The following is a 127,652-nucleotide window of genomic DNA, read 5'->3' on the forward strand; positions in this document are numbered from 1 at the left end:
CAACGCGTCGCGACGCATTGAGTTTGTAGATCGGCTGTAGCCACGGTATAAAATAGGGCTAAAGTGGTTAATATATGTTTTATAATATTATAATGTATATCTGCAAAGTAAACCTAACTAGTAACTAAAGTTTTCAAATAATTGTAGTGAAGTAAAAGTACTGGAAATTAGAAATACTCAAACGTACAAATACCTCAAAAGTGTATTACTTAATTAAATGTACTTAGTTACTTAACACCACAGTGATGAGAATGGAGAGGAAGCAGGGGAAACAGAGGGCTTAAAGGGAGTAGAGAAGGAGAGCGTGTAGCAAAGCGGGGATTGGGCAAAAAAGAGTTGAGATGAGACAGAGGTGTCGATCGTGTGAGAGATGGAGAGGTTGTCTAGTTCCAGCGTACGTCTGAGAATTCGATTCAAACGCTCTTGCTCGCTCTCTCTCACACTCCGTCACTCACTCTTTCTGCTCAGGGGGGAAATGAATAATAGAATAGGTCAAGGGCAGAGTGAGACTAAACATTTTGGATCTGAGAGTGTCTTTGCCTACCCAATACAGCTCTCTAAATGTCTGACTGTGTTTCTGTGTCTGCTGAAGTATCTGACAATCTCCACTAAAATGATGTGCAGCTCAGAAACCAATAAGACCCAGAGCAACCACATTTGGCAGGTGGGTTCCTATGGACCCCATATTAACCAAGTGGTACGGTAGCGCTATAAATAAATCACACAAAAAAGGTTTACTCCTCACCTCAGTCCCGTCAACCATAACAGCCATTCACACATTAACTCTCTTGTGAAGGAGTTCACTAATTAACTAATGTGTGTAATATGTTTTTCTGTTTCAAAACTGCAGCCAAGCCAAAAAGAGGCTATGGGAAAGTCAACCAGAACAGGAAATAGGTATGCCATCTTCTGGAAACCCGGGACTATGCACAGAGGTTATTCATACCAGCTCACGTCCTCTGCTCACTGTCAGATCAAACTCTAACTCCTTGCGTCTTATGTGTGGGCCTTCCATCTGTTTCCGTTTGCCTGAGATCCATTTCAGGTCATAGCACACACACGGCCTAGTCCAAACCACACCATATTACACCACAACACTTGCCTGGCTCAAGCCCCCTAAAAAAATGTTTGTGAAACAAAATGAAAATTCAGGCTCAGTGTCAGGCTACCACAACACACCATGTCACACCAAACCACGCCAATAACAACAACTCATAACACCACATAATACCATACCAAAACCACATTAGACTAAACCAGGATCCAGGGCCTATAGGAGGATGTCACCTTAAAGGTGATACACCATGAAAGTTCACTTTTCCTATTTTAAAACCTTTTTTTGGGGTCCCACTAGCACCTTCTATCCTCACAAAGTCCCATTTCAGACCGTTGTGTCTTTCTCTGGTTTTGGGAAGGTGGAGGTTAAAAGCATCCCACAGGTTCTCAAAACAGGCTGTCCAGATTTGCTGCCGTTTTTCCTTTTTGAAGAAAAAACTTTTTTTTTTTTTCAAAAACAATTTTTTTACATGTATTTGTCTTATGGGTTTGTGTTACCAGATCGTTGTGTGCGCTTCCTCTGGTGTTGTGGCTGTGGGTGGAGATTATTTGGAGATATTTGGTCAGATATGCTGGGACTGAGGGGATTGAGGGCAGATTTGCATTGACTATTTTGAAAGTCAATCCCATTTTTAGTTGTTTTACCCTGTCTTCCAAGTTGAGCCATCTTAGGCTAGCAAAATGTGTGGGAGAAACGTGGGTCATGGGCCCCATGTTGAGAAGTAGTCTTTAATGGCTTTTTGGTGTTGGAGTACCAGGAGCTGCTGCTGCTGCTTCAGTGTTTCCTCGCTTCATACAGCTGCTGCTCCTGCAGCGCTACCTCAATCATTCATGCCATTACTGGTGCTGCTTCAATGCTTCTGCTACTTAAATGTTTCAGTGCTCCATAGAACTACTGCTGCTTCTGCTACATTAGTGTTTCAGTGCTTCATACTGTACATATGCTGTTGCTAATTTAATGTTTCAATACTTCATACAATTGCTGCTGCTGAGCGACATCTCAATGCTTCTTTTAGTCACTGTTACATCTACAGTATGCTCCATAAAGCTGCTGCTACTACATCTCATGCTATGTTGCAAGGCATACAGCTGCTGCTGTTACTATTTCAGTGCTTCTTACCACACCTGCACCATCCTTTCAATGCTTCATACAGCTACTGTTTCTGCTGCTTTGTTTCTTACGTACACACACACACACACACACACACACACACACACACACACACACACACACACACACACACACACACACACACACACACACACACACACACACACAGGTCAGATTGTGCATTTGTGTGTGACTATCAGTTCATCAGCTGGAGTGATTCTTGTTCAGAACTGTTACATGCTTAATATTTATGTAACAGTAACAGACATCCCCAGCAATATACAGTATAAACATGAAATATGAAAGTTGATAAGGATAATTCTCTGGCAGTAATCGCTGCTCTTTTTCTTTCTCTTTCACATGACCTCCTACTCTTTCCCTATGCCTCAGTTATTTTCTCAACATTCTCCATCCCTACATCATAACCCTGCCAGGCCGCAGAAAGACCGAAGGCGAGAGATTATGTTTTCTCTCCTGCAAGTCTGTCTGTCTGTCCATATGTAAACAGCTAATGTCGGGCATCGCTGGACGGATTGTGTGAAACTTTGAAATTACTGATTGCTTGGAAGTATAGTTTCTATTCTCCAAAGAGGATGTTACGATCTCCCATCACACAACAGCACATACTATGCGTTGAAAACGGGCCTGTGTCCTTCTGGAAGAAGCTGTGCAGAAGGAGTGCTCAACCAGCAGTTGGTTTCTGTGTCGAACACAATAATGTTGTTGTAGTCGAACCAAATACAAACATCATTGTCCCGATGATGGTGACAGAGTACCTGAGGAAGCAGGTGGTGGAGTGCCTCTGGTGATGATTAAAGACCAGACCATTGTGGTCCAGCTTGTAGATGTCATTACTTATTTTGTAGAATTCTCCATGGATATGGCCTTCCCCAAGACACAGGTTGAGTGGTAGTGGTAGTACCTCAGCTCTGGAACGTTCCCAGAAACCCTCGCATCAAACCATCTGTTGGTTTCGACATCAAATGCATAAAGCATGTTGTGTTATCCAACACACCAAATAGAGGGTATGCGTGTGACATCATCATCATACCCGGAAGTTATGCGGGAACGCATCCTAAGTGGCAGAAAACCTACTTTCTGGCATTGACAGCCCATACATACAAACAGAAAAGTCCTATCTGATTACATTAAACGACGTTAAGCAACATTAAACTCGCTTTGCCACTCACTTTGCCACTCGATTTGCCAGTCAATTTGCCATTCACTTTATGCTTACGCATACCCTCTATAGACCTACAGTTATAACGATTGAATTAATTTCACCTGAGTGGCTGAAGCTGGCGTTTGGGCTACAGAGATGGCAGACAATAAAGCTGCAGCAGGAGAGGAAAGACAGATTGCAGTAACGTCAGTGTTTAAATGTATGTGCACTTTATTTGAGACGGAACGGACAAGGAGGAAAAGTTTGACTATAATGGACGGATCCCAATGGATGGCAAGTGCTACAGAAAGGATTAATGTGAGTGGGCTTGATTGCAAACAATATGCCGACATGAAATCTGTGTGGATCTGGGTTTAACACATGCATATTGTTTCAGTGTGTTGCCGACGGAAATTCCACGCCATGGTCTAAGAACACATATTAGTGTATGGGAGGGGCTTACAGTACATGTACAGTATGTAGCAACATATTTGTTTTTGTAGGCTAATTTCTGATTTATGCCTAACTAGGTTAGGCCTAAATGGGTTAGCACCCAGCTGGAAGGGAAAATGGTAGCTATTTTAATATGAAAACTACTGTTCACTGTTGAAGGTTGATGGTCCTATTGTTGGGTTTTTATCTGTCATGGTTGATACCTTCTTCACAGCATTGCATTTTGAACAAGTTTGAACAATGTACAATAATTTTATTGACTTATGGTTAATTGCTTGCGCAAGCAGAGTGAGCAAGTACTGTTTTCGGTTTAGTATGTATGTACGGTAGGTGACTGGGATTTTTGAAGACCGTAGCCCTGGAATGGCTGGGAATGTACAGTATGTACTGTATGTATGTGTATGTATGTAGGTGTCCCCCTACAGCCAATGAGGGACCAGCATTCATGGTGATGATGTCAGAGTTTGGTATATAAGAGCGCTCTTGGTAATGTCTTCATTAACGGGCGAAGACATTAGGGATATGAGGCCAGCAGCGCACACCTCGGTAGCACAGCTCTGCTTGTGCACAAGTAGGCCATGTTCCAACATCTGGCTTCGTCCCGGATTAAGTGTTCCAAAGTGTGGCCTACATCTGACCTACATCTTGGCAAAAGCGCTGTTTGTTGTACACCCTGAGTCAGATTGGCCAAGCTTTAATGAAATTAACTCATAAATAGCACTGCTCACTTCACACTATATGTGATTTTTAATTAGCAGCTGATTTTATTCCAATATCAGTCGGACCCAGAAACAATCTTCACATTATCTGGCAATTTCTTTTTAAATTATTATCATTATATTTTCACCTATCGGTATATATTTAGAGAAAGAATTATTGGTTTACACACAATAATATAAATGGTAAGACGGAATTAATTTTCCAGTGGATTCCTTACGACTCGCGTCAATTTCCCAGAATTGTACATACAGTATACCAAACATGTGTTTGTGTGTAAAGCCATTCTCACAAACAAATATAATACAATAAAATATAAAACAGATTATCATTATCCAACACATTTAAAAAGCATAAAACATGAATTAAATAAGATCCAACACCATGGATAAAGCTTTAGCTCCTGTAGGGAAATTAGCAGCAACATCAAACAGCCCACCTGATGATTCTAAAGCATGAAAAACCTCTGCCCCATATTGCACAATTATTTAACCTGCTGAGTGGCCTGCTGTGCTGTGTCTGGAGTGGTAACTCAGGGTTGAGTGTTGATGATGATGAACTGTATAAAAAGGTACATCATCATTCAAACGCTGGTGTCCTCGGCCCGTCTCAATGCTGATTCTTATTATGGGAGCTGTCAAGATGTGGGAACTATACACCACGACAGACCACCGCTGGTGGTGCTGGATGGTGGAGGGGAGGCATGCACTTAAAATAGAAAAATAAATTTATTAAAGAATATCTGCTGAGATTAGGATGCGGATGTGAACACTGCTCAGGTGTAAGGAAGTAAGAGTGTTGTACGTATGTAGGAGACTTGCAGCAATTGCAATGTGAAAGTGTAAATACTGCTGCCTTTCTTATATTTTGTTGTTTATAACTGTGAAATTATTCCTTGGTATGCCCAAAACTCAAATAAAAAGAGTATTAAAAAAAAAGAAAGTGTAAATAGTAAATGGTATGGTGGATTTATAGTGCCTTTATTTAAGGCGCTTTACAATTATAGTGCATTACATTGACCCATTCACACACATTCATTCAGCGATGGCAGAGGAAACCACCAACCTACTCATCAGGAGAAGTACACTTTGACAGTAACTGTGGGGGAGCCCGGGATCGAACTAGGAACCTTCGTGTGTGTGTGTGTGTGTGTGTGTGTGTGTGTGTGTGTGTGTGTGTGTGTGTGTGTGTGTGTGTGTGTGTGTGTGCGTGCGTGCGTGCGTGCGTGCGTGCGTGCGTGCGTGCGTGCGTGCGTGCGTGCGTGCGTGCGTGCGTGGCGTGCGTGCGTGTACCATAGTGTAGAGTGAGAATATGATGTATGATGGCTGCTTGGTTCAGCAATACGATTGTGATAGGCCATAATGGCCTCCGCCTGCTAATATAGCGCACTACAGTGCCTCTCATACATTTTACATGACCTCAGCACAGGAGAGGCAGGGAGAGTGGGTTAAGGGATGGGAGAAAACAGTGGATGGGGAGAGAGAGGGAGGGAGAGAGAGAGAGAGAGAGAGATAGAGAGAGAGAGAGAGAGAGCTGGGAAAGGCCACAGTAAATAGGAAGATGATGGAAATTACAGTGAATGTGTGACAGGAAACAAGGAAGGTGAGATGGGGGAGAGACAGAGAGAAAGAGAGAGAGAGGTAGTAGAGAATACAGTATAAGACCGAAAGGAAATAGCTAAAAGCCTTTCAAATGAAACACTACAAGCCATGTCAAAGGGAATTAAATGGAGCCATTAACAAAGCCAGTTAGTCAACGGCCTCTGAGTTTGGATGAGAATTTCTTTCTTCAGTTGTTTCACAAGGTTCAGTCTCGGTGTGGAATCAGGCAGCTGCAATTAAAGAATTATACTGTATTGTATGGGTACAACATACAGGGTAATGATCGGTGGTACAGTATTTTTCTCTTGATCAATCTGAGATCACAGGAGTGGACAAAGTACTCTTTTTTTAACACAATGTAGAAATACTGTTTCAAGTAAAAGTACTGTATTCAACATTTTATTTTAATAAAAGTACAAATTGGCTTCAAAATATACTTATACAAAAGTAAAAGTAGTCTCATGTGAAATTGTAGATCGGCTATTTTTTTATTGCGACCATGGGTCGCAAGTTTACTCTGAAAATCGGCACATCTTGTCCACGTATCCGTGTATCTCTGAAGATCACGCCTGACACTTTGGTTCCCTTGACATCATCACTGTGACATCACAGGCGATATCACAGGTGACATCAAAAACCCTATCCGAACACCTACAGTCCACAGAATTGGACCTGGCATCTGCCAATGATCTGGTCTGTTCAGTTATCCATACTCTAAGCAAGAGAATCTCCATTTATGGGCATAAAATATATTGTATTTTGTGATGTCACGGGAACCACTAACAGAATCCCTTTTGTGCCCATATATGGAGATCCCTGATGTCATCCATATTAATCCCATATCTGACAGAACTTCATATGGCCAGTATGGAGGAAGACAGCCCATATCTGTGTGGTTGGTTCAGACAGGGATCTCCGTGTATGGGCATAAAAGGGATGTACCATATACAGTAGGCCTACATGGATCTCCATATATGGGTGCCAGGGTCTCCATATATGGGTAACTGGTCCGATATACATCACTGGCCAGATGGCAAGGGTGATAATCTATACAAAGTAACTTGCATTTAAAGTTTTCAAATACTTTTAGTGGAATAAAAAGTACAATATTTGACTCTCAGATGTAGTGGAGTAGAAGTATAAAGTATTGAAAAGTGGGCATACTCAAGTAAAGTTATTATTCCAAATTTTACTTGAGTACTTACTTAATTAAATGTTTATTACGTTATTTATTTATTTTTTACAATATGTTTATTTTCGTTTTTTCCCTTTTTTTTACATACAAAGCAATAACAAAAGAAAAGCTCGGACAAAACAAACAAAAAACCCACAAAAAACAAAAAACCCAAAAAATACAAAATAATCATCATGACACAGAGCACGCACATCACATGAACATCACGATTCATAAGCCACAAGGCCAGACAAATGAACGTAGAGAGAAAACAAAACAAAGAAACAACAAACAACTACCCCACTCCTGGTTCCTCCATCAGATAGGAAAGGTCGTTTCCCTTAACATACTGAATAAAACTTCCCCATATTTTCTCAAATAGCTCTTGTTTGTTTTTGAGAGTGTATGTAATTCTTTCTAAAGGAAGTTATAAAGATAGTTCCTTAAACCACTAAGCGATGCTAGGTTTCCCTGTCTTTTTCCACGAAAGGGCGATGACCCTTTTGGCTTGTAGGAACCCAAGGTCCAGAAATTTTATCTCACAGTTTTTTATCTTATGGCCGATCGGGTAGAGGCCTAATAAGAAGAGTTTTGGATCAAGCTCAATGTTAATAAGTAGTATCCGTTGTAACTCCTTCCTAACCTCCTCCCAAAACTCCTTTATTCTTGGGCATGCCCACAAACAATGGAACAAAGTGCCTTTATCATCGTTACATCTGTTGCAAGTGTCTGGGATATTAGAATTAAATTTGTTTATTTTTTCTGGCGTGATGTACACCCTCATCAGCCAATTATATTGCAGCAATTTTAAACGAGTATTACTAGTCTGTGCCTGAGCCTCCTCACAGGCTGTGTTGAACTCATCCATTGCTCCCCTTGTAAATCGGAGTTCCAGGCATTAAATCTAGATTCAGATGTTTCGGGGGAGAAGTCCACCAGGAGAGTATAAAACCCAGATATGATGCCCCTTCCAAAGGGATTCCCGATGAGAGCTCCCTCTATTATCGACAGAGGAGGAATTGTCAGAGACTGTGCTTGTTTAACCTTTATAAAGTCCCTGAGTTGGAAAAATTTAAACAGGTGTGTTCTAGGAATATTAAATTTAGCCATAAGTTCTTCAAATGAAAGCAGGGTCTTATTTTTGCCAAAAACATCTTTTAGTTGTTTGATTCCTTTTCCAGCCCAAAGCTTAAAACCTCCATCCGCCCTACCCGGAGCAAATGCCTCATTCCCCCAAATCGGGCTGAAGCGAGAAATGGGGATGGTATCGCACAAATATTTCCGAACATCCTGCCAGACCTTGATCATGTTTTTAACAATAGGATTGGTTGTAGCTTTTTTAAGTTTACTTAATGAGTTAGAATAGAGATAATTGGGCATCGAGATCTTTAAGGAACCTGATTCAATGTGTCTCCATTTAGGAGACCCCTCCTTTGTATAATAGAACATTATAGTTCTCAGCTGTGCTGCCCAATAGTACCACAGCATATTGGGGCATTTTAGACCTCCCCTGTCATAGGGCAAATATAGTAGGGAAAGCCGGAGTCTGGGGCGACGATTATTCCAAATAAAGTCTCGAAACAATTTTTCCATTTTAGGGAAGAAACCGACAGGAGGAGGCAGGGGGATATTTTGAAATAGGTACAGCAGCTTAGGGAGTGTATTCATTTTGAGTATATTAATTCTACCAATTAGTGAGATTGAGAGGTCTGACCACCTATTAATTGCTTCGGAAATTGATACAGTAATTGGGTTGTAATTATGGCTTACAATATCCTCTAGTTTAGGGACAATTTAAATACCCAAATAAGTAAATTGCTCCACCGTTTTGAAATGACGTGTATAGATTGGAGGGTTATCCCTTTCTTTCTGGTTAAGCAACATAATGGATGATTTGGAGTTATTAACTTTGTAACCTGTTTATTACTTTTTACCACCGCAAAGGAATATTGTATTGTAGTCTGCACTATAGACCTTCACTCCTTGATATTAGGCCTAGTTGCCTGCCTGGATCCCGAGGCTAAGTTGCCTGTAATGTGGGATCTATTAGGGAATATGAGCACATTCTGCAGTTGCATTTGTTACTCTGGATAAGGGCCTAAGTTGGACTGCTTAAACGTGAAATCGAACCCAAACAAAAGAAAAAGGTATAAAATTAGTTTGACCGCCATCGACCACCTCAAAGCCTGCAGCCAGTGTTTACCAACAGATTGGCGGTGTCCGTCATTAGAATTGACTGTTCCAAAGTGATACACTGTGATTACCCTGACAATCTAGGAGAGCGGCTCCACTGATGCACAGCCAGATGGCCCCTGTTTCTATGGTTACGGTAACAGGTTAAAGTTTGGTTAGTGAGAGAGAGAGAGAGAGAGAGAGAGAGAGAGAGAGAGGGAGAGGGAGAGAGAGAGAGAGAGAGAGAGAGAGAGAGAGAGAGGGAGAGAGGGAAAGAGATCAATACTATCTGCACCACAGTTTCTCCGGTTCTCAATTGAGACTAATGGAGTGGGGGGAAAATAAAATCCACAATCTTGTATGGGGAAATTGTGGAAGTCTCTTGATCCTGAGCCAGGGACGTGCTGGGCCTCTGATTCAGCCCGGGAAAAAGAGTTGGAGAGGCCCTCATTGCGCGCTATAGAGAGAGAGAGATCTCTCTATAGCGCTGCTGCTACTCAAAGATTTGCCATTTCAGATCATGAGAGACAAGCCAGTGGGCCAATTACATAGGTTATATTTTGTTGTTTTTGGGTGGAAACCTTGTATGTCCAAAACCGTTTGTTTTGTATTTATCATTAAAAAAATGATTTAAACTGCTGATCTACAAGCACACAACGCCTCGCGGTGCGAGGGGTTGTGTGCTTGTAGATCTGCTGTTTTCACTACTTTTGTGCAACGGCCTTGTATGATGAAGCAGGGCTTTGCTTTGCAAAAAAAAGTTTCAAATGAAAAATGTGAAACTTGGAGATACAAGGTATCTCCAACATTTTATGTGTATTTTTTTCCTAATGGCCGCCCTGGACCGGCCGGGAATGAACCGGCCGTTCGGGAGTTGTCCCGCTTTTCCCAATGGCCAGCACGTCCCTGTCCTGAGCTCTGAAAAGAACACTCTTTTCGAGATCAGGAATGCTCTGAATTAGCTGTCTAATACTGTAAAAGTGGGATTTGTTTTGTTCATGTACTGTAGCTTGTGCGACTCCCTGCTGATCCAATTTAAAGTTTTGAGAACAGCTGCTTTTGAAGCTGTGATTCCAAAACTTTGAAAACGCTCCGCAGCACAGAACACAGACCACCGTGTGTGTGTGTGTGTGTGTGTGTGTGTGTGTGTGTGTGTGTGTGTGTGTGTGTGTGTGTGTGTGTGTGTGTGTGTGTGTGTGTGTGTGTGTGTGTGTGTGTGTGTGTGTGAGGGCAAGGCTGAAAGCAAGTGATCTACATGACAAGAGAACAATAACACACAACCAGACTGTTTGCTACAAAGAGTGGGATAGTTGGCAGACAACAAGAGCCTGGCTTGGAGGATGGCTGTGTGCTTGTGAATGTGTTCATGATGTAAGTCTGTATTTGTGAGGGCCAGTGTGGTTTTGCGCATACACATATACTCTGTGTGTGCGCGCGTGCATGCATTTGCGTGTGCCGTGTATACAGTATGTGTGTGTTGATGCATTATCTGCCTAGTTGGAAAGCTGGGATGTCTTTTGGAGAGTGTTTGAGGAGGGTGTGTAAGGTTTATCACTGTGCCGCAAGAGGCTCCAGGACCATATTTATGGATCTATATTTGGTGATGTATTATTAATCCAAGTCAGAAATGTACATTTCCCCATTTATAATTTATGTGTTGCAAGTTACTATAGGGTTGACTGAAATGCGAGTGATTTGAAGGAGGAAGATGAAGGGAGTAGCCTTCTTCTTGTTAGCCCAAATTTGCACACATATTTTAAATTATAGATTTGAATGAAGTGTGAAGTAGGACAAAGGTATCCACAAATAGAGAGCGAAGCTCTCAAAAAATTAGCTTGCTGTATAGCATACATGGGCAACTAGCGGCCCGGGGGCCACATGCGGCCCCCACCTTCACTTAATGCGGCCTGCAGGTTGATACCGGAATACTGATATATTATTGATTTTAGCTGTTACTATTCCAAACATGACCTGCTTTAATTCCGTCCGTCTACCGGTATATTAGTAGCTTAATGACTAGTATAGTATTATAGTAGTAGTAGTATTAAAATGTAATGTTTTTTATGTCCAATGTATTTGTATTTAAGTAAAAAAAAACGTAACATAAGTATATAACTAAATGCGTTTGAAATTAAATCAAAATGTTACATTTCAGGATTCCAATTAAAACATAACAAAAAAGAATTCAGGATTCCAATTCAAAAGAGGCAAAAATAGCCGATCTACAAGCTCAAAACGCATCGCAGCGCGATGCGTTTTGAGCTTGAAGATCTGCTACTTTTGCTTCTTTTGTATGAGATACTAGAATGTAGCAATATGCAATGTGGCCTTCTGGAGTGAAGGTGGAAATATAGAGGCCCTCGCCATCATCAAAGTTGCCCACAGCCCACCCCTGCTGTATAGTATAAGTCAGCTATAAGGGAGAGGAGAGAATAATATTGTCAGGTGTTGGGATTACAGTAAATGTTGGATAGCATTTCAAGAAGGTTTACAATAGCTGACTCTGCAAGAAGGTTTACTATTATGGTCCAACTGACCCTGAAAGAATGTTTCCCATAACCGTTTTGCACAAAATTACACAAATCTTGAACGCTGCATCCGATTGCCGTAATACTTTGCACACACATTCCCACTAGCACAAGGAAGAACTGCCACCCTATTCTTTTTTCTTTTTTATTAGGTTGTCATTTTTGAGGAGAACTTGACTGATAAATTACGTCATTTTTGAGGAGAACTTAATATATAAATAATGAAGATAACAGTGTTCTTGCTTTCAGCGAGCCCACAATAATAGTTATCTACTCCTCCTGCGAGGGAAATTCAGTATTTTCAGCCCAACCCAGCTGAGCAATTAGGGGTTATGTGAACACAGCATCTGGACTGTCCGTTTTAGTGCAAACAGTGGTAACCTTCGTGAGGGTTAAGACCTGTGTTAGACTTTAAAGGCAGCTGTAAGAGCCATCGTGACTTGCTATATACTGTATGACATCACTGCAGGGAGTGGTCAAGGACGAGGTTGCCCTGGTTACAGCCAGGGTATTTAAACCACTCCCTAATCAAGCAAAGGTGTTGCTGATGGCAGGCACACAGTTTTTCAGCTGTGTTTTCAGCTGAGCCCGCCTTCTACTGCTCAAATGAACGCGGAAAGCTATAGTGTCCGAACGTCAAGGGTCTGACGCAGGGAGGGTGAGAATGTGTTGGTGTTTTGTAGGCTGGTGGTCTGTATCGTTTGGCCCTATGTGCTTATTTATTGTATCTGTTTGAAGTATAAAGTATAGGGCTTTGGACTGCGAATAAATATAATTGATATGCTATATGGAAACGTTTGGACATCAGTTCTTGAGCACACGTCTGAACCTGAATCCCTAGCCATCAGCATCCGTGCTCCAGGTATTGGACCTGGGCACTACAGCAGCTTTTAACCGCATCTAATCTGCTACAATGCACAACTAGTCCAGTCATTATATGAAAAAAACTAAAACAAATTGCAATAGTAGCAAACTCAACTGATTCTGTATCCTCATTATGTCCTTAGTGAGGGAAAAAAAGTCCCAAGGAATCCCATCGGGGGAAAGTTTTGAAAACGACCTACCTACCTTCACTTACTATACACTACACTATAAAGGAAAAATGACTCCCAAAAGAAATCTGCTTTAAGTGGGATGTGAGGGGTCAAACTAGGGGGTTTTAATTATTCTGAATCCATTGCAAGCATTTGTTTTGCATGAAAAACATTCCTTGGGCTAAAAACGGACCCCAAAAGACTGTGAAAATTGATCACTTTTCATCTCTAAACCATCGTTTTCTAGGGCCATTTGTAGCCCAAGAAAAGTGTTTTGTGCAAAACAAATGCTTGCAATGGATTCAGCATCATGACAAACCCCTAGTTAGACCCCTCATATCCAACTTAAATACCCAGAAAGAAAGTGTTTTTCTGGGTATTTTCCTCCTGTATAGAAAGTCGATGGGAGCCCAACTTGATTTGGCCGCTGTGGCGACTCCGAAGGTTGCCGACTCGGGCGCCCTAGATAAATCATGAGAACATACCCAGGGCTACATCTGTGCAAAATTTCGCACTTTTAGACTAATTAGCGCGAGATTACCATGTCATCTCCCTTAGGCCCCCGACTAAGTCCCTCATTGGCTGTTAATGATGACGTTGCCAGAAATGCTGGTTGGGCTACGGGCTTAAACATACACAGTACCTATACCTACCTAGCTACCTACCTACATAGCAGCCGAACGCAGTACTTGCTCACTCTGCTGGCGCAAATAACTACAATGTACAATTTAGGCATTTAGCATATTTACGCTATACTGTAGACATATTACATGCAGAATTATTTGGAGAAAAAAAGCATAGCCCTCTACTAACCATCCATTGACCACTCACGAGCGCAACCACGACCACACGCAGGGAATGATTATCGTATGGGCTCAGAAAAAACCTAGAACACAAAATACGCAAGACAAAACAAAACAGGAACACAAAAAAAAAAAACTCCTTGACAGGCAGTCATAACCCCATGCCTGTAACATGCCCATAAGGAGAGCACTTGAAACATGTAATTTTCTTCACCACCAAATTAGGTGCAAATAATCTAGGACGTCATGTGACAATGAGTGTCAAACAGGGTTTTGATTCCATACTGTTTGCAAGGAATTGGCTTAGAATGATTGAGTTATATCCAAATATATGTTCACTTATGCTAAAGGTTGCACTGTTTGTCGTAGATGCTATTTACCTCTATCCTGGGGTCAGTTGCATTTTTGGGTTTCTGATCCGGTCGGGAGCGGAAACAACCTACATCATGTTGTAGTCATCGGACAGACTACAAAAAGACGGAAAGATCAAACTGGAAAAGGTTTGAACCCAAGATAATTCCCTGCCCTCAAGGCCAAGGACATAATTTTAGGTCCTACCCAATAAAATCCTTCCCACTGAGCACACGTCTGAAATTGGTCTAACATTGGTCTAGAAATCTACGTTTTTTTTAGACGTCTAAACTTAGACTAGATGTTGATTAGAAATAGACGTCTATATGTAGACAGTCTTCATAAAACGTTCATTTCTAGACCAGTGTTAGACGGGTGCTCGGGGGGTTGATGCAGCGTAGTTTAGCTCATTTTTGGAATAGTTTGTTTAGTTGAATAGTCCAACTCGTAGCAATTGGCAAGACTACACTACTCGAGCATTTAAATAGGGATTAGGGAAACAAACAGGGGGACCAAAACAAAGCGATGCCGCTTCTTCTGCTTGTTGCCAGTTTAGGCCACCCTTAGACCGGATTACACGGCCTGCAAACGAATACCAGGCTTTCTTCCGAGGTGGAAAGTCTGGTGACGCGAGGATAATTTCCCCCACAGCGTCCTCAGTTCCTGATGACTTTAACTCAATTTACCTAACTCTGTCTAGTCAACCCATCTTGGTGGAGTTGAATAACTTTAGTTATTGTTGTTGTTATTGCTGCTACAGTGTTGAACAGTATGCTACAGTGAACCAAATAATAATAAAAAAAGATGTAACAATTAAGTTCTTGAATCTTGAATATTAAAATATTAAACAACACCTGATGGAACCTGTTGTTACTTGTAACATCACCATGATTGAGTGTGATCATAACATACCGGTAAGTGCCACATACTGTACTTTCACACCAAAGATGCCAGTGCAGCAGGCAATTCACTTTTTCTCAAGATTCCTAGACGCCACCTTAAATCGTTAGCCATAAACGTAACCACACCACTATCTACACTAGTAACTCAGTACTTCGATATTGATATGCGTGTCTGTTAAGTGTCATGTAGGCCTAGGTGACTCTTCATTGCTATCTCTTCACCAAAAATAGCTGATCACTCACTGGTAGATCTGCTATGTTCCACTTAATGTTAGCCTATTTTTGACAAATGATTATCTATTATGATGCTTACAGGAATTGAACATTATCCATGTCTACATTTTAACATATAAATTGGCTCAGTATGGATTTACACTTTAAACAATATATAAAGTTATCAGCTTGCAAGAATGAAACACTTGCCTTCATTACCTAACACATTGCATACTTGACATGACATTATAAAGGTAGTGCAAGGGATATGTTGTGCTAAAAAAGCTCTATATTATGATAGTAACCATTGCTATAGTCGTGTTTGTCCAGTAACAAAGGGCCTCCTGTCTCTCCAGCTCTTAATATCTCTTAATAAACAGAAAATACATTCTCCAGGGCTGGCTGTCAATTTCACCCATTCATCAGCTTCAAGTGTTTAGTTCCAATTTTGGAACTAAACACTTATTTGTATCATCAATCACTTCCAATTTCAGTTGTTTATCCTGTATCCTGTATATGAGCTGGAGTTACAGGGAGACCAGTTATTGAAAACTCTATAACAATGATTGCGACACTATTGCTACACTTACAGCACCTTTAGGGAATTAAAGCAAACAAGACAATGTATTATTGTGTCATTATTATGCAATGTAATCTTTCTTTTGTCTCTTATTTTTGTCTTGGCACTGCTGTTTGTATTTGCAACAGTGCATTTCTCTATTAGCTACGTGGACTAGAAATGTATAATCATAATGTGGTTGCTATAGTTAACCATATTATTGTTCTTGTCCATTTTTATTTCACCTAGAATAAACCTTTTTTCTGTAGCCTTTCTGTAACCCAAAAAGTCTATTGAGTTAAATTGACTTTTTCTGTCCCTTTTTTTCTGATTGGACACTAAATTCCAATCAGACAGGATTGGTCATGCTTCACGTGTAATATAAATGGTAAGACAGGCTTCATTTCCCAGCAGATTCCTCGCGGCTCGCGTCATTGCAACCACACTTGCAATTTCCCAGAATTGCATCTTTCTAGCCAGTGTGGTTGCTAGGCCACACACTATTGTATTCGGTCCAAGAATATTTTGCCAGCAAAGTGAACCTGTTTTGACTGATGTTTTCCGGGTTGTAAGGCTGGATGTCTTGGACAATATATGTCCAATCAGACACGATTGGTCATGCTTCACTTCACATCACAATTTATAATTCATTGTTAACCTTTTTCTGACCTCTGTTTCGACATTATATTGTCTAAGACAGTGGTTCTCAATCTTTAACATTTCAAGGTCTTCCCTTAACTCTGACAGTATTCAAATGGAACCAAATGGACCCGCTAGGGTCCATTTGGTTCCATTTGTATACTGTCAGAGTTGAGGCCCATTCCCACTGGGCCAGATAAACAGATAAAACATATCTTTCTCCATTCAAGTGGATGGTAAGATACAGATAAAAAATATCGGTCACAGATATTTTTTTATCAGTATCTTACAATCCACTTGAATGGAGAAAGATATTTTTTATCTGTTTATCTGGCCCAGTGGGAATGGTCCTTTACAGACTTGTAAAGGTCAATTTAGACCACCCCTAAAGGAACCTAGAGAGTCCCTGGAATCCACTTTGAGAACCACTGGTCTAAGATATCCAGCCTTACAACCCGGGTAAGATCACTAAAACAGTTTACAAGTTTACAAATCAGGAGTGCCATCAGAAGAAGAAGTGATACCATAATATGTATTATAAATAGAAGTCAGAATTCAAGAAGGGGACTTTCTATTAAACCCATGGATTACAAGTTCTGCAAATGGAGAGTATGATGTGCTTGGCCCTCCGCAGAAGCGCCCTCGAGGCACCTGAATGTCTGACCCTTCCTCCTCCCCCCGCAGTTCCTTTTGCCTCTCTGAACCCAGGGAAGAACGACTACGAGATTACACTGAACAGCACTACCGCCATCGTGCCCGATGAAATTGCAACCACACTTGCAATTTCCCCTACTGCACCTTTCTAGTTAGTGCGGTTGCCATAGGCAACACACTATTGCAGGGGTGGGCAACTTTGATGATGGAGAGGGCCAATATTTTTCCACACTCCATTTTAGTATGCCATACAAAAGAATCGCGTTTTGAGCTTGTAGATCGGCTATTTTTGCATTTTTTTCTTATTTTTGAATTGGAATCCTGAAATGTAACATTTTTAATTAATTTCAAATGCTTTTACTGTAGTTATACTCCTGTTAACTTTATGAATTTAAATACAAATACGTTCTTCATAAAAAAACACTCACATTTTAATACTACTATATACTAATAATTAAGCTACTAACATAGACTGAAGTAATTAAAGAGGGTAACGTTTGCATGTTTGGAATAAATTGTAACAATAAAATGTCAGTATTCTGATATTAACCTGCAGGCCGCATTAAGTGAAGGTGGGGGCCGCTTTCCCAGCAAAGTGAACCAGTGCTTTGTAAACTTTCTAAGTAATGTTATCCGGGTTGGGCAGCTGCACAACAGAAAAGCGAAGCTTTTGGTCATGCTTCACTTGACATCACAATATCAAATATAAATGGTAAGACAGAATTCATTTCCCACCAGATTCCTTGTGACTTGTCTCATGGCAACGACATTAGTAATTTCCCAGAATTGCATCCTTCTAGTTTTTCTTTATAAGAAAATATGGATAAGTCTTTATAAGAAAATATGGATAAGATTGTCACCTAAATGCCTAGAATGCCATTTACAGTAGGTGACAATTCATTCCTCATATGAGGACCATAATGTCCACAAATAACATTTGTTTTAATTAAATGTATCCCATTCTCTAATACAGTGGTTCTCAAAGTGGATTCCAGGGACTCTGTGGGTTCTTTTAGAGGGGTCTAAATTAACGCATACCAGTCTGTAACTCTTTATTTGGTTCCATTTGTACACTGTCAGAGTTAAGGGGAGACCTTGAAATGTCAAAGTTTGAGAAACACTGCTCTAATACGTTTTTTGTACATTAAAGATTTACTGCATCACATCAGCGTTGTCAAAAGCAGAAGCTCTTGAAATATTGAAATACAAATTTTGGAATTGATTTTATTCCAAAATGGTATTTCAAATTGACTAGTGAACTGGCTCTGTGGAGGGGAAGGTGAATGATTAATGAAACTATGCCCTTGAGCAAGGCTCTTACTGCCTCTTACAGCTCGCATGGAGCTGCTCAGCACACAGCAGTAAAGCACTGTGTAAATGTTAGTTAGACACTGGTTCATTGCAGCTGAAACAAACAGCATACACACTCACTCAGCAAACCTCGCCTGTATAAATAAAGTCAGAATATATTTACCCCTAAGGAAATATTTACCCCTAAGATTTCACTTCCTTCATGACACATTGGCAAAATTTACCACCAATGTTTTTCTACTGTAGCTTAATGGGACAATTAGACTTCCCTAATTGCAGCTTATAATTATTGTTGATCCCAAGTGCCAACCTGTGGAATCAAATGCCTCATTAGAGCATCCATTAGAGAACATAATATTGTATGTTCGATTGCAGATACATGCCTCTGTGAGGAAACCTGTAGCTAAAGGGGTTGTGTGTGTGTGTGTGTGTGTGTGTGTGTGTGTGTGTGTGTGTGTGTGTGTGTGTGTGTGTGTGTGTGTGTGTGTGTGTGTGTGTGTGTGTGTGTGTGTGTGTGTGTGTGTGTGTGTGTGTGTGTGTGTGTCAAAGGCATGTGCACGCACACACACACACACAACGTGTGCTGGTGAAAAAACCCTAAAGGGACGTGGCTGCAGTATTTATGAGCATTACGTGCTGTTGCCATGGACAACAACAACAGCAATGTCCATCAGATCAAACATCTCTAACTGTGTGTGTGTGTGTGTGTGTGTGTGTGTGTGTGTGTGTGTGTGTGTGTGTGTGTGTGTGTGTGTGTGGGTGTGTGTGTGTGGCCTACATGTGTGTGAGGAAGGTTGTGAGAAAAAGAGAGGTTGAAAAGGGTCCTTTGTGTCCTCTTAACAACCATGCACGCACACACACACATGCACACACTCACACACACATTTGAATATGGTATTGTTTTAGGTGAAGCTAAAGTGTTTAATTGAGATCTCCCTTGTGCTTACTGGAAATAATGTATAATGTGAGTACATTCAGGCTGATGTGTAATTGAGTTTATTGAGAAATTAAAGGCAAGGCCAGTTTATTTGTATAGCCCATTTCAATGAGACAAATTAAAGTGCCTTTTAAAAGCAGAAGTAAAATAATATAGACACTTCATGCATGTCTCTCTCACTCCATCTCTCTCTCTCTCTCTCTCTCTCTCTCTCTCTCTCTCTCTCTCTCTCTCTCTCTCTCTCTCACATGATAATTCACTATAATACACATTCCCAATAATACTATCCTATCATTAACATCTGCTACAATTAAATGTTTTTTTAGGGTAGCCTTTGGAAATGATATGTGACCCAAACTGATAGAGAGACAGAGAGATAGATGGAGAGAGAGAGAGAAACAGTGAGGGGAAGGGCCCCCTTTCTCCTCCCGCGTGCGCGTCCCCGCGAGTGTTATATTGGCGGGGTCTTGCGGTCCCTCCCTCCCCATCCTCGCCCCTGGGGCGCGTGTCCGCCGCGCGGAGTGTCCGCCAGGGGGCAGCTTTGTCTCGGTCTGAGGCTGCGCCGCTCCTGCTGCATTACAGCGAGAAAAATACCACCAGATGGCAGTTTAGGATTGCTGCTCTTCTCCAAGGCGCGGTTCCGCTCGCACGGCCAATTTTCAATATTAATATACGCATAATATATACGCAAATATCGATTCATTATTTCGGAAGGTCCTTTTTGACTCAGCGATGGTCGATAAAGGTGAGTGACTTGTGTTTTGGTGATGTTTTGAGTGGTGGGAAGAGAGACGGAGCACAGATTAAAGATGGTGGACACAGGACGGGGAAAGGCTGGTTAGTTGGGGGATGGGCGCTGTAGCTAACGGAGGTGAATGTGCTTTCTCTCTCCCTCTCTCTTCCCCCAGCAGTTACCCAGAGCTGAGCGATTAGCCTCGCAAGCTAGCTCGAATATTTTTCCAGCAAGACCACTTGCTAGAAGGCAAAGTGGTAGCCTCAACACTCCCCTCTGTTTGATACAAATTGCCACCCAAGCGCGGGAGTTTGTCTCGTCAACAAATAAAAAGCCATGCGGTGTGACGTGTTTTTGTGCCTCTTTGCAAGGCAGTGAAGTGCAGAATTGTGAGCACCCCCCACCCCCCCTCATTTGCAGACTCCTATTATGATTGTACAGTATGGTATTGCTGCCCGCTCGTCGTGCAGCGCGTTGGTTATTGTCATCAGTGCGAATGCTACTTGCTGCCACGTTGTTGTGGACTTCACTGTTATTCATGCCTTTTGCCGTTCTACCAATTGCACATTGTATATTCATGTATATGTGGGATGCGATCTCTGCTTCTTTGACTGCTACTTTTTGCTTGTATCAACAACGAATATCCCGCCCTTTGATGTTTCAAGTTGGCACACTAGTTTTGTTATGGTGATGCGTCAGTCAGATCCCAGATGAATGCATTGTCTTCTAATGTCCAGAATGACAACCCAGGGGGTGTTTTCACCCGATTCTAGTCTAATGAACTTGGGGTGCATGTGTTACATTATTATGGCGTTTCTTTCCATTCCCGCCCCCTTCTGTGCGGGAAGCAGGCAACATTGAGCGGGGAAACGTGAGTCACAAATGGGGGATGGGCTCCTGAAAGCAGACTCGGGTGACTGTTGAGTTCCTACAGGTTTTCAAGTAGGCTAACTGGTCGCCTGCAGACTTTTGTACACACACTTAACAGCTGATGAGTTAGTAGGGATAGTTAATAGCAGGTCATAGTCGCCCCAGGCCAGGCAGTGTGCACGATTCCATGATTGTTGCATAACAGCTTTGTTTACAGTCTGAGAGCCATGTGATTTCTCTCTACCTACCAGCACTATGGCTGCTTCTGTCTGGAGCTTGCTGAGGCCACTTAGCTGTAGATTATCACTTAATGAATCCAGGAAGATGTGACACAGAAGATGATGACCTGGAATACATCATAATGAAACATCCAGCCAGAGCTAAGAAATACATAATGAGCTGTCTTATCAGTAATCAATGTGGCAATCCTGTTACAGTTAATGACTTACCTATGATGGTCTTGGTGTCCAACTCCTCCATTTGACAGTTGCCAGGTGTGTTGTGATCATGTAAACTGTGATAATCAGCAGCTCTGGTTGTCCCACTGTGAAGGGTGCCATGTCCAATACCCACAGGTATACAATGCAGCTTATTAATTAGCTGTATGTTCTCATTTTACTGTTTGTGGAGTATGCTGCAACAGGGTTTAGGGGGGTCTCTGTTTACTCAGGTATCTCTGACCTTTGACCGTGCTCCATTTCATGTAAGGAGGAATGACAATATTGACCACCCCCCATTTGAAATATAGATGTTTTTCTGTTCCATAATTTTGATGACTGGTTATTTCATATAGATTGTTTACAGATCTGCACTGTCGAGTCTTATACATTGATGTACATTGGACTCTTATACACAGATAAACAAACATTGACATATACTTTAAGGTTGACTATTGTTAAGTGGTTTGTTGTCTGTACCAGCTGAGAAGGTGGGAGTATTCCTGTTTCAATGCACTAGACTAGACCACTGGGAGGTGGATTGCTGAGGTGGAGCGCAAACACTTACCATCAGCTACCATTACTTGCCGGCTGCCCAGGATCGAAACCATGACATTGTGACCCAAAGGCGAGAGGTCTGCCGATTGAGCTACCCGGACACATACACTGTTGATAGACTGAATATATTCATTCATACTGTATAATAGGGCTGGGGAATTAATGGAAAATATATCGAAACCAATATTTTGAACAAATAAACAGGCCTATAACTGCTTAATCGAGAAGCAAAGTAAAAAATAACTAGAAAGATGCAATTCTGGGAAATTACAAGTGTGGTTGCTGTGACGCGATTCTCACTTACATTTGCAATGAATTCCATCTTACCATTTGAATTTTCCCCGTTCAAGTCAATGGGGAAAATTAATTCACTAATAAATTGATGGCCATATATGGAGATCTCTTTGTCAGTCCTTGTTCCTTGTTCTTTTATGCCCATATATGGAGATCCCTGATGTCATCAATATTACACCCATATCTTGGAATGCCCATATAGGGACATATTGTGTCAATCTCATGTGGTCTATGACGCCAGACATCTATGTTGTCAGATATCTCCATATTTGGGAAAAGTTTATTTTTTGCACACTATATAACGTATGCAAGCAAGCAAGCAGACGAGTCCCGATGAAGCAAGTTCATTTGACTTATGGCCCAAGTGTGGGAAGAGTAAAGTGGCAAAATAAAGTTCATCCGGAAAGATGGAAAGAAAGAAAGTCTGAAAAGTATTTTTCCCCTACTTATAATATATTTATGAATCGACAAAATACATTTGAATAGAGTTAGTTTTTCACAATAGTCTAAATCGATTAGTCTGATTAATCACGTAACACTGTATTATACCAAGTTGAACAATGGTGGTGTACAAAAATGCTGATCTACAAGCTATGCATTGTGAGTTTTTAGATTGGCTACTTAAACAGTTTTAAATAATTGTTATTAATTTGAAATTTTATCACCCAGCCCTATTATATTTTCATTGTTGACAGACTATCAGAAGTCAGACGATCAAAATAAAGGGTTTACTTATCTTTGCTTACAGACTGAGTCTGAACTCATTAACAAAACTAACAATAAAGTTCTTGATTTTCTTACACTGATTTTGTGGGAAAAAAACATGCATATGACAAAACTTAAATAAAATGGGTGGAATAACTGTTCTATTTCCATATAATGAATGAATATAATGAAAACATCATTATGCAACATGATTTGCAAGGCCATAGTTTTCTGCACAACACCAGAGGACCTTGTTGTCAAGAGGTACTCTGCAATAGAATGACAGCCTCCTGCTATTTAATTTGCTAATCTGCATTTACATTTTATTTATTTACTGAATTTTGGTGTACCAATGGACTATAGGGCTCTCCCCCTTTTCAATCTGCCTTCAAGTTTCTGTTACCCCTAATCCCAGTAATGGTACTAGTTATGGTAATGTTGTGCATCGGAAATGGCAGATCATCTACAAGCTCACAAAGGCGTGACACTTTGTCAGGTCATGTCTGTCTAACGTTCATTTTTTCACATTGGAAGCACTGCCACAAAACAAACAGCATGGTTTGAGCTGTTGGGCTCTGTCCTAGTTTGTGGGCAGATCAAAAATATAAGCGTTAGTGTAGGAGCATTTTATTTACTGTCAAAAAACGCAGTTTAGTGTAGAGTCAGAGTGCACTGCTGTGTTCACAACTTCAATGCTAAAGTCTAATTCATACTTCATCCATATAATAAGTGCATACAGTGAACAAGCACTTTGAAACATCACAGCACTCAGGTGGCACAGTGGTAATGTTCCTGCCCACCACCGCGGAGGTTGTGGGTTCAAACCCACCGCTATGCCTCCGGCTTTGCTGAGCATCCCCATGAACAGAATTGCACGATATAACAGCAGTGGCAACACAGAAATGTGTGGGCTGTGGGGAGGAATCAATTGGAATAATGACTAAATTGGGGAGAGAACGAGATAAAAAGCAATGCAAAGGCGATGCATTGTTCCATAACTAATTGCCTATGTTGAACGGTTAGTCATTGGGGACACTTGTTGGAGAAGGACCTCTTCTTGTCTGTCTTGACCCCAACAGGCCATGTGTGTTTAGCAATTACCAATTTGCTCTGACTGCATGTGCTCCTCCTTGCACCAACTACTGTAGAATGAATTAAGTTTATATATGTTAATAATTATTCCTGCTTCTTAAAGGATGTTGTGAATTTTCACAATTACAGACTTCTCAATGCTTAGGTCTACAACAGGGCCAAATCTGAAATTCTGTGGGCCAACGCATTCTCAACTTTTTTTTAGCCGAGTTTAATTCAGTTCAGCTCTGCCCAAACTACAATATGATGTCATTCAGCGGTTCGGGGAGGCGGGTAGGGTACTGTCATAAAGTCGGCTGTTCGGTGCTTCCGAGATGTTATTTGTCGGAAACAAACCAAATTAAACTCGTCTCTGAAAGTGGAGTATCATGAATTGGCCCTAAGCCTCTCTGGACTGCTATCTTCCGTTTTCTCAGGCATTATGGTAGAGCTAAGATAAGTGGGATAAATCCATCTTCCGTTTGGCTTTTCTTGGCTCACAGCCTGACCTGGTAGTTCCTATAATAGACCTGTAAGGAGTGGACTGGGTGTCCCACTAGTCGAGTGCATCTCTCCACTCCGACATGTCTCCTTTCCGACATGTCTCCATTCCGACACTAACCCTATCTCTAACCCTAAACCTTAGGCCCATGGGAGTGTCGCCACTCCGACAATAAGAAGTCAATTTCGGAGTGGCGACATGTCGGAATGGAGAGAGCCTCCCCCACTAGTCAAGGACCATTTCTGTCAGTTATCAAAATAATACAATGACCGGGTCAAATCATTTCTAAGTTATTTCTAGAGCTAATTGATTTTAATTGGGTAAAAATAAAATTTGTTAAGATTTGTGCCATGATGGCTACTTAGTCCTAGGTCCAGCTTAACTGGATTCTTTTGGTCAGCGCTACAGTATATGCTTATAACGGCATACCTAAGGAGATTATGTAATGCTTTTGAGATTTTTCAGAGTCAGTGCTTGTTACATGCTGACCTTGAATCAAGATATTTGGCTATAGCTAGAATATTTCCTGTAACTATACTGTAATTGTCCAGCCTTCAGCTTTTTTTTTTCTTTTTCTGGGGAGGGGGATGGTACAATTGTTTCTCATTGTCTTATATTCATAGACATTTAGGCAATTATCCAGCAGTAAGTCAGGGTGAAGAAGAAGGCTGGCAAGTGGAAGAATAGTGTGGAAGAATAGTGTTTAGTGTAACAGGCTTGTTTGCATGAACATTCTTTGACTTCAATGCGGGCCCTATGCATTGTCTGCCATTTATTTAGTAAGCAAACTGTAAATACACAAGTGCACTTGTAAAAAAAAGTTATTGAACGCCTTTTATTATTTGACAAATAAACCGCCTCCATGGAGAGCGGCAGTTCGGTAAGGATGAGGGAGTAGGGGGAGGGGGAGGTGGTTGGGTGTCTGTGATTGAACAACAGCTCAGCATTAAATCAGTCAGTGTGAGGTGTAATTGTTCCTGGCTGCAGCTGTGCCAGGCTAAAGAAAGGGCTGGACTGGACTCTCATCTGACGCACACCAAGAAAAATAGGATTTGGGCCAACTGCACATTAGGCCATCTCTGTTGTCTTGTAGCACGTTAACCTGTGGTTGTGTGAATGGAAGGGATAATTAGAGATTGACGGAAAGCAGTTTGCAGAACTATACCGGAGAGTAGTTTTGTGTTTTATGGGAAGCATATTGGATAGAAAAGTGTGGGGAAAATGTTAGAGGCATTTGTTGAAATAAAGTTCTCTCTATTACAAGTTCCCTGGAGTTTTGTAGCAATTTACATTCTAACTTGTTAGTGACTTGATAATTGAGTTGATGGAAAGTACTTCACAGTACTAAACCTATGTTCTTAGTACTTTTGCTATTTATACATACAGCAAACCAGATGAAGAAATTGCAGATTGAGGGTTTAAACATTTGTTTTAATGAAATATCCGAGACCAGTAGGGTTTTATGGAAGATGCTTCTGAGGGATAGTTCACCCAAAATTCTATCAATTACTCACCCCATGGAGTCTTGAATTCACAGATATCTTTTTTGTTTTTGTCGCATTCTTTGTGTCTCCATAGGGAACAAAGCAGGCTCTTTGTGTCTCCATTGGGAACAAAGCAGGCTCTTTGTGTCTCCATAGGGACCACTGCTGGTCATCAAATTATTGGTTTAGGAATGCGACATAAACAAAAAAGTATCCATGATTTCAAGTCTCCATTGGGTGAGTAATCGATCTAATAGTCTAATAGTCTTTGAAGTTTGACTGACAACTTCAATCCATGTTGATTTCACAGCTCTTGTCATACATCATATAAAAACATAGATTTTTACACTGAAGCTCTTGTTGTCTGATCAAACACGAAATAGCCAAATAAAACTAAACATAGGAAAAGCTATACCACCTAGTTGTGCTAGTAGTTGTGTTTTGTACACACGCCTTCAAGTGCCCTACACCCACACAGGATATAGTGTGTGCACTAGTGCCGAATAATAATTATCATAACATTATGTTGTAATATGTACATAATATAAACTTGCAAGACATTAACATTGCAAAGGTAACAATATGGATGGTATAATTTACATTTCCCCTGGTCGCCCTGGATGTACAGCTAATGCCACTATGCCAGCCAATCACAAACATCCCTTCACACTCCTATTGTGTTTATTAGCAGTTTCACAGGTCCTGCTCGCTCCCCTCTCATTGATAATGATCTACTAGATGCCATCTAAAAGACTTAATGCCGCAAGCAGCTTACCAAACCAAAGCCTTCTTATGAAAAGCTTTACTGTTTATGTTGGTTCCTTATGTCAGATTTCAATGACCACTGCAATGCTAAGCGTAGCACGTTTGTCAAATCGTAGTGAAGTAAGCCTTTGACTTCATGTTAGTGGAATTCAGTATAATGCAGTTTTTGAAGAATGCTCAGTTTTCACTGTTGCTATACAAAAAATACCATATCCATGGTCAAATGATTGGCACCAGCATCTCCAGCTGTGTTCCAATCAGGAAGCGAATGAGGTCATCGCTTTCAAAACGTCTCTGTTTCCGCCCAACCAGACTGAAGTCTTAAAACTAAGACAGGATCAGCAGTGTTTTCAAAAGTCTGGTGGTGACATGTGTAAACATTTATGCGTTTTAAAGCAATATTGGTACATTCACATGAAGTGTGAATTGAGTAATACATGTAATTACTGAGCAGCTTTATAGAGTTCTGGATTGCACTGAAGCTAACCTGAATTCTTCTCCTTAGCCGTGGACACATAATGAAATAAGAGTCAGTGCTGCTGAGCCTGAATTACAGCGAGTGTTTCTCTCAATGACCAGAAACACCCGTTAAGCTGATTTAGAATTCATTGGCATATAAATCAATGAGGCCTTATTACAGTCTCTTTACCACAAGACAGCAGAGCCCTTTAGCTCAGTCGTTCTAACCTTTTTAACGCTATTCCAAACTTACACTAGACAGATAAAAAAACTCAATCAGGTATAATGGTATATTCATTGCTTGGAAATGTCATGTGTCATATTCATTGTGATCACACAAGACAATATGGCATGATTTATTATAATGTCCTGCTCTCAAGAACTGGTGTAAGGTGTGTCTATGAACTAAGTGTAGCTCTGTAAAAACCTAGTTAATTGGCAGTGACAGAATGGCTAAAATGATTTTCATAATTGTAAAATTAACATGACAAGATCCCAGCATTCTAAAGAAAATGAACATTGAATAGGCCACTCCAGAAGATATGTTGGCCATCACAACTGCACAACACTATATCTCAGTTTGTTAATGTACAAGTCAAGGCAGGTGTAGAAAACTAAGCGTACCATAAGCTAAACAGCAACACTGCAAGAAGCATGTAAAACTGAAATGTTATAGTAACTAACAGTCTAGTTAAAGATTGCCAACGTACAAGTGAAACCTTCAAACCCACAAAAGCATTCATAACATTTTCTGTTTTGAGGGAAATATTTATCAGCTGAGCTGAGATTTCTCAATATCACATCACAATGTCATATAGGTATACAGGCTGTTGTATAGCACGATGGCAACTTATTTTGACCTCTGAATTCATTTTCCTCTGCTGGAGGCTGGAGACGTTGCTGGTGAGTGGATTTGTGTTGATTAGTACTACTCATCTGTCAAGTTGTAATGAGATTGTCTGCATCTTGTTGTCACATGTCTGAAAGGGTGTGTACGCTGTCTGTGTTATGCTGGGTGATTGTCCATATTCTTACTGTATGTATATGGTTCTGGTTCAGTGGTTGCTAGGCTGTTACAGTAGGTTTTATTTCACCTGCTGCTGACACACAAATCTAGTTTCTGATGCAACCCAGAGTGGATTGGTTATCACTGGTTCCCTGAAAAGCGAAGAAACAGATTGAGAACAGAGTGTTGTTGTTTTTTTGTATTTTTTTGTTAACCACAACCCTAGCGTTCCTATTCTGGGCATAGTAGGCAAACATTCTGTTAAAGTAGCAAATCTACAAGCCCACGTGTCATGTGTTGTGAGCTTATATATCGTCTATTTTCTACAATAGATTTGGTGTAGAGGGAAACAATGAGCAGAGTAGACCATGTTAGACCCCTGGGCGACTCCAGACCAAGATGTACTGTACAGTATATAGGATTTATGTTGTAAAGCTGCCTTCTGGCAGAAAAAAGCATATTTTCTTTTCAATCCATGACCCAGTTCTGGTCAATTGAAAAACGTAATTGCACCTATGGGGGAAGTTCGCTTTGTAGTCTTGAACATAACAAATCACCATACCATATAGTATACCATATTAATAAGCCAGTAAGACTAACACAGCATATGAATGCACTGCATACAGTACACTTGTCAAAAGGAATTCTGTAGTGGTGTACGATCTGAATGGGCCGCAATGCTGCAATAGAAACGCAAATAACTGTCTGAAGTTTTATTCAAATAAAGGAAGTAGATCGATAACAATCTTTTTCTATTTACAGTAACATTATGACCAAGTTCTTTTACCTTGAATTTGGGCTCAGTCAACTAGTTTATACGCAAGTACTTGGTACTGAATCCTTGTATGTAGTTTCAACAAAATTGGGTCCCAAATGATTAACCTTGCCTCATATTGAACCATATTGTTATCTTCCAAAGTTTCCGTAATGCCAGCTTTTAGAGGCTGTGTCTACTGATGATTTTTTCCTTTAAAATGGAGCAAAATCAACCAGCTCAAAATTTGTAAATAGAGGCCATATGGCTGGAAATGCCTTTCAGGTGCGAAGGTTAAAGGGAAATCAAATACACCTATCTGCATAAGTAGATTGAATAAATGAATTAGGTCCCTCAGCGTGTTTGCCAGACTTGCCAGTGTCTGCCACAGTTTCGGCTAATGATGACTAATATCATGCCTTAATGTTGCAGGAGGCAACAGTCCCAGTATCATTTATAATATATTGATCACATGAAAGCCACACAATAGGCTAATAATAAGTCTTACCATCTCATCTGATGAGGATACAGTATGGATGAAATCTAGCTGTGACCAGAGTAGTCCAGATCCCTTCCCCATTCCACAAATTAGGACAGTGTTGTGTTAATCCAAAAGACTATCTTCCCCTCAGTAATCAATAAAGCTCCATAATCCTTCGAATAGCGGCGTTCCAGTAGGCCCTGGATTCCAGCCTCATCTTTTTTATCTCTGTAAAGGTGAGCAATGTTCAGTAGAAAAGGCTTATACAGTATATCATTTTGGCGAGAGACTTAAGTCGAACTTCTTTCTGCACAGTGAAATTGGTTTCACGTTTGTTGAAGTCAGGGTGAACTTGCTTCTCAAATACAAGATGCCATACAACTGCGTAACACACAAATCAAGGCTGTACATTCCCTTCACATTCATGAATAGCACCTCCTCAGATTGTGCTTAGAGAGTATACACACCACTTTACACAAAACATTTACACACAATTTACGAACAGCAATGAGGCCATTTATTTTCTCCTGTCATATGTGTCCTGCGACTGGGTTCAATTGTGTTCAAACTAGAAATTAACCACATACTGTACCAGAGATCACTTGGAACCACCTCGTACAGGTGGACCAGGGAGTCAGGGAGCATTCTTTGGTCCTTATCAGGGTTCATTTTGGGCTTTCACACCACCCCAAGTGAAACAAACTTGGCCCGGGGTTAATGCTCCAGGGTTCAATTCAACTGCACTGACTATAGGGCTGGTCTGAAAGCAGCCTGAATTCAATTTCTCAACCCACTTTGAGGCTAATGCATGCTTTTATTTGTTCTCACTTCAACACATGCTCACGTCCAGATAGTTCATGCTAAGTCTCCAACACCGAAGCTCAAATCTATGTTTTTCTTACTTACATTTTTATTAATTTTTAATGAACAAAACTATACACAACTTAAGACAATAAACAAACAAAAGACATCACACAATGTTGCCAAACACCATCTTATATAGAAAATAAATCAAAATTAATTAAGCTCAAATCTGTGTTAATGGAAAAGAATATGAATATGCTTATGGTTTTATAGTGTCTTTTAAGTGACCCCCCCCCCCCCCTCATAAAAACTAAAGTAAAATAAATCATTTCCCCAAATCATTATGTATGATAACAATCTTTAAAAGAAAACAATGCTCTATAAAGGCTCACCAAGCTTTACATTTAGTTTGAGGACACTCCATAGCTGAGTAATATTTGCCTTGGGACTTTAGAAAATGCTACAGCTGGCCCCTTGTGAGTTTAAGCCTAGGTAATGCACACATTTGTTGACACTGATGGCAGTTGATCCCACATTCTTTCTTTTCTTTTTTTCTACATTCAGCGGCAGTAAAAGCAAGGCTTTGTGGACTGGAACACCTTATTAAAGAGTGAGCCTTTAGACAGACGGCTCAGAGAAAGAAGGCTGCCACAGCCTGCCAGCGATGCTTTGCTCGCACTGAATACAGGGGGAAGAGAGAGCGAGAGAGAGAGCGTTAACAGGCTGTGAGCTAGCAGATGCGAGTCTCTGTTTTCATTTACACCTTTTATTTGAGGGCATTTTAGCTGGTGCTCTCTCACACAGAGTAACTGACACTGAGTGCAGCTAGAACAACAGTGTGTTTAGCCACTTAAGCCCCCCCCTCCCCATTTAAAAATAGCAGTATTGCTATTTTTAAAGAACTTTACCCATGACATGACGAAAATAGGTAAGGAATGCAAAGTTAAGGGCGACCACTGTGTCCTGCTGAATAGATATGGCATTTATTTTTCTGAGATCAGGAACATTTTGAAATATCCTCTGGGGAAGGAAATTATAAATAAGAAACTATAAATGCATATCTCTACTTGAGCATAGAATTTCACAGAAGCTTTCCCTTCACTGTAGAATTAATTTATGGAGCATACGCTGTTCAGTAAATAGATTGCCATAGAAGAGGGGTCTTCAACAGGGGATCCGGGACCCCTAGGGGGTCCTCAGAGTTACTACAGGGGGTCCTCCAAATCTTCCAATCCTTTTTATATTAACAACTTGAACCCTAGTGTCCATATTCTGAGAACTGTAACCAAAAATAGAAGATCTACAAGCTCACAACGTCTCGTTTCAGCAAAGAGGTTTGGTGTAGAGGGGAAAAAGTACAGAGTAAAAGGTCAAGTGTATTAGGTAATGACGGCTCAAGTGGTTAAAATCTGAAAACACAAATTGACATGAATCCAAAATACACTGATGGTTGTGCTGTCAAATGATGAAATTACTCTATATGGAATCTATGAAAAGGTAGTGGGCGTCCCTGCTTCATCTCTCTCTCAACTAAGGGGTCCTTGGCCTGAAAACTTTGAAGACCCCTGGCATACACTGTTCAGTAAATAGATTGCCATAGAACCCTTAGATGTACTGAAACATTTACTGCAGTGTTGAGATGTAGCTGAGTGTGTTTCCCCTGTAGGAGTGCAGACCGTGAGTTTTGACTAGAACTAGAAGGTGATCCATTATTGATCCCAGAAGGGGGGGGGGGGGGGGCATCCAAGTTGCCTCCAGTTGCAAAGGCACAGATTGATAACATGGCAATTTAGCCAACACAGACTCTAGGGGAGGCAGTCACTGAAGAGATTATTATTCCTTGTCTAGGCTGGTGAAGGCTTCTACTGTATATATTATTATTGTTATGCTATTATTAGAATTTAGATTACGAGAGGCTTGTGGTTTAGAATTGGCACAGGGCCTGAACATATAATCCTTCAGGTGGCAAGGTTAAAATCATTGTGTGCGTGTGCGTGTGCGTGTGCGTGTGTGTGTGTGTGTGTGTGTGTGTCTCTCTTTACACAGCCGCAGCTTTACTATTGATTCACTGATCCATGCCAAATCACCTCCACAGCTTTGTACAAATGAATTGGTCACGGAAGGACGGAAACCTCAGCGTTACAAGCAATTAGAGGTTAGGTTTGGATGTTGGAACGGTGACAATGAAGCTTATTATCTGTTGCTTAGATTTCCATCGCTTTATAAAGGCTATTTCTGTGAGTTCCATTGAGCTGTACTTGGGAGCGGTGACTTGCTCCTTTGGCTGAAATGATGAAGCTCAGGCTTGTCTATGACTATGTGCAGTGCCCACAACTAAGAGATGTTTCTACTTGTGTTTATATTGTCCAGAACCCATCTGCTCTGTATGATGTTGGCACAGACTACATACCAACACACAGATTATAGTGGTTCTTTAACCAACTGTCCCATTCCTCACTGACCCACAGACCCAGTCATCCTACCTCATTATATTCAGGACATTAAACGTGCAGTATTTGTCCTTTGTTGTCCATAGTGACTCATACTGGGGCTGGAAGATGTGTCTTCAAATCACATGATTATGATTTCTTTTAAACCTTTGCCTCGATTACGATGAATTAATATTTCATTTGTTTTACATTGCACTCATAGTTCTCTCACAAGATCTGTACTGTTTTGTTGATATATTAAAGCAAGTGAACAAGATGAAGTAGCTGGTTAGAGGTTCTAAATGTCGGTTTCAATATATTTTCAGTTTTTTTAACTGCCAATTAACCGCCAACTCAGCATAAGAGTGGCATGGTTTGGGTGCAGCAAGTCGTGCTGTAAGTAGCTGATGGTAAGTGTGGTGCTCCACCTCACCAATCCATTTCCCAGGGTTATAGCGCATTTGTAAAGGGGACAGACTCCAGTGTTATCGGCTGATACCAACAATTAGCCTTTCCCGACCTACTTATTGACCCAACCTTGCTCACCACCACTAGCAATACAATAAAGTGCAAGTTAGATACCTGCATATTGCCCGGGCAAGGCTCCAATTGTATTCATTAAATTCATATTCATGAATTCAACCAAAGGGACTTCATTCCAATGTGTGATTCCTAAAATCCTTTCAAGACAGGGTCTGATGATGGCGTGGTTTCTGACTTCATGTGGCAGACACACATGACATATCTAATATTTACGATTCAGAGCGAGGTTTCAGCCTAATCTGAGACCCATTGACTTCAATTATCAAATTAAAGTTAAATTCCCGAAAAGTATTTTTAAGAATTAATTTTGTTGTTGTAGATCTACTATTTTCAACAAATGTTTCTCCATTTTCGCAGAATGTTCACATAAAATGACATGCCCAGAATAGGAATGCTAGGGTTCATGTGGTTAACTTGCATAAATTGCCTCCCTAAACACATCTTGCTATCATTGTCTGGCTCAAGTCGACACCCAATATAGCTTGGACCTCTGGTTACCCTCCACAAGGTCAACCTTTATCGGGGCATTTATTATGCTGCTCAGCCGTACATTATTGCTTCATCATGATTTTTTTTACTTTGACACCCTTCTGCATGCATTAGCAGGCTGCTCTAGCTTCTGTTGGAAATCTTCAAGTGCTGTCAGCCAGGTCATTAGGAAGTAATTATGGGTATGGGGGCTAATGGCCTCCTCAAGGGCTGTGTGTGTTTCCTCAGTGTCTACCTCTCCATATGCCGATGTGTATGTCTTCTTTGACATTGTACATGGTTCCCAGTGTGGTTGTCTGTCCATAAGCCCCCCATCTCTCTGTGTGTTTTTTTGGTCCGTCTCTCTCTGCCCTGTCCTTTCCCTCCATTAGCTGTGAATAACAGGCATTGGGAGAATCTGGGCCAAGGTGAGAGAGCGCAAAAGAGAGAGAGTAGAAAGATGAGAGAAGAACAAATGAGTATTTTTTTTCTTCTCCCCCTCATTCTCCTGCTCTTCCCCCCTCCCTCCCTCCCTCTCTGCCATTTTTCTATCTCCTCTGCTCCGACTGAGATCCCTCAGTGCTACTGTACCACCCCCCGTCCCCCGTCCCCGTCCCCCGTCCCCCGTCCCCCCAACACACACACACACACACACTTTCTCCCGGCTCCATTTTGCGCAAAGCCGCAGTCTAGCAGGCAGCCATTGCAGGCAGCCATTGCAGGAAGAGGGAAAGACAGAAGAACACTCTGCATGTCCTCAGCAGTGCCTTTTCTCCTGATTTTAAACGTGTCTTTTTTTATCTCTTGCTGGGATTTCTTTTCTTTTTTTCTTTTTTACCCCGTCAAATCTATTTATCCTTTATTCATTGAGGTGGACCCCGGGAGATTAAAATTCTAGTTTTCAGTAGAGGGAAAAGAGATCTTGTCTATTTCTGCAGTTCACACACAGCCACATGCACACACACGCCACCCCCCGCCCCTCCCCCTGACTAAGCTCTGTTACTGAATGGAACAGTGAACAAACATACACTTTCTTGTTGTAATGACAGATGGTAACTTGTATGTGTACATGCGCTTTTTCTGTCCATGACATCTGAGTGGGTGTGCTGTCCATATGATCTCTATTTTCTGACTGTGTAAATATCGCTGTCAAGAGAGAAGATCTGCTAATTGCTGAGTGTGTGGTAATCCTAATCTGGTGAAAGTGGATTGTGACAGTTGGCTGCTGGGGGATTAGGCCAAGAAGGTTCTCTGCTGCCAGCTCATAACTGGCAGCACAAGAGACCATCTTTTGTTCCTGTTGGTGTCAGACTTCAATATCTGTAGTACATTGGGCCTGGATGTATGCAGTATGGTAGTCCAACACTTTGGACTGATCCCAGAGTAGGGCATGCCTTCTTTGATTTGTCAGCATGTTGTGCAGATAATGCTGCTCAGAACTTAAAGTGAAGCCTTGCTGGACGGATATCCCCATTTTATATTTGAGAAATCACAGCTACCTCGGGAAACCACACACAAGCAACGTGTTTGTTACAGGTTATGTAGAGGGGGTGCTTATTGAATGGCGTGGTGAGAGCCTTTATGCATTCTTATTGAGAACCAATCACAACAATGTAAATTGAGCGAATAATGCACAAGAAATGTATTCAGTCCAACGTTTGTTGATGCAGCTTGCTCGTACCACAGGGTCACATTAGTCAGACTTCACATGTCCTGCCATTGGCAAGACAGTAGATTTCCAGTGGATTGGCAGAACATTGAGCTTGTAGATCAGCTATTTTTGCAATTTTTATGACCTTCTCTCACGTATTACTTCGAAGTTTAAATCTACCTATGAAGGTGGATTCTGCTTTTCAATGGGAATGGAGTGGTTTCTTGCCATTTGCGGGTTTCTGCAAAAATACACTCGTAAAAATTAGAAAGGCAAAACAGGGAAAGAAGTCTGTGGGGGAAAAAAAGCATTTGCAGGAAATCTCCTGGAAAAGAGTGGTAAAGCCCGAAGACTTGAAACGGCACATCTGTATGTGTAGTATGTAGTAAAATAAACTATAACCTGCACACTCAGATGGTCCAGTAAATATATTTATTGACAATATTATGAGCCTAGGGTCTGCATCAGATCAACTTGCGTAAACTCATAATTTGACCTGACGAAGAGCCTAGGTTCAAAAAGTTAATAAAGGTATTGGAACATGTGTGTGCAGGTTTTCTTTTTCTTTTTCCAAAGGGAATTTCTTTGGGCTATTGGGGTTTTAGAGTAAAGGCCATCGGACTAGAAATCCTCATTAAGGCCTGCCGATATTAATGTATACAAATATATAATCAAAGATCAAGGATTTTATTAGAGATGTTACCGATCAATCGGCAATGGATCGGATCGGGCCGATCAAAGCGTGATCGGCGATAATCGGTGGTTTAGATCAAAAGGTAAATTCACCGATCCGATCCGATCGGTGCATCCGATCAACCAGACGTTCAGTATGCCCACTTGAGGCCATTTTGGGGTATTGATTCCCACAGTGCTGAAGGAATAATTAGTTACTGCTATGATAATAAATACATAGTAATGCTGGTAAATAACTATAAGGCAAATATATAAATGAATTCATGAGTGAATTAATTAATTAAAGTTAAAACATTAACATTTAGAAAATATAAATAATATATAAATAATAACTTGATCGGATCGGTGATTGATCGGTATCGGGTGATCAAACTTTTGTGATCGGTGCTCGGTGATCGGTTCCAAAAAACCTGATCGGACCATCCCTAGATTTTATTATTATTTCCTAGAATCCCTACCCTTCTTATTACTTCAATGCCCATGGAATGCACTAGCGACTGCTACTAGGGGTGCCTGTTCAGCAGGGAGCCTGTCCCTCCACATGCGCTGTGGTGAAACTCCTGTCAAGTGAAACAAAGTGTCTTGCAATGTGGGTGTCTTCTCTTCTCCCCAGGATAACTGTATGGGTTAGCAATGACAGGGACTATGTGGTGCATTGTTCAAGGAAAAGAGATAATATACTGGCCCTGGGTGAGAGAAGTGATAAAAAGACTGAGAGGCTATAACTATTATCACCTCTGGTTGACAGGGCAGGAGTTCACCAGTCAAGGATGCTATTTTCCCACTTGAGTAAATTATGCTACGTTTTTCGACTCATCAAAAGGCTGGCATTGGTCGGGCTCTATTATCATCAGTGGCAGTGGCTGTGGACTTTGGTTGGACAACCCCAGTCAATGACAAACGCCTAGGTGCCAATTTGATTCATTTGAATAATTATGATGATATTGATTATTATTAATCATTAGTTATATTTAGATTTGTATTAGTTAAAGAGTGAAAAATGAAATAAAAGAGTAAATTAAGTACTGGAGGATTATAGCCAGATTTGAATGGTAGACATTGCATTTGTGGGCCTGGCCTGGGACTCAGGGATGTCGGCGATTACTGTTTCTTGTTGGTCATTAGTGAAGTGAGTACAGACATCGCAGGTTGCAATCTGATGTGTCAAGCTTCCTCAAGCATATTCTAATCTATACAGTCTGTTGTGCTCCCTCTCTTTCCCCCTCTCATATATTGCTTACTATCCGTCTTTTTTTTGGCAGTTTTTGTCTCTTATTAACTTCACCCTTTTGCCTTAGCTTCTTTCCCTCTGTTTCTGACTTCAATTCGAAAATCACTTTTGTTTCTCTCCACATCTGAAAGACGCTGATACAGAGATCCTCCCCATCTCTTCTCGTCCCTGTTTTTCTGTGATGTGTTTTGCAGATCTGGGCAGAGAGCAGCCTGTCTGTAGGAATCAGATAACCAGAGTGTAGACTATCAGCTACAGCCAAGCTCCCGGCTTAAGCTCTCAGTTTATGACCTCGTCAATGCTGGAAATAAAATACTAAGCACGAGCGGTCTGCTCAATAATTACTTAAATATATTTAATGTTGATGTGGTTTTTATGCATCGCACCACAGCTTTAACACACCTCATCAGCCCCCACAGCCACATAGTCTTTCCAATTTCCAAACACAGTGGGCATATTCAGAGTTGAACTGTTGACTGCCTGCTGGCCATCTGCCAAACTGTTTTGCAGATTCGAGAGAGAGAGTGTATTTATTTTTTACCAAGTTCCGACTGATGATTTGTAATTTTAGGCACAAAGTAGGCTACTATCATATTTGTTATGCTACACTTTCGTATTTCCTCTGTGTGAGTATTCTGTTTTTTTTTTTTTTTTTTTTCATCCTAGTGACTGCCAAGTGGTTCACTTATGTGGTCCACTTACATACGTAATTGGACATTGATGATCCATTGATGATGATGTAATAACTTCCACCTGGACCCTGGCACACCCAGGCACAGTTCTAGTCCAGTGTATTTTGACCGTGGTCCTTGGGACCCCTGGTACCATGATACTCAATAAATACCAGGTGTTTCACTCTGATGGGTGTGGTTTCGTAGGACATGGAGCGTGCTCTATGCTTCAACAGGGCAGGCATGCTCTCGGCCGCTTGCTGGGCGGCCAGTCTGTTTGCATTATGTAGCTACTAGCAAGTTTGTTAATAATAGCTAGTAAAACGTTTCACTATATTCGAAGCAAAGAATGTTTTTCATGATGACAAAATTATGTAAAAAGTATTGACAACAAAGTAGGTGTGCCAACAGCAAAGAGACTAGAGACTAGATCAAGGCAGTTGATATTATTTTTCGTTTAGAAAATACGTCGACATTCAATGTAGTAAGCTTAGCTTAAGTTAGCGATGACGGCCACTGGATTGTATGCCAATGTCACTGCTATTTTCGTTCGAACAACTTGCCATAAATACACTGAAAGAAATATGCCTCGTGTGCTGTATATATAAGTACCTGTCTGGAGACAAAAAAAAGAAAAATGTTTTATACAGTAACTATTATTACTCTTACTATCTCTGTAAGATAAAGTATTTTGGTATGAAATCCTGCATTTGTACTTTATTCAAGTATCCTACATCATAATATGTCTGGCTATTGTAACACACCTAATGTGAGTTTCACGTCGAATTGAAATGTCAGCGAGTTCTGTTGATTTTCAACCTTCAATGAACAGCAGCGGCTAATGCAGAATGCAGTATTATCTATGCCTGGCTGGTACTGCTGATTGTCTGACCTACTGGAGAGTTGCATAGACCTGGTGTCCCAGGTTCCTGTTTAGACATCGGGAATGACAGCAACACCATGTAAATGCCTTTTATTTCCCAGTAGGGTCGAAAACTGCAGTAGCGGTTCCTTAGTCATAGCACACAGTCTTTTTATTTCATTATAGATTATATTGTGTTATAACCTCTATTATAATGTATTATAATTATCATAGTAATACATTAATACTTTATAGTGTGTTATAATCACAGTTATAATCCATTATAGTGTATTATAATTAAGATAGTTGTAATGATATTGTATTATAATCACAGTAAAAGGGTCAATTTGTTTCTTAACGATAGGGGTACTTTTGTGTGGTGCGGTGTTGTGTAGTGTGGTGCTAAAGCTGCAGTCAAAAGGGGCTCTAGAGAGTCCCTGAAATCCACTTTGAGAACCACTGTTCTATGTAATTGTCCCAGTCTGCATCTTCCTGATCACACAACTGAGGAAGATAAATCTTTTGGTTGTTGCACCAGGCGCATAAATTGTATTTTCCACCTGTTTGATGTCATTAACCTACATGGTTGATTCTGCAGCTCATTGTGCCTGACCTAGTTAGCTTTTTGTCCAAAAAACCCTGAAGATAATGATTCTCACTAAATCAGCACTTGTATTATCCAATGCTAGAAATGAGAATGTGTGCAACTTTATCATGCTTCTTGCTGCAATGATGTGCGAAGCACTGTTATAGGTCTGGAGGATTGTTTATGTCAAAGTAGCTGATTAAGATAGATACATGTATTAATCAGAGGATTTATAATTTGTTTGTCTATTAGCAATGGCAAATTCTTGGGGTTTACAGGATTTTTATATTTCTGATAGTCCATACTGTTTGCCTGTAATTGCTTCCACAATAAGTGGGATGGGACTATTCATTTTAAAACCTAGTGCGTATGTCATGAACAGGCACGTGCTGCACACATAGACATCAAAGGGGGCTTGAGCCCCTGCCCTTTTATCCGTCTGTAAAAAACATTCTCTGCACGTCACTGGTCATGAACGCATTATCCAATGAATGAACCTCAAATTGGAATAGCATGTTGAGAGGCTGCTATAGAGCGCTCGCTGTCCCTCTAAGCTTCCTCGCGGCAGATGGCCACAGTCCTGGCAAGGTTTCTAACACCATGACCCTCTGGTCATATCATCTCTCTCCAGCCACCACACCACCATATCCACTACTTGAATCCACTTAACCCGATCTAATTCTTCTTAGTCCACTGCCCTCCATCACCTGGCTGTCACGCCTGGCTCCTCGACAGTCTCTAGTAGTCCACAGGGAGAAACAAGAGATAAAGAGCAGGTGATATGTACAGTACACTCCTTGACATTGCAGTGTTATCATTGTATGTAGTTGCTCTCAAAACATTTGTGTAAACAGGGAGAATAGAGGAGACATGGCCTGCTATTTCCAGATTATTTCAGTAATCTGAAACAAATTCCCCAGAAGCAAAACATGATGTCGGTGTTCAGAAATGTTGTTTCTGTGATAAATCCCCCTTTTCATTATATGTTTTTCTTAGGGTTTGGACTCTGGATGCTGCTATGAAAAGTGAAAACCCTTTAACTTATCTTTACCTAATGCCCTGTTCTGACCTTTTGGGGGCAGCTGCATGTGGAAGGTTTCAATGCCCGTTTGTGAGGAATTTCCATTTTCCACCAGTTTCTTTTTGATTGAGTTCAACTGTCTTATCGTCTTTGAATAGAGAGCAAGAGAAAGCTGTCTGGATTGTATTGTACGTACAGGGTTAATCAGCTTTAGCGCTAGGCTAGATGCAGTGGCTGTGGTATACAGTATGAGACAGGCGAGGCACAGTTAAGTAGCTTTATCCACTCAATTACAGCTCTACAGGGTGGTGTGTGGTGGCTAAGCCTGTGGCTGTCCTACAGAGGAGAGATGGATGCCCTCTTGCTGTTTCTCTGCTCTCCTTTTGTTTTGCTTCATTCATAATCTGGTGACATTTGGCATGTCAAAACAAAAACAGAATCGCAAACAGAAAACACAGACAACGGTGAAGATTTTGCTTTGGCATGTTCTGCAGTGACGGTCTCGCATTAAACATAACACAGGATTGCTGACAAGACTACATAGACACACCAGACTGCCATGACATGTATTACAAAGACAGACAGACACAGTAGATATTCAGGAATTTCAGGCACAGCATACACATTTCATACTTATGCTTCCTTGTTTGAGTTGTTGTCTCCGCCAGGCCGAGACCGTTTTCGCCCTGTCCTTCCGTCCGTGTGTGTCCGTCTGTCTGTGTACAGCTAATCTCCGGCACCGTTGGCCCGATCGATGTGAAACTGCACACAAACTACCTGGAGGCCATAGCAGAACCCTTGCCCCAAATTTTTCACATCGGCCTGTTATAGCGTAACACATTTTGTGATAATTACTAGGTTTTGTTCAAACATCACGCAAATCGATACACATTATCTCTACAGTCAAGTGATCAAGAAGGATTTGTCAGATTTTTCATTTACAGTACCATCCTGATTGGCTAATATTGGCATCTAAAGTTTGCAGGAGTGGTTGGTTTTGAACAAAATGCCTCAAATCAGTGTCAGATTGGCATGAAACTTTGCATGCACATTGCCACTAGGTCAAGGAAGAAATGCCTCCCTTTTCACATTGGCCTATTACAGCGCCACCTGGCATGGTGACGCCTTTATCTTCTTCCTAACTTTCCCTGCATTTTTGTCAAAACTTGGTATTTTCATTTGGCTCTAACTAGGGAACGCATGGGCCAAACAACTCACTTTCGACGGGGGATTGAATATTCTGTGACTACTTGAAAAGGGTAGAACATTTTGGCCCTGAACCGTCCGTCTTAGTTCGGGGCTCGGACCCATGCTACCCTTTAGTATGTGCAATACATTCATATAATGCTGGCCCACCATAATGTACCTGGTCTGGTGGAGACCTGTGCTCCGAGGAGAACATTTCTCTAGCTGTCTACTGTGCCTGGTTGAAATGGTCCTATCAACGGTTTATGACAGTAATAAACTAGGCATTGTTCTCTCCTTCTGCAGAGCCCTTTTTCTTCCATGCCACTTCAGTTATGAGTCTTTATGATCAGCTGTATTACAGTTTCTCCTCTCCTGACCAATGAAGAAAAATGCATCTTTAGGCCATAATGTCTGGTAAACCTTCAAATTCACCATCTGTTTTCACCACCTGAGCAGTCAAAATAGCTTTTAAAATGATATATGATTACCTGCCCTTGTGGAATCACAAAGCAGAGCAGACGCTCCAGTCCAGACAGCACATGACTACGCGCCATTGGCTTTGTTGTGTGGCTGACGATGACTCAAGTAAACCCAATTATTAAAATAAAAATAAGAAAATGTTTGTCCTGAAACTTTTGCTACTTTTTAATATTCACTTATTATTTTAATGTGTTGCTCTTAAAGGACCAACTGTATCATAATGTTAAATTTCGGCCGGTGTCGCCACTCCTTTAAGCACTGTTTGACAGTCAGTGGTAGAGATGCCCGCATACACATTCATGTCCCTGGGCTACAGCGCCTTAAAAAACATGCTGAGAATAATGCAAAGATTTCTATACTGCATTAAAGAAATACTCTGTTAGGGGTAAGGTCACGCCACACTTTTATTCTTCCTATGGATTCTGTCAATGCATTTCAATAGAGCTTTTTTTCTGAAATCCGCAAATGGCAGAAAACCTCTCCATTCCATTGAAATGCATTGGCAGAATCCGCCCTCATAGGTAGAGTAAAAGTGCGTTGTGACCGTGCCCTTTACAAGTGAAAAGTACAAAAGTATTGGCATCATAATATACTTAAAGTACCAAAAGTAAAAGTACTCATTGTGCAGAATGTCCCATTTCAAACTTTGTAATGTATACAAATATTTTGCTCACAATGCGTCACGATGCGACGCATTGTGATCTTGTAGATTGGCTATTTTCAAATGGCCCAAATGTAGGCCTATATAGGGTTGAAGTGTTTAATATGTTTTGTTATGATAATCAATATACAAACTAGTAACTAAAGTTCTCAAATAAGTGTAGTGAAGTAAAAGTACAATATTTGGATCCGAGATGTAATGGAGCAGGAGTGAAGTCAAGTGGTATTGGAATTTGGAAATACTCAAGTAAAGTACAAATACCTCAGAAGTATAGTAAGTATAGTATTTAAGTAAATATACTCAGTTACTTTCCACCACTGGCTAATTTCCTTGCCTGTCCCTGAGGCTGTAGCTGAATGTGAACTCTAATCACTCTGCTCAGTGTCCTGTACATCCCTGCTTCTCTCTGGGACTCTGTTCAGTGTCCTGTACATCCCTGCTTCTCTCTGGGACTCTGTTCAGTGTCCTGTACCTCCCTGCTTCTCTCTGTGACTCTGCTCAGTGTCTTGTACCTCCCTGCTTCTCTCTGTGACTCTCAGTGTCCTGTACCTCCCTGCTTCTCTCTGTGACTCTCAGTGTCCTGTACCTCCCTGCTTCTCTCTGTGACTCTCAGTGTCCTGTACCTCCCTGCTTCTCTCTGTGACTCTCAGTGTCCTGTACCTCCCTGCTTCTCTCTGTGACTCTCAGTGTCCTGTACCTCCCTAGTTCTCTCTGTGACTCTCAGTGTCCTGTACATCCCTGCTTCTCTCTGTGACTCTCAGTGTCCTGTACATCCCTGCTTCTCTCTGTGACTCTGTGTCCTGTACATCCCTGCTTCTCTCTGTGACTCTCAGTGTCCTGTACCTCCCTGCTTCTCTCTGTGACTCTGTGTCCTGTACATCCCTGCTTCTCTCTGTGACTCTCAGTGTCCTGTACCTCCCTAGTTCTCTCTGTGACTCTCAGTGTCCTGTACATCCCTGCTTCTCTCTGTGACTCTCAGTGTCCTGTACATCCCTGCTTCTCTCTGTGACTCTGTGTCCTGTACATCCCTGCTTCTCTCTGTGACTCTCAGTGTCCTGTACATCCCTGCTTCTCTCTGTGACTCTCAGTGTCCTGTACATCCCTGCTTCTCTCTGTGACTCTCAGTGTCTTGTACATCCCTGCTTCTCTCTGGGACTCTGTTCAGTGTCCTGTACATCCCTGCTTCTCTCTGTGACTCTCAGTGTCCTGTACATCCCTGCTTCTCTCTGGGACTCTGTTCAGTGTCTTGTACATCCCTGCTTCTCTCTGGGACTCTGTTCAGTGTCTTGTACATCCCTGCTTCTCTCTGTGACTCTCAGTGTCTTGTACATCCCTGCTTCTCTCTGGGACTCTGTTCAGTGTCTTGTACATCCCTGCTTCTCTCTGTGACTCTCAGTGTCTTGTACATCCCTGCTTCTCTCTGGGACTCTGTTCAGTGTCTTGTACATCCCTGCTTCTCTCTGGGACTCTGTTCAGTGTCTTGTACATCCCTGCTTCTCTCTGTGACTCTCAGTGTCTTGTACATCCCTGCTTCTCTCTGGGACTCTGCTCAGTGTCCTGTACATCCCTGCTTCTCTCTGGGACTCTGTTCAGTGTCCTGTACATCCCTGCTTCTCTCTGTGACTCTGCTCAGTGTCCTGTACATCCCTGCTTCTCTCTGGGACTCTGCTCAGTGTCCTGTACATCCCTGCTTCTCTCTGGGACTCTGTTCAGTGTCTTGTACATCCCTGCTTCTCTCTGGGACTCTGTTCAGTGTCCTGTACCTCCCTGCTTCTCTCTGGGACTCTGTTCAGTGTCTTGTACATCCCTGCTTCTCTCTGTGACTCTCAGTGTCTTGTACATCCCTGCTTCTCTCTGTGACTCTGTTCAGTGTCCTGTACATCCCTGCTTCTCTCTGGGACTCTGTTCAGTGTCCTGTACATCCCTGCTTCTCTCTGGGACTCTCAGTGTCCTGTACATCCCTGCTTCTCTCTGGGACTCTCAGTGTCCTGTACATCCCTTCTTCTCTCTGGGACTCTGTTCAGTGTCCTGTACATCCCTGCTTCTCTCTGGGACTCTCAGTGTCCTGTACATCCCTGCTTCTCTCTGGGACTCTCAGTGTCCTGTACATCCCTGCTTCTCTCTGGGACTCTGGGGGCCACTGCTAGCAGACAAACTGCTTAGGGGGTTCACTGGGCACAAATCGCTCTTAAACAAGAAGAAAATTGGAAAGATGCAATTGGAAATTTGGGGTTTGAATTTAACCCCATTCAAGCGAATGTGGAAAATGAATTCACTAATAAATGAATGCCCATATATGGAGATCCCTGATGTCATCAATATTAAGCCCATATCTTGGAATGCCCATATATGGATATACTGTGTCAGTCACATGTGGTCTATGATGTCAGTGTCAGACATCTATGAAGTCAGTCATCCCCATATTTTGGAAAAGTTTAAAATTAAAGTCACAAATACATTTATTGTGACCGTAGGTCCCAAGTTTACTATGAAAACCGTCACATCTTGTCTGCGTATCTCTGTCTGTCTGTCTGTACGTCATGCCTGACACTTTGGTTCTATGGGTTTGTCTGTGGTTCTATGTGTTTGTTGCCCTGACATCATGCTCTGATGTCACTGTGATGTCAGGGGAACCACTCCTAACAGAATGGGTTAGCCACTCTGACAATCACGCTCTGGCTTGATGTCCCTTTTATGCCCATATATGGAGATCGCTGATGTCATCACGAGTCACACTTTCAAATTAATTACATCCTTGTCCGTTTTATGCCCATATATGGAGATCCCTGTCCCGATGTCATCAATATTAAGCGCATATCTGGGAATGTCCATATTTGGTAATGCCCATATATGGGCATGTTCTGACATCACATTGTTGACTATCATACAGGGGTCTCCATATATGGGTAACTGGTCCGATATACATCACTGGCCGCATGTCTCCCTGAGGCGTCTTACTAGTAAACTATGTAACGTAAAATGGAAGGAATCGATTCCCGATGAAGCCGGTTGAATTGACATATGGCCCAAGTGCATGCCACCAAAATAAAGTTTATCTGGGAGGGGAAAGAAAGATGGATGGATGGAATAAAGTCAGACAAGTACCTGTACTATAGTCTGGTGGCCCTGCAGGGGCAATAATGAACCAGTCATAATAATTTATAGCAGCTTGCAAGCTAAACTAATCAAAATAAACTAATTTTGGGGCATATAGCAAAACATAATGTTTAATGTGCATTCTATTATGAATTATTTTATCTGGCTTGACTGACTGCTCAATCTATAGCTACAGGATCGCAAAATGTTAATAAAACTAAGCTAAAAATGCCCCCAAACCTATCAAATATAAAAGTTTTCATCTAGCCCTGAAGCAGATAAAAAATTTACATTGTAATTTTGTTGGTGCCCTCCAGAATGTATTATGACGCCTGAGAGCTGAGAGGCTGCGACACCCTGAAAATAGTCTTGTCAATCAAACTGCCAGAGCCTTTTTGACCCTTTCCACAGCCCTCTTTCCTGGGTAGGGTATAAATATGAACGGGAGGGAACGCCCCTTTTTCCGCCCCTTTTCCGCGGGCCGTTTACAGAGCAGCTCTGCTAAAGCAAGCTGCTAAAAAGACAACGCCACAACCATAGATTATAACCTTCCCATAATTATTAGCTATTTCCACTAAGTCTTGAGGCAACTGCTGAGGTCATTGCTGTGGCAAGGGCTCCAGTTGCTCGCAGCAATTTGACAAAATGCACTTTTTCGTAATTATACTTTTAATAATTAACCTCCTGGCGTGGATCAATAAATTCTATTTGAACTCAGGAAATCATTTTTCAATTGCACTGAAGAAAATGCAGACCCCAGATCATAGTGTACCTGTAGGTCTCTTTCATATTTTGGGCAGTGACATTTTTCCTTCCAAAATGTAAAATTGGACCAATGAAGGTGCAGGTGCTTGAGATGTGAGAATAAATTAAAGTATTATCTGTCCCTGTTTAGAATTACAAAATGACACATGTGCTCCCTTTTCAATTTCCTAGCATGAATTGTCATTTGAGGAGCATGTGCTTCTGAAAGTGCGCTGGAAATGAATGTACACAATTAGATTTATTTCAGAGCCACCCCTTTGCGTTTTTGTGCGTTTTCCTGCATTTGTAAAACCTCTTCAAGTCTCTTTTGGAAATCTTTCACAGAACAATGCCTGTTGGAAGGAACAGTTGTGCCATTTACACATGAATGAACCAGTTGGCCTGTAATAATGTTATTTAACTGAAGGCTTTACAATTATTCATATAAGTTAAACAAACAAGGTACCAAGTTAGTAAATAAGTATGGTATACAGTGTAAAGTGTAGAAAAGTAACCTTAACAGTGTGCACAAAGCCATAATGGAATCCCAGGGAGTTCTTGGTGATTCATTTAAATTCTTCTAATATTTTGCATATGTCTGTTCTAAAGGAAGAAAAAAAAACAATGTCGGATTCATGACACATGCGCGCAGCCTTGATTTTTGCATTGAAATTGGGTTTGCGTGTCTGTGTGAATAGTCAGTTTCACACTTGCCAAAAGGAACAGATCTATAGCTTGTATTGAGCTACTTTTGGCAAGCGATACCCATGCACCATGGAGTATTTAATCTAATATTTTGTGAGAGCAAACTTTCACACAAAGTCTTGCTGGAGGGACGTATAGATGGAAAGAAGATGTGTGTGACGTCAGACCAGAGCGTGTTCAGCGAGAGAGAGGGTGGGATTTTGGGAGGGAGGGAGTGAGAGAGACCCTATTTAACCCACGCAATAACCCGTCCAGTGATTACTGGAAGCCGAACACATTGATCGCTTACACGCTTGACAACACGCCGCTAGGCATTGCTTTGACAGCACAATGACCCCGATGCACAGCGCAGCGTTTTCAGCTTGTCTACTATATATTAGCTTAAAATGTGTTTGTGTATGGGAACTAGGGTCATCTATGTGCCCAGATTATGCACAGCTTAGCCACTATAAAGGCATTTACATTTGCACTTGCATTGTCCTGACAACTGACCCCAAATTCAGCTAAGAACATTATGAATCATCAGACTACAGTATGTCAAGTCAATTCATGTTTATTTATATAGCACATTTAAAAACAACAGTAGTTGATCCAAAGTGCTTCAAACGAAAACTTCAACATAGACCATAGTCCACAAGTTGGTAGAAACATGCTTTAGGATCAATCCATGCTTTAGGATAAAGTCTGACTGTACGCACATTTGTGAATGAGGCCCATTGTGCTTCACATCTGTCCATGGGTACTCATTTATATATTTTCAGCCTCAGTAAAACAATTTTCTCATAAAATCACAGTGTGGATCTTTTTTTCCCCAAAACAATTTGGTTTAAAAATATTTTAGTAACCTCCCATTCATTGCTTTTGATGTGTTTGTGCTATACTCAATTACCCATTATCTTGTAACCTCAGTGGGACTCAAACCCTCAACCCTGGCTGTGTTTGTGCCACACTGCATTATCTTGTAACTTCAGACATCGCTGCCTTGGCATTGGACCAACTGTACCAAATTGGCACCAGAAGAGTGAGCAAACACCTTAGATTAGCTTTATTTTCATCAACAACAGCACATAATCTGAACATGAAGTGTCCTTGTTCCAGCTGGGTCCTTCGTGAAAATGTGAAAGCTAATCCTGTTAGTAGAAATGAAAGCAGTCTGTCTTTCTCTGTTTGTCTCCAAGACAGCATTTCTCGCCCTCTGTGTTGAAGCTGTGGGCTTTGAAACTCACCGACTCAGTGAAGATAATGGCTAATTATAACAGATATATTATAGTTTATGCTAGATCAGCCTGCAGGGACCAGCACATTCTACACAAAGGCTTCGGGGCAATGCTTGTTGTGCAAATGTGCAGTGAATGTACAACACATTAGAAAACACCTGCTCTTCTCCATGAAGTAGACCGGGTGAATCTATGTGGAATAATTGCAATTCTTTATGAATTCACCTCTTGAATCCACCTATATGAACTATTATGAAGGGGAAGGAGTTGGGGTTAAAAAAAGAGGATTTTAAACCTTAGCCACAGATTTCTGGACTTGCATATGGGTATGGTTCTCTTAATAACTGGTGCACTGTGGAATAGATGTTATTGGTGTTTTCCCCTGTAGATTAGGAGCAGGGCAGTGTATTGAATTAACCAATTCTGAGAGTGAGTCGTTGTAATTATGTCATTAACCATATCCTATAGCCTAAATAAACACAACCACATGCACGCACGCACGCGCACACACACACACACACACACACACACACACACACACACACACACACACACACACACACACACACACACACACACACACACACACACACACACACACACACACACACAGTGTGTAAATAATGTACATAGTGACTAGTGAGATAATATATTGTGTACATAGAGAGATAATGCTGAGCTATCATTAAAACTCTCCCCCAGCATTTTTCTACTTAGATTTTGATGTTACATTTTTAGCAGTTTGTTTTCCTATGCCAACCTATCCTACTGTAAACTGTACAACCTATAACTGTATAATAAGCCATGTAAACAACTGTAACTTACTGATTCCCCATTGTTGAAACATGCATGTGACAATCACACTCCCTCATTGTACTGCAAACAGCCAGCGGTGTGCTGGGAACGTATCCCATTTCCTTGTTCTACTTTCCTCACAAACCTAACACGGAACCGTATGTGTCACCATTATCCCACAGCCAGCAATGCGCTGGCCTTCAATATTTTACTCTGTGAGTTCATTGCAAAACAAGTGACTGCACAGAAAGTTACCATGATGCTTTTATAACAGACAAATCAGAGACAGGACTGTGGAATGTGCACATTTGGTGTTAAATTAGTTCCCTGTTCCAACTATATTGCCTCCATAAATATATCTTAGTGCTTCTCTCATGCTCTATCACTCTGTTTCAGAACAAGCATAACATTTGCAGTCTAGGTCAGGGGGGTCTTCAACATTTTCAGACCAAGGACCCCTTAGTTGAGAGAGAGATGAAACAGGGACCCCCACCACAACCTATTTGCTGAAAATAGCCGATCGCGCAAAAAAAAAGAAGAAGAAAAAAGTTTCTATCACCCAAAGTACTAGAGGACCCCCTCTAGTAGCTCTGAGGACCACCTAGGGGTCCCGGACCCCCTGTTGAAGACCCATGGTCTAGGTAGACAAACAGTAGACATTTTTACCTGCTTGTGTGAAGCTCAATATTCAGTTGCATCTCTTTCTCATCACTTTATCCTCATTGGCTGTCCTTTAAGCCAACGTCCGCAATGCCTTCCCATACTCTGAACAGGCGTAAGAGCTGTGTTTACAGAATTCAATGCATCATCATCGCCTACTGTAACTCTGTGACTGAACCAGTCCTCTCAGGTTACATGAAGAGGGAAATGTGCATCAGTTGGTTCAATAATCGAAAAACAAGTTTTTTTTGATTGATGAATGGCCCAAACAGTACAGTTTACTGAGAGTACCCCTCCCCCTCATCTGATGGACTTGTCAGCTGTCTGTTTGATACAATAGCCCACTGGTTCCCAAACACTGGGTCGGGAACCATTTGTAGGTCGCAGACACATTTTTGTGGGTCCCTTAATTTTTTGTTTCCTACATTTCTTTTTTTAATTATTATTCAAAATATATTAAAGAAAATATAAAAAAAAAAAAAAAATGTATTTATTTCATGAATTAAAAATAAAATTCAATGTTTTTGGGCAGTTTTGGTCCCAGGGCGAATAGAAATCTTAATTTCTCTTTTGGGTCACAGGCTATATAGTTAACCTCGCCAGCAACAGGGCTAACAAGGCTAGCAGCCGACAAAAGTAATGTAATGACATATTTACTGGGAAGTCCCAGAGTTACTAGAATCTGCAACGCCTGGAGCAGATCCGTGACCATGGGCCCATTGCCTTCCCTGCCATGCCTCCACTCCACCCCAATCCCACCAACTAGGTGTGCGCACAGCCAATCAAATATGCCGTCAGTGCCGGGCTTATGACCTGCGCTGGTTGTCATAGCAACGCCGGCCTGCCTCCAGGAGTGCATGTCATGCATGTTAAGTGGTTCTGTGATGCTCCTTCTCTCTCACTCTCACTCTCTCTCTCTCACTCTCACACACACACACACACACACACACACACACACACACACACACACACACACACACACACACACACACACACACAGAGTATGTCAGTCTCTCTTGTAAACACACACACAGGCTGTGGAGTGAATGAAGCGACTTTGTGGACTGCAGATGATAAACATGTGGGTTAGGTTTAGTGTCAGGCAGGCAGGAGTCGGGTTGCACAAGCACTCATAACTACATCTGAGCTAGGTTTATGTGTCTGTCTGTGCCTCTTTGAGGATGAGCAGGTGTTATCACAGTATCAATGTGTGAGCAAATTCCCCTTAAATCCCCTTGTTTGACACAAGACCTAAGCACACACACACACACACACACACACACACACACACACACACACACACACACACTGCATCAGCAGCTGGAGTGTCTGAAGGCCGAGGGTATTTTTTCCGGCTTGCATGCAATCCTGCTGGTCTATATCTCCTCCTAACCCAAGGTGTTTCTGCCTCATTTGCATCGTCCCGACACTTTCTCTCACATTGGCTGGCGCTGTAGCCAATGAGGAGGGCTATGTCTGTAGTCACGGTAATCACGCTCCCCTAGTCTATGGGATTCTCACCGCGAAGCACTGCTGCGCTTCTCTCATTTTCATTGGATCAGAGCGATCGTAGATCACACACCTCATAAAGATGATTAAATAATTAATTTATGAAAGTATGTTGTTGGTTAAAAGAAACGGCTTGTAACAAATAGGGCTAACTGTCCTAATTGGAACAAATAAACATCTGAGCCTCGCTCGGAGAACACGCTGACGACGACCTCTGCTAAATCAGGCAGCAGGTGTACAGCTCTTATAGCTACAAAGTTCAAGCAACGACAGCGTGAACGTCCATAATATTAGGCTATACCAGTAAGACTCCCTAATCGGGAGATAAGCGACCGTCAGGTCGCAGCGTGATTTTAGGTCCAAAAATGTGTTCAAAAAAATCGGCCTGATGGTGGCGCTATATGGGACAGATCCATGTTGATGAGATGAATGTAGACATACTGTGTTGCGATTTGTTTGATTTTAGGGGAAAAACTGTAGAAGCAGTGTTAAAAAATGTATTTTAAAAAATCGGCCTGAGGGTGGCGCTACTCTACTCGGGCAGTGCACACATGCACACCGTCATACACACACTCACAAAAGTTGCGCTGCAGCGCAGAATGAGCCCCCTCTCAACCGGGAGCTCGCGATACGGCTCACGTTACCAAGCAGCAGCTTACGTTACCGAGTTACGAGCGCAGCTGAGCTTACACAGTCAGAAAGCCCGACAAATACGTGACAAATTGGGCCCAGCCCGCACCCATAAAGGAAACATTAACATGTAATCAATTAAAGCTTTCTGCACATTTCATCTACAATTCTTTCACATGTGACCGACTCATACATTCATTTATGTCTTCACATATACTATTATGCCATACCTGTAACTTATAAAAGGTAACAGTACCATAGTATCAATTAAAACTGTTTCAGGGGGTGCCCGCTGGCCTAGTGGTCAAGGCGCATACTACATACTAGGCTATGAAGCCTGCTGGCGTCGCTGGTTCGATTCCCGATCCGGACGACCTTTGCCACATGTCATTCCCCATCTCTCTCCCCATTTCCTGTCAGTCTACTATTGTATCAAATAAAGGCATATAAAGCCCAAAAACAAATCTTAACATTCACAAACACCACAAACATCTACTGTAAGTCCTTGTCAATTGTAATGTGAAAATAGTGCTAACAAAAAACATATCACTACAAAAGCGCAAGCCGGTATAAAAGGACATAATTTATAGTTAAATACCGGGAGCAGAATAAAGTCTGCAGCAGCCCTCTAACCAGCCATTGGCCTTCCCTCACAGCTCTATGTCTCCCCATTACTGGAAATGAGCTTCTTCGCTGTGTGTGTGTGTGTGTGTGTGTGTGTGTGTGTGTGTGTGTGTGTGTGTGTGTGTGTGTGTGTGTGTGTGTGTGTGTGTGTGTGTGTGTGTGTGTGTGTGTGTGTGTGTGTGTGTGTGTGTGTGTGTGTGTGTGTGTGTGTGTGTGAGAGAGACAGCGAGAGAGACAGCGAGAGAGGTGTGAAGTGAACACAGTTGGCAGCTTCTCTCTTTTCCCCCCCGAAAATAGAGGAATAGTGCAGGAGACATGCTGCAAATTATTCATAGCCTTGTGTCAAAGCCTCACCACTGTGTGTGTGTGTGTGTGTGTGTGTGTGTGTGTAAGAAAAAAGGGGGGAGTGAGTAGTTGGTGTGTAAAGAAAACGAGGAAAGCTAGTGTTCATCAATTATTGTTTTAGTGTTAGTCATAGTCACTAATAAGCAAGGAAGACACACACACACACACACACACACACACACACACACACACACACACACACACACACACACTCTCTCACTCTCTCTCTCTGTTTCTCCTACTCCCTGTAGCAGCGCAGAGAACAGTTGGACATCATATGTGTGTGTGTCAGAGGGAGCTGTGTGTTCTCCCCACAGAGACATAATGATGAGAGGACAGGGAGAGTGCTGCTTCAGCAAGCTGCTAAAATATAATGATCTGTGAAGAACACAGAGGAGGGAGGAGAGGGCTTTGTGTGTGTGTGTGTGTGTGTGTGAGACGGGGGGTAGTGTTGTTGAAGTTACATAATAGCAGCTCCTCTCTCTGTGTCCTCGGCCCTGTCACTTAATGGTTAACGGTCTGCACTCCAAGTCCCAATTGTATACAGCTATGGAGATCAGGGCTATTTTTAACAGGACTTGCTTTCTACAGGTTCAGGTTGCGGGGGGTTTTGTGCACACAGTAAAAAGGGCTCATTCACTTTTTTCTTTCTTTTTCCTATAGATATTTTTGGGGCTTTTCTGCCTTTATTGATAGTACACAGTGGAGATGTACAGGAAACAGGGAGAAAGAGAGATGGGGAGTGACATGTAGCAAAGGTCGTGAGGATCGGGATTCGAACCCACGACAGCTGTCATGCATCAGAGCCTATGTGGTATACACCTGGACCGCTAGGCCAGTGGGCGACCCAGGGCGTATTCACTTGTTTATATTTTCCAAAGGTTATGTGATTTGTTTTCATGCCCCCACCCCCAGTTTGGTCTGTCCTGTCTGTAGCAGCAGCTTGTTTAGACTATTTTGTGTGTGTCATTTCTTTTTCACAGGGCCATTGCATGCTTTAATCCAGTGTGGTTGTTCGAACTGCATTTAACAGGGGAGTCAGGGGTGTATTGTTTTCCTTTTATTTAGCATTTATCTTTTTACAGGCCATTGCATGTAAGATTCCCTGCTGCATTCATTCATGGATGTGAATAACTGCCCTCCTTGTGTCGTTTTCAGTTTGTAACTGAATCTGAATTCAATTCCTGAGGCCACCAACATTACTCAGGCCACGTGAACAGTGATATTATTTTTCATGTGTTTATCTGGTTTTCGTTTTCCTGAATATGTTCACGTTTCTAATACAATTACACACACACACACACACACACACACACACACACACACGTGCGTGCGTGCAACTAGCGGGTAATATCCAATTTTGTGTAGATCTGTAGGTGATATCGATGCAACAACCAAACATCAAATATCAGACCATAACCAAGTCTACCTTTTGGGTGCTCTGTTGCAGTTTGTCATTCTAAAATTAGGATAAACAAACAACATATGAATATGAATAAATTAGAGATGTTACCGATCAATCGGCAATGGATCGGATCGGGCCGATCAAAGCATGATCGGCGATAATCGGTGGTTTAGATCAAAAGGTAAATTCACCGATCCGATCGGTGCATCCGATCAACCAGCTGTTCAGTATGCCCACTTGAGGCCATTTTGGGGTATTGATTTCCACAGTGCTGAAGGAATAATTAGTTACTGCTATGATAATAAATACATAGTAATGCTAGTAAATAACTATAAGGCAAATATATAAATGAATTCATGAGTGAATGAATGAATTAAAGTTAAAACATTAACATTTAGAAAATATAAATAATAACTTGATCGGATCGGTGATTTATCGGTATCGGGTGATCAAACCTTTGTGATCGGTGCTCGCTGATCGGTTCCAAAAAACCTGATCGAACCATCCCTAGAATAAATATCTTAATCTTACCTCATGATACAGCTCATAGGCTTCCCAGGTGCAGACTTAATAGATAATAGCATAGATAGTAGCTTCGTATTGTATCTCTGCAGTCATGGAAAATTATTCATTTATGTAAAAGTATCAATACTGCAATGTAGAAATACTCATTGCAGTATTGTTACAAGTAAACGACTGGAATAATGACTGAAAATGTACGTAAGTATCAAAAGTAGGAAGTACTCATGCAGAATGTCATTTTTCACAAGTTTTCAAATGTATAAAACGTATAAAAACTCAGATCTGGAAGCTCACAATGCAACGCATCGTGACGCATTGTGAACTTGTAGATCTGCTATTTTCAAATAGCCAAAATGTATATAGGGCTTAAGTGGTTACTCTGTTTTGTAATAATAATCAAAATCTATAAAAAAAAGTTAAAATGTATGGACAATAGAAAAACTGTGAAATGAAAGTGATGTAAAGTTTTAATGACTGTCCTTAAATAAAGAATAGTAAAAAAAATTATCAAAATCTAAAGTAACAAGTAACTAAAGATTTTAACTAATTGTAGTGGCGTAAAAGTACAATATTTTTCCACAGAGATTTATTGGATTAGAAGTAAAAGTACTGAAGATGGTGGGCGCCCGCTGGCCTGGTGGTCAAGGCGCATACCACATACTAGGCTATGATGCCTGCTGGCGTCGCCGGTTCGATTCCCGATCCGGATGACCTTTGCCTCATGCCATTCCCCGTCTCTCTCCCCATTTCCTGTCAGTCTACTATCCTATCAAATAAAGGCATAAAAAGCCCAAAAAACTAATCTTAAAAAAAAAAAAAAAGTACTGAAGATGGGAATTACTCCAATAAAGTAAAGAAAATACCTCAAAATTGTACTTAGGCACAGTGCCTGAGTAAATGTACTTAGTTACTTTACACGGCTGCAGCTGATGTGTTCATGAACTCTGTGTGATCCTCTACAATCCACAGTCTCTCTGTAGTGTAGGCTACTCTGCTCTCTGGCACTCTGTCTGGTTGGATGAGAACACACAGTCAAACAGAGATGTCTGAACTGTATATACTGTGTGTGTGTGTGTGTGTGTGTGTGTGTGTGTGTGTGTGTGTGCAGGGGCGTCGCGAGGGGACTGAGTTACTAGGGCCCAATGTGGAGGGGGCCTCAATTATTTTATACTTTAGCTATTGAAAAATAGCAGATATACAAGCTCACAGCGCGGCACCGAGTGCCGCGCTGTGAGCTTGTAGATCTGCTCATTTTGAAAAGTCGTGAAAATGTCTGCAAATCTTTGAATATATGTACTTTTTAAGCGAACATTTGTAACTCAGATTTTGCGTCCCTGGAACTAAATATTTTGAGATGGGGGTCCGTGGCCAAATACATATAATTTTGGGGGTCCTTCACATGTAAAGGTTTGAGCACCACTGACATAGAAACATAGGTTTTTCATGATTTTTCAAAATAGAAGATCTACAAGCTTGTGAGCTTGTATATTATCTGCTATTTAGGTAAAGGTAAATAGGTAAAGCACAAAATAATGTGTAATAATGCGTTCCCAGTGTAAATGGGTTAAACCCCCTCTCGCTATGAATGTCATTTTTCACACGTTTTCAAATGTATAAAACTTATAAAAACTCAGATCTGGAAGCTCACAATGCGACGCATCGTGACCCATTGTGACGCATTGTGAGCTTGTAGATCTGCTATTTTCAAATAGCCAAAATGTATATAGGGCTTTTAAGTGTTTTCATGATTTTTCAAAATAGCAGATCTACAAGCTTGTGAGCTTGTATATCTGCTATTTTTCAATAGGTAAAGCACAAAATAATGTGTAATAATGCGTTCCCAGTGTAAATGGGTTAAACCCCCTCCCGCTATGAAGAACATTCATGGGGGGCCCGCAGTGAATCCTTGTACCCAGGGCCCAGAATTTGGTACGACACCCCTGTGTGTGTGTATGTGTGTGTGTGTATGTCTCTCCCGCCTGCGCTATTCCTCTGTGCAGATGCAGTGTAGAAGGGAGTATTTAAATACACTCTCTCTTAGCCTGCCCCCTACTGTTGCCCAGTACCACTTTCAAACACACACATACACACTTGCACACACTCTGGTAAAAGTATGTGCCTAAAACAAGGTCTAAACTGACCAAACGGCACAAAGTTAACTTGCGTGTTAATGAGGGCCGTGTTTATTTTCCCAAGTCCACTCTCCCCGGTTAAAATCTAATTAAACACTATGGAGATAGACCTATGGCAGAGGACTTTGTGGATCATACTGCCCCCGCTGGTGAAGTGGGGTTACTGCACCTCCATTGGTTCTCGGGGCTTCATTTGCATATAAACAGGTAGTCGAGCACTGTTTTAATTATCTGACCTGCCAGTCATCTTAATTAGTGTTGGTCCCCATAGACAGCTCTGGCTGCAAGGCATTTTGGGATAGTTTCAATGAGTTTAACTATTTTGAACTAATGAGTTTTCCTTCACGTGGATGCAGACTTTCTTGGGAGTCCTATCCCTGAGTTTGATCAACATCTTATTTGACCTAAAGACACAGCTTTGATTTGAACCTGGTCACTAATCCTCTTTTTTGCTTCACCCAATTTTAAACGTGAAACCAGGCTTGGGCACAGATATGGCACACTTGTCTTGGTTCAGTAAGAACAAAATTGATATTTTGTCATCAAATTGTGATGATTTGTTAAACAAGCCTCTGAATGTTCCTGAATGCCTCGTGGGAAAATCTGCTAAATGCCTGTCCAATGTCAGTCTGTCTCAACATTTTTGCTGTTGTAGATCTTAAAGTGGCCAGTTGGTGTCTCCCTCTCCCCAACCAACATTACTCCATCTGCTCTTTTTCAATGAAACATTGAACTTGTCTCTTTCTTTGATGTGGTGTTGTGAACTCATTTCCGGTGCTTTGGTCAAACAGCCTCCAAATGAAGCCATGTATTAGGTTTTGTTTTATGATATTGCAACAACACCCAGAGCTTTTTTGATTTTCATATTTAATTCAAAACAAAACATGCGTTTTGATGTTTGAGGAGTTCACATTTAACTTAGAAGCTTATATTTAAACAACACTGAAGCAAAGTTTATATTTAAACTATCCCATTAATCTCTCTTTCTCTCTTTCTCTCTCTGTGTTTTTCCAGGGCCTGAAGACTTTTGAGAGCCACAGTGTCGAGAGTCGACGTCAGTCCCGGAGCCTCATCTCTCCCGGGCCTTACCTGACGACCCCACCCCCATCCCCACCCCCCACCCTCCCCCGCATAGCCACTGTCCTGTACCCCTGCCATCGGACCACACACACACACACACACACACACACACACACACACACACACAAAGTACACTGCCTCACTCCTGAGGACACATACACACACACCTGAATACCTCACCTCTGTCCCTCCTCGCCAATCAGGATGATCACTTCAGAGCTGCCTGTCCTGCAGTGAGTAATGCATTTGCTGGGCTCTGGCCTGATGTTTTCCTTCAGATTCCATGTGTTGTATAGCAATGTATCCCTAAAGTAAGTGTGTGTGTGTGTGTGTGTGTGTGTGTGTGTGTGTGTGTGTGTGTGTGTGTGTGTGTGTGTGTGTGTGTGTGTGTGTGTGTGTGTGTGTGTGTGTGTGTGTGTGTGTGTGTGTGTGTGTGTGTGTGTGTGTGTGTGTGTGTGTGTACACAGCACACATTGTACGGGAATAACTGTGACATGTATTTCGTGCAGAAACCTCATATCCACAAGTTTCACATTTGTATGTTTTTTTTTTCCGTAAAGTAAGGTCCTTCCAAGGTCCTTCCACCCGACAACAACGATGTGATATTTCAATGTTTGACATTAAACACATTTGTGGTGTCTCTCTCGCTGTCTCAGGGACTCGTCCAATGAGTCGGGGGCAACTGACGCGGTGAGCTTGAGCATGAGTATGAGTGAGATCGAAGACCCAGAGGCTACAAAAGGCAAGAAGAAGAGAGGGAGGCCTGGAAAGCAAGCCCAGGTACGAACGTGTGTGTGTGTGTGGGTAGGTGTGCGTGAGAGAGAGAGAGTGAGTGATTAGAATAAACATATACCTGTGTGCTTGTTTGCATTTTGCGCGTGCGTGTGTGGGTGCACATGTGTCATTGTGCCCAAGACTGCTTTCCTTCCTGGTTTCTTCTGTATTATTCAATACTCGTTAATTTGCCCCTTTTACCCCCTCTCTTCTCAGGCAGCCAATAAGAAGCCTCGGAAGGCTCCAGTCGATAAGAGTGCAGGCGTGGCCAGAGGGAGGGGGAAAGCCAATGGCGTGGTTCAGCATAACGGGGAGGGTGGGGATCCTGTCACCTTGTTTGAGGTGGTCAAAGTGGGCAAGAGTGCCATGCAGGTAGAGAGACACACACACACACACACACACACACACACACACACACACACACACACACACACACACACACACACACACACACAGAGTCAAAGGGATGTTTCACTCACTTTGTGAATTATATCATTGCAATGAGAGGTATTGTGTTAAGACTGAGCTGCAGAGTTACACTAGCACCACTGAAGTGGCAATAATAATGGTAAAGAACCCCCCTCGAGTGTATCATGATTTCAGCATGACTGGAAAGCCTAGTTCCATCAATCTACATGCTTGCCCAGAACTACCTGCTGTATAGTATAAAATACCATCTAAGCCTTAAGGCTCCATTGTGTACGCTGTGCTTGATATAAGCTGTATTCTCTTGTCATTTTTCACTCTGGTGTATTTCACTGGTGTCATCTGTCATATATTTAATTCTAACCAGCTTTAAAACATTTTTAGAATCACTTCAATTTGACTTAACCAAAAACTACACTCACCTTGTTTTGTGTTTTTCATGTAGGCTACGCTACAGTATTGTTTTATACTGCAAAACTAACTGACCATGTCCCTAAATATGAAATATGTTAGAATTTTATAAACTGGCTTTTCACATTATAACATGTATCATGTATGTCATATCATATCTCTCCCTATGTGACATATCATGGCACAGAGGGAGTGTGCTTAACTGTGCCTATTAATTTGCATTTGCTTGTTTCCACAGTCTGTGGTGGACGACTGGATTGAGTCATACAAACAGGACAGAGACATCGCTCTGCTGGATCTCATCAACTTCTTCATCCAGTGCTCCGGATGCAAGGGTGAGCTGACTTAATGACATATTGTGGTAATGGCAGTTTGGCCTTTGAGCGAGGGAGGTCAACCAGTGACTCAAAGGATGCTGTTATAACCTCTGGCACCGACAAGAGGGTGTACTTCTGCTGTAAACCGGTGACTGTTTATATGAAGACTAAGCATCTGTGAATCTGAATCTAATTTATATATAGTATTACACGTGTATGTGTGTCTGATCCACTGATGTTGTTGCTGTTTTCTGATTAGGTACGGTGCGGATCGAGATGTTCAGGAACATGCAGAATGCCGAGATCATCCGTAAGATGACAGAGGAGTTTGACGAGGTTAGCTGCTTGATTCACTGTCCACTTCAATAGTTCAGGGGTTCTCAACCTTTTCAGGCCGCGACCCCCAAAATAATCATATTTTAACTGGGGACCCCCCCCCCCCACCCTGATGAGCACTAAGAGTTACATTTTGTATAACACGGTTCTATTGGGAAAATAGCAGATCTATATGCTCACAACGCCTCGCAATGCAACGGGGATAACACCCTATATAAAGATATAACCACCTCAGACCAGTTTCATTAAGCCTGATTTATATTCCATCATATGACGGTATCACTTGGCGACAAGCACGTAGAGCTTGTTGATCGGCTGTTGTCTCTTGATTATAAATTGAGCTTTCAATTTTTATTTCAATGTTTAATTACGAAGATAAACGCCTTGATATGCATCATCTCGTTTTCAAGAGGGTCCTCGGGCACAATGCATAATTAAATTATGATAATAAATTAAACAATCCAACACAAAAAATCAGCTCAGTAACATCAACAAGTACACACACAAAGTATCATCTGTTATAATTTTAGAGGGGCTGTAACTATCAATAGTTTTCTTATCTTATTCTATTTACTTTTTCAATCACCGGTAATCAAATCAATCAAAAGTGAGAGAGTTTTATATTTTATTAATCAATAAATCGTCCTGAAAATTTAAAAATAGATTTCTTTTGTCATTGACATATTAAACATATTAAACCCTATTTTGTACTTTGTCACACAACCGTGTTGCACACAGATTGCTTGTCACAATGCTAGATGATGTGATCTTGTAGGTCAGCTATTTTCACTATTTTTAATACATTTAACAGATGACAGAACCCTATCTACATCTATCTACCCTATCTAAATCTGTTTCACACTTTCACACTTTCCCGCTCTGTTCTACAGGACAGTGGGGACTACCCTCTGACCATGCCTGGACCCCTGTGGAAGAAGTTCCGCTACAACTTCTGCGAGTTCATCTGTGTCCTCATTCGTCAGTGTCAGTACAGCATCATCTACGACGAGTACATGATGGATACAGTCATCTCTCTACTCACCGGGCTGTCTGACTCCCAGGTCCGAGCCTTCAGACACACGTCCACACTGGCAGGTAACCAAAGAAAAAAAAACATTTCTGTTTGCTCTACAGGTACAACAGACGACTTTAAAAAAAATGCATTGGCAAAACAGTGCATTAGGCATTCAGCAAATGATCTGGCCGGCTGGGAATGGAATCGGGGAACGAGGCATTTGGGCCCATGCCGTATGTCCACTAAACAATCTGCTATCGGGTCGCTCAGAAGTTACGCCTCTAAAAACCACTAGAAAAACATGGTGTGTTTATATGGGGGCAAGACAGGAGTCCACGGTAGGCATACTGTACCATAGGAAAACAATGGTTTATTAGCCTGCAACAGGTCTGGTTTGATCATCCCCTAAGGAATAATTGTTGCTTTGGGCTAGATCTACAGATTTACTACATTTGAGCCTTTTCCATGTATATATTGTATTTTAGAAATTAACATCATATATTGTATATTAGATTTTTGGACAAACAAGTCCATTGATGTGGGTTTTACATTTACAGAAAGTTTGTGTGTGTGTGCGTGCGTGTGTGTCCGTCCACAGCGATGAAGCTGATGACGGCACTGGTTAACGTGGCGTTAAACCTGAGCATCCACCAGGACAACACCCAGAGACAGTACGAGACAGAGAGGAACAAGATAGCTGGAAAAAGGGCCAACGATAAGCTAGAACTGCTACTACAAAAGAGAAAGGAGGTACGGTGTTGGTTGACTCGCGTGGACTTTCAACTGCATGTTTTGGTTGAATGGAAGTTCCCAGAGGTCATTGCATCCACTTAGATCCACGCAAAACATCTACACTGTAAAATCCTACATTTTACTCTAATCCTTTTGGGTTTGGCTTAGAAAAGCGATATATAAATCTGACCTATCTGGGAGTCAGACGTCAGTCATCTTCATATTTGGAAAAATGTGGCCACATGTTTTGTCCAACTTAAACAACCAACCAAGTCTGTGCATTTTCGTTGGTCAAAGTTGGTCCCATGCCAAAGCGCCAGCGCTCACCCAGCAGTCTGCGGTCACCCAGGCTGATCTGTGCACGCGCCCATTTGCGCGACGTCGCCCTTAGGGCGTCTTACTGGTTATTATTGTTATTATTATTATCATAATTAATCAAGTTAAGTTTTTGTGTACAATCTGGTTTCTCTGTGCAGCTCCAAGAAAACCAGGATGAGATTGAGAACATGATGAACTCCATATTCAAGGGGATCTTTGTTCACCGCTACAGGTCTTGCTTCTTAATAATGTCACAATCATCTTGATTCCATTTCCATAGTGTTTGTTATATTTGCCATTCAGACGATGACGATAATTATTTGTCCTCCTCTTGATTTACAGAGATGCGATCGCTGAGATCAGAGCCATCTGTATCGAGGAGATTGGGGTGTGGATGAAAATGTACAGTGATGCCTTCCTCAATGACAGCTACCTGAAATATGTGGGCTGGACTCTGCACGACCGGGTGAGCAGTGAGCACACATTAAACACACATTCTCTGTGTCATCTTTTCCAGTTGTCAGTGCATTTTGGACTGAAATACCAGCTCTAAAGACTAGTGTCAATTTTTTAGTGGGGACCTGAAGTTGAGGGGACGAAATCCAATCCATGATTTTTATTTTCTCTAATTGCTCCAGAGAGCTTATTCTAAGCTCATGACTGAGCTACCTCACTAGCTCAGTTAGTGTGAAACAACTTCAACAGAAACTTCTACACACACTTCTCAAGCAATGGAGATCATTTTCTTTGCGTCTCCCTCTGTTTCTCTTTACAGCAAGGAGAGGTGCGTCTCAAGTGCCTGAAGGCTTTGCAGAACCTTTACACCAACAGAGAACTGTTCCCCAAACTGGAGCTCTTCACCAACCGCTTCAAGGTAGAAGAACACCACACATGGTGCTGTTTGTTCTCCTTAATTATCTGAGATATATCTGAGTTCAGATAACAGGGAATAAACAAACCCATTTTATAACGACAAACTAAACATATTTATGCAGAATGTTAACGTCACCACAAAAGACAGTAAAGGTCTCATACAAATATTGCGCTACACATTGTATTTGCAAAATGTATTGTGTACCAAACCTTTGCGGTTAGTTGGTTGGGGGGGGTTGTCTGGGATTTAAGCATAGAACATTGCAGAGAATGTATTATCCCTTAGTATCAACCTATGGTTATTCAGGGAGATGGTTCTGTATGGCATTAAATTACCCCCTGCATACTATGATTACTGTAGAATCTTCACTCTTCAACCACCCACTGAGGTCTACGACTAATGGGGGGGGGGCAGAATCTAGACTTTAATGCTACTACAAAAAGTGTCTTATTGAAGCATTAAAACAGCGCAACATTCACACACTCCTTCGTTTAATGTCAAAGGCAAGGCTAGTTAAAAAGGTTCATGCACATTTCACACTGAGGCGTTATTATAGTTATAATAACACATTTGAGAAGAAATTAAGAATACAATAAATTTAAGAAAATGGATTGTGTGACTTCCCATGGTTTTAATGCTTAATATTATTCCATAATCTGCAGGTCTTTGGGCTTGCACCCTTAATTTAATGATTGCTAAATGATCTAATAAGAACATATGTACCTGTGTTTAAATGATCTAATAAGAACATATGTACCTGTGTTTTGTGGGACAGGACCGAATAGTGTCCATGACCCTGGATAAGGAGTACGATGTCGCCGTGGAGGCCATCAGACTGGTCACACTTATCCTCCAGTGAGTTGAATCCTTTACTCTGAACTCTGTTGGGAACTGTTTGAATCCTTGCTGTTTATCTCCATATTTTCATTTTTTGTGTTTTTTATTTTATTTTGGTAAGTTAATGCTCCTACGTTACCATACTAGAGCATCTGGTGGGGGCATCGCCACTATGGGGCGGCATAGCTCAGGGGTAGAGAAACCGTTATTAGAGCACGAAGGGTTTCCAGTTCGAATCCGGGCTCCCCCTGAGTTAATGTCGAAGGGTCCTTGAGCAAGACTCTGAACCCCACATTGCTCCCGGTGAGTAGGTTGGTGCCTTGCATGGTTTCCTCCGCCACCGGTGTATGAATGTGTGCGTGAATGGGTGAATGTAATGCACAATCTCTGTAAAGCGCTTTGGATAAAAGCGCTATATAAATGCACCATTTACCATTTATCTCACAAAAGTAGCAAATATACAAACTCGAAACGCCTGAAAAGAAACAGTTTTGGACAGGTTTCCACCTGACTGTGATGATATGCAAGATATTTACTCACTTCCACCAAGGCCTAATTTTCCTGATGGCAGCAAAGGCTGTGTGAGCTGAATAATTGAATTGTGCACAGTAAGAGATGCTATAATTTGACGTTTTAAAGTTTGGACTGATGTTGGCACTAGACTAAAGGAAAGGATATGGGGTGATAAAAAATCAATTGGCAGAAAAAATGTCATGGATATCCGGCCAAAATAAGTAATTAATATAGTACTGCTGTTGTCTTGTTAAGACCCAGCCGATAAAGCTGGACGTGCCAGTTTGACTCTGATATACTATTACTTACCTTCAGTATTTCACATTTATTTTTGACATTGCACCAGATAGTCTTTCTTTTCTTTTGGTCATGTATCATGATATTTAACAAAACGATTTCCGATTGGCTGTTCCAGGGGCAGCGAAGATGCCTTGTCCAATGAAGACTGTGAGAATGTGTACCATTTGGTTTACTCCGCCCACAGACCAGTGGCCGTCGCTGCTGGGGAGTTCCTGCACAGGAAGTGAGTCCATCCTGGAAAAAAAGACATTGTCCAAATCATGTCTAAATCATGTGTTTCAATCTAATTTACCATGTCTCTTATGTCTTTTTGTCTATTTCTGCATTCTCTCTTGCTTCCCTCCTAATTATCTCTATCCCTCTCTCCCTCCCCATTTCTTCTCTACCTTCTCTCAATTTCTGTCCTCCTCCTCCTCCTCTCTCCCTCATTCCCTGTGATCAGGCTGTTCAGTCGACATGACCCCCAGGCAGAGGAAGCTCTGGCTAAGCGCAGAGGGAGGAGCAGTCCCAATGGAAACCTCATCCGCATGCTGGTGCTCTTTTTTCTAGAGAGTGAGGTAAACGAACACACACGCATGCATGCACCCCTCATTACATATGCCTCACATGCACAACCTCATGACTGATTGATTACATATCTACTATATATATTGTCAGTATCTTATATTAAACTAACTTGAGCTTTGAACTTGAACAAGTGCTGGGTACTCCACTTAGTCATATGAAGTTGTACTTCTAATAATTACACCTCCAAACCAGCACACGCATGTACTCAATTACTTCTTTATTTATATTTGTTCTCTCTGTGTGTGTGTGTGTGTGTGTGTGTGTGTGTGTGTGTGTGTGTGTGTGTGTGTGTGTGTGTGTGTGTGTGTGTGTGTGTGTGTGTGTGTGTGTGTGTGTGTGTGTGTGTGTGTGTGTGTGTGTGTGTGTGTGTGTGTGTGTGTGTACTCTGTGCGTGCGTGTGTGTGCGCGTGTAGCTCCATGAACATGCAGCCTACCTGGTGGACTCATTGTGGGAAAGTTCACAGGAACTCCTGAAAGACTGGGAGTGTATGACTGAACTCCTGCTAGAGGAGGCTGTACAGGGAGAGGAGGGTAAGATGTGCACGTGTGTGTACACACACACACACACACACACACACACACACACACACACACACACACACACACACACACACACACACCCATATGCATTCAGTTCATCAACATTCTTATGCAACTATATGTAAAACTTAACATCTTGTTTGAAATCCAGAGATGATGCAATGAATTCTTAATCCTTGAAACCTTGCCTTGTACTCTTTCTATTCAAATGTTTCCTCACCCGCTGCCTCTACGTGTCTTTTTCACTTCTCTCTCTCTCTTTCTCCTTGTGATCTCTCCAGTGTTGTCAGACAGACAGGAGAGTGCTCTGATAGAGCTGACAGTGTGCACCATACGACAGGCAGCTGAGGCACATCCCCCTGTGGGCAGGGGCACCGGCAAAAGAGTAGGTTGCACGATACACACACACACACACACACACACACACACACACACACACACACACACACACACACACACACACACAAGCTGGATGAAGCGTATTTGTGACCAACTAGGACAGTAGACTGACAGGAAATGGGGGGAGAGATCGGGAGTGACATGCGGCAAAGGTCGTCCAGATCAGGAATCGAACCGTCAGGCATCAATGCCTATCTGGCGATGCCTATGTGTTATGCGCTTGGACCATTAGGCCAGCGGGCGCCCCATATTGTCACATTTCTTAGGAGATTCCTGTGTTCTGGATGCTTCAGTCAACATTAACCTGTGTGCCTTTTGCCCCTCAGGTCCTGACAGCGAAGGAGAGGAAGACCCAGATAGATGATAAGAACAAGCTAACGGAACACTTCATCATGGCTCTGCCCATGCTGCTGTCCAAGGTGAGACCCTTGGACCAACACAGAGCTAGGCCACAGGGCCTCTCTCTAGAAAGCAAGCTATGGCTAGTGGCTCTGATGAATTAGCTGGCTGGTTGATGGATTGGTGGTCTAATTTTAAGCTTTGTTTATTGGATTTTCCATTGAAGCATTCAAATCAAAATTGGTTGATTGATTTGATGTTTTACAACGGTACTTTTGGATGAACTATTATGTGTGGCATATTGACGGACTGGTTGTATTGACGGACTGGTTGGCGTGTTGCTGTCAAATGAGCCTGCTAGCTAAAAGCCAGCTTAATTGTAATTGGCTTTTTGATTGACTGAACAAACATACGGTTAAGTGGAACACCTATAAGAGTATCACAATTAGTAGCCACAGGGCCAGTCACAGAGCTAGCCACAGGGCCTCTAGTGAGCTTGTTGTGGCGTCTAGTGTATCTGATCAATTGGCCCGCTGAGTGTCTGTGTGCGCACGTGCACGCTTGCACACAGACACACACACACACACACACGATGTTTGTTCCCATTGTGTTTGCTAATGGCTTGGCTAGCAATGTTATGTGCACGGATGAAGCCACAAGTAGGCGGATCCGTTGATCTCTAGTGATTGGTTTAGGGGAAGTCAAAGTCCCTCCCCCGTAAATCATTCAGACAGGGCACAATGTCAGACTCAGACTCAATGTCAGAGTCTGAAATCAGGCTAATTCTACACTACTAGTAGAACATTGTATAAAGATAATAAACTCAACTCAATAAACTCTACAAGATCTTGTAGAGATTTGGTAGATAGTGAAGAAAAAAGACTGGATCAAGTACGTTATTTCCAGGTCTGTTATAGGGTTTAAATGGTACCGGATATTCAGCTTGGCAAATGAAAGGTCAATTGATCCCAGTGCATGACAGAGGATAATCAAAATCTCCACGATAACGATCATTGTGAGTGTTTTTTTATTATCACGATAAACGATAATAACGATTATCGTCCCATACCCCCTGTGCAGTACCAGGCGGACTCGGAGAAGGTGGCCAACCTGCTGCAGATCCCCACCTTCTTCGACCTGGACGTGTACAGCGCCGGGCGCATGGAGAAGCACCTGGACGCGCTGCTGAAGCAGATCCGCCTGGTGGTGGAGAAGCACATCGAGGCGGACGTGCTGGAGGCCTGCAGCAAGACCTACAGCATCCTCTGCTCCGAGGAGTACACCATCATGAACCGCGTGGACATCGCCCGCTCGCAGCTCATCGACGAGATGACCGACCGCTTCACCCACTCGGTGGAGGAGCTGCTGCAGGAGGTACCGTGGTGGGGGGGAGAGGTAGAGGGGGGGCAGTGGAGGAAAAAGTACTCCCAATTTCACCCCCAAAATGACTTTTTTTCCTATGGTGACTAGAGTTCAATGATATTTTTTAGTTTTTGTCGCATTCCTAAGACAATAATTTGATTATAATAAATGTACCCCCATTGATTACGGACGGGTCTCGGAATCAGTGGGCCTACAAAGAGTCTCCTCAAAGTATTGGCTAAGGAATGCAACAAAAACAAAAACATATTTCTCCATGGGATGAGTAATCGATAGAAAAAACGTCATTTTGGGGGTGAACATTTTGGGGGGTGAACTAAGTATTGATACTGCTGTGTAAACTACTCTGTTACAAGTAACCAGTCCGGAATTCAACATTTTTACTTGAGTAAAAATGTACTAATCGATTAGTGCTGTAGATTAATCGATTTTGATCATGGTCAATTTCTGGCATCCCTAGTTCGACAAACATTTTTCGTCAATCCACACTGAAAGGCTCCAACCTTCAGTTCCTTGCTCAATAACACGGCCGTTCTACCTCATGAGCCACTGTCACCCTTTTTGAAATGACGTGCAACTTGGGCATTGCAATGGAGGTTTTGACACATTATCCAGTCAGCTAGTGGCATGCCCCAAAGTGGTTTGGAATGAACCGGTTGGAACAGGATTCAAGTCAGTTGATGTATTTTATCTTTCTAACATGGGTGTCTATGTGCGTATATGTGTAACTGGTGTTTCTGTGTCTTGCATCAGGCTGAGGAGGCGGATGATGATGACATCTACAATGTTCTGTCTACACTCAAGAGACTTACGGCCTTCCACAAGTCAGTCTCTCATTGCCTCTTTATTTTTCCTCCATCCATCATTTAACCCTCTTATTCATCCATCCACCCTCTGATCTGCCCACACGTCCTCACATCCACCCATCTCAGATCTTGATCTGGAAATGGTTTAAAGCTGCAATCCATGATTTATGCCCTAACCGGTATTAGAACCCAGTCTCCCGCATGAGGGACGGTATTTCTACTGCTCAGCTTGGACAGAATGCCCACTTGGACTGGGGAGATATTGTACTTTGAGTTTCAGGCTCTACCTCTTGTCAAGTAGTTGTCTTACCCAAACACAATGGTCTCAATGAAAGAGCAGGGAAAGTATAAAAAGTAGGAATTGAATTCCAAAAAGGTAGCACATCCAAACATTTTAATCAGGAGGACCAAGTACTCACATTTCCACTTATTTATTGGCAGTTGGCACACACCAAAAAGAACACTTACACGTTTTGGCTAAATGCCTTGCTCTGATGAAGGAATTCAATTCCTACTTTTTATGTAGATTTTTACTTTAGGTCTAGCACTCCACTGAGAAAACCATTGCTGATGCGCATCTTCTTTTTCTTATATAGCAGGGAAAGTTAGTTATGGTTAAAATGAAGGATGCACAATTAAGGCCGATATCCTTATTGGCTGATATTGAATTGAAATGCAATAGCAATAAAACCGATATCGGCAAAATTATGCCAGTATTTTAAGACAGTATTTTATGCATGAATGTGAAATTGTAAAGTCTTTTGCGATAATTGAAGTTTGCAGATATTGCAAAAAAGTGTCTACCTATAGAAATAATAAAGTAAAACTAAATCTTACATCTTTATTACATTTAAGTTGTTTGAAGTAATTATGTTCATTCATTCAATTCAAACCCTTATTTATTCTCAAAGGGACATTGATGTGGCCCTCATTTGCAGTGTCATCGAGATACAGTACAATTACTCCACACATTAGTTCTCTCTTCCATATATGTGAAACGTCACTATATTATTGATATCGTCACATGAAAACAGTTTTGCGTTGACATTCAGCTACTACATTTTCCTGTAACTTATATATAGTGGTTCAATCATCTATAACTGAATTGTACATCTCCATTTGTCCATCCATTCATGAAGTCAAACTAATGTTTTAAAAAGTGCCCACTCTAAGTGAAATACGTTGTTGTCCTCCCGTTGTCTCAGTGCCCATGACCTGACGCGGTGGGACCTGTTTGGAAACTGCTACCGGCTACTGAAGGCGGGCATCGAGCAGGGCTCCATGCCAGAGCAGATAGCCGTCCAAGCCCTTCAGTGTTCCCATTACTCCATCCTCTGGCAGCTGGTCAAGATCACTGAAGGAGCCCCCAGCAAGGTGCAGGATCTGACACACACACACACACACACACACACACACACACACACACACACACACACACACACACACACACACAAACTCACTGTGTAATTAGTGTCTAAGCACTATGTACACAGTCAAATCTTAATTAATTAATTGAACTCCGAAGAGTGTACAAATGAAACCATTCGGGGAGGAGGTTTTACTGTGTAGAACGATGTTCTCCTGTGACCTCTTTTTGTAATCTAGTGCTGCTGAACAGATGCTTGGGGAAAGCCTAGGTCTGTGGTCTGTTGTGAGTCTTGGTGCCAGGAGTCTCTTGAAAACCCATTTGACATTTCTGTGGTACGAAGCGGCCACGGCAGTGATATAATTGATGTACAGAAAGCTTACCGCTTGATAAATCTCTTTTCAGCTGTGAAACAAGACATGTGTCTTTTTTCTTTGGTACTGAACTCAAAGACTGAAGTCGGAGATTGAATTCAAAATATTAGGACATGCTGATAACGTAACATCCAGTCCGTGATAATATTACCTCTGTACCATCAGTTAAAGCTGCAATAAGCCGTCTTTGACCGCTAGAGGGCAGCAAGTAGTAATATAATATATTTTAACCAAGATAAAGATTTAAAACAAGACCAAGAGTCTAATAATGCCATGACCTCCTTGTCCAATCATTACCTAATGATAGTACATTATTAGGTGTGCAGTGCACATTGTGGTGCACATTGTGGTGCCCCACTATACAACATTGATTAACTAGCCACTTGTGGCCATGTCGAACAGTGTGGTGGCGGCCTATGTTTCCTTTGGCCTGATGGAAATATAGTATTTCTCCTGTAAGTACAAAACTGCTCCACCATCACAATGTTGGAGTAACAAGCTTTTTTAATGCATAGTTTATCTACTATTACAAGAAGGGTGGCACTTAGACTCATTCATAAAATGTACTGTTCTAAAACATATATTGAGGGGCGCCCGCTGGCCTACTGGTCGAGGCGCATACCACTTCGGCGTTGCCACATATGCATGGATGCCTGTCGGCGTCGCCGGTTCGATTCCCGATCCGGATGACCTTTGCCGCGTGTCACTCCCCATCTCTCCCCCCATTTCCTGTCAGTCTACTGTCCTATCAATAAAGGCAAAAGTAAAAAAAAAAAAAATCTTTAAAACATATATTGATATTCCTTCCTGCATCATGACCAGTGTTTATGCTGCTCCTGTGCTGGTTCAGGGAGTTATGGGCTCAAGTCAGGTGCCGTCCACATTGGCATTTGTAGCCCATGATTTTCCAATTGAAACATGTCGTTAAAAAAATGTGTGTCAAGAGTGTGGAAGACCCACATATTCTGTAATACTAAGTTAAGATACCATCAACTTAAACGTTGTATACTGTTTTTATGGGCTGTTCTCTGGGGCGACCACACATCTGTTTTCAAATTCCCCCAAGTAAAGTTGGACCGTCATTAGTCAACGTACCAGAGGCTCTCTGAGTCATCTGACGGAGCCAACTGGCAACAGCAGCGACGTTATTGATTCCCCCATTAAGTTAGGGCAAGCGCTTTATAATTACAATCATTAACATTGTGGTTGTGTAATTTTTAATGATCCAGACTAAAACATTTAGAGGCATAAGTGAAAGTGTTTACAATCAATCTGCTAATTTGACATTTGCTCAGTGTGTGTGTGTGTGTGTGTGTGTGTGTGTGTGTGTGTGTGTGTGTGTGTGTGTGTGTGTGTGTGTGTGTGTGTGTGTGTGTGTGTGTGTGTGTGTGTGTGTGTGTGTGTGTGTGTGTGTGTAGGATGACCTGATTGCTCTTAGAAGAGTGGTGAAGTCATTCCTGGCTGTGTGCCAACAGTGTCTGTCCAACGTCAACACACCGGTTAAAGAACAGGTAACAGATCACACCTCATCTCTCAACTGCTGTCATGTTTAAGGTCTGTCATGTTTAAGGTCTGTGATCTCACCGTAGATCAGTGATTCCCAAACGTTTTAGCTGGAGACCTAAAAGGGAAATGTGATGGGGCCTACTGCTCCAGGCACCTATCACTTAGGCATCACCGGTTCGATTCCCGATCCGGACGACCTTTGCCGCGTGTCACTCCCCATCTCTCCCTCCATTTCCTGTCAGTCTACTGTCCTATCAATAAAGGCATAAAAGCCCAAAAACAAAACAAAAAAAGGACATTTGATGGGGACCCCCCGGACCAACTTAGCCAATCTACAAGCTCACAACAGGCTTCGCATTGGGACACGTTGTGAGTTTGTAGACCTGCAATTTTCACTGCTTGTTAAAAAGATTATTCTTTTAATGTATCTGTAGAATTTCTTAGATTTTTTCTTTTCTTTCTTTTTTAATCTTTTTAAATGATAATTGAAATAATAAAATAACATACCTGACCTGGCGGAGACCTGTACTCGGAAGAGCACTGCTTCTAGTTTCTTTTCTTTTCTGAGCAATGTTAATGGTGTTAATGATAGTAGGTTCCGTTCCCTTCAGGCCAGGCAGTCAGGGAACTGCTATTGTGTATGTTGGCTCACTGGAAAGGCTCTGCTACATAACCTGGAACAGAACCTTAATGAGTGTCTTTGGAAACCAATGTTTACCCTATCATTTAATGCTACTATGGCCTATTGATTAGCGTGAACTTCCTTTGGCCAATTAAGTGATGTAGGTGATTCTGACAGCTGTTCTCAATTGTAGAAGCTGTATGTTCTTTTATCTCTTCTCTCTCCTGTCCCAATAAAGCATAAATGTGTGGGAAAATAACCTTTTAGAAAGAATGTCCTACAACAAATGGCGTCGTTTTCTTTTAGAATGACGGTGATGATCCTTGTTTTTCCTATCTCTAGGCACTGGAGCTGTGCATACAGATACGTGAATGTATTGTGTTCGCTTTCCCACGCACTCACACACACACTCTGTAATCTTTGTTTTCCTTTGACCCGCTCTCTAGGCGTTCATGTTGTTGTGTGACCTGCTGATGATCTTCAGTCACCAGCTGGTGTCTGGGGGCCGAGAGGGCCTCCAGCCGTTGGTGTTCAACCCGGACAGCAACCTGCAGAACGAACTCCTCACCTTTGTCCTGGACCACGTCTTCATCGACCAGGATGACGAGAATCAGAGCATGGGTGAGAGAATAAATCGAATGGGGGTCGGAACTAGACTTGTGGTTTGTTTGTAGAAAATGGCAGATTATGTCAGCTTGGTGCACAGATTTATGTAATATGTTGTTTTTCTACTCAGGGAGCAAAGCTTAGGCCAGAGCATGAGCTTTTCACAACCCAGATAAAGTATGTAGTTTGTTGCCTTTGGGACCAGGCTCATCGCCAGGATATTGCCAGCCTAGATTGTTTGGGACTCAGCTTACAGTTTAAGAGGTCTGAGGGAGAGAGATAAAGAAACACCTGAAAGAAAGTTCAGATATATTAAGTTTATTCTCACTCCCCTCCTTTGACAATGTCCTTTCCCCTCCATCCTTCCGTCTACAGAGGGAGACGAGGAGGATGAGGCCAATAAGATCGAGGCTCTCCACAAGAGGAGGAACTTACTGGCGGCCTTCAGTAAACTCATCATCTACGATATCGTGGACATGCCCGCTGCAGCAGACATCTTCAAACACTACATGAAGGTAGCTGTTCTATTCATCTATTCACCACATCTTTGTTTAAACATTTATTACCTGCACCACTGAGAACTTCTGCTGTTAATCAGTTTAAACCTGGCCATTATAGGAGAATAATATATGTCATTATAGGAGACAGTTTTGGAAAGATAATTGGGAAAATTCCAAAAGTAGCAATAATAGCGGATCGAAATATAAAATGGGTTAAAGGACTTTCTTCTATTTGGGTGGGTCTTACAGTGACTCTTACAGGTCTGATTTATCTTGTCTCTAATTTATTGCTAATGATTGCACATTTCCCTAGTAGGCAGTATAATTAATTTTTATGCCAATCCCGAACTAATTCAGGATTTCAAAACCATGCGGTGGTGTGCCAATCCCGAAGTAGTTCGGGATATATACAGTATAACATGTTATGTTATTAATCCTTACTGTACGGTGGGCGGAGTCCGTAGGTGACCCTCGACTCACGCATGCCTCCATAGGGTCTCATTCATTGTGCTCCAAAAAGTCCCTTTATCTCCAAATAACGTTCTGATCACCCTTAACCGCATTGTTTCATGGCAATATAGCACAACAATGATAGATTATCGCTGGCAATGGCTTCTACTGTGTGTTACATAACAACATCCGGGTTATCGTCGAAGTGTGTGACGTGACACCAAGCGTGCACACTTTGATTCTGGCCCTTCAAAATAAAGGCAGCGGCATATGGAAGAAATCACTGGCATCTTACTGCTGGCTCTGGCACCATCGTGTGGCTCCTAAAGTGTTTTAAATGAACCTTGAAAGAGTTAGCCATCAGATGAAATGACAAGTCTCTTCTTTACCTTCCTTCAGTATTATAACGACTATGGAGACATCATCAAGGAGACCCTCAGCAAGACCAGACAGACAGACAAGATCCTGTGTGCCAAGACACTCATCCTCAGTCTGCAGCAGGTAAGGAGTGGACTGTACTTGTGTAAACACACACACACACACACACACACAAAATATCTCTTACCACTCGCTTTGCAGTTGGTATGTCATTGAGTGTATTTCGTCACTGTCGGGCAGAAACCTCGTATCCGAGTTTCAAAGTTGTGTTATGTTTTTTTCTTTCTTAAAGCCCTGCTTCATACAAGACTGTCGCACATGACACGCAGCGCGAGGCGTTGTGTGCTTGTAGATCAGCTATTTTCACTAGTTTAAATCACTCCACGGTTTTGGACATACACGGTTTCCACCCGACAACAACGATTTACTCTTGAATACTTGTGTGTTGCAGCTGTTTAATGAGCTGCTCCAGGACCAGGGTCCCAACCTGGACCGCACGTCGTCTCATGTGAGCGGCATCAAGGAGCTGGCCCGACGCTTCGCCCTCACGTTCGGCCTGGACCAGATCAAAACCAGAGAGGCCGTGGCAACGCTGCACAAGTAAGACCTTCGTGTTCCATCTCTAAACCCCCACCGACTCAAGATTTCGTTTTTTGGGGTGCGCTGATATGGAATCAGCGCACCACATATACAGAAAACCCAGAAAACTCACAAATAGATCGGAAATGCACAACACATGATTTACAAATGTAAATATAATTTCAGTTCTTATTACAAGTGTCCAAGCATTGTGGGGTTTTTTTCTGACTCTTCCTGATGTGGTCTCTTCCAGGGATGGAATAGAGTTTGCTTTTAAGTACGTGAATCCACGCGGAGGAGAGTATCCTCCCCTCAACCTGGCCTTCCTGGAGGTTCTCAGTGAATTCTCCTCCAAGCTACTGCGCCAGGACAAAAAGACAGTGTAAGTACTACAGCACTCTGTATACTCTCTGTATATCAGCCTGTGTGTGTTAAAGGTGCTGTAAGTGCTATGTTTTTTGGTTTATTGTTAGAAAGTTAAAGCCCTATATTCCAATAGCAATCATATGGTAATGATTACTATGAGAATATAGAGACCCTAACACTTATTTTAACAAAGAACCGTTAACATACATGCATGTTTATGTATATTTTATGCTTTGTATCTTTTAGACTAAATGGAAAAGATTCTTTGTTTTTGTCCTCGATTTTGTAATTCCTCACAATGTTCATCATCGATATGTTCACAGTGGTTTCATGTCCATGACCTTGGCTTCTTTCTACACTGTCCTGTTTAAAAGAAGCAAAAGTGGTCCCCCCCCAAAAGAAAAGGAAAAAAATCTAAACCAAAATAAATGTTTAATCCATTGGTCTCCTCCTCAGCCATTCGTACCTGGAGAAATTCATGTCGGAGTCCATGTCGGAGCGGAGGGAGGACGTGTGGCTGCCGCTCATCTCCTACAGGAACAGTCTGCTGACGGGAGGGGAAAACGAGGACCGCATGTCCGTCACCTCCGGCTCCAGCAGCAAGACCGGCTCGGTCCGCAGCAAGAAGGGACGAACGCCGGCTACACTACACAAGAAACGCATAGAGGGTAGGCCTGTCACGATTAGGACATTTTTAAAATGACCACTAAAGCAGGGGTCTTCAACGTTTTCAGGCCAGGGACCCCCAAACTGATGGGGAGATGGAGCAGGGACCCCCTACCACCTCGTAGGTTGGGGGGGTCGGGGCTACAACATATTTTTTATTTTAAACATGTACAAGTTATAGCGAGCAGGGTGGCCATACCACTACAATTAGCCAGTAGCTATGCCCCTCCCCTAAAAGCTTTTGTCCAATGCTAGCTTAGCAACGGGCAGCTTGCAAAGGCTGTTGCCAAGGCAAACCTTGGCAAGCAGGAAGTTATTCTAAGCTAGCATTGGACAAAAGCTTTTTGGGAGGGGCATAGCTACTGGCTAATTTCTAAACATACTACTTATTACCTCACCCAATGTCAATAATATCAACAATCTGTCAATTGCATACTAATCATGTATTGAAGCTATTCAAAATGGATAGAAACATGATTTATTTTTTAACATAAATGTGGAAAATGGGAAAGAATTGCATTTTTTGAAAAATAAGAATATATATTTTCTATTGTTTAATCAAGAAACAATTTCGCTGACCCCCTGCATTAAAGGGTATCAGATGAAAGGAGCTGCTGTTCTGGCATGTAGAGAGATTGATTTCCCACTCATCGCATTGTTGCTAATGTGACATTTCTTTTGTGTTTTCCAGAGGAGAGTAGCGTGGAGGGCTCATGGCTGATGCGTAATGACACGCTACAGACACCAGGGGCGCTGCAGACTCCTCAGCTCACCTCCACCGTGCTCCGAGAGAACAGACCGGCAGAACACATGCCAGACCCTGACTCAGAGCCCGGATCGGAAAACGACTTTGTACACAAGTCAGTATAGTGTACATATACACATACCGTATTTTCCGGACTATAAGGCGCACTTAAAAGCCTTTAATTTTCTCAAAAAACTACAGTGCGCCTTATAGTCCAGTGCGCCTTATATATGGATCATTCATTGACATTGACATTCCCTTTAGCACAGCTCCATCTGTTGGAAGCATAAGCGTCTATTATGTGCGCCTTATAGTCAGGTGCGCCTTATATATGAAAACAGTTTGAAAATAGACCATTCATTTACAGTGCGCCTTATAGTCAGGTGCGCCTTATAGTCCAGAAAATACTGTAATCATATACATAGGCCTACACATGAACATACCTTGCATCTGTACACTACTGCTACAGTAACAATTTCAATATTCATAGCGTTCTCATGATGTTTTTTGCCCAGTGCCAAATTTTTGGCATAATGCCACAGCTCATTGGTCATGGTTGTCGTTTAATGATATAGTCCAAAGGATTTGCACGCTCAACTCACAGGACTTAGATTAATGCCGGGTGCAGAGTCCTAAACCTACTTTATCACAAAACGAACATCCGCACTCTCAAAATAAGTGTCAAAGCTGTAAATACATTGCCGTCACAAACCAACACATTTCGGCCCTTCTGGCCTTCGTCAGCGTTTTATTCGAATGCTTTGAATGTAATTTAATGGGTGCGGATGTTCCTGTTGTGATTATGTCATTTAATGATCAGCTGCAATTTGATTACTATCATCTGGAACGGTGTGAATTCAGACCAGAATAAGAAGGTGTGTCATGCTGGTTGTGCTGTGCTGTGCAGTCCACAGATGCAGATGTCATGGCTGGGCCAGCAGAAGATGGAGGAGGTGAACCGGAAGGACCGGTCAGGGATGAACTACATCAAATCACGAAGCAACCAGGGGGTCAGACAGACTGTGTAAGTGTCTGTGTTTATGTTTACATGGCTCAGTAAACTGCCATATGTCTGCTTCATGACCCTGACAAAACTGAAGTCTTTAAAAAGAATGTAATTATGATAAATAATATGCTGTACTTTCATGGAATTAACACAGCACCTGGGAGTAATGAACTCAACTTGATTTCTATAGGCCTCAATCACTGTTACTGTCTCAAATGGCACAGGCAAAACGAACAAACTCCCCCTTCCCTTAGACCCTCAATTGGACAAAGAAACCTCTTCCCCCCCAAAAAAGTGGAAAAAAGAAAGGGAGAAACCTGGGGAAGGATCACAAACGAGGGGACCCCCGCTTGCAGGGCGGACAGGTGTGCAATAAATGAGTGTGTAACATTCACATGTGTTTGTTCTCCAGACGAGGGCTCATGGAGGATGACGCAGAGCCCATCTTTGAAGATGTGATGATGTCATCGCGAGGACAGCTGGAGGACATGAACGAGGAGTTTGAGGACACCATGGTCATTGACCTGGTCAGAGACATCACTTTCTTCATCTCGCAACTCAACTAATAATCATAATCCATGCTCACTCTAGTGTTGATTTCGTCCAAAGATGGTTCCTCTACGACCTTTTTTCACTGACGAAAACGAAATAAAAACTAAAAAGAAACTAAGCTATGATGTCACAAATGAAAATTTGACTAAAATGTTAAGGAAGGACTAGTGGAGAAGAGATCCAGTAGAACTAAAAGACAAGTTATTTTATGTTTGGTTGCGCTTGGGTGTGGCACACTGCATGCAATTTCAGCATGCAACCAAGTGTAAAATCATCATCAAGACCGCCACAATAAACGTTTGTTTGTCAACAAAATCAACTGTAGATTTAGTCGACTAAAATCTTATATTTAGTCGACTAAAACGAAAACATTTCTGACAGCTAAAATATGACTAAAACTAAAATGTATTCAAAAGACTGAAACTAAAACCTAATTTACTGTAAAAATCAACACTGGCTCACTCGTTTGCGATGCTCACTCTTTTTGACTTGTCCTTCCCAGCCACCGTCCAGGAACAGACGTGAGAGGGCGGAGCTGAGACCGGACTTCTTCGACTCTGCGGCGATGATCGAGGACGAGTCGGTGAGTGAAAGCAGATCTGGCAGGCAGTGGTGGGAAAAGTACTCAAATGATTTACCTAAGTAAACGTATCAATACAGCAATATAAAAATACTCTGTTAAGTAAGAGTCCGGAATTCAAAATCTACTTGAGTTAAAGTACAAAATGTAGCAATTTTACTGTAATGCCCAAGATTGACCTGCTTGTTCAAAATTGTACTTAAGTACTGTACTTTTGTACATGTAATTAGTTACTTTACACCACTGATGGCAGGGAACCTCTGTGAGAACCACAGCCAACCAGTCTTTGGGCACTGCTTCCTACTTTGATGTATTGGTTGTTGTTTTTCTTCTTTTTTGGAATGTATTCCAAATGTCTGAGAGCATTGACGAACAAGACAGTACTCATAGAGGCTGACAATACTGTCCTGATGCAGTTATAGCATTGCATATCATTCCAAATTGTAAGACTCATAATACATAAGACTACTAGAAGAAACAGAACTTCAAAGGGGGACTACCCATAATTCCGAAGGTTCATTGTTCCGAAGGTTCATTAGTCCGAATTTAGTTAGGGTTACTGAGGTTAAGGTTAGGGTTAGAGTTAGGCATAGTATTCTTAACAAATTCGGACTAATGAACCTTCGGAACAATGAACCTTCGGAACAATTTCAAAGTACAGAATGTATTGTTACAAAAAAGGAGGGAAAAATTGGAGCTCCATTTATGTAATGTTTAACGATGTAATGGTTAGCGTTTGCAATATGTCAGTTGTAGCACAATGCTGTTTGTAGTTAGTAACTGAAGTCAATTGTAATGTCGCCGCATCAAACGTAGGGGGAAATGTTGTTTCCATTTAGTGTACATCTTTATCCATTTTATTTTCCATCAGCTACAACAAATTGTGGGATTCAATCTTTGGACATGTAAGGTATATGACATCCCCTTTCCTTTGTTATTCCAGGGATTCACCATGCCCATGTTCTGATCGGAGGTGGGTGGAAAAGGCAGCATTCCTGACGCCAGGACCTGAATCAGGAGAGATGGGAGGGGGGAGGGGGGTATTGGATTGTCTACTCTGAACCACCTGCCAATCAAACTTTTAAGACAAAGAACCCCCCAAAAACATCAATGAAGAATATCTTTATTTAACACCTGAGGGGGAGGACGATCGCGGAGCAGTGTCAGCAACAGGATAAATGGGATCAAGTCAGAATTTCCCCCCTCGAGCTGTCGGCGAGGATGGTCTCAACCACAGGCCAGCCAGAAGATCCAGTCCAGTCCTCGGAAGACCCTGCCGATTCTAAACCATGACTATCAGAAACTGAGCGAGGGCCGCTTCCTTGTACGCCTTCCTCCAGACCTTCTCTTCGTCCTCAGCCCATCCCATCGGTTTAGCTCTGCTAGCGATAGTTCTGATTAGCACTCAGGCTAATACCGCCGTTGTCCAAAGGGCACTTGCGTCCTGTTTTACAGTCCCCTGTTCCACAGATGTACAGTTGTTAGTTCCGCTCCCCCCCCCCCCCCCCCCCTTTACACAGCACAGAGCAGCGCAACGCACTGTACAGTCCCCCCCTCCGTCCCAACTACCCCTTGTTTGGTGTCCCACTCACATCCGTCGGGTTTCTTTAAGCCCAGACAGGATTTCAATATTAAATGTTTTAAATCTTTGCTCTTAAACCCCCCTCTGTTGGTTTTGTATCTGATTCCCTGTCTGTGGTGGTGATGGTGGTGGTGTGTGATGTGTATACTGTGTTGGTTATGACAGTTGGATAGCTGTGTACACACACACACACCCTCAAAAGTAATTGGTTTTACACTGCTGTGGAGGAAGTGATGTAATTATGTCGTGCGTGACGTCAAAGATAGGCAAGCCTTGCCATTGGACAGTTGTGTGACACGGAGGGAGTGAGCCCAAACTTCAGACCTTTAGCCCCGCCCCCCACTCAGAAATATATACTGTACACACACCACCGAACCGCAGCTTTTTAACGTAAAAGGTTGGGGGTTGACGACAAAAAGATAATAAACATATTTTGAATTCTGTAGCTTTAGTACAAAAGTTTTAAATCCAAGTGTGTTTTTTGTTTGTTTTTGTCTGATGTTTGTACAGCTCTTTCTTGAATATGTATCTCGTTGCCAAATTGTGGCCTAAATACAGTATATAACGGTACCCTCCCTCCCTCTGTAACTCATATCTAAAGGTTAGAAAAGCCTAGACTGTTGCTATGGGATACCAGCTAAAGCGCTGTATGGTTTGATGATTGTTATTGTTTGACAGTTTGTTGCAGCCAACTAGGCTCGTTCAATAACAAGACCGCCGATGTTCCAGGTCTGGTCAAATCGATGTTGTGTAAATCGCAAACCTACAAACATGGTTACACCATCAAACAACGCAGCTGCAGATTCTTTGCCGACTTCAGATCTGTTAATATCCAGTAGAGCAGTGGATCTGTATGGCTATGTTGTCTGAATGGTCAGTAGGTTTGTATGCGTTCCAACATTCAAGGTTCATGGTTCAGGGTTTCTATGCGTCAGGTCATTTAAGTCACAACTGTAGGCTGGTTGGTCGGTCAAATCAATCATGCACAAGTTTTCCCATTGGCTGGTTTGGCAGTCCTTCTGTAAATACGAGAGGCAATTGGCTCTTGTCTTTACGCGGCGCAATTGACATAACCTGCCCTTAAATGCTCTAAAAGCCTGTTTTTTTTGTTTTTGTTTTTTCTGTGAACTTAAATTCTTTTTAATAAAATTAATTCTGTAATCGAGTTGTGGACCAGAGTGTATTGGGCATATTTTACATGTTTTATAACATTCACTTTTTCACTATCATAGCTTCACCTTAATTATCTTAAAGGGACACCAAACATCACAATTGAATTGGCAGCTTGGTGTGCAGCGATGCCTGGTCCATCCTTTGACAGCTTTCAGGTAAGGTTCCATTATCCACCAATATTTGTTCCCCAAATATGAAATGTGCGATGCATCTTGGGAATGGGCTTAATGTGTCTAAAAAGATCTGCATCATAAAAGATTAAGTACAATGGAGTTTGATGGAGCGGTTTACATGTCATGTTTGAATGGAAGTTGTAAAATCAAAAGCCTTTCTGTACTCTCCCACAAAATATGTCAACAACAAAAAGACAAAATCGTGCAAGATGTGGCATGCATGCTTTGCACACATAAAAATGGTTAATCCGGATCAATGACAAAAAACGACAACTGGTCACTGGAAAACATTTTATTCATAAATCTTTTTAGAACTTTTTAGAAACGGGGCTACTGCATTCATAGAGGTAAAGAAAGGGGGTAACAGTAAAGGGACCACAAGATTTATTTTACAAATGGCAGCGGACTGCCACTGAGAAAAGGCACAGTTTAAATGAGTGAGAATGACATTTCAATGACCTATACAGATTAAATGTAACTCCCTGTTAAGGGAAACATCCATTAGCCCACACTATTTGACTGATACTTTATACAGTACTGTAGTTCTGAACACATAAGGAAAAAAATAGGGTTGAAAACACGTTTAATAGACTTGTGTATTTTAACTGTATATTGGGTTGAAAACACATTTAATCGACTGGTGTATTTTAACTGTGTTTAATGGGCGGTATGAGCTTTCACACAATGTATTTCACTATGATGATTTAGCTTACCAATATTATGACCAATGTGGCCACTATGGGATGTTTTTTTCCCTCCTGTCCTCAGTCATAGTGAAGGTAGGTATACAAGTATACAAGTCAAGGAGAGTTCCAGGGCACTGTGCATAGCATTTTCTAATTACTTTATTGCTGTCATCTCAGTGGGAACATTCTAATGCTAATTGATTTGAGATAATGAGTGTCACTTCCATGGCAGCAGAGCGGAAATAAATATGCCAGCAGAAAAGGGCACAGAAATGCACTCATTGTTATCCAATTTATTCAGTGAAAATCCTACCCAGTGGTCCTTTTATTGAGCGTGTTCGGTGACTGGACATGGGTGTATTTTAGAGAGGAATGTTGGCGTGCTTCTTCCAGGGGTTGACCTGTTTCTTGCTGGCCAGTACTGCCAGATCTCTACAGATCCTCTTACGAGTGGTCGAGGGCTCAATGATGTCATCCACGAAGCCTGAAACATGGACAAAAACACCATGACTCAGAGGGTGTGTGAGATGCGCCGCGCAATGTTTACGAAGAATCTTTATGGGTGATTTTCAAAGGGAATAAAGAGAGATGCTCCCCTCCTAGTCATTTAACTCTGGGAGTGTACAAAATGTAACCAAGTTACATTTGTACACACTCAGGCGACTTACAAATGGGTAAATTAACAGATTTTACCTTGTAGTGAGACATTTCTGAATATACAAGGAGTTTAAAATGAACGATCCATTTGAATTTACAACTTTATCAAATGATCACTAGCTACACCTACAAAAATGGTTAAGGTCATACTATTCTGTATTCAGAAATACTGACGAAGTTTAAGGTCGCAGCTTTTCTCTAATGTAATCTTCAAATGAAACTTCACTAGACAGTTGAGTAGAGCACAAACAAGACATTAAGAGGGAGGATAGCGGACCTCTGACAGCAGCAGGGAAAGGGTTTGCAAACTTCTCTACGTATTCAGCTTCCGCCTCCGCCTGGTTCTCTTTCCCTCTGAAGATGATCTGAACAGCACCCTGAGAGAGAAACACATTCATGTCATGCACATTTATCAAAACAAACAAGACTAATCTAATCCGAAAGAGCTGGGGGGGAGACAGTGTGTGCGCGTGTGCGTACCTTGGCGCCCATGACGGCAACCTCAGCACTGGGCCAGGCATAGTTTACATCTCCTCTCAAGTGCTTAGAGCTCATGACGTCGTAAGCTCCTCCGTATGCCTGGAAAACATGTGCATGTGATCAAATACACATGCATAAAACCATGCGTACAAAAACATACAGTATATGGTGTATGTATGAGCACACTCTTTCAAGAAGATCAGTTTATCCTTAGCGAGCAAAAGCTCAGACCTGCAAATTTATGAGGGCCGAAAAAGGTGAAGAGTCATTAAATCAAACCCCTGATGAGGGGACCGGGGCATGGCTTGCAGCCAATCAGTCATCATTCAGTGACATCAGCAAACTGCAATTTAACCTATTTAATTCACACAGTGTGCTTGTGTATCAAACCTGCAGACCCTCTGAAACATTGTTGTCTGTCGTTTAAGGACCCCAATACCTCCTGATGGGATTGTTTGAGTTTGCCCATTTCATTGTCACGTGGATTGTGTTTTGATAGAGAAGGCCACTTATCGCAAGCCTCGCTGCGTCTCTCCGAAAACTATCACTCAAATAGAAATGATAGGGAAGGCAGCAATCCTGCCTTCCCACCTTTCCAGAGTTAAACTCTCTTTGGATATACACATTCACATGGATGGCATATTGTTATTCAGATGGGTAAATTTCACATAAAAGGCAATAAGTTTGCAGGTCTGAAAGCTGAGAGAGAGACCTAGCTTAAGTGAGGAACAGGAACAAGGCAATGGTGTCATATGATCCCACTTGAGCCGGTGGACACAATAGGGGTTTGCCACATGAAATCCGAGTTGACAAACAGTATCTGCATACAGTAATACATATGTCCTGTTGCCACTTAATAAAAACACACGTACCTTCCTGGTGATGATGGTGATTTTAGGGACGGTGGCCTCTGCAAAAGCAAATAGGAGCTTGGCCCCATGTCTGATGATGCCTCCATACTCCTGTGAAGTACCTGAGAATGAAACAGGTAAAGTTTAAGAGTGAGTGTGTGTGTGTGTGTGTGTGTGTGTGTGTGTGTGTGTGTGTGTGTGTGTGTGTGTGTGTGTGTGTGTGTGTGTGTGTGTGTGTGTGTGTGTGTGTGTGTGTGTGTGTGTGTGTGTGTGTGTGTGTGTGTGTGTGTGTGTGTGTGTGTGTACACACATACCCACACAAGTGATAGAGACACTATATGTGGAAGTGAGTGTTTACCTGGCAGGAACCCAGGCACATCCACAAAGGTGATAATGGGGATGTTAAAAGCATCACAGAAGCGCACAAAACGGGCTCCTTTCACTGAGGAGTTGATGTCCAAACAGCCTGGAGATCAGAGCACAGAGATGAGACAGTCTAGACTTCTATTTGTGACATAATGGAAAACCTGATAGAAAATACAGCCAGTGATGCTGTTTCTCCCCTCTCATTCTCACCAACCACCTTTCTCTTCTCCACCCTCTACTCACCAGATGCCACCTTGGGCTGGTTACCCACAATGCCCACGGTGCGTCCATTCATGCGAGCGAATCCCACCACAATGTTCTTGGCATAATTGGGCATGATCTCAAAGAAGTTCCTTTCATCCACGATCTAAAGAGGTGTCGAGAAGGAAGAAAACTTGTACAAACTCGTAGCGCATAGCATTATGAACTTGTAAAATCTGCATTTTTTTGCACCTGACCCCATCGCACAACAGAGTATAAATAAATCATTAGCCCACTGTCTAAGACATACAACTGCTAACGATTTTCGAAAGCTTACTGTGATTTGCTAGACTTCTGAGGAAAACACTATTCCACTCAACTTGCTTGAGTCTTACAACTTTTTTGCCAGTTATGCTACCATATGTTGGTCATTTTTAAATGACTGCAGAAAATATTGATTATGAACACAATTTAAAAATCCTGTTAAAATAGGTCACTCCAATTGTGCAATCTGATTGGTTGATAGGCGTGATAATGAAGATATCTGTGTTTGCGGGTGTTTTGAAGTTTTAGAAGTTTAAGAGTGTGTGTGTGTGTGTGTGCGTCATACCCCCTGGACGATGTCCAGCATGTCATAGGCTTTAGTTGACTCTGAAGGGACAATGTGGTCCAGGCCAGGTACCAGACGTTCACTAGAAACAGGAAGTGAACAGGTAAGAGATACAATTAGGTCAAAGGATTGGTTATAAGTCGACATCCAGGCAAACAGGGAATTGGTTTATCTGTAGAGAACAAGCCGTGTGATTGGACACCTGGGGTCGTGGCACTCGATGACGGGGGACGGGTCCTTGTTGCTAAGAGGCAGGAAGTTGAAGAAATCTCTTAGGTTGAGCAGAGCGTCGATGTCATTCTCAAATGCACGGTGGGCCACACCTGACAACAGCATTACATTTTAAAAGACTATTAACTAATTCTCACTCAGCACAACTTCTAGATATCTAGAGAAGAAGAAAACAAAGCTTCAAAATGGAGGGACTGACCAGACACGGCAGTGTGTGTTTTAGCTCCTCCCAGCTCCTCCTGGGTTACATCCTCATTGGTGACAGACTTTACAACGTCAGGCCCTGTGATGAACAGGTATGATGTGTCCTGCACGCACACACACCAAATTTATACTCTTGTAGTAAGAAAAAATGCAAGTTTAAGAAGCATAAACAGCCGACCCGGAAGAATGACACCACAGAGGATTGAAATGGACTGTAATATGATTATGAAAATTATGTAAAATGTTGACCCTGTAAATATGTGCATATGTGACAAAATATATTTTTTATGATTTTTTTTTTTTTTTTTAAAGAAGCATACACAGTAAATCTCCTCAGGGTTATTTGACTCTCTCATGGAGTTACAAATGGATAAATGAACACTGAGGATTTTACTGTAATTCAATTAAATTTACTAGCATTTATGCTAGACCTCAAGGCTGTAGAAGTCTACAATGCATGCAGTCATGCTACCTTGACCATGAAGGTGAAGTCTGTCAGGGCAGGGGAGTAGACGGCCCCACCAGCACAGGGACCCATGATGAGGGAGATCTGAGGGACCACACCTGAAGCCATCACATTCCTCTGGAGACACAAGAGAACGGCTGCCATTCAAGACATTTTTTCTCCCCCAACTTGTTTTCTCCAAATTCTCCAGAACCTGCCATTCCCTCAGAGCAGTGCCAATGTCCAAGACACAAGTGCTTGATGCACGTCAGCACGGACAGCTGACTGTTGTTGAATTAAAGTGGTCGCTGTGTTGTAGTCGTCCAGACCAGTGGTTCTCAACATGTGGACTGGGACCCCCAAGGGGGTCGCCAAATTATTGGGTTGAGGACCTCTGGTCCAGACAAAGACCACATATAGGCTCTAATGCAGCGCGTTGCGGGTTCGAATCCTGAACAGTTTGTTACTGATGTCATCCAGTGAAAGATGATTTAGTTGTTTGTGTTAGAAGTATAGTTTTATTATTTTAGTGTGTAGATGCAACACAGTTTCTACGTTGATCTAATTGTGTGGGAGCGGCAATGCTTCAAGCCACACAGATTCTGATTGAGGCAGATCATACAGATAGGGCATGATTCATAAACAAGTCAGTGCTCTTTGCAAAGTGAACAACCTCCTCTTTGTTTGATGGACCCACCAGAAATATATCTGCATATCCAGCCAGAGACTCCACACCTTCCTGTATCCTGGCTCCTCCAGAGTCATTCAGTCCAATGACTGGAGCTCCCACCATCATGGCCTGGTCCATGATCTACCCAAGACAGATGAGGTTATACTACTACATGCAAATCCAAAACGTCATTGACCGTGAGATAGGTACAACAGAAACGACAAGCATACAAAATTACCATTTCCATTACTGTATTGTCCCCACACCCCCACAGCCTTACCTTACAGACCTTCTGTGCATGAGCTCCAGAAAGACTGCCTCCAAATACTGTGAAGTCCTGAAAGAAATAAAAGGTAGGGATGGAGGAAATGTTGATATGGAATATTGATTTCTTTTTTTATTTCATGTTTTGCAATAATGTGGGATCATCCAATATTTAATTTTGTGCTGCACCTGACTGAAGACATAGACCAGCCTGCCGTTGATCCTTCCCTGTCCTGTCACAACGCTGTCACCTGGGAACTAGAAATGAGGAGCACATATAGTTACATGGCTTACATTGCTCCTTTTTAATGCATTTGAAAGGTCGGATTGATTTAAAAAGCGATAAGACTGTGGGGAAAAAAATCCAAAATTCAAAACTGACTATGGATTGAATGTGAACAGATTCAAAAACTGAAAATAAAGCCAATGATTAACAGGCAAATGGTATATCTTAATGTATGATTTATTGCCAAATTAGTGAACAAAAAAAAATGCATTCACAGTGGTCCTTCAAGCAACAGATACGTCAGATAGTATCAGGTCCCCAGGTTAGATGAGAGATCAAACTTTCTGCTTTGTGTGTACCTTGTTTCTGTCCTGCTCCATTCCAAAGTCTGAGCAGCGATGCTCTACGAACATGTCATACTCTACAAAGGAGTCTGGATCCAGCAGTAGCTCCACTCGCTCCCTGGCTGTCAGCTTACCCTGCAAGTTGAAACAGAAAACTCTTACATAACCATAACCATTATTCTTACATAATGAGCATAGTCAGTTGGATGAATTATGAAATGGGGCTGGGCGATATGGTCAAAATGTAATATTATATTTTTGAGCAAACACCTGTATCGATGTTGGGAAGATTACTGGTGCTTTCAGAAGATATTTACTCAATGAGATTTTTCATAAATAATCATCAGTAATGTCTATATAAAGTGGGTAAAGGCGAATAATAGAAGAACAGTCCGGTAAGTCCAGAGAATTACATCACTACTGTAATGCAGCCTATAAAGGACAACACTTAAACAAGACTAGTGCACATCCGTCATATCACAATATCCAAAATCTATCAAGTAGTCTCATATCACAATATCGATATAATATATTCATATTGTCCAGCCCTTGTTCATTGTGTATACAATGGCAAATATGGAAGAGGTAACAGTAGATATGGATGGAGTATGTCAAGTTATCAACTCCAAGCACATGGGACTTATAGCATACTAGCCTGCAAGCCTTGTGAAGTCAGTGCTCACTTCGCATACGGACACTCGCACGGACACTAATATATACAGATACAAGCCAAAAATATGTTTGTAATTGAAATTCAGGCCGAGTGTCAGGCTCAGCAGAGAGACTGTGGGTGACCTTTTCGGGAATGTGATCTACCTTTCCGAGGATGGGGAGATCTTACTGTAACATCATCATCCTGTGTGTGTAGGCCTACATTATGATATGAGTCAATATATCTGCTGATATTTTAACTGCCTCATTCCAATGCCATTTCTTCTTTCAACCATGATGCACCTTATGTATGTGTTGTGTATAAACAGTATTTACTCTACTTATAGTAAAAGTAAATATTTGACATTTCGACCTTACATACATAATGGTAGACCTGTGATGTGACAATACAGCTGAAGTTTAAAAGATGGTTGCCCACCTCTGTGTGGCAGTGTGTGCCCATCACTCAGCCATGGTAACTGATACAAACACATCCCTGCTCATGCAAAAGCGGCCAGCCTGCCTGCTCCTACTGTCATTTGAGTGCTGGGTGGTATGTCAGGTCAGGTCAGGTGTGTGTATGTACAGGGGCTTCATGTGTGTTTGTTTACCCTCTTGTGCTGTGCATCAATCCTCTTCTGACCTCCCCCGACCAGCGCCGCCTTCCGTTTCTTGTCGATCCTCTCCTGCACGGTGAGCGGGCTGGGGGCAGCGTACCACCGGCGGCAGCTCGTCTGCGGCGGCCGCAGCACCGACGCCACTGCACCATGGTGTCTGACCTGTGCCAGACCCCTGAAAGATGCCCTCAGCCCACCGATCAGCCCACAGCTGCTTCGTGCCACCGTGAACGCCGCCATTGCTGTGTGTGCGTGAGTTTCCCATGAGCACTGAGCAGTGGGAGGTGTCCGAAAGACAGAGGGTTTTGGCCAATCGCACACGCAAACGGCTCCTTGCAACCAATCATAAACGAGGAGATTTGTGGAGTGGGCCGGACGTGACGGCGAATAATAGGTTTTCTTGTAGTTTATTGTTTGTAATCTGAATGTCACCCGAGTGAACTACAGTGGTGGCAAAACGTACTCACCTATTTTACTTTAAAGTAAAAGTATCAATACTGCAATATATAAATACTCTTACTCCAGTAAAGTACAAATACCTCAAAATTGCACTTATAAGTACAGTAGCCTACATAAGTAAATGTACTAGTTACTTTACACCACTAGTGAACTACACTTCTTGTGTGGTTAAGTGGTTTACTGTTTTGTCACCCGACTCCTGAGTGAACTACATTTCCCAAAAATGTTATATCTTGTGCAGATATAATGCATCATTGTTAACAGCAATGTAAGTATTAATTATGTGAATGTATTTGGAACATAATGTGCGCTTGACGAACTCTGCAGCACTAATACGGTAACCAGGGCAACCGACCGGGGGTGTCTCGCGAGACACTTACTGTATCGCGAGAGACCGAGGAGGAAAAGTGAAAAATCAAATGATTGATGCCTTTGTAAATCGGCTAGCTCGATATGTATCGGCAAACGTTCACAGAATACTGTAGTGTCCAACAGACGCATCAGAAACACACGATTTTAGATTACAGGTTACATTTCAACCCGAAGTGCACGAGGTAGACCTGCATGCGGGACTGGAGCTCTACTACGGCTGGAATATCTTGCTTTGCTAATTATGCTAGCGATGCTAACGCTAGCTAGCGTAGCTTTGTTTACATCAAGTGCGCGCCTGGGATCTTTATTGTAACTAGCGGTATTATTCCTCTCACAGCGGGAGCTCGGGGTTTGTTCAGCCACCAGCGAGGATACGGATTTGGATGTCAAATGAACTAACTGGCCAACACACCGACTATCTTTGCTGCGCAACGTTTGGCTGACTTATATTTTCTTTTTAAAGCTAAAGCTAGCTAGCTAGCACAGCTTTCCACCATGGTGTTGTTTGATCTAACGTTACGGTAACGGCAGAGGCGTTACGGTAACGGCACAGGGTTAACGCATCCACATAGCGGACCCAGAGGGCTTCTTGCTGGCTAACATCAACCTGAACTGTGTGATCGGATAATAACGGCGGTGGGAGAGAGTCGTGATCAGCCGGGTGATGCTAACGCTAGCTGGCTACATGCCGAGCTAACGGTTTGCGCTTTTTGTGACACCGCACACCACCACCATGTTCGCTTTTGTTTATTATTTATTGGACAGTCTTCGCTGACACGGCTGCTCAGTGACTCGTCTCTTTGTGCCCTGTGGGGAACGGGGTTGTTTTGCCACGCCGCCTGGCGAGTGTCGCCGCGTCCACCCACCCTGGGACTCGAGTGGCTCGGTCCCAGTGAGTGGTGTTGGGTGGGTTGCTTTTTCCCGGGCCGAGGCTACGAACCAGGGAGCATCGACATGAACCCTGTCAATGCCACCGCTCTGTACGTGTCCGCCAGCCGGGCGGTCCTGCAATGTGACCCGCGACAGCCCCACTCCTTCACAGAGATGTACAAACTGCTGCCCTTCTTCCGACAGTCCCTCGCATGCCTGGTCTGCGGTAAGCAAGCATCGTAGATTAGTGTTGTCGTTGTTTGTCTCCCCTTAACTCTTGACAGTGTACAAATGAAACCAAAGGGTTCATTTGTTTCCATTTGTACACTGTCAGAGTTACAGACTTGAATGGGTCAATGTAGACCCCCTAAAGAAACCCACTTTGAGAAACACTTTATTAGGGTGATTGAATGACAGTGAATTCATACCAGTAACTGGGTTCATAATCATAATCAACAACTTAACGTTACTGATTGTCAAACACAAAACTACCGCGCATCCAAAGACCAGTTGAGGACCAGGGGAGGTGTTCGCTTTATGAGCTTCAGGCAGGGCTACTCCGTTACACCTACACTGTAAAAGTGTAGAGTGTTTAACTCTCGAGTGTTCACATTTAACCAAGTGGATCCATAAATTGGTTATGCACACTCTGTAGATTCACAAGTGGATGAATGAACAACACTGATTATTTGAATGTGTTGTGAGTGATGACAGAAAGTGTGGTTCGATGTTCTGTGCCGCGCAGCAGGTTTTCACTGTTGTGGTCTCCTTGACAACTGAGGCTGAGCCCTGATAGCAGCTGGCTGCTTCCTCACTATGCAAGAAGCGGGCTCCCCCGCTCTGTCCTGACAGTGTGCAGATGACTGCACTGTTGTGTCTGCCACAGAGTCCATGTGTATCCTACTATTCATGGCTGAATTCACTTAGCTCAGCAAGAAGCTCTGCAGGATTATAGACATGGGCAGACTAGAGCTCATATAACACTTGACATTATGGATACACATCTTCCTAAGGAATTGTATTTGCTGGCATTGATGACGATCCAGGGATTATACACAAGAAACTTGACCTGGCCTGGGTCTCAGTCTGCTGAAACAGAACTGTCTGCATTTTATACTGTAGCAAATTAGCTGATGTTTTCTTTCTGTTGAGAGGCGGATTAACAGACCTCACTCTTTTTTTGTCCCAGGTAAACTGCTCCAGGACCCCATCGCCCCCACAGACTCGTCATGCCAGCATTATGTTTGCTTGGACTGCAAAGGTCAGAAGATGACAATGAAGCCGGCATGCAGCTGGTGCAAGGACTATACCTGCTTTGCGGAGAACAAACAGCTCTCTGTGCTAGTCCAATGTTACAGGCAGCTGTGCCTGTATATCACTCATTCCCCGCTGTTACAGCTAATCAGCAGCCAGGTTGGAGGGTCTCCAGAGGTCATGGACCTCCTAGAGGAGGTCTTAATGTCAAGCAATGAGATGGAGGTGGAGGTGGAGGCACAGGAGGCTCAGGAGCCAAACACAGTGCTGGAGGAGCCCAGCCACCCGGCTTTGGCATCCCTCACACCCGTGGAGGCACCACCTGTCCCTGCTGAACCCTCAGCCAATCCCCAGAGTTATTCTTCTAACCCTGCCTGTTTCAATGGACCCCGTGACTGCAACGGACTGGAGGACCTGGGTCCTTCCTCCCCAGAGCTGGAGGTGTGTGAGCTGGTGGAGGAGCTTCCACAGGGTGGCCTCACTGTGTCCGCAGCTGGCTGCGGTGGACTGGAACTGAGTCTGGCTGCCAGGCCTTTATCATCTACACAGGCCACTGTGTGCTCACTCAGGGATGGGCGGTCGAGTAGCAGGGACCTGGAGGAGGGGGAGGTGCTGCTCCTCAGTGTAGAGGAGGTGTTACAGACTTTGGATCCTCTCCAAACCAGTAGAGACACTCTTCACACACAGCCGGACAGGACACTCTCGCACTCGCACATACCCTCGGAGAGAGCACACACACAAATGTACATACAGCTGGACACAGCACACAACTACACACAGATTCAGACGGACAGGACTCACATGGGCGCAAGCCACGGTGCTCTCACACACACCTCCTCCACAGACCCCCCTCCTCTTCCTAAGCCCCCGCCACTCCGCCTCAACCGAAAGCGCTCACGCTCGGAGGGAGACAGGGAAATCGTGAAGCCCATTCCCATCACCTCCATCCTGCAGGGCACCATCTCACACCCACACACTCCGACCCCACCTCACACACAGCAGCCCGTGCTCCACTGCTCAACTGTATCTACACATGCTTACTCCTCCCTCTCTAACGGTGCGCCACTCAAGCCCACTCGCGCTCCACCCAACCACAACAAGGGTGCCAAGAAGCACGGCGACCAAGCTCCAAAGAAGCCAAACAAGGTCCGCAGCGGAGCATCCAAATCCAAGGACCGCAGCAAAGACCCGCGGATGCTGTCGGGCTGTCTGATCCCGCCAACCCCAGCCAAGCCCCCATATAAGAAGGCTGTGGAAAAGAAGGGCTGCAAGTGTGGCAGGGCTACGCAGAATCCTTCTGTACTGACCTGCCGGGGGCAGCGGTGCCCCTGCTACTCAAACCGCAAGGTGAGATCTGAGACCTTAAATGTATCATGCACATGGAACATTATGGAGGAAAGTGGATGGATATTATTTAGCAACAGTCATTAAAGAAATAGGAGAGTGCTGCACAGTCAGAAAATGCTCAGGTGCTATTTGTTTACCAACATACCAACAACTATATTTAGTACCTTGTTTTAGAGTGAATGCTGAGGGGAGACTTTTTAATGAGGCCAAAGTAATTTAGCTGTGCCCCGAGCCCCATCCATTTCTCCTCCTTAACAATTAAAAGCATGGCCAGTCTTACCAAAACAATGGAAAATAGAAATAACTCATATACCAAAATTCATAGAACTCCATTGTTGTCCAACAATCTGTTAAGACAAGTCCCAGAGCTGTACTGGGCATTGTAATTTGTCTTGGACCAACTTTATGAAGTGACAGCAAATGGTTATTTTGTCAGTGTGTGGCTGGCTTTTGAGTTTGACAGACCATCGTCAGCCTCGTCATCCTGGCAAAGTTACTGTATGTGCAGCTGTACGACTTCTCTGAGCTGTGCTATGCTGTACTAGAGTCAGTTAATTAAATTGTGTTTTTATTCCATTTGCCACTAACAGCCCCTATTGAATTTACATTTACACTGCACCAAAAAGTCAATATTCCCTGTCTACTTTTCCCATATATTATCACTGTTCTCACTCACATACTGTCTGCTATGCTATGGCTGTTTTCTGTTTCCTGCTAATGTAGTTTCTTGTTTTGGCCCAAATTGTACCTTGATCAGTATCAAAATGGGAGCACATAATTTACATCTATACCAAGGCTTTGCATAATGTCCCCTGACTTTGGCTCTAATTAGTTAATTTTGCGCTGTTCTCAGGCGTGCTTGGACTGTATCTGCCGTGGCTGCCAGAACTCCTACATGGCCAATGGTGAGAAGAAGCTGGAGGCCTTCGCTGTGCCAGAGAAGGCACTGGAGCAGACACGGCTCACTCTCGGCATAAACCTCACCAGCATCACCGCTGCCGCGGCCCTCCGCAACCCGGCGACCTCCAGCATCCACAGCAACACTCTCCTCAATGTTGCTACGGCAACTGGAACCCCAGTGACCACAGCCTTCCTGTCCCCTAGCCCCCCACGAGAGTCCAACTACGAGGACAGCCTGGAGCTGCTGATTGGCTGAACGAGACTCGGGAACGAGACCCTGACTTCCCTATTGGCGGAGGATACAGACGGCTTGGTGCTGAATGAATGTGACAACTGAGCAGCGTGTTGGTCAAAATGACACGTACCTCTCCCATAGAAGGGGAGACAAGGCAGCTATGGGTCTGTCCTGTTCTTTTGTAATCTTCTTTGTTCTGAGTCAGATAAAACAACACTGCAGAGCAGGAATAGCATCGGTGTGCCAAAGCCTCATGTATCGTCCTGGGTGCCAGTCTGTTGTTGCTAGTTGCTAACAAATTAAACGCAGAAATCTGGTTCACAGGCTGTTCTGTACTTCAGAGGTGCTTACTATATGTTCACAGACCACAGGCGTAAGAGGCAATAGGAAAATTCCACACCAGGTTTTGTGTTTATTAGTGTGTGCACAATTGGATGGATGTGTTTCTTTTATAAGTATGTATGTCTGTATGTAAGTGTGGCTGGGTATAGTGTGTAGTGAACGAAAAACATTTCTGGTTATCATATCTGATGGTAAACTTATAGCATTGTCCGTGATCAAAGTATTACACCACGTGTTTCTGTCTGGCAGGCATTGTTATTCAAGAAGCATCTCATCAAAGCCTGAGTTATACTTGGTTGCGCACTGAAAATATTTGAGCAACTAAAGTATAAATCAGGCTTAATTCTGTATGTGTTCAGACTCCTGTTGTGATTGAATGTCATTGCTAATCTGCAGAGACCTACCTTAAATTCTCCTCTCACACTCATCCCAAGTACTGTCTATTAAGTTAACTAATTTGTCTTAATGAACTTGACTAATGCAAGCGCTGTACAAGGCAAGCCAGAGGGAGATAATGTCAGAGCCCTTGGCTGGCTCCGAGGTTTCTCTGTGTGTGCGTGGGCTCGCTGAGATTTACTGTAATGTCAGCAGGTTGAGGGCGGAGGTGATGTATAAGCACTTACTCTGATTGATTGGTCAAATTACAACTAGGACCTTCCTTGGTTACCATAGCAATAGCAGCACCATGGACTGAACCCATAAGGAGCCTTTCAACCCTCTCTTACAGATACACATACAGTTGTTTACAGTATTGCCATGTGTAGAATAATTGTCTTTTTAAGACGTTATTACGGTTTGCTACTGGTATTGGATGTGAGAGTTTGCGTTTGTGCATCAATAAACCGAAGCCATAGGTTGCCACTATCAAGAAAAAACGATATCCTCTGCGTGTCCAGTTTTCCTAATTGTAGTGTCCCAGCAGATCAGAGACCCAACTCAGAGACTGTGTGTTTTAATACTGACTTGGCACCATGTTTTGTTAACGTCTGTGTTTTTTGGTTAAAGCACCTTGAAACACCTTGCCCTCATGTATCTCGGAGGGGGTGTATTGTCTGTGTTTGTGTTTACTGTCTCAAAACTATATCTGTATGCGTCTGTGAGTCCTGAGATGGGGCGGGGGACTCGAACTGACCAAACAAACGTGTGTGGTTCTCCATTCATAGACCAGGAAGTAGCGGGTTGATTTTTATTTGTGAATATGATCCGTCTGCCTTTGTGTCTGTGCGTTTCAGAACTTTCAGTATGTCTTTCTTTTGGGCATTACTTGAACCCTAACTTTGTTTTTGTTTTAATTATTATTTTTTATGTAAGAAACTCCTGTTTACAGGAGGGACTGTTCTTGTTTCAAACATTCACTGCCACATTATGGAAACAATACAACATGGATTAAATGATAGTTTTTTACTTTTTCAGTTCTGTCTTTTTTGTGTGTGGGGTGGTTGTCTGATGCCTGGTGACTGCCTGGCTGACAAAGTAATCAAGTTTCATGCCATTATGTATAGTGGATTCTTTAAGATAATGTCATAGGACAAAGTATACTGTGGATGAGCAGCAACACTAGTCTTATTACTGGTTGGTCACTGAGCAGCACAAACTAAAGCGATGCAGGGTTAAGTGACTTGATTGGGCTTGGGAGATGTGGGAGGAAATTCCAATTACTTCCACTGTCACGATTTTGATACGAGATTTTAACCAGTTTTCCTTATCAATCAATTTAGCTTTGATTTCAGTAGGCTCTACCCTTCCAGTTTCAGTTTAATGTAACTTTTCAAAGTTAAACATGTTAAATACAGCAAGCAGCAGAAGTCTCAGATCTTTGCTTCCCATGCAAGTCTGGAAAGCCATCTTGAACGAATTGATAATTGCACAAGCATCAGGAAATATACTATAATTGTATAGTTGAAGGTATCCATCAACTAATCCATCCACTACAGTGAGGGGCCTCCCAAAAGGCCAAATAGATCAACAAAGGAATGGTGGGAAGCAACTTTAATGCAGAAATATGTTTAATGTTGCTCACAGTAGAATAGATTAAAAAAAGCTTAAGATGCAGTCTACACAGGTAACATGTTCCAAAAAGCTCTTTCTGCTGCATCACAGTCTACTTCTCCCTGTGGGCTCATGACAGCATGACATAGAAAAGTGCATCCAAAACAAATTACAAAGAAGAAAGAATATTATAAATGTTGTAAACATGAACTTATGAAGCTCATTTCACATTATCTGGACACACTGACAGGAAACATTAAAGTCCCGTCCCCTGGCAGTTTGGGATACAGCGTTTTGACGAAAAGGAGGACTAAAAGTGTCATGCATCCCAACCATAAACCGTCCCAACACCACAATTTGTTCCCAGGGGCAGCAGCTTGTTCGCAGACTGTTCAGACCTACTGCAGGCAAGGCATTAAAGACTCAATAGGAGTCATTCACACACCAATGCATAGCATCAGTCCGATAACCATAATAGTTATTTTTATTTTTATTCTGTTTCCCAGAAAGAAGCAAAAATGTAACTTGTGATGTCACAATAACAGACTTGACGTCCTATGAGACATGTAGATGCGACCACTGACCAGTTGATATTAACTGGAGTAATCCTACCAAAAGCCATAGCCTTCCAACTTATGACACGTGACAGGGTCTGTACTAGCAGCTCAGGTCTGCCACCTTTCTTATGTTGCATGGCCCTGTAGAAGACTATCCACACTTCATGGTCCATACTTTGATTCCAGCCACACCAAGACTTCACAGCGCAACCCAATGGGTTGAATATACTGTCGTCCACTGGAGTCAGGGTCCAACTCTCACCGTCCATTTCCAGTCAGGCATCGACCTCAGACACCTCATCCCAAGGTTTTGGTCTAGCCCACCAGGAAAGCCCCAAAGTAGCTGGCCCTCCCATCCATCTCCATGGTGCTGGCGTTGCTGACAGTGATGAAGAGGCGGTCTGCAGGCTGCAGGCGGGCTGTGCCAGCTTGGTGCAGGGAGAACAGGCCAGGCTCCTGACCCCTGGGCCAACAGACACTCCGGGATGACTTCATCAGCAGGATGGGCACTGGATAGGAACTCATCTGTGGGACACATCCCAAAATCACAGTTCAAAACATAATCATCAGATAGGTATTTAATCAACATTTTAAGCATGGATAAACGTTTGATGAGTTTTCTTTTTTTCTTTTTTCTTTTTTCTGTAAAAAAGTAACTGGAACACATAGGCTAATGGAAGTTATGTTATTGTACCTGCATGTTTGCTGATAGTGTACATTTTGTTCCTATTTTTTACACTTACACAATTACATTTGAAGATAGCACCTTGGCTTTAGATCTCTGCCTTGCAGAGACAACTATCTGAAATGGTACATGCCAGGGCATGCACACACGCCAATTCAATTATTTGATGGCCACCAGAGGGAGACATTTCCCAGGCTGGTGTGTGTGCTGAAAACCTCCAAAGATGAGATATACAGGTAGATACATTTATTATCCCAAGCCTCACCTTTTTGTAAATATACTGAACAAGCTGCGCTCCCTCTTCTTCCCCTGTTTCCCCCTCTGTCTCCTCCGTGGAGGGGAGTCTGAAGTAAGTTTGGGCATAGATGTAGTAGAGGCCTGCCCGGGGCACCAGCAGTTCCCCGCCCCTCAGCTCCATGTTCTGTAGGAAGGACAGACCCCTCTGGCCCTCCCACGCAGAGATACGCTCCCCCAGATACCCCCTGCTGCTCCGTGAACCTGTTCAAACACACACACATGCATGCACACACACGCACAAACAGACAGACGCATGCACAAAACATGCAAACAAGTAAAGTGAACAAACACACATGCACAGACAGACACACACACAGCACACACACAGACAAAAAAGTATTACAACTGTTCAGTATGGGAGCACCCACTGGCCTAGCGGTCCAGGCGCATAGGCTTTAATGCCCGTGACTCTCTCTGTGTCTCTTTCCAGTCCATTTTCACTTGAACTACCAATAAAGGCAGAAAAAAAGTGTTCAGTATGAACAAGATAAGACATTCGAGATCCAGAGTTGAGTAGGAGGTTATTGAATTTATTATTGGACTAAACAGTGGCCAGTCTGAGCTTCTTCTACACTACACTAAGGAATCGTCTGTCAAGCAGCTTGTTTCGCCTTATGATTCTCATACAACATCAAAACTGTGCCATTCACATGCACCACCAGTGCTTTCTGTTATTCAAATTAGATACAAATGTCAGGGAGGCTCCACTCACAACATATTTTTTACAGATGTGTTCACAGGCCAGCAGTTGTGCAACAAGGGCCTTCATTCAATAAGGGGTGTACAGTATGATTACTTAAGATTAAACTGCTCATGGGAGAAAACTAGAAATATCACTTTTTCTTTCTGGACTGCTTTTATGTTCACTGACATCATCAGAATTTTAAACAGCAACACCCGCATCACAAGAGTGGGATGGGAAACAGCCAAGGAGAGGGGCGTGTGTGCAGGGGCGTCGCACCAAATTCTGGGCCCTGGGTACTTTAACTATTGCAAAATAGCAGCTATACAAGCTCACAGCGCGCAGCAAGCTTGTAGATCTGCTATTTTAGAAAAATCGCAAACATTTCTGCAAGTCTTTGAATATTTCAAATCGTAAAGTTTTTATTTTTTTTACATATGTTTCTATGTCATTGGTGCTCAAACCTTTTCATGTCAAGGACCCCCAAAATGTATTTGGCCACGGTTCCAGGGACCCCCCATGAAGCAAAGTTTGATTTAGAAATGTTCACTTGCAGCGCGGCACTCGGTGCCGTGCTGTGAGCTTGTAGATCTGCTCAATAGCTGAAGTATAAAATAATTTCAGGCCCCTCTACCTTGGGCCCGCCGCCCTAGTAACTCAGTCCCACTTCCCCCCCCTTGTGACGCCCCTGCGTGTGTGTGAAATTAAGAGAGGAAGGAGTTGGGCACGACAAGAGAGAGAGAGAGATCCGGGGAGTGAGCGAAGTAAGGCGAGATGCACATCTGTTTTCTCCTGCAGGTCCCAGCAGTCAGTTAGGATTGACATTGACAAATGTGCGCTACAGGAACCTGCAGGGCTTCAACATGCATTCCTCTGGTCTGACCTGACTCTAGGTGTGGGGGAAGTTCACCTGCCTTTACTAACACAGAACCAGCACTTTGACATCAGCCATCCTTGTGTGTGCACAGAGTTACAATTATGATTAATCCATACCGAGGACCTCACTGTGTAAGGACACAGGCTGGACCTTGAAAACATTGTTAATCCCTGGATCTCAGTGCTCAATGCTGAATAGTATTCCATGTGATCCTCCTCACCTTCAGTGGTTGGAGGTTCTCTTGTTGACGCGATGCCCGTCACATGGGCTGCAACTTTAGGAAGAGGGACTCCTCGGACCCCTGGGGTCAGGACGGGCAGCCCTCCGGTCAGTTTACCTGTTAATGATGAACGAGAGAGAGAGAGAGAGAGAGAGAGAGATTTCTGTTAAGAAAATATATTTTAGGTGTAGCCTACATTGCCTAACAGTACAGCAAAGACAGTACAAGTAATGTCAGTGTTTCCCAAACACTGGGTCAGGTGTCCCGACCCAGTGTTTTGAGAATCACTGGTATAAGTGACACTGTAGGCTATGACACAGGCTGTGCAGTATCAATGCATGCATGGTAGGCTTTGCTTACTTCTCATAGTTGTTGACATCTCCTTTTGGAACCTCTCAGCCATGATCTGGGTTAAAAAGAAAAAGAGCAGTGAGTGAGAGGCAATCCAGCAGCAATGTTGATGCACAATTGTCTATAATCTATGGAATGCCTGCTTGCCTTAGTTGACTAATACTATACCTTCTCTATGCGATACTGGAGCTGTTGTGTCACTTGCCAACAGGGGTCGCTCTTTTTCTCCTCTTCTGGCGTCTCTATGAGACCCTCCGCCGAGCGCAGATTGGCTTTCATCAAACATGACACACTACTCCTGGAGAAAGTCTCCTGCATCTGGCAAGGTAAAAGTCACATCAAAAAGAGCACTGTGGAAATATTTAGGATAAGGTAGGCTAATCCAACAACACTACATAGCCTAGTACGACTTTCAGGACTTAGCAAGAGTTGTTTTATCGGAGTGTCAGTGGATGTTCTTGTTTTATATTTTTATTAGGTTATTAGGCAGAAGTCAAATGGCCTAATAATCCCCCGAGTTTAAAGTACCCTAATTTCCTCCCATTGTTTTCGGTTGGAGACCTTTCCATCTTTCCTCTATCTTCCATTGTTCAGCTCAGCTTCATAATGGCCGAACCTTTTGGACTCCTAAATTGTAATGTTTAGATTCCTGATCAAGGCTCTTTCTTAATAGGCTACGTATTTGGTCCATACAACTCAGAACGCATTTGCCAGTTAAACTGGCAAGTTCTCCACTGGTCTACAACAAATCTCTGCAAAGAGGCTAGCCCTGTGTCATTTCTTACCGTGTTTAGAACGTTGTTGAAGTACATAAAACTGACGGCAACCGCGATGGTCTGAATAAGTATTGCTGCCAGTGTCACGAGTCCCAGACACGGGAGAGAAATAGAAATAGGCATTATTAATAATAGCTGACGATCAATCCGAAAACGCGCAAACAGAAGTAGGTAGTTCCAGACCCAGCACGCAGGACAAGTCAGCTCAAGCTCTGCCTCACTTCACTTCTGCATGAAACAGAGGGCTCAAAAAAAATGTTTTGTAGGTAGGTGGAGCAGAGACAGAAGCATGGTCTACCCTCCTAAACGGCCTCAAGATGTCACTGTTATTACTGACATTAATAAAGAACAGGCTCTACAGGGCAGGCAACATATTCTTCTTGCACTTAAATATAGTGTCAACACATGAGCTGAGAAAAGAGCCATTTTGTTTGTTTGTCTCTTTCCTGACATTGTTGGAACTAGATCTAAAGAAGCCATCACTTATACAGCTGGATTTGCACACATTTTATTGTGCTGCTTCACATTGAGGTGTAAGTAGGTAGAATACTTGTGTGGAGTTATACATACTGGTTCCTGTACTTTCATTCGGTCACCTCTCTCCTCCCTTCTATTGTAGGAATGAGGAAATGAGGGCACAGCCACGGGAGCCATGAGCTGCTGGATGTTAATGACCCTGGGCCATGGCCAATAATCACAACCTGTATTCACACACACAATATATGCTGTGAGTACACACGTAATACACACTTATGTATCCTCATAATCCTACACATGCATAGGCTTCACACCAGCCCTTACAAACACTAGCCTGTGTGTAGGTGCACGTGCAGACACACACACACACACACACACACACACACACACACACACACACACACACACACACACACACCACATCCTCTCGCAGCATGTTCACACAGTCTTTATAAGAATAGGGGCAGGTGTGCCAAAATGATATACACAGAGTGTGCTGCGCACAATGGAGGAACAACACACTGTAAATCACCTTAACACCCACAGAACACAGTCATGAGGGCCGATTGCTCAACTGATTGAAATGAGAACGTGATAAAAGGTTCCTGTGTTCCCTTAAGTGAGTCAGAATTCCCATGCTTGTCAGAGAGGAGGAGGGGAAAAGGTTAATGATACCTGAGGACTGGGCACCCTCGGGCGGGGAAGACGACACCCTGAGAGACATCCTCGTCTCCAGTCCCATGGCTGACTGACACACAGACAGAATGTGTGGGTGTGTGTGTGTGTGAGAGAGAGACGGAAAGAAATAACGACAGCAAACTCCTGCACCTGAAGCCACAATCAATTTGAGCTGTTTTGTCATTTTAAGCTCTCTCTTCACACAGGCGCCTTTTCTTTTTTCTTCTTCAATCTTGTCAGTCCGCAGGGCAAGTAAGGTCCACTCAGCTGGTGATCCTTCGTGATCCTTGACTTGAGTCAAAAGTCAACAGCTCCGGGCCCGACAGACCCTGACATGCTTTGATCCGCCAACGTTCCGACCTTGTCCCTCAGCAATTTATTTTACTGCGACGGTTTCATTAGCAATCTTATTTGAATATTTGAACATCATAAGTAGTTTGGGGAAAAAATGCTATTCTCACACTTTTGCATCATGCACCTTTTAAGCTTACAACACTTCAGTTCAATTCAAGAATTTATTTTCCCATAAGTGAGAGACAATATCACACCCAGTGTGAAGTGAGCTGTGCCTGTGCCCAAGGAAATTGCTGTACTTGGTCGTGGTTGGTGTACATACAGTACATGCCAAAACTTCCCGCGATGCTTGGCCAATGCCAAGCTTTGCGGGACATACAGACGGACATACGGATATACACACAATGCCAGATGTTGGAGCAGTTAGCACTGCTCAAGAAAACATGATTTGGCTGGATGATAACCTATATAGATACCAAGACTATAAACAGTAAAGGTCACTCCCTCCACTCCAGTATCTGAACTAACCCAAGCTTAAAACAAATCAGTACAGCTACATATGGAATTGTATAAACACATCCACTGCTGTGGAAGTGAAGTGTTGTTTGGCCTGAAGCAGAGTTGAAGTAACACCCTGAAGGCACATAGAGCATTTGAAGGATGATGGAAAGTCCTCCACCCTCTTCCCTCCTGCACTCGCCTCCTTCCGGTTCTATTCTTCCCCGGGGCTCCGTCTCTCACATTCTTCTCGATAGAGTCCTGGAATTTCCCTGCAGTCCCGCCTGCACATCACACACAGCTGTTTAGTCTGAATGTCATAATTTAATATAATGCTGAGAAATGCTACAACAGCACAATGCAAGCAAAGAGTTGACTCAGAGTTGTTATTAAACACTGGCGACAATGAACTGTGTGTGTGTGTGTGTGTGTGTGTGTGTGTGTGTGTGTGTGTGTGTGTGTGTGTGTGTGTGTGTGTGTGTGTGTGTGTGTGTGTGTGTGTGTGTGTGTGTGTGTGTGTGTGTGTGTGTGTGTGTGTGTGTGTGTGTGTGTGTGTGTGTGTGTGTGTGTGTGTGTGTGTGTGTGTGCGTGCGTGTGTGTATGCAATAGTATATCATTTATTTCCCTGGGCCTTGCAGTAGCTCTTTGTATTGCAGCATAGGAGCCTGGCAACAATGCCTTGATCTTGGATGGAAGGATGCATATTTTCTGTAGTATTGATTATGTTTCATATGAGCGTTTGAGATTAATCCAATGTGATGTTCAGGCCGCCGGAACAGCATTCCATATTTTATCATTTCTTTGTCAGCAACAAGAAAAAAGATAATTGATTTAGTTAGCATTGTCTTACAGAAGCGTTGGAGCCAAGCAACGATGCCTTGATCTTGGATGGAGGGATGCATATTTCCCTGTGGTATTGATTTCTGATTTTCACATGAACCTTTGTGCTTCATCCCAAAGTTCATTGTGATCTACAGGCCACCCAGAACAGCTCACGTATTCCTTATTCTGTTACCTTTGTATCTCTGCCAGCAGCCAGCGAAAACTCGGATTTGAATCCTCCACGGTGCCTCCGGCTTGGCCGGGTGTTTCGATGAACACAATTGGCTGTGATCGGTGGTAGGAAGCCGGGTGGGGAGGGCTGTCTCTGCGCTAGCAACTCCTACAGGTTGGCCAGGGTGCCTTCAGCAGGGAGGGGAACTTTGCGTAGGATACCGTGTTCCTCTGCACACGTTACACGGCATGCCCTCACAGTGAAGACTTCCCAATGTTCATCTACTCCCTCCCACATGACCACAATGTAGGGGTTAGCAACCACACACAAGAGAGTAGGGGAAAGTTGGGAATTGGAATAATGGTTGAGAGAAAAAGATAAAAAATAAACAAAAAAATAACAAACTCATTCAAAGATAATTGATTTAGTTAGGTGTGTGTGTGTGTGTGTGTGTGTGTGTGTGTGTGTGTGTGTGTGTGTGTGTGTGTGTGTGTGTGTGTGTGTGTGTGTGTGTGTGTGTGTGTGTGTGTGTGTGTGTGTGTGTGTGTGTGTGTGTGTGTGTGTGTGTGTGTGTGTGTGTGTGTGTGTGTGTGTGTGTGTGTGCGTGCGTGCGTGCGTGCGTGCGTGCGTGAGTGTGTGTGTATATATGAACTTGACTACCTCACTTTGAAAAGTATGATCGTGTTAATCTTCAGGTCAGGATTAGATTAAAATGTAAGGGGTGGGCTTGTAGTTCTTTAAATGATGGTACAGTTGGGCAGCAGAGAATGCATGCATCTTTGGACAATATAAAAAATATCACCAAATAATATATATTATGATCATTAGTATAATTAGACTAGTAAGACGCCTCAGGGCAACATGCAACCTCGCCCTAAAAGCGAGGTCACACCAATTTTGGCCATCTGGCTAGTGATGTATATCGGACCAGTTACCCATATATGGAGACCCCTGGTACCCATATATGGAGATCCATGTTCTGTATATGGAGATATGCTAGGTCCTTGTCTGTAGAACCAGCCACACAGATATGGGCTGTCTTGGCCATCTGTCTTGGCCATATATGGATTCTGTTAGTCTTGTATGTAGCCGATGTGGCCTCAATATATGGGCATTCCCATTTGAAGTACTGTATATGGGCTTAATTAATATTGATGACATCAGGGGACTCCATATATGGGCATAAAAGGGATTCTGTTAGTGTGACATCACAGTGAAGCCAGAGTGTGATGTCAGAGTGGCAAACCCATTCTGTTAGAGTGGTTCCCCTGACATCACAGTGACATCAGATCATGATGTCAGAGCAAGTGTATGGTATTATGCACATTTTAGAGCAAACATGCCTTTAGCAGACCACTAGAGGGCGTTGTGTTTCATTCTATTATGTTGCTAGTTTAGTCTCACAGCTATTTTCCACTGAATGGACAGAGTTCCCTATACGTTATGCCCTGACCTCCTCCTGAACCCATTGTATCATAGTGTGGAGGAGAATGCACTATGTGAGCGAGTAGCACTTTGTTTTATTGTACCATTAATACACCCCCCCTTCTTTTACTTAGGAGGTATAGAGACAATGCAGCGCTGTGTCTCTCTGTGTGAGAGAGAGAGAGAGAGAGAAACCCAGCCCTGGAGGAGATATCACCATAATTTTCCATATTTCGCCACTGTGATTTATGAGCTCTACAGGGAGCCTGAGCGAGACCTGCACAGCACTGTGTGCACACATGCATGTCTGTATTCTACCTTCTTCTCCTCCACTGAGCCTGTCTCTTACCCTCTGACCTAGACCAGAATGGGAGGAAGACCAGATGAAACAACATGTTGAACAAAGTGCAAGTCATGCTAAATGAGCTTTAAAATGGTATTTTTTTTTTTTTATTGATGTCCTTTGTAGCTCCACTGTTTCACCAGAATAACAGGGAGTAAAAGAAGTGAACTACAGTGCAGGAGAGATTTGTGTCTCACGTTAAAGTACATTTAAAAAACAGGAATGGAAAGTTTACTTAAAATGCACGTTGGAACATATCCTGAAAACAAATTGACAACATGTAACAGCAATGCAACCCACACAATGTCTTGGGGGGGGGGGGGGGAGATATTTCAGGATGGAACTGTAATCTGTGGACGACTACGCTGTATACTAAATGTACTTCAAAATGCAATGCTCCTGAGATTGTCTTAGTTATGGGTTTCTTATGTTCATTGTATTTTGTTATGGTTAAGCAGGGTTAAAACGACTCGTGAAAATTATTGCAAATACAATTTGTCCTTGTGTGGAGGTGAACAATGCTCCTTTCAAGAGATTACCGCCCTTCCAAGAAAATAGCCAACACTGCTGATGCATATGGACTGGACTGATTGCATAATCTCTCTCCTACGAGACATAAATACTGAGTATTGAAAACACTGCTGACATACTACTGATTTGTGGGGCGCACCATCTAATATCTCCACGGTAAAAGAAACGTAAAACCGACTAAAGAAAATGTAAAACACAGATGACAGGCATTTATAAGGCTGTACTGTACTGCACCTCTCATCAAAAGCCATACAGAAAGACCTGCAACGAACACAGATGACATGCACTGATTTGTGGTGGACTATTCGGTAATAACTCTTAAACTCAAGCCTAGTTAAAAATAGCGCTGAGTGATGAGCGGGGCTGATGTGTGGGCTGTGGATGTGAATTAGCGGTGCACCGATGACGTGCCTCAGACCAGCGGGACATTAACTGAGGCATCAGAAATAACGGTCCATCAGTGCAAAAGTAGGGGATCAGACAGTTAAGAAAGTGTCTGTAAAGGACCCATTACCCATATGTGTCAAGTATAGGCGAATATACATGAGCTTTGGGACAGTAGTATAAAGAACCGTAGATAGATTTAAGGCCAACCTTTGCTTGTCTGGTTGCTATAGGCAACCAGACTATTGTCTTGTTCTTGTCCATTTTTATTTCAACTATAGTAAACCTTTTACTGTAAACTTTTATTTCACCTAGAGTAAACCTTTTTTTCTGTACTTTTCTGTATTGAGTTCAATAATGTTTTTTGTAACCTTTTCTGTAACCCCAAAAACCCCAAAGTCCATTGAGTTCAATGGACCCTTCTCTGATTGGACAATATAATGTCCAATTAGGCAATCAGACAGGATTGGTCATGCTTCATGTGACATCACAGTATGTAATATGAATGACAGACTTCATTTCCCAGCAGATTCCTCGCGACTCTAGTCAGTGCAATCACACTTGCAATTTCCCAGAATTTCACCTTTCTAAAACATGATGTAAAGGCCCTGGTCTTACATTCTAAAATAAGGAGCAGCTGGATGAGCCTAGTATTGTCTAAGTCTCACAGCAATGACTTTGATATTACTTCAGAGCATACATAGCCATAAAACATCACTCCAGTAGAGGTCGCTAATATTCGGACGTTACGTCTCTACAGGAGTTATAAAGGGGAGTCAGAACACTCTTGCTGGTTGAGCCCCAACGCCCATTTTAGGCTCAAAACATGTACAAATCAATAAAGTGCTCACCGCATCGTCGAAACTGTTTTCTATCTACCGACGGGCAACCTCGTCGGCATGTGTTAGTCCATATGTTTCAAATAAATGAATGTTTACTCAAACTGTCTCGGAATCTCATCGCTTTCCCTACAGGGTGAAAATGTCCGAACATATCACGTGGCGGTAATCCCCTTCGCTATTCGCTCATACTAGGACATGACATTTTGTAGGTGGAAGTATTCCGACGTTTGTAGGCGGAAGCATTCCGACGAGGAAACGCAAGACACAGAGAAGTTTGAGTAAACATGTATTTATTTGAAACATATGGACTAACACATGCCGACGAGGGTGCCTGTCGGTAGATAGAAAACTGTTTCGACGATGCGGTGAGCACTTTATTAATTTGTACATGTTTTGAGCCTAAATGGATGTTGGGGCTCAACCAGCAAGGGCGTTCTGACTCCCCTTTATAACTCCTGTAGAGAAGTAACGTCCGAATATTAGCGACCTTTACTGGAGTTATGATTTATGGCTCGAGCATACACACATACACAGACAGTCATGCACACATGGACGCAAACACATTAAATATGTCACTTACTTGTGTGACACACAGACACACACTCACACACACGCTCACATGACATCCAAACAAACATGCTTCTACTGAGCAGCACAGTAGGTGACCAGCACTCACACACTACAAGTTATCCTGCAGCCAGTTGATGTAGCCCGTTAGTGCCCTCCTCCCCACATCAAAGTATGTCGGCCAGAAAGCGAAGTTAAGGCATCCGTGGAACGCGTCGTCATAATGGTCGACGGTAACCGTGACACCGGCGTCCCGTAAACGCCTGCCGTACATCAGACCGTCGTCCCTCAAAACGTCATACTCGCAAGTCAAGATGTACGCCCGCGGGCACGCTCCCAGAGTCGCCGACTCGGCCAGCAGCGGCATCGCCCGCACATCCAGCAGCCCCGGCACTTCCGTCGTGACCGCGCGCCCCGTCTCCGCAACGACAGGCTCGTAGTTCTTCCTGTGCTCGGAAGGCAGCAGGACGGTCCAGTCGACCCGCGCACGCATCTCAGGGGTGATGGCGGACTGCTGCAGGGAGCTGTGGTTGTTGGCCATCAGGACGGGCTGCAGAGCGGGGTCGGCGCCCAGGTACTGGAGCCAGAACTGGACCATGGTGGAGCGCAGGAGGATGGGCACGGCGTGGTTCTGCTGGTAGGACGCAGTGTGGAAGTCCAAGGCCTGGAGCACCGGGTAGATCAGCGCCTGGACGCTGAACTTGACCCTCACACTGTCATCTGTTGAGATCTGAGGAGGAGGAGGAGGACCGGGGATTAGCTTGTGTGTCGGCTTGCGTACCTGCATCTATTCCAGTGGTGGAAAAAGCACTAAAAACCTTTTACTTAAATAAAAGTATCAATACTGCAATATAGAAATAGTCTGTTACTTACAAGTAAAAGTCCTGAATTCAAAATGACTTGAGTAAAAGTATAAAAGTACTGGCATGAAAATGTACTTTTTTTACAAATGTATAAAAATCTTTTGAAAATAGCAGATGTATAAGCTCCATTTATTTTGTACACTCAAGTGTGACCGGTTCTGGACCGGTTCCAAATGTGATGGAACCGATTCCGGTTCCTCATTTTTCTTTTTTCTTTTTACAGTATGCAGGCCTACCTCCTGTGCAATGGCAGCAGCCAGGTTTCCCCCGGCACTGTCCCCTGACACGGCCACCCGCTGGGGGTCCACTGAGTAACGGGACAAAATCTCCGGGGACAGGAAGTGTTTGGCTGCAGAGAGGCAGTCTAGGTACTGTGTGGGGAACTGGACCGCTGGATACAGACGATACCTAAAAACACAGATGCACGATAATGCACATTACAGGTACTGTGCATGTCACTTGCCAAAAATAACGTATTTCCAGTTACACGGTCTATAAATTAAGATGATTTGTATATTAGACACTTACTCAACAGAGACCACCACGGCATTCAGCTGATCTGACATCAGGCGAGTAATGGAGTCATACGACCCCTTCTCTATGACAGAGAAAGAAGGGTGAAGTGTCAAGGAGAGCGAGGGAGGGAGACAGAGAGATAGAGAAAAGAGAGAATGGAAGGAGAAAGGGAATGAGAGAGAGAAAAAGGGCAACATTGGTAAAAAGTGAGGGAATGTGAGGGCAATGGGTGGGGCAATTGAATGGAGGGATGTTGTTATAAAAGGAAGTTGAAAAAGGTATTGTGTCAAAAAAAATTGAATAACAAGCTCACAACAAGTCTCATCGCGATGCTTTATGAGCTTGTAGAACGACTATTTTCACTACTTTGTCATACTCACTGGCACTGCCCAGGGCCCATCCTCCTCCATGAAGGAACAGCACTGCCCTCCTCAGTTGGCCCTCACCTCCTGCGGGGGGCTCGTAGATGCGCACCGGCACGCTGTCGAATGCAGTGTCGGTGACCCTCACACCCGCCCCCACACCACTGGGAAACTGGGAGGGGAACAGCAGATTCCCCAGTCCCTCAAAGCCTTCTGTGAGACCTTTGACAAGATCGATGTGATGCCCCAAACCCAGCCACTGCGACACAAGAGACTAGCGAGGGAGAGAGAGAGAGAGAGAGAATGATGAGTATATGCCGTAGATATTGATTGTGCAGCATACTGTATGCAACTGTATAGGCCTTGTGCCATCCATTTGTGCTTTCTTTGTGTGGGGTCCTTTATGTGTACCATGTTTAAGCATGAGGTCTGTAATATCTGTGTCGCCAAGACAAAAGTTCTGTATGCCTACTAGATTTAGCACTCAAAATGGAGAATGACAGGCTTCATAATACGATCATTTCTTAATTATGTGAAAGACTGCAAAGGAAGTAATGGAGCAAGTGGGTGGGATGACTCAATTTATTTATTTATTTATTTATTTATTTTGGGGGGGGGGGTGAAAGAGTGAAAAGGGCAATTGACAAAGGTAGGATGAGGTGAGATGAGGTTATTAAGTTGACATTTAAACAAAAAACATAGTCTGTTAGTTTGAGCCTACAATCATTTGTCATCCTACAAAATGGGTTGTGTTGTGTAGCTTCATGCCTGTTATGTATGTATTTATTCGAAAGGCTGTGTGACAACTTAGAACACATTTGTGCATCTTTTAGTATGTTCAGTGTTCCAACACTGTTACACATGACTTCCTCTGCACAGTGAGTCAATCCCAGTCAAACAAGGACACTTCTTGCAGATATTGTAGAATGTCTGAAGGGGTAGAATGGAGAGCGTTGTTACTTGTTTCTGTATCCATATACAGGGATGTTTGTTTAATTGAGCGCCAGCATATCCAAACATCACATACAACCACATATTCTGGAGGGTTTTTATCTATGTAAATAAATATGTTCAACATACTGTGCTTTACTGTGCCTTAATGTGGCACAGGTTATTGAATGTACATTTGAGGTGACGGAGCCCTAGAGTAACAAAGCGCAGGAGGCAGGTCCTGGAGCCGAGCTCCAGCCAGCATTAATTAAGCCCTGACTATAACGATAACTATAACTACTAGTTCTTACCCGTTCGAACATTATGCTCCCAATTGAGTTTGGGTTACGGGATGTGCACATGAAGGGTTGAACATAAATTTGTAGTTAGTAGCCGACTAGCCGTTCACGTCTAGAGATCGCCTATTTATTGTTGTATTCTGTTCAGAATCTCAACAGAAGACACTGGGGTCTAAAAAAAACATATTGACAAGAATTAGGTGAAAGTGAAATCAGCTGGGGCAGTGCGGGTGGTGAAACTTTGGTTTCAGAGCATTTTATTAGGGCACAGGGCAAAAATGAGTGGCTTTCTGCTGTTCACCCATCAGCGGGGTGACGGGTGCAGCTGACGCATTACGCCACCCATTTAGCACTATTTCAAAATTTCCTTTGGACATTATTTCGGCATTGTTTCTTGCAATACCCCTCCCCCCCCCCCCCCCCCCCCACACACACACACACAAAATAACTGGAGACACAAAATAACCGTCTCGCCCAGAGTAACCTCCGGACTACTGTTGCATCAGTGTGTTTCTCTCTGTCCCTTAGCTAGTGTCAACACAGGCCACTGGCAGACACAGCTGTAAGGTGGTCTGTGGCATAATGAGGCCACAGACCACCTTACAGCCAGCCAGACAACCGCTCGGTAAGCTTTGCCCCCGGCCGGCCCAGTCAACCAAAACCACTCGCCACTGTCAATGAGCCATTCACCCTGGTAGTCATCCAGTAAATTCTGATGTATACTTTGTCATACGATGCTGTTGCATGCCAACTGTGTACAACTGGTTGAGGGAACTATGGTTTAGTAACAGATTGTTGCTGTGTTGTTGGCTTTCACCCTTAGAACTATGTGCAACATGCACAGCCAGGGTGAAGGCCAGGAGATGGACAAATTAGTGCAAAGTTCAGCGTCTGCGGTGCACACACAAGTACACAAAAGAGACTGCAAGAGAGAGAAATAAGTACTGTCTGCTCTAAAAGATGCCTCTGCCAAGATTAGCACCATGATGATGCGTGTAAACTAAAGTGATTTATAACTGATATGGGCATGATAAGAATATATACAGCATGGTCCCCCTAGAAAAGCACTAATTGTACCTTGCCTGAAGCTACAAGTGCAGAAGTCAATAACAAGGTTAACTGAGCAAGTCTTGGTGGTCCGGATGTGATTTTCACTGCTCTGCATGTTATGTAGCTTGCAAACTGTAGATAATACACTGGGGCAAATAAATAAAGCTCCATTGTGCTCCACTGAGATTATTCGTTAGGCGCTGTGGTTCAATTACAAAGAATGTTAGCAGACCCTATCCCGTTAGCATTAACACAGTGGGTGTTAACCTCCTAGGCAATCTCCCATAGGCATAGGCTACTGTAGGTAGGTCAAGGTTCAGGGCTCAGGCTTTTGAAAGCAAGGTGTGAAACTGTGTATACTTTATATGGTCACCAGCACTTTCACCTAAAACATATTCGCCTAAACGCTTTTGGTCCTTTCGCCTGGCATTTTCGCCGCAGAGGAGTCTTTTCACCTACCTGTCTGAGCCATTTCGCCTACTATCACTGGTTCCCAAACACTGGTTTAGGACCCAGTTGTGGGACCCAGTTGTGGGTCGCTCACAATGCACCGCATCGACTGTGAGCTTGTTAATCGGCTATTTTCAAATGGACAACATGTATAGGGCTGAAGAGATTAATGTTTGTTTTATAATAACTAGAAAAAAGGCCCCTTTCCTATGCGAAAGTCCCCTGTACCCAGAGATGAATACAGTCCAGTGGGCAGCTAAGCAATACAAATTTAGGATAGCTCAACATTAAATATGCAGTTTTTTCCAAAATGCAAAATAGTGTAAATGGCAATCCATCCATTTATCCACATCCATCCATCCATCCATCCATCCATCCATCCATCCACATCCATACATCCATCCATCCACATCCATCCATCCATCCACATCCATCCATCCATCCACATCCATCCACATCCATCCATCCACATGCATCCATCCATCCATCCATCCATCCACATCCATCCATCAATCCATCCATCCATCCACATCCATCCATCCATCCATCCATCCACATCCATCCATCCATCCATCCACATCAACATCCATCCATCCACATCCATCCATCCATCCATCCACATTCATCCATCCATCCATCCATCCATCCATCCACATCCATCCATCCACATCCATCCATCCACATCCATCCATCCATCCATCCATCCATCCATCCATCCATCCATCCACATCCATCCATCCACATCCATCCATCCATCCACATCCATCCATCCATCCATCCATCCATCCATCCATCCACATCCATCCATCCATCCATCCATCCACATCCATCCATCCATCCATCCATCCATTCACATCCATCCATCCATCCATCCATCCATCCATCCATCCATCCATCCATGCACATCCATCCATCCATCCATCCACATCCATCCATCCACATCCATCCATCCATCCACATCCATCCATCCACATCCATCCATCCACATCCATCCACATCCATCCATCCATCCATCCATCCATCCATCCACATCCATCCATCCACATACATCCATCCATCCATCCATCCACATCCATCCATCCATCCATCCATCCACATCCATCCATCCATCCATCCATCCATCCACATCCATCCATCCACATCCATCCATCCATCCATCCATCCATCCATCCATCCACCCACATCTATCCATCCATCCATACTCTACTGTACCTTACTGTACTGTACTCTACTGTAATCTACTTTACCTTACTGTACTGTACTTTGCTGTACTCTACTGTACCTTGCTGTACTGTATCTTAAGGTGGTTGCACACTGCTGCGTTTTTCGTTGCGAAATGCGTTTTTCAGGGCAAGGAGAGAGAGAGAGATAGAGAGAGCAAGGGACCGAGTGGTGCGCGAAACGGGCGGCAGTGTGCAAACGTGACTGACATAACGTGAGGTTGATTTTTTATTTGCGTGCTCCGAAATTCAGTCCGATATTCGGCCCGAAAAACGCAGCAGTGTGCAACCACCTTAACTGTACTGTACTTTACTGTACTTTACTTTACCCCCCCCCCCCCTCTCTCTCTCTCTCTCTCTCTCTCTCTCTCTCTCTCTCTCTCTGTGTGTGCATCTGCCCCCCCCCCCTTCCCTCTTGTAACCTGAGACGTTGGTGATGATAATGACACTCAGCTCCCAACTATGGATTGCGCAATATATGCCGCCTACAGGCCAAAATGTGGGAAAAAATTGTAAACATTTTGGGATTATGAGAAGTAGAGACACATCTGAAGGTGATAAAGTTGATGTTGGGCAAGGTACATGCGTTATTGATTTTTGTATTATGTTTTTTAGACAATTGAACAACTGCTGAACGTGGAGTTACAGATGGACAAACAAACAAACAAACACTATTTTTTGGTGCAATTCTGATTATGTAGTGGGATATTCTAAATCTACAAAGTAACTAACTAGTAGCCTACATAAAGTTGGAGTATAAGTACAATATTTGCCTCTGAGATGTAGTGGAGTAGAAGTAAAAGTATAGGAAATTGGAAATACTCAAGTAAAGTACAAATTATACCTATAGGTAGGCTACCGTAGGCTACTTAAGTAAATGTACTTAGTTACTTTACACCACTAAATAGCCTACATGTCTCACAACATATGAGACGGCGGGGCTTATAACTTCATTGTAGTTCAGACCATCAGTCTCTCTCAAACTCGAGGAGACACAGACCATTTAGGTGTGCACATTTGATTCTTTGTACAGCCAGGTGATGGCTCAAAGTAACCCCCCCCCCCCCCCCCCCATGTAAACAATAGCAAAAATGTACATCTCAATAAGCGAGTTGAGTAGGCTAATTGGCCGCCTAGCACCTACCAGTGAGGAGGAGAAAGAACTGGCTGAGCGGCATTCTTTCAGAAGCTTGTCAATTCTGTGTTGGACAAGAGTTGGCAGAGGCTATTATGCCTTGTGTAAGTGTTCCTTCCTGCTTATACTTTATATGGTCACCAGCACTTTCACCTAAAACATATTCGCCTAAACGCTTTTGGTCCTTTCGCCTGGCATTTTCGCCGCAGAGGAGTCTTTTCACCTACCTGTCTGAGCCATTTCGCCTACTATCACTGGTTCCCAAACACTGGTTTAGGACCCAGTTGTGGGACCCAGTTGTGGGTCGCTCACAATGCACCGCATCGACTGTGAGCTTGTTAATCGGCTATTTTCAAATGGACAACATGTATAGGGCTGAAGAGATTAATGTTTGTTTTATAATAACTAGAAAAAAGGCCCCTTTCCTATGCGAAAGTCCCCTGTACCCAGAGATGAATACAGTCCAGTGGGCAGCTAAGCAATACAAATTTAGGATAGCTCAACATTAAATATGCAGTTTTTTCCAAAATGCAAAATAGTGTAAATGGCAATCCATCCATTTATCCACATCCATCCATCCATCCATCCATCCATCCATCCATCCACATCCATACATCCATCCATCCACATCCATCCATCCATCCACATCCATCCATCCATCCACATCCATCCACATCCATCCATCCACATGCATCCATCCATCCATCCATCCATCCACATCCATCCATCAATCCATCCATCCATCCACATCCATCCATCCATCCACATCCATCCATCCATCCACATCCATCCATCCACATCAACATCCATCCATCCACATCCATCCATCCATCCACATTCATCCATCCATCCATCCATCCACATCCATCCATCCACATCCATCCATATCCATCCATCCACATCCATCCATCCATCCATCCACATCCATCCATCCACATCCATCCATCCATCCACATCCATCCATCCATCCATCCATCCATCCATCCACATCCATCCATCCATCCATCCACATCCATCCATCCATCCATCCATCCATTCACATCCATCCATCCATCCATCCATCCATGCACATCCATCCATCCATCCATCCACATCCATCCATCCATCCACATCCATCCATCCACATCCATCCATCCATCCACATCCATCCATCCACATCCATCCATCCACATCCATCCACATCCATCCATCCATCCATCCATCCATCCACATCCATCCATCCACATACATCCATCCATCCATCCACATCCATCCATCCATCCATCCACATCCATCCATCCACATCCATCCATCCATCCATCCATCCATCCACATCCATCCATCCACATCCATCCATCCATCCATCCACATCCATCCATCCATCCATCCATCCATCCATCCATCCATCCATCCACCCACATCTATCCATCCATCCATACTCTACTGTACCTTACTGTACTGTACTCTACTGTAATCTACTTTACCTTACTGTACTGTACTTTGCTGTACTCTACTGTACCTTGCTGTACTGTATCTTAAGGTGGTTGCACACTGCTGCGTTTTTCGTTGCGAAATGCGTTTTTCAGGGCAAGGAGAGAGAGAGAGATAGAGAGAGCAAGGGACCGAGTGGTGCGCGAAACGGGCGGCAGTGTGCAAACGTGACTGACATAACGTGAGGTTGATTTTTTATTTGCGTGCTCCGAAATTCAGTCCGATATTCGGCCCGAAAAACGCAGCAGTGTGCAACCACCTTAACTGTACTGTACTTTACTGTACTTTACTTTACCCCCCCCCCCCCCCTCTCTCTCTCTCTCTCTCTCTCTCTCTCTCTCTCTCATCTCTCTCTCTCTCTCTCTCTCTCTCTGTGTGTGCATCTGCCCCCCCCCCCTTCCCTCTTGTAACCTGAGACGTTGGTGATGATAATGACACTCAGCTCCCAACTATGGATTGCGCAATATATGCCGCCTACAGGCCAAAATGTGGGAAAAAATTGTAAACATTTTGGGATTATGAGAAGTAGAGACACATCTGAAGGTGATAAAGTTGATGTTGGGCAAGGTACATGCGTTATTGATTTTTGTATTATGTTTTTTAGACAATTGAACAACTGCTGAACGTGGAGTTACAGATGGACAAACAAACAAACAAACACTATTTTTTGGTGCAATTCTGATTATGTAGTGGGATATTCTAAATCTACAAAGTAACTAACTAGTAGCCTACATAAAGTTGGAGTATAAGTACAATATTTGCCTCTGAGATGTAGTGGAGTAGAAGTAAAAGTATAGGAAATTGGAAATACTCAAGTAAAGTACAAATTATACCTATAGGTAGGCTACCGTAGGCTACTTAAGTAAATGTACTTAGTTACTTTACACCACTAAATAGCCTACATGTCTCACAACATATGAGACGGCGGGGCTTATAACTTAATTGTAGTTCAGACCATCAGTCTCTCTCAAACTCGAGGAGACACAGACCATTTAGGTGTGCACATTTGATTCTTTGTACAGCCAGGTGATGGCTCAAAGTAACCCCCCCCCCCCCCCCCCCCCCCCCCATGTAAACAATAGCAAAAATGTACATCTCAATAAGCGAGTTGAGTAGGCTAATTGGCCGCCTAGCACCTACCAGTGAGGAGGAGAAAGAACTGGCTGAGCGGCATTCTTTCAGAAGCTTGTCAATTCTGTGTTGGACAAGAGTTGGCAGAGGCTATTATGCCTTGTGTAAGTGTTCCTTCCTGCTTAATGGCACTTAAACCGTGACTGGGACGTTTGAGTTGCTTTCCCTTTACGTTGCTTCTTCTCACACATTTTAACCATGTGTAATTATGCAGTTAATTATAACGGCATGTAATTATTTGCTAATGTGTCTTAAGAGATTCAGGCGGGACGGCCGGGTGATAATAACACGTTAATTAACAGCTAGTCTGCAGTAGCCCAATGCTCACCTGCTGCATACATCGGGTTCACAGACAGACACACATAACGTTATCACTAGTTAATAGTCTACGTTTAATACCAACAGATTCTTCAAGCCTTACCACGTGCGTAAATGTGCGGAATCCGGCATCCAGCAGCATCAACTTCCATGGTTCCTGGATGGCATCAGGTAAGGGACGGTAAACGTAATAGGCGAGCGCCACAGTCAACAACAGTGTAACAAGAATTGACTGGAACTTCATCTTCTAAAACTCATCAGCCTTGATCTCAATCTATCTCTGTGTCATGGATGAAATGAAATACCGACACACACAGATGCACTGTCTGGTGGTGATGATCGCAGAGTGACAGCGCTAGTTATGCAATATGCACCGTTGACAGTCAGTCAGAGCGGGGAGGGAGGCAGTGGGACCGTGGGTGGGACAACCGTGGAGCAGAGGGAATCTTGGGAAGTGTAGTTTGTGAAGACAGCCGTAGTCAGTCAGTCAAATTGGGTGTAATGCTCACGCGTGACCACCGAGAGGAACTATAGGTCTATTAAATCGGGCCATAGCTCCCTAGTCGCTCTGCACTGTCTCTGATATGCTACTGTAGATGACTCATTTGATTTCATCCTACAACGCATATTGACCGACTTTTCACTCTGAAGATGTTGTTAATTTTGTTTAAATACAAGTTAAGAACATGGAACTGGTCTGATTTGTGTGTATCCTCTCATTTAATTTCATTTCAAGCCTCCTTGCCTTCGCATGCATGGCATGGGAAACATTACACTGCCAAAGCAAGTGTGAAATCAAAACAAAGAAATTAATGTACAATTAAAACAGAATAAATAATGTGAATGTGATTAATAGTCTCATATGATTAGTATTTACGGTTGAATTCCATTGAACATCCTTCTCCTGTCACAACAGCTGACAGATCTTGCTGCTGTGTTGCTCATTGGTAGGCCTATGCATATAATTTGGAGCCAGCCGATTGCTTTGCTCAAACTTCTAGCAATAATGCCTAATATATACTAGTCAGAGTCTCATATGTAGTTGCCATTTCAGAGTTACGCTCTTAAAGGCTGGATATTTTTAAATGTAGTACAAAAGGTTAAAATTTAATACAACTGTTGACGTTTATCCATGAATCATGAAAGTAGCCTACTTTGAGGCTGGTTATATTCAGAATATCTTCAACTAATACTAATGCTACAGCTCAAAGGTTGTGTGGCATTTGACTGTTTGTATTCCCAACTTAGTTATGACATTCTGAAATGAAATCTGTGTAAGATCCAAGTGGGTAACAGCACTCACCCCACTTAAAACACCTTCTGCCAAAGAGCGTTTGAGCAGCTAGTGCATGCACTGCATGTTTGCTGCTGCACTTCTGACATGTAGAAAATACTTTCAAGTGTTTTTCCTGGGTATATAGCCTAGTACCCAAATGTGGAACCACTCCTCCTTCTAAAATACTCCACAAGGACTGAGAAAAGAGGGTGCATGTTCATCAAACACTATCCCTTGTACAGTATATCAAGGCTAATGGGAGAGTACTTTGAGCAGGAGGACTATGTTGAGGTCTAATATAAAGAACCACCTGGTGCTTAAGGCCTATTAGCTGCCACTGACTCAAGGGCTATTGATGTCTTGGCCCGTGTTAGTCATCAATAGTGCCTCTTACAGGAACCCATTAGTGGAGACCACTGCTGGTGAAGGGTGAGTCACTGCAGTGCAATGCACCTGCCAATGATTCTTCGATTGTTCACTGCTTTACTGACTGTCACACCTTTCAACTGTACTGTACTACAATGTAGATGGTTTAATTCACTTAACTTGTGCTTTTGTTGTTTGTGTGTGTGTGTGTGTGTGTGTGTGTGTGTGTGTGTGTGTGTGTGTGTGCGTGTGCGTGTGCGTGTGTGTGTGTGTGTGTGTGCGTGTGCGTGTGCGTGCACGCTATGCTGTTAGCTATCTGTCCTGTTACCCTTCCGAGTACACCGCAACCTGTTTGCATATTGCCTGGTCCCTTGTTTACAAGATAAGCTGCATGTTGTCATTCCATTGTATTTTGGGGGGGATATTTTCTCTAGAGGGAACCCTTGCATCTCAGGGCATACAGAGAAAACCAGAGACACCAACATTGATAAACAGTGTGCAAAGTATGCAATCTGTGCCTCACTCACTTCCACTATTCCTGTCCGTAAGTTTTTATTTCCCACATATTATCCTCTGGGACCCCAGACTGGCCTGTCTGTCCCTTGTGGCTCCCTGTGAGAAAGTAAACACACATCAGAGCTGATGAGGACCTGACCCCTTCCACTGGACTGGTTTTCCATAACACAACATCCAGGCCAGCCGTCCATGTCGCTTTACTTTAATAATGATATGGGCTGGAATGGAACTCCTTGAGAAACAGGACAGCGATCACTTTTGTGACACTATACCGGCATGTGCGTTGCAGAAAGTCAGAATAACATGTTAATGCTGATTAGGCGTGTGTTTGTGGGAGTAAAGAAAAGTCTTTGTGGAAAAAGTGAGGTCAAAGGACAAAGAATCTCTATAGTGTTAGTTTTTGTACAGTATTATGTGTGGGAATATGTGCAGGAATATGTGTGTGTGTGTGTGTGTGTGTGTGTGTGTGTGTGTGTGTGTGTGTGTGTGTGTGTGTGTGTGTGTGTGTGTGTGTGTGTGTGTGTGTGTGTGTGTGTGTGTGTGTGTGTGTGTGTGTGTGTGTATATAATGTATGCATTTTTGTCCATTTGCAAAGCAAGCTAATGCTATAATGAGCTCCAACATGCTGTGTAGGAGGTGATGTCACATTATGACCTCTGGATGGTTGTTCAAACATGCTCGTTTCTCCTCCACCCCCCCAACCCTCCACCCACCCATCGGCTATTTTCAGCAAAGAGATATATGGGGAAATGATTGCCACTGCATGAGTAGGAGAAATGAGAATATTATAACACACAGTTAGGTTGGTATAAACTGGATCTAACAAAAACAATTGATGTAAAGTTCAGGGAGTTTGTTGGCATTAGAGTGGTTTTAAATTTGTGATCGAATGTTCTGTGTGCCCTATGAGTGAAAATCCTGTAACTGGAAGGTGTATGTGTGTGTGTGTGCGTGTGTGTGCGTGCGTGCGTGCGTGCGTGCGTGCGTGCGTGCGTGCGTGCGTGCGTGCGTGCGTGCGTGCGTGCGTGCGTGCGTGCGTGCGTGCGTGCGTGCGTGCGTGTGTGTGTGTGTGTGTGTGTGCGTGCGTGCGTGTGTGTGTGTGCGTTAGCCTGGCGTCTCCTCACTGTCTGTGGTATGGAGGCTTGAAGAGGGCCTCTCCAGTCTTGCTGACTGGAATTACACTTATGGCCATTTAACATGACTAAATGTATGAGGCAGAAATTGAGCTTTTCTATTACTGGCAACCCTGTCTCTCCATTCACTCTCTTACTTGGTAATCTGTATAGATCTACAGTATCACTGTGTGTGTGTGTGTGTGTGTGTGTGTGTGTGTGTGTGTGTGTGTGTGTGTGTGTGTGTGTGTGTGTGTGTGTGTGTGTGTGTGTGTGTGTGTGTGTGTGTGTGTGTGTGTGTGTGTGTGTGTGTGTGTGTGTGTGTGTGTGTGTGTGTGTGTGTGTGTGTACAACATGCATGCGTGCGTGGCTTGGTGTGAGCAGCAAGCTAAATAAAAGCTGCATTTCAAATGAAAAATAGTCCCCCACAAATATAGTAATACTGTTTGTGTGGTGTTTATGTAATACTCCCTGTCTGTCGCTCCACCTGGCTGTCTGTCTGCCTGTAAAGACAATTTTTTGTGTAAACTCTTGTCTTTGTATGTGTTCCACGTTGTGTTGGTGGTATGAGACTATGTAGGGTTTATGTATAAATTGACCTAGAGAGTTTATGATAGATTATGGCAGATTGGAGTTCATTATAATGGTGGTGAATTCCGATATTCATGTTCTGTACCACACAATCAGTAGTTCTTACTGCCTTATGACAGTTTTAGGTCATTTTACAATCCACGATGCATGCTTATAAATAAATGAGGGATTACGAGATGAGTGGAAGAGATGAAGCAGAAAGTCACAAACAATCTGCCAATTGCGGCTGTCAAACGCATGCAGAATATGTTTTTGGTTCCTTCACTGGAAACAGTATTCTTCTGACCCATTTCCAACTTGAAAATGGCATTTTCCAGGGAGAACAGCTGTCTTTGAAATAATTTCGTGTGAGATCAAGTGATAACCATTTGAATGTTGCCAAGTTTTATGCTAGCACCACACCCTGGGCCTCTGAGCAAAGAGTGGAGAAACCCCCCAAAAACCACAGCTGTGTCTGGGGAGATCAGTGACGTGGGAGCTGGGATAGAGCCATGAAGGAGGGGAGGCGGACCAGTTAGACTGGGGAGAACCATTTATATACACACTGTCTGAAAAGAAGGGGGAGGACGTATAGTGTATATAGTGCTAGTAGGACTACTACTTTACTTGGACAGTAGCACACACGCACACACACACACGCACACACGCGCGCACACACACACACACACACACGCTCATACAGCAAAACAAGTGCTGTGCTCCTCACTACTATAAAAAGCCTTGACAACATGCATGCAAAATAACAAAATGTCCTATGCAGGAATGCTCATCACATCACTGAGATGAGGTGGGCTGTGGAAATGGAAACTATGGCATAAGCCCACACATTCTGTCACACCAGGCAGTCAGTAGTGTGATGTACACAGAGACTCGGGCAGCTTGGCATGCTAGTCAACTAGTCACAGTCTCACACTTCATCCAAGGCGCTTTACAGAGATTGTGCATTACATTCACCCATTCACACACCCATTCATACACCGATGGCGGAGGAAACCATGCAAGGCACCAACCTGCTCACCGGGAGCAACTAGGGGTTCAGAGTCTTGCTCAAGGACTCTTCGACACTAACTCTGGGGGAGCCCGGGATCGAACTGGGAACCCTCTGTGTTCTAATGACGGTTTCTCTACCCCTGAGCCACTGCCGCTGTGGTCTCTTCACAGTGGCCCTTGTGACAGGTGAGTGGTCAAGTGTCCTAATGTAATAGTGGTGAGTGTGTTTCTTTAGGGTGTTTCAGCATGATGTTTACTGCACAGAAGCTGTCCCTGTTGGTACAAAGTAACACCTAAATGAAACATGCCCACAATTAATGTTATTACCTTCAGCTGTGTTTACCTGTCACAATGGCCACTGCGAAAAGGGTACATTGGGCCTTCTGCTTGGGGCTAGGTCAGGTAGAAAATGGAGCCATTAGTTAAGCCCAAGGCCGTATTAAGAGATTTGTGTCATCTCCATTCACTCCAATGTTTTGTTATTATTATTATTATTTTACAGCAATGCCATATCATGAAGTCTGAAGTTAACAGCAAACACTAAGCATAAAGGTGTAGCAGAATAGACTGTTTGTGATGCATTTAGCAAGATAAGAAATTAAAATGTAATTTAAATTGTATACTATCAAAAACAAGTTTTCCTGCTACAGAACTTCAGGGAATTACGGTATCACATTAGCCATGGGCACCCTCACTTTTCTGATTATTGTTTAGCATCATGCTATAACATCACACAGTGACTGCACTGTACTGTAGCTCTTGCAGAGGCCTATCTCATTTTGATCCATATGCATATGAAATTAGGAATGTTCTCCTCAGTGTATGTAGGTGTGTTGCAATGCATACTATCTATAGGCTACTATGTCCATAGCTGCATGAAATAAATAAGGCACAAAGGTTGGAAATGAAATGAAGATCATTCCAGTGTAATTGTGTGGTGTGATGTAATGTAATTGAAATGTCATGTTAATGTGCTTTAATAATTTTCCACCTGGTGTCCCTATTTTGGGCATATCATCCCAAAATAAATGGATTCTCTAAAAATCTTCAGAAATGTAGCGTGTAGATTCAGCTATTTTCACTATTGTACATCGAAGTATAGGGATTAAATGTTTAACATCTTCTAATGAAGTTCATGTGCTAGAATAATAGCATCAGGCTTGGAGTCAATGAAGCAACTAACTATAAACAGACGATAACGAGAAGAATGGGTGGTGAAAATGAGGCATTGTGTGTATCTTTTGTTCATATTGAGGCTACTACAACTCATAGACAATCACAAAAAACGGTGTTTGCACACCGTATTAATTCATTGACTGATTGACTGATTTTATAGACAAAATAAAATAAAAGACAGATGAAAAATCTGGTACACATTTTCACAATTTCTTTCACATTTTCTATAGCTGATCTGGAAGTTGGAACACATCCATTGCGATGCGTTGTGAGCTTGTATATATTTCTATAGCTAAAGTATAAAATGGGGCTTAATTATGTGGTTTAATTTATCCAATATCTTTTGTAGAAGGGACATATTAACAAGATTTTATCATACTATGATGCAGTGACATTTCCTATTTCTTTGCTTTCCTACTTTTCTTTCAGAAATCAGGACAGAACACTCACAAATAATGTATTTGCTTTCATCCCGGGTAATTTTAGGACTAGTGTAACATGCTGGAGGGATGTTATGAAGCCATTCAGAGGGTCCTGTTGCAAGGCAATCCTGTGCTGCCAAGCCCAGAGTTGAGTCACGAACGATGCATCACACAGCTAACATTACTTACTGTCTGCTAGAGATTTCGGGGGAATATCATGGATTAAAGCCCGCCCAGGAAAGCCTCAAAGTGGAAAACAGTGAATATGATCAGTTACTCTACAATAAGAACTTCACTCAACCCAAACAGACCTATTCTGAGCATATTGATACATTGTCCTTGAGAGGTGCTTCAAAACAGGTCAACTTGTTTCAATAGTGTATGTCACCAGCTCACGTCTTTTCCCCCCTTTTTTCCTTATTTTTGCTTGGGAATCCTTGCTCCAGTGCTCCATTGCCTCAATTTACCCCCATTACTTTTACTCCACCAACTCAGGCACTCTGAGTCCAGTACTGTTGAGGTAACATTTTCCATGTAGGCTCTAGGGAGTTGGAAGATGGATGTTATGGTCCATATACTACAGCCCAATTCAACATACCGTAATACTCACTGCAAACAGCAGAATACATCAGTCACCTCTGAGAAAATGCAGCAGGGTGCCCTTACAATGAGAGAGACCAGACTGGCCGATTTCACAGGTTTGAACCCAACAACAGGCATGCTTTGTCATAGTGTCCTTGAGCAAGACATAGCACCCCTGGCTGTGCACTCAAGGTCAAGGTCAAGGTAAACTTTATTATCCCGTTCAGGGAAATTCATTTGGTCCAAGGTTTCATGTACAAAAAACATAAAATCACAAACAACATCCAACAACTCATTGTAGGTCCCTCCAGGTCAGTTGACTGCCTGGAATGTTAAGTATAAAACTAGAAATGACTAGAATATAACAACCCTATAGTCATTATATATATCAGGTTGCATTTAGCATAACAAAGCATAATACATTACATCAAAATAAATTTGATTTTTATTCATTCTAGTTTGACATACAAACGTGTTACGTGGGCATACATATTGATGTATTTCACATGTAGCCTAAAGCCTCTATTGTTGGTAAAAGGAACCTACAGTACATCATGACCCCATATTATGAGTTTTTCTTTTTGGCGACAAAAATCAGAACGAGCAAACAGGCTGGCAACCAGCCTGACAGAGGAGGCCAAGTGTCAAAAGTCAGATAGGGACATAAGTTGGAGGGCCACATGCCTCAGCCCTGACCTTTACCCCGGAAACACAAGGGGACAGTGTTCTACTGTTCTCCCAGCACCGACACCCACTGCATACGCTGTCTCTGGAAACAGTGGCGAAGACACACTGACTCATTGGTGAGACACAAAAAATGGTGTTCTACTGTATGCACTGAGGGACACTCACATGGGTATATCTGCATGCATGCAAGCACAAATGAATACTGTATATTACCAAATAGTAGCCCAGTGGCAAATAGCCACTGTCCGGGGTCTGACAGCATTTTGCCTATTAAACACATGGTTCAAATAAACGGCTGATGCCTTACAGCTCATCCGCACTGCCAACGAGCGTTCCGGCGATGTCACGCGAAAAACTGTCCTCATATTGCGCGTCAGCCCTTGCATTGCAATGTAGCCTGAACCAATCAAAAGAATAACTAATAGGGGCGCCCGCTGGCCTACTGGTCCAGGCGCATACCACTTAGGCATTGCCACATAGGCATGGATGCCTGGCGGCGGCGCCGGTTCGATTCCCAATCCGGACGACCTTTGCCGCATGTCACTCCCCATCTCTCCCCCCATTTCCTGTCAGTCTACTGTCCTATCAATAAAAGCCCCAAAAACTAATCTTTAAAAAGAATAACTAATAATAAAAAGTGTTTGGTGGCGGGACATGGCCGCAAAACCTCGCTCAAATGGAGACTGTGAGCGAATATAGGAGGGATGGACGACGTTGCTGCATATGCGATATTGCATATTAAACGCTCTGGCTACTATTTGGTGTGCTCTGGCTACTATGTACGGTATACCAATATGCTTACGCACACATGCATGCACACATATATACAAGCACACAGGCACTCTCTCTCACTCTATCTGCCATTCATGCACGCACGCACACATGCACACAAACACACACACACACACACACACACACACACACACACACACACACACACACACACACACACACCTGCAAATCCCGCCCTGAGCATCGCTTGACCTCCAACTTCCTCCCCGGCATCCCCTGCCGACGCCCCATCTCTCTCCAATGAGCTGCTATGGCCCGAAATGAGATCCTGATGTTGCATATACCCTCCAACC

The 127,652-nt window shown here is 42.9% G+C and overlaps 5 protein-coding genes across 6 annotated transcripts; 2 read left to right on the top strand and 3 right to left on the bottom strand.

Moving 5' to 3' along the window:
- The first annotated feature begins 19,986 nt into the window (after positions 1-19,986).
- On the top strand, positions 19,987-82,126 carry stag1a (STAG1 cohesin complex component a). Its single transcript, XM_080751238.1, has 32 exons — positions 19,987-20,122; positions 58,183-58,481; positions 58,905-59,028; positions 59,239-59,394; positions 60,098-60,194; positions 60,436-60,512; positions 61,403-61,607; positions 62,126-62,277; positions 62,736-62,809; positions 62,920-63,043; positions 63,353-63,451; positions 64,227-64,306; positions 65,217-65,324; positions 65,544-65,658; positions 66,082-66,199; positions 66,490-66,593; positions 66,934-67,026; positions 68,027-68,320; positions 69,080-69,150; positions 70,338-70,506; positions 72,291-72,383; positions 73,447-73,621; positions 73,982-74,121; positions 74,956-75,057; positions 75,386-75,534; positions 75,767-75,895; positions 76,336-76,547; positions 77,237-77,405; positions 78,198-78,314; positions 78,709-78,823; positions 79,351-79,431; positions 80,372-82,126. The coding sequence occupies exons 2-32, from the start codon at positions 58,453-58,455 to the stop codon at positions 80,393-80,395; spliced, it is 3,795 nt and encodes a 1,264-aa protein (XP_080607364.1). The 5' UTR covers positions 19,987-20,122; positions 58,183-58,452; the 3' UTR covers positions 80,396-82,126.
- A 507-nt stretch (positions 82,127-82,633) lies between these two features.
- pccb (propionyl-CoA carboxylase subunit beta) lies at positions 82,634-90,116 on the bottom strand. Its single transcript, XM_080750518.1, has 15 exons — positions 89,854-90,116; positions 88,607-88,726; positions 88,211-88,279; positions 88,038-88,094; positions 87,785-87,898; positions 87,115-87,225; positions 86,638-86,746; positions 86,410-86,530; positions 86,208-86,289; positions 85,640-85,763; positions 85,389-85,496; positions 85,052-85,152; positions 84,180-84,278; positions 83,977-84,076; positions 82,634-83,526 (listed from the first exon to the last, which is right to left on the bottom strand). The coding sequence occupies exons 1-15, from the start codon at positions 90,097-90,099 to the stop codon at positions 83,405-83,407; spliced, it is 1,683 nt and encodes a 560-aa protein (XP_080606644.1). The 5' UTR covers positions 90,100-90,116; the 3' UTR covers positions 82,634-83,404.
- A 717-nt stretch (positions 90,117-90,833) lies between these two features.
- msl2a (MSL complex subunit 2a) lies at positions 90,834-95,865 on the top strand. The gene is made up of 3 exons (XM_080750464.1): positions 90,834-91,786; positions 92,750-94,161; positions 95,015-95,865. The coding sequence occupies exons 1-3, from the start codon at positions 91,645-91,647 to the stop codon at positions 95,315-95,317; spliced, it is 1,857 nt and encodes a 618-aa protein (XP_080606590.1). The 5' UTR covers positions 90,834-91,644; the 3' UTR covers positions 95,318-95,865.
- A 1,868-nt stretch (positions 95,866-97,733) lies between these two features.
- On the bottom strand, positions 97,734-102,250 carry LOC308305647 (tumor necrosis factor ligand superfamily member 10-like). 2 transcript variants are annotated; one of them, XM_080750479.1, is made up of 6 exons: positions 102,082-102,250; positions 101,465-101,608; positions 101,306-101,351; positions 100,946-101,062; positions 99,135-99,367; positions 97,734-98,709 (listed from the first exon to the last, which is right to left on the bottom strand). In XM_080750479.1, the coding sequence occupies exons 1-6, from the start codon at positions 102,193-102,195 to the stop codon at positions 98,500-98,502; spliced, it is 864 nt and encodes a 287-aa protein (XP_080606605.1). In that variant the 5' UTR covers positions 102,196-102,250; the 3' UTR covers positions 97,734-98,499. The 2 variants fall into 2 exon arrangements, with proteins under 2 accessions (XP_080606605.1, XP_080606604.1); XM_080750478.1 differs by having other exon boundaries at positions 101,465-101,614.
- Positions 102,251-106,914: 4,664 nt separating this feature from the next.
- nceh1a (neutral cholesterol ester hydrolase 1a) lies at positions 106,915-119,190 on the bottom strand. Its single transcript, XM_080750089.1, has 5 exons — positions 118,953-119,190; positions 110,865-111,120; positions 110,497-110,566; positions 110,205-110,376; positions 106,915-109,835 (listed from the first exon to the last, which is right to left on the bottom strand). Exons 1-5 carry the CDS (start codon positions 119,091-119,093, stop codon positions 109,218-109,220), a joined length of 1,257 nt encoding a protein of 418 aa, XP_080606215.1. The 5' UTR covers positions 119,094-119,190; the 3' UTR covers positions 106,915-109,217.
- Positions 119,191-127,652: the final 8,462 nt, after the last annotated feature.

The sequence above is a fragment of the Nannobrachium achirus genome (genome assembly GCF_963921795.1).
Source record: "Nannobrachium achirus genome assembly, chromosome: 20".
Lineage (NCBI taxonomy): Eukaryota > Metazoa > Chordata > Actinopteri > Myctophiformes > Myctophidae > Nannobrachium > Nannobrachium achirus.

Bases quoted from the DNA above. Each gene is read 5' to 3' on its own strand.
- stag1a (XM_080751238.1), top strand. From the start codon at position 58,453: ATGATCACTTCAGAGCTGCCTGTCCTGCA. The intron at 60,195-60,435 runs GTGAGCTGACTT...TTTTCTGATTAG, and splicing joins CCAGTGCTCCGGATGCAAGG to GTACGGTGCGGATCGAGATG. The intron at 67,027-68,026 runs GTGAGACCCTTG...CCCCCTGTGCAG, and splicing joins TGCCCATGCTGCTGTCCAAG to TACCAGGCGGACTCGGAGAA.
- pccb (XM_080750518.1), bottom strand. From the start codon at position 90,099: ATGGCGGCGTTCACGGTGGCACGAAGCAGCTGTGGGCTGATCGGTGGG. The intron at 87,226-87,784 runs GTGGGTCCATCA...TTGTGTCTCCAG, and splicing joins GATATGCAGATATATTTCTG to AGGAATGTGATGGCTTCAGG. The intron at 85,764-86,207 runs GTATGACGCACA...ACACCTCTTTAG, and splicing joins TGCTGGACATCGTCCAGGGG to ATCGTGGATGAAAGGAACTT.
- msl2a (XM_080750464.1), top strand. From the start codon at position 91,645: ATGAACCCTGTCAATGCCACCGCTCTGTACGTGTCCGCCAGCCGGGCG. The intron at 91,787-92,749 runs GTAAGCAAGCAT...TTTTTGTCCCAG, and splicing joins CCTCGCATGCCTGGTCTGCG to GTAAACTGCTCCAGGACCCC. The intron at 94,162-95,014 runs GTGAGATCTGAG...CGCTGTTCTCAG, and splicing joins CCTGCTACTCAAACCGCAAG to GCGTGCTTGGACTGTATCTG.
- LOC308305647 (XM_080750478.1), bottom strand. From the start codon at position 102,195: ATGCCTATTTCTATTTCTCTCCCGTGTCTGGGACTCGTGACACTGGCA. The intron at 101,063-101,305 runs GTAAGCAAAGCC...CATCATTAACAG, and splicing joins GATGTCAACAACTATGAGAA to GTAAACTGACCGGAGGGCTG. The intron at 99,368-100,945 runs GTGAGGAGGATC...GTGTTTGAACAG, and splicing joins AGAACCTCCAACCACTGAAG to GTTCACGGAGCAGCAGGGGG.
- nceh1a (XM_080750089.1), bottom strand. From the start codon at position 119,093: ATGAAGTTCCAGTCAATTCTTGTTACACTGTTGTTGACTGTGGCGCTC. The intron at 111,121-118,952 runs GTAAGGCTTGAA...CTCCCTCGCTAG, and splicing joins TCCGCACATTTACGCACGTG to TCTCTTGTGTCGCAGTGGCT. The intron at 109,836-110,204 runs GTAGGCCTGCAT...CCTCCTCCTCAG, and splicing joins CTGCTGCCATTGCACAGGAG to ATCTCAACAGATGACAGTGT.